At 36.3% G+C, this 144,179-nt stretch overlaps 1 protein-coding gene across 1 annotated transcript; it reads left to right on the plus strand.

Moving 5' to 3' along the window:
* Positions 1-42,983: 42,983 nt before the first annotated feature.
* LOC131028334 (uncharacterized) lies at positions 42,984-107,673 on the plus strand. The gene is made up of 10 exons (XM_057958599.2): positions 42,984-43,140; positions 43,568-43,667; positions 58,112-58,232; positions 62,048-62,084; positions 62,355-62,424; positions 62,687-62,791; positions 63,251-63,401; positions 63,572-63,654; positions 86,532-86,625; positions 107,106-107,673. The coding sequence occupies exons 2-10, from the start codon at positions 43,628-43,630 to the stop codon at positions 107,191-107,193; spliced, it is 789 nt and encodes a 262-aa protein (XP_057814582.1). The 5' UTR covers positions 42,984-43,140; positions 43,568-43,627; the 3' UTR covers positions 107,194-107,673.
* Positions 107,674-144,179: the final 36,506 nt, after the last annotated feature.

Raw genomic sequence — 144,179 nt, forward strand, 5'->3', positions numbered from 1 at the left:
GAAGACAAGGTTGTTGGTTTGCCATTTCAGGCCTTCTCACTGCATCCTAACTTTGTACTAGCACTCATCCCATGTGTGAAGCACAATTATCTTACTTAGTGTTTTCATCTACCAATTCCCTAATATACTATTAAGTTATCACTTATTTAGACACACTTTTAATGGGTTACCCTTCTACCACTTTGGGTGCAGCCCCCACTCGAAAGCCACTCTCCCATATGACACTTGACCACAAATCAGATGAACTCCCAAAACCAAGGTATACACAAGGACTAGTATACAGAGTTCAATACGATAGGAAAAACCCACTTGACCAAACAAGCCCTCACACGAGGTGTACTAATTGATGATTCTCTGACTAGAGACATGACTAGTTACAATAAACCACATGACAACATCCAACACTTGAAATTAAGGACTTGCCATTTTTGAAATCAAATGCGAATACAGAAATTAAAACACGCATTTTCATTAATCTATAATGACAATCATCTTTCCATATCGTTAAAAATACAAATCGATCAAAGTTTTCTAATTGATCTAAATTGATTACAATTTGTCCACCTCATTAAGATACATGTCGCCCACGGTTTTCTAATTCAATTTACATCATAAAATAAATATAAATACTTCATAATGAATTTCAACTCAAAATCTCATTAATACAATTATATGTATATACAATACATATAAAAATATAATCTAATTTATATATTAGTTAAGTAAAATTGATATTCATTTTTCAAAATAAAATCATCATTTCCATTCTTTTTCAACATAGCTTATCTATTCTAATTTATCCAAATCACATATATTTTCCAATATATGAAAATATAATTTAAAAACTAATATTAATAATTAATTCCAACATAAAATAATCATTTCTATTTTCCTAAAAAAGAAACATCTAATTTATCTTTTTCCCAAATCAGGTTTATTTCCTTGCATATATAAAAAAAATACAAATTAAATATTAATTAATATATATACATTAATTAATAATTAATAATTAAAAATTACTATTTAAAAGAAACTTTTTAAATAAAATAATATAAAAAAAAACTTTATTTATTTTTTTGTTTTTGTTTAACCAGAAACCCCACCACGTGGGCTTCCACTTGGCTCCCTTACCAATGGGAAGGGGTTGTGGGGAACATGGCGTGGTCTCTCCCCATGGCTTGGGGAAGCCATGGCTCCCCAACCATGGGTTGAGGGCAATGGCTCGCCTGCTAACCCTCCCCCCCCCACTCAAACTCATTTTTCATATATATATATTGTTTATTTAATTAAAACAAACAAATTCCTCTCCCAAAATACACAAACTCGAAATTTTCTAAGAAAATTTCTGAGAACATTTTCAAAATACAAAATATTTATTTAATTTGTTTTTTTATTTTTTTTTAACTACAAACTCCAAACACAAATACACTCAAAAAATCTTTGAGAAAATCAAAGAGGATGTCATTTTTCTTTTGGAAATTACCAGTACACTGAGAAAATTTCACCAACATAACCCCATATTAGGGCAAATTTGAACAAATTACACACAATCATCCAACCAATTTTCCAAACACAAACTAATTTTATACTTTAAAACTTGAATTTGAATGCATTCATATGGAATTTTAACAAAATTTCACTGTGAACAGCCACCCCCTGATGGGGTTCACCTAGTTTGCTAACACTTCACCTAGTTGGTGTTGCTCAATTCCACCAACTCTTCAGGCCTAATTGCACTCTAGACCTTCAAGTCCTTCTCAATCTCTTCTAGAGCTTGTTTTTTAACCATTCCAAGGTGTTTGCTTCAAGCGTTTTAGCTAGGAACCCTACCAATTCACAATGCTTCCTGATGCTCTGCAAAAAGGATTAGAAAATCTGTTTGATGGCAACACACACAAGAGCACAAGAAACAAATGTTAGTGTTAGCAACAAAAGATTATCCTAAACAGGCATATCAAGAGAGATATTAAGCATGAAATAGAAAGCATACAAACATAGAATAGATAAACTATACTCCTCCAAATGCTAATCAAGATGCTCATAGTTGCTCCTCCCTTGTTCCTCTCCTCTCTAAGTCCCACATGAGTGTAGCTCTCAACTTTTAGCACTAGCCATGGATGCCATATGGAGATTCAAGATGGTTGAATATGATAAGAAAATGTTGTGCAAGTGTAGATAGTGATGCTATGAAAAATCTCTATGCTAATACCAGAATAACAACAACACTCTAATTCTTCCTTCTTTGCTTGAGGAGAAGGGTTCTATTTATAGAAGAAATGGGGAAATGAAGGGTTAAGACTGAGCAATCTTAACAAGGGTTAGAATTGAAAGATATTAAATCCATGTGAGACTTTCAACCCAATCTCATGTTGACAAGTGTCACCATGAGGAGGCTTGAGAGGAGAGATAATGAGCATTAAATGCTTGAGGGAACATGATGGTTACCCTAAGGGGTTGGGTTAGGGTTAGGTTAATGGATATTCCTTTTATCCAAGGGATAAATGAATGTGCAAGGGTTAAATGGTTACCTTAGTCAAAGAAATAAATGCTTTGAAGAGACCCATGAGTCAAAATGATGGTTAAGTTAGAGGAAAGTCTCTAACCAAAGGTAAAAGGTGAGTTAACCATAAATGGTTGTGTAAGAGCCTTTAATGGTTTGGAAGACTTTAGAGGTTAACCATTTGAAGACATAAAGCCTTTAATGGTTATTGAAGACTTTGAGGGCTTTGAGAAGTGACTCCAAGTTTCTTAGGAATGTGACAATATTTAGGGGATGGATTAGGCTAATTAGAAGGAGTTAGAAGAATCTAGAAGAGATTTAGGCATGCAAGTGGATTTTGTAGGAGAATGCAAGTGGGGGGAATTTTGGGATTTTCAATTAAAATAAAATCATTTATTTCAATTAAATGGTGTAATTTACATTTCAAATAAATATTAATTTATTTAAATGAGAAAAAGGAAGATAAAGCATTAAATGCTTGAAGACTTTAAGGGAAACCTTTAAAGGCTTAAGAAGACTCTAAAAGGAAGCCATTAAGTTTGAAGACTTTAAGGGAAACCATTAAAGTCTTAAGAAGACTTTAAGGGAAGCCATTAAGTTTGAAGACTTTAAGGGAAACCATTAAAGGTTTCAAGTGGGTGAGGATAAATAGGATTTTAAATAAATAATTTATTTATTTAGTTGTGCAACTTGCATTTGTAGGAAAATGCAAGTGGGTGGAGGATAAAGGTGATTAAAATAAATGTTAATTTATTTAAATGTGAGAGATGAGATTTTGGGGGATTTAAATAGATATTAATTTATTTAAATGTGAGAGAAGATTTAATTAAACAAATATGATTTATTTATTTAATTAATGGTCTGAATTTGGTTAAGTGAATTAAATCAAATAAATTAAATAATTTATTTAATTAATAGGAGAAGAGGGTTAAGATGAATTAATTAAATATTAATTTAATTAATTATTGATTGATGGTTAAATAATCAAATAAATACTAAATATTCATTTAATTAAGTGGACAGATTTATGTGACTACACTTCCCATGTGCTCATCAAGGTTGTCTTGGCTTCAACTTGTCAAATTGACCACCTACTATTATGAGTTGATGCAGAGGTGTGGAGATGGATACTAACATGTTTTGAATGCCTTTTGGGTCCTTTAAAGGTTTTCTTTCTTTCCCCTCCTTACCGATTTCACCATTTTGCCTAGAAAAGGGCTACAAGGAAAGAGCCCCAATTAGGCCTCCAAAATCCGGTTTTCTAGGGCTTGGAGGAAAATGGTCCAAAAGACCCCACAGAAAGTTTATATTTTCTTCAATGACTCATCTAACCTCAAGTGATTTTTGTGGTTTTGGTTCCTTACTCCACTGTACAATGTCCTAACCCCAAAACAAGGGTTTTGAAGGGTTTTTAGGCCTTCTAACTGGCAGTGACTGGTCAAGTTGGTGTTTGGGCAACAATGGTGGTTTGGCATTCACCCTTGCACTTTGCACATCAATTTCACCCTGTCTCCTCTAACTGGGTTGCTCTTGGACCCGCCTAGAACAAGGTGACAGTCATATCAAATGTCATCTCTGGAACTTGTCCCTGCATATGTACACTGTACAAGCGGTTTCCCTCCATGTACCAACAGGTCATGATGATTGCACATGTGGAATTCATGGGGCAACCATTTTACATAAAACTGTTATATACAAGCCAAAACTGGTTGTTTGCAAACTAAAACAAGAAAACACTAATACAAACTATCTACAAAGCTTGAAATGAAGCTGAAAACTCTGTAACACACCAAAGAAACTCAATCCATTATTGGATCAATGGACTCAATCCATTTGCATTTACCAAAATGAACAAAACAAGCCAAAATACAACCAACTAGTCTGAAAATGAGTAGTTTCAGATTGTTGATCTTACAAAACAATAGCTCCAACCTTGGTAACCATGCAAGAGAGGGTTCTTATAGTATTCCCCACGTGTGGAGTCATCTTAGGGTGTTGGACAATCCCTAACTCCATCGCTAGCCAATTTAGGACAAAAGTTGTCATGACAACTTTTTGCAACTTTGTACTTTTTCACTTTTTGGCCTTCTCAACCTATGAGGCCTATTCTAAGTCATCACACATGACTTTTAAAACATGTCTAAGACTAATTTAACCCTCCCTAATGCCTATGCCAATTTTTGAGACTTTTGACCATCAAGAAGGTCAACTATCTACTCAAACCACTATTTAGGCACAAAATGCAAACCTAGGAAGAAACTAACTCTACTAGGCCTACATTTCACTCATCACACTCACTCTTGGACCCTCCTAGAGTCCTTATTCACTACCTGACTTGGCTAGGGTCAGTACAAGCCAAAATTGAGAAAGCTACTAGCCTAAGTCCTAGGTGTTCCTGCACCATTCTCCCAAACAAAAGAAAATCATGTCACCTCCTTGGGAATCAGATTCTAATCAATGCCTAGCTTCTTAAACTCTATCTCAAGCACCCATGTAGCTTCAACATCATCCATACCTTGCCATTTGATTAGGTTCTCCCAATAGGTTTGATGCCTTGTCTTCTTGGCGATCCTTGAACTCAACACCTTCTTGGCCTTTGGATTTATTTTGGCTGGTAACTGAAGGTTGTCCACATCATCTGATACCTCTGAGTGACTGCAATCTGAACCTTTAATTGGTCCCTTGAAGGCAACTAAGTCTGATATGTTAAAAACCTGTGACAATCCTATGTCACTAGGTAGGTCCACCTTCTATGCATTTTCTCCATACTTGGCTAGAATGGCGCATGGACCTAGCCTTCTAATTTGCAACTATTTAGGAACTCCTTGTTGTAGCCTTTCTTTGTTTAGGTGCACCATGACAAGATCTCCCACTTGAAATTGTAGGTTCTTCCTTCTTTCATCAACTTTTTGTTTGAGTTTGCTTGTGTTTTCCATCAATGCTTGCTTGACTGATTCATGTACCTCCTTCATTGACTGAGCAAAGTCTTCTGCATATCCACTTCTTCTTGCTGCACTACCTAAGTCTCTCAACTCCAAAATACCTCTTGGGTGCACACCATAGACCACTTCAAAAGGGCTCTTTCCGGTAGTCCTATTCATGGTGTCATTATATGCATATTCAACTTGTGAGAGTAATTGATCCCATGTCTGACCATACTCTTTGGTAAGGCACCTTAATAAGTTCCCTAAGCTCCTATTTACCACTTCGGTCAACCCATCTGTTTGTGGATGGTAGGCTGATGCAAAAGAGAGGTTGGTGCCAAGCTTTTTCCAAAGTGTCTTCCAAAAATGACTTATGAACTTTGAGTCCCTATCTGAAATAATGCTCATGGGTAAACCATGTATCCTTACTACGTCTTTGAAAAACAAACGAGCTATTTGGCATGCATCATGAGTAGTCTTACAAGGCACAAAGTGAGCCATTTTGCTAAATCTGTCCACAATGACATAAATGTTGTCAAATCACTGCTTTGTCCTTGGTAAACCTACTACAAAGTCCATACTAATGCACTCCCAAGGTCTATTTGGGATGGGAAGAGGTTGGTATAAACTGGCATTTGAAGAAATACCCTTGGCCTTTTGGCAAACTATGCAAGTATCCACATACTTTTTCACATCTTGATTCATCCTTGGCCAATAGTAATACCTCTAAACCAACTCTTGAGTCTTATTGACTCCAAAATGTCCACTAAGGCTGCCATTGTGCTTCTCTTGTATGAGATTTTCTCTCATTGAGCCTCTAGACACACAAAGTTGCCCACCTCTAAACAATAGTCCATTTTGCAAAGTAAAATCAGAATACTCACTATGGAAGTAATTTTGATACTCCTTACACACCTTGTAGGCATTTGAGAAGTCTTCATCCTCTGGGTATAAGCCTCTAAAACTATCAACTCCTATGCTCCTCAATTGGATTTCTTGGACTGTCAAAAGTCTCCTACTTAATGCATCAGCAACCCGATTTAACTGCCCTTTCTTGTGCTTAATGGTGAATCTGTAGGCCTACATGTACTCCACCCATTTCATGTGTTTATGACTTAGTTTGTCTTGTGAGTTTAGAAAACTCAATGCTTGGTTGTCCATATAGATTACAAATTCCTTAGGAAGGAGATAGTGTCTCCACTTCCTCAAAGCCTGCACTAAAGCATATAACTCTAGATCATAAGAGGAGTATTTCCTCTTTGCATCACTTGGCTTCTCACTATGTAAGGCTACTGGTCTTTATTCTTGTCTTAGAACAACACCTACTGCATCATTGCTTGCATCACATTCCACTATGAAAAGTTTCTCAAAACTAGGCAACACTAGCACTGGTTGAGTAGCTATCTTCTCCTTCAAGGTTTCAAAACCTTTGTTTGCTTGTTCACCCCACTGAAACTTTTCCTTTATTCCACCTCTAATGGTGTTGAACATTGGTGCACATATAGCACTAAATTCCCTAATGAACTTCATGTAGTACTGAGCTAGTACATGGAAGCTTCTCACCTCTGTTGCTGACTTAGGAGTAGGCCAATTTACTATGGATTCAACCTTGCTAGGATCCATCTTGAGGTTTCCTTGAGACAACAAAAACCCAAGGTAAACCAACTCCTGCTTAACAAATTCACACTTATCCAAGTTCATGATTAGCTTTTCATCATATAATCTTTGTAATACATCTTGCAAATGATTCATATGATCTGCCCTATCCTTACTGAAAATGAGAATATCATCTAGGTATACCACCACAAATTTACCTATGAAGTCCTTCATCACCTCATTCATGAGTCTCGTGAAGGTGCTTGGAGCATTGGATAAGCCAAATGGCATTACAATCCACTCATAAAGACCCTTTGTTGTCTTAACCCAAGGTAAACCAACTCCTGCTTAACAAATTCACACTTATCCAAGTTAATGGTTAGCTTTTCATCATATAATCTTTGTAATACATTTTGCAAATGATTCATATGATCTTCCCTATCCTTACTGAAAATGAGAATATAATCTAGGTATACCACCACAATTTTACCTATGAAGTCCTTCATCACCTCATTCATGAGTCTCATGAAGGTGCTTGGAGCATTAGATAAGCCAAATGGCATTACAAGCCACTCATAAAGACCCTCTGTTGTCTTAAAGGTAGTTTTCCATTCATCACCCTCCTTAGTCCTAATTTGGTGATATCCACTTTTAAGGTCAATCTTGGTAAAGTATTTGGCTTCTCCTAAACAATCCATTAGGTCCTCTATTCTAGGAATTGGGAACCTATATTTGATGGTGATTCTATTTATAGCTCTAGAATTAGTACCACCTTTCTTTGGGGCTAACATGGTAGGGACAGCACAAGGGCTAATGCTTTTCCTAATTAGGCCTTGGTCTAAGAGCTCTTGGATTTGCTTGGCAATCTCAACATTTTGTTGGGGAGTCATTTTATAAGTTGCCTTGTTGGGTAAGGATGCTCCGGGAATGAAGTCTATTTGATGGCTTATGGTTCTTTTAGGAGGTAAGTTGGTTGGTTGTCCATCACTTACTATGCCTTTGAATTTCTTCAACAAGTCTTGAACCTCTTTTGGTAAATCTGGTTGTTCTTTCTTGTCTTCCTTCTTAGGCTTCATTACTAGTGCAAACCCTATACCTTCACCTTCCTCAAGTGTCTTCAAGAATTTCTTTTCATTCACCAAAAGAACAGTAGGACCGGCTGCCCTCTTTTCACCTTCTTCAAGGATAGACTGAATCTTGAATGTGACTCCATCTTTCTTGAATGAGTATGCATTCTTGGCTCCATCATGAATAGCTTGTCTATCAAATTGCCATGGTCTTCCTAATAGAAGATGGCATGCATCCATGGGTAGGACATCACATAACACCTTGTCCTTATACCTCCCAATGGTAAAATCCACCCATGCTTGCTCATTAACTAGGACATGTTGGCCTTTGTTCAACCAAGTGACTCTATAAGGGTTGTTGTGAGGTATCCTTTAGAATTTGAGCTTACTCACTGCCTCTTCTGACACAATGTTGTTTGTTGACCTTGAATCAGTGATCACTTTGCAAACTTTGTCCATAATCTTGCATTTGATCCTAAATAAGGACCTTCTTTGGCTTGGCTCTTCTCTGACCGATTCTTTGATTAAAGTTCTCCTTATCATCATGTTGTCACCTACCGCTGACTCTAAGGCAACCTCTGAAGTTTTGCTACTTAAAGACTCTTCTTGAAGATAGTTCGCTCTTCTTTCACCACCATGTGATGATGATCCCTTCTCTGGAAACCTATATGTTGGATGACCAAGTTGGTTGCAATGATAACACTTCATTGTTGCAAAATATGAGAAACCTCTACCTTGGCCACTAGATCTTCCTCTAAAACCACTATTTGATCCCCTTCCTCTATTGAATCCTCCTTTATTAGTGCCACTCTCTTGCTACTCAGTGAGTTTAGACTCACCTTGTGTCCTTTGTTCAGAACTTCTTCCACCAAAGCCTCCCCTATGGCCTCTATTGTCTTTTCCTCTACCTTTGCCCCTATTGTTGCTTGAGTCATGTCTTCTTTTCAGGTTTTCTTCCACTTTAAGGGCAAGTTGATAGGTTTGATGGATTGTTTTTGGGCTCATTTTCTTCCTGGATGTTCCACCGTAGACCATTTAGGTACCTGGAAACCATGAGACTCTCTTCTTCCACTACATGAGATCTAAGGCTAAGTTTGTGAAATTCCTTTGTATAGATAATGACATCAAGGTCTTTATGTCTTAAGTTTTACCTCTTCCTATGAATTTGCACTTCATAGTCATCAGGGAGATAGACTTCTTTGATTTTGGCTAACATCCCTTTCTAAGAAGAGATGGGTTCTTTGCCCATTTTCTTCCTCTCATCTTGCACAAATTTCTACCATGTGAGAGAATCTCCTCTCATCCTTGACTTGGATACTTTGACTCTCTAGGCTTCAATTATGCCTTCACATTCAAAATGGTTCTCCATAACTTCTATCCATTCTAGGACCACTTCTGCCTCCATCTTACCTGTGAACAATGGCAATCCTTCTGGTGATTTACCACTTAAGGCCTTCAATGCCTTCAGGAAAGGCTCTTGCTCTAAGATGTGATTAGGTTCAGGTACTTTGTCTATCTCTGACACTTCTTTACCCTACCCTTTTGCTCCTTCAACCTTTACCATCACTTCATCTACCTTGGTTTCAATCTCCCCAAGCTTACTCTCCAATCCTAGCAACTTCTCCTTCAGGAGTCTATTCTCTTCCTCCTAATCATCCACTTTCTTTTCCAACTCTGCATTAGTCACCATGTTGTTGTTTCCTACAGATTCCACTGAGGACATCTACTCACCTAGCCCAAATCTTATAGGCTTTGATACCAATTTGATGGGGTTCACCTAGTTTGCTAACACTTCACCTAGTTGGTGTTGCTCAAGTCCACCAACTCTCCAAGCCTAATTGCACTCTACACCTCCAAGTCCTTCTCAATCTCTTCTAGGGATTTCTTCTTAACCATTCCAAGGCGTTTGCTTCAAGTTTTTTAGCTAGGAACCCTACCAATTCACAATGCTTCCCATGTGCTCATCATGGTTGTATTGGCTTCAACTTGTCAAATTGACCTCCTACTATTATGAGTTGATGCAGAGGTGTGGAGGTGGATACTAACATGTTTTGAATTCCTTTTGGGTCCTTTAAATGTTTCCTTTCTTTCCCCTCCTTACCAATTTCACCATTTTACCTAGAAAAGGGCTACAAGGGAAGAGCCCCAATTAGGCCTCCAAAATCCGGTTTTCTAGGGCTTGGAGGAAAACGGTCCAAAAGACCCCATAGAAAGTTTGGATTTTCTTCAATTAGTCATCTAACCTCAAGTGATTTTTTTGGTTTTGGTTCCTTACTCCATCGTACAATGTCCTAACCCCAAAACGAGAGTTTTGAAGGGTTTTGAGGCCTTCTAATTGGCAGTGACTGGTCAAGTTGGTGTTTGGGAAACAAACAACTTATTCAAGGCTTCCCCTTGCATTGGAAACTCTATACTAACTTCAAAGACCCCTCCAAAATCTTAGATGGTGGTTTGTCATTAACCCCTGCAGTTTGCACATCAATTTCACCCTGTCTCCTCTAACCGAGTTGCTTATGAACTCGCCTAGAACAAGGTGATAGTCATATCAAATTTCATCTCCAGAACTTGTCCCTACATATGTACATTGTATGAGTGGTTTCCCTCCATGTACCAATAGGTCGTGATGGTAGCATGTGTGGAATTCATGGGGCAACCATTTTACATAAAACTACTATATACAAACCAAAACTAGTTGTTTGCAAACTAAAACAAGAAAACACTAATACAAACTATCTACAAAGCTTGAAATGGAGCTAACAACTCTGTAACACATCAAACAAACTCAATCCATTACTGGATCAATGGATTCAATCCATTTGCATTTACAAAAATGAACAAAACAAGCCAAAATGCAGCCAACTAGTCTAAAAAGGAGTAGTTTCATATTGTTGATCCTACAAAACAATAGCTCCAACCTTGGTAACCATGCAAGAGAGGGTTCTTATAGTATTCCCCATGTGTGGAGTCATCCCAGGGTGTTGGACAATCCCTAACTCCATCGCTAACTAATTTAGAACAAAAGTTGTCATGACAACTTTTTGCAACTTTGCACTTTTTCACTTTTTGGCCTTCTCAATCTATGAGGCCTATTCTAACTCATCACACATGAATTTTAAAACATGTCTAAGATTAATTTAACCCTTCGTAATGTCTATACCAAATTTTGACACTTTTGACCATCAAGAAGGTCAACTACCTACTCAAACCACTATTTAGGCACAAAATGCAAACCTAGGAAGAAACTAACTCTACTAGGCCTACATTTCACTCATCACACTCACTCTTGGACCCTCCTAGATTTTTTATTCACTACCTGACTTGGCTAGGGTCAGTACAAACCAAAATTGAGAAAACTACTAGCCTAAGTCCTAGGTGGTCCTACACCACCCCCAAATTTTGATTTTGAAATCAATTTGAGCAAATAAGAATTTGATTTGGAGGTAGGAAATGAGAAACAAGGAGGATTTACATTCGAAATTTAACTAAAATCTTCCTATTCCACAAGTTCAAGAGATTTTTCAAACAAAACAAACACAAATATTTCTTTTAAATCAAAACAAAATATCTTTAAAAATCAAGGAGGTAAACAAGAATCCAACCTCTATTAGCAATCCTAGAAGTGATTTGATGAAGAGCCCAACCTGCAAGCTCAAGAATTTCTTCCAACAAAAAATGCCCCCAAAATTTCTCCATTCCAAAAACCCTCCCCCAAATTACATGAAAACCTAGGTTAAAAGGAAATTTTGACCTAAAATCTATTTTTAGGTTAAAATTATTTTTAACCAAATAAAAATCATTTCCAATCAAATTAATATTCAAAAATTGCTTTTCTTTCCAAAATTTGATTTTCTCAAATAAATTAAAACTAACACTTCTGTTTCCAAAATGTCAACGAGGGTCATGGATATTAATTTTCCAATTCTATTTAACCTTTTCTTTCAAAATGCACATACTTAATTAATTCGCCATTTAAAAATAACCATTAACCAAACTTGCCACGAATATGAATTAAGCAATATGATTTATTGATTAATCACACAAAGGGGTCCTATTTAATTTAGTCCCTTTAATTTATGAATGTGTAAAAACACATTTAATCTAATTAGATACTTAGGATTTAATAATCAATTTGATCAAACGCACAACGTGCAACTCAAGAACACCAAACAAATACGCGACCGCATACCCAACAAAAGGGGAAACTGACGAACGATTGACGACGCTCACTTGAGCATGACTAAGGTAAAACGTAGGGTCTTATGACTACCTAATCCACTTCCATCAGACCAATAAGGCATGCTCAGACCTGTAAATCCTAGTGGAGACGATACCCCGTACATACACGGTACTTATACCTACAATCTCCTGCAACAATGAACCACACATGCATACATATATATTCAATGAAAGTGTTAGCTCCGGGTTAATAACACAAATCAAATGAACAACTAATAATGCATAAGAATCAATGTGTAATCAACATTCACTGATACACACATCAAGCATAATACCTGAATATAACATCACAACATGGTATATCAACCATCCAAGTAGGCCACTAAAAAGTCAACCAAGGTCAAACTGGGTTTAAAAAGTCTAATTAGAGCAGGGGTACTACATGATCACTAAAGTGGGGGCTAAGTGTAGTGTCATAAATTGTATTTCTTAATAACGTGAGTCCAATTTCACGCCCTTCATGGAACTTTCTTTATTTTTCATTCCCTTAGATCATTTTAAGACCATTTCTAGCCTTGGCCTTACCCCCAACTCAAGAAGATGTGACCTTTGCTACCCTATATCTTCATCAATCTTCCCACACTTAATTCATTGTCAAATACCAAAATTAGGACTACTATGTCATGGTAATTAAAACTTGTTTTTCCCTTTTGGGGAGATCATTTTGGGTGGACCAAGGTGCCCAACACCTTAGTCCCACCAAAATACCTCATAATAGTTTGAATTTCCAGTGTCAACCTTTGTATTTTAAAATATAGCCTCAATCTTTGCATTTGATTGTTACGTGTCGGTCTTTTTATTGAAAATTAACCTTGTGATCCATATATTAGCTAGTATCTTTTATCATTTTTATAAAAAAAAATCATGATAGTGAATCTATGCCAAATTGTTCACTCAACTCTACAAATATAAAGTGCAAATTTGAAATATCTCTCTAAATTAATCATTCACCATTGTTACAAGATGATTGAAGCTTCAACTCCCCACACTACATAGGAGCTATAATCTCCACCCAACCTAGTTCTTCCACCAACCAATTATATCTTCCAGTCAAGATTCTAGCCCCATAGAGTTCTAGGGCCCTTGAAATAGTAGGGGGAGCCCCTACTATTATACTATTCTAGTGGGTTGATTTCCCTACAATTCTAAGGGGCCAATTAAGGGGGGACCCTATGATTCTATGGCCCTACTATTCTAAAGGGGTTGCCCAACTCCCTTGATAAGGACTACTAATTGATGATCAAATTGTACCTCTCCTTAATGGTTTGGTATGGTTTTATGTTGTTCTTACAATTATGAGTTTTAATATCTAGATCTAATTTATTGTTATTTGTTCTCCTTTATGCATATTATACTTTTTTGAGTTGGATATACACCACCTTATCTTGAATCAACTAGGTCTCTAATCTAACATACTTGAGTAGGATTTTCTTTATGTTTATGCAAGTCAAATTATTCACCACAATCGTATACACTTAAGGTTCAAAGTGGAAAATTTATTTTAGTATCAATTCAACTATTCATCAAGGTAGGAATACCAAAATGGGGGCTTGACTAATGTAAACTCCTATATAGACACAACCATTTTTCCCTCCCTTTGTGCTTGTGTGGCTACAAATCTAGAATTCTATTACAGAGATAGGGTATAAGAAGACAAGATTTACAATGATAGAGATTATTATCATGAATTTAGAAGAAAAAATATGGACAAGGTTGTCCAATGCCCTAATCTTGCTTGTTTCAACTCAATTATTAAGAGACAAGAGTTCCAAGTCTGCTTATCCTAGATCTAGACTGTGAAACTTTAGGAGAGGGGCACCCAGTGAATTAGTTTGACACATAAACCCTTTGTTTTTAGTCACAAGTGCATATTTGTATCTTTGTTTCATATTTGTAGTTGTTTGTAATTTTATTTTATCAATTTAAGAGGCAAATTAAGTATATTATAGGACCTAATTAAACATCTCAATCAATCAATATTCTTTACAACGTAGGAATAGAACTAATATATTTTCTCTCTCTTTAAGAAGATTTAGCCAATTAAACACCTTTGGTTAGTTTGTGTTTCAATGTTTGTGGGAAGAGAGGTTGGTTCTAGTCAAAATACTAGCTAGAGTAGTCAATCATTCATTTTTCCCAACAAAACAAGATTAATAAGTTATTTGATCATATTGAAGGCACCAAAGTGTTCTCTATGATTGAATTGAAGTTAAATATCATTCTATAGATACACATTATGGACACTACAAGTTTATATAATTTCTATTCAAGTTGACTAGCACTCCATAGATGTTTATGATTCTCATTATCAAGGTGTTCCACCCTATCTTGATTGATATATCCTAGTCTTTTGGATGACATGTTGATCTATGCAAGGTCAAAGACTTAGGTTTTGTATAGTTTATGTGAGAACCACTTACATGGTAACTTAGTGAAGTGTAATTTATTTTAGTTAGAGATTCAATATTTGGTGAAGTTCTCCCCATAGTCTTGTTTCTCATATCTTTCCTTTTATGAATTTTGAGAGGTTCTATTTGTGATTTGAGAACAACCCTTCTTAAGTATATATTTTTCACAAGATGTGTATTCTTCCATAGTTTTGTGGATTCCATGTTATCATTTTCCTAAGTAATTTGAGGCACTGGGCCTTTGGGTTCATCATGGTTAGGAGGTAGCCTTCCTTCCATAGTTTAAATCTTGGAGATATGAGTCTTGGAAGGAGTTACTTATCTTCATTTTTTTGGTGTTGCAATGAAACAAATTGTAAAGAGGATTATTGTTCTTTATTATTAAAGGGTTGTAATGGTTTATGGATTATGCAAGTTAGAAAATGGATTTGTAACCTATTCTTTTTATTATTTTTATATAGAGAATTTTGTAGTTGAGAAGGCTATACAATTTAATGTTAACTATCAATCTATAAATCAATTGTCAACTCTCATTTTTAGAAATGGAAATATGGATATTTCATAAGTTAAATTTGTGACAAGATATGCTATAGGGTAGGTTTGTATAATTTCTCTAAAAAAATTAGGCTTAGTTGCAAGTTTCATGGATTTCCTTAAAGAATGTATTTTAAGAAAATGTAGGAGCTACCATTGACCTATTTGTCTTGTTATTGGTTCTGTATCAACTCAATGGACTCATATATGTAATGTATCATTTAGAAGGATATAATTATGAGCATTATCTTTATATTGTGTGCATTAATTGAAGTTACTAGTCTTTTGTACATGGTTGTATCTTGGGTTTTGCAATAGAGTCCTAGGATTTATGACAGTCATTTTAGTTACATCCTAGAATGTGATTTTTGTATAACCCTTTTATGGTCTAACAAAGTTAATACTAGTGTGAATGAGGTTATTAGTTATCTAGTTATTGGTGGAATTCTATTTACATGTTAAAGTTTACTTAGGTTCCAACTTGCATATTAAGTTTGGTTCATCATCCTAAGTTACTTATCCTTATATCCTAGGTGGCATTCTAGGAGTTTTCTTATAATGGGGCCATGCATCATTATTTAATTTTAGACACATAGGCCCATTTAATATTTGCTTCATGTATTTAATGTTTATATCAAGGGTAGTTGTCATGTACCTCATCACCTTGCCTATAGAAGCAAGGCCTATGTATATTTGTAAATATATTTAGTCATTATTAATCTATGCATTATTATGCAATTTATCTTCCCATTATTTCTTGTAGAGCTATTTTTATTCTTATAGGGATCTTTGGGGTCTTGAGGAGTCACCTTTGTAATCCTTCATGGTATTAGAGCACTAGAAGGTTGCATACATCTTCCCAGATTGGTGAGTGATCATATGGTTTGAAGATATTGTTGGCTACATTTTAGGGTTTCATTGACCTCGCGGTTGGATCTAGGGTGATTGAGAAAGACAAAATTGTCTTTTTTTTTTTTTTGTCAAATTTCGTTATCATTTATAACATTTGCAAGGGTTTGAAGACAAGGGTTTTAGTTGTAAAATTTGGAGGTAATTGAAATTTTGGGGCACTTTGGGTCAAATCAGACCACACCATTATGCTCAAAAGGCCTGAAAAGCCTATGATTAAATGTCAAATCATCAAAATTGGAGATTTTTTTTTTTTTTTTGGGGAGGGGGGGGGGGGGTGTTCAAATTTTGGTATCATAATGAAGATTGTATGGATCTATATTAGATCATATGATTCATACTTGTAGACACCCAAAATTGTCCAGTCTAATTAAATAAATATTTTATTTATTTAATTATCTAAGCTTAATTCTTCTATTAATTAAATAAATCTTTATTTATTTAATTAATTCATTTATCCTCTTCTAGCCTTATTTCTCATTTAAATAAATACATTTATTTATTTAAATTATCCTTTTCCTAAATTAAATAAATATCTTATTTATTTAATTGATCTCACTCCTTCTATTAATTAAATAAATCTTTATTTATTTAATTAATTCATTAAACTTTTCTACCCATGACACATGTCATTCATCTCTTAATTCATACACTACCTACCCCTTTCATCATTTTATTATTTCTTTTACCTACCCTCTAATCATAGTCGGCCTCCTTTTACACCTCTCAATCTTATCCCTCCATTTCATATAGTGTCTTCTATATAAGGAGATGCTTCCTTCATTATCAAACCCCCCGTTGACTACTTGACTACACTACGCTTTTGAACCTAGGCGATCCTACTTGCAACCACATTTCCGTTCTTTGTTGAGCTCTTGTGCACACATAAAATCTGAGAGCAAATATATCGAACAAGATCAATGGAGATAGGAAGAATGGAGATCCAAACCCTATTGGACATGTGATGGTATAATCATTGTGATTTCATTTGATTTGCATTGTCTTAGGTAATCTTCATATGTTATGGTGGATCTTTGTTGTTGTTAGGCTAGGGTTTTGTGGTTGAATTCATTTAGTCTTTCAATATTGTTATCCATTTTCACCATATACATTTTGGCATGCCCCGTGGGACATAGATTTTTGTTAGATCTATGTTTTTTGTAGATTTTTCTAACCCTATATTGCTGTTTTGTAAAACAATTTGGAGAATAACCTTGTGCAACTAGGGTTTTGGACACAAAATCAAGATCTTAGGGAGATTTGATCATATCTCACAAACGGCTTGGAAATTTTGCACCAAATTTTTTTTGGAGGTTGAAGACAGTATCAGGAACTCTCAAAAAAAAAAATTAGATCTATTGGAGCATATTTTTAATTTCTATGAATTTTTTATGAATTTTCATAAAAAAATTAATTTTGAAAGCAAATGAGCAAATTTTTTAGATTTTCTTACATTTTTGGAAATCTCTCATAATTATATAGAGGATCTGTTCTTTATGATTTTAATTTTGATGCAAAATATTTCCCTAAAAATTGGATCTTTAAAAATTAGGGTTTTTCCTTATTTTGATCAGATCTCACAAACAGCTTCAAATTTGGGCATCAAAGGTTTTTTGCAGGTCAGGAAAAGTATCATACGGATTCAATAAAAATTTCAGATTTTTTGGATCAAATTTGCATTTTATATGAATTTTTTATGAGTTTTCATAAAAAATTAATTTTGAGAGAAAATGAGCGATTTTTTTGGATTTTCTTACATTTTTTGAAATATCTCAGAATTATACACAGGATCTGTTCTTTGTGATTTTAAATTTGATCTAAAATCATTCCTCAAAAATTAGATCTTTGAAAATTAGGGTTTTGCATTATTTTACTCATATCTCACAAATTACTTGGATTTGTTGCAAAAAAAATTTTATGCAGGTTTGGAAGACCATTAGAACTCTCCAATAAAAATTTCACATTTTTTGGATCAATTTTGCATTTTATATGAATTTTTTATGATTTTTCATAAAAAATTAATTTTTGGAGCAAATTAGTGAATTTTTTGGATTTTCTTACATTTCTGGAAATCTCTTGAAATTTTACAGGTGGTCTTTTTTTATGATGAATCAAATCTTTGAATTGGTCAACAAAATGCATTATTGAAGGCCCCTATTTCACAAAGTCTTTTGGATCTAAAATTTACCTAACTTGTGTGCTTGCAGGAAGGGGTGATTATTTCAAACAATCCAAACTACTAATAAATATTTGTTGTAGGTCCTTGGCAAGGGTTTTTGGATTTTTATTGTGTGCCTTGTTTTCATAGACTAGCAAACAGTTCAATTGGTGCACTAACATTGAATCATTGTCTTTTGTGTCTTGAGCAATAGGCTCTTTTTGTTTAATCTTTAGAGGGTCTGTCTTCCCGTGTGGTCATTAGGACTACTAGTGAGAAGAGAATGACCCAAGTGGTAGCGAGGAAAACCCACCTCTTCCGAACCACTATAAACAACTGTATTCATGGTGAAAACTATGGATAATGTGTGCTAATTAGTTCATACTGACACTATGTCTCCCCATAAACCTGTTTGATCAAATTTATTTGATCAGTTGTAGGGCATAACCCCTACCGGCTGGGAGCCCTCTGTATTTACAGAGCTGAAAGTGTTGCATGTATGGCCACACGAGCGGATGCCCTTACTAGCACCTTTTTGTTTTAGAAGCCAAAATCCTTCTAGTTGTTGAGGCAGGAGGTCGGACCTCTGGTAGCGGCCCACACACATACGGTTCTTAGTAGAGATACAAAGTTCGCCACAGGGAGTTTTCGTGGGGACTGATGCTTGGCTGACCCGAGAAGTGAGTGCCAAGGGTGGAGCCAGTGAGGTCAAGCATATAAGTATCCACTCTGAATAGTGTAGCCTCGGGGGTAAAACCTCATGTGGGATCAACAACTATTGTCTTGGCTAGCCATAAGAATTGTGCTTGACTTATTTTAAACATTCAAAACATTCAAGACCAAACAACAAAACATTGTGTCTTTCGTGTCTTCAAGTGTGTAAAACATTTTTACATCAAACAACACACTTTTCTTGGAGTCATTTTGAGTCTAAACACTTGCAAACATTAAGTCCTCATCAACATTGTGTCCTCTTGTCACGAAAAACAGTCAAACATTCAAATTTGGTCACAACCAACAACTTCACAAATTGGAAAAATTTTACAGTCCAGCAAACAAGAGCAATCAGTTTCGGAATTCTTGAGCTTCCTAGGTTGTTTCTCCAGGTTTTCATCTAGCATTCAACTTGTCTTTAGGTCTCACAAAGTCCATCATTGCTTTACATCTTGCATTAAATTTACATTTGTCTAAACTTGAGTCAAAAGGTCACTTGCTTGTCCTCATCATACTTTGTCAACACACTACATACAACAACATTTTGCTAAGTGGTCCCTCATCAAGGTCTATCACCTTTGGGTCTCATTTGGTCTTACTTAGAGTCAAGGTCAACTTACCTCATCAAGAGAAACTATCCTCTCTTTGGAAGTCACACCTACTCTACTACATACATACTTAGTCTTACACTTTGGACATTGCAAGTACACCCCAGATTCATTTACATTCCATCCAATTCTTGGTCTTCCATACCTTTTCCATTTTCATCTAGTCTCACACATCTCGGTCAATACCTAGTTCATGGTTGAAACCCGTCTTCAAAAATCTAGGAGAGAAACTAAAGAGGCTCAAGAGTCCGCAAACATGAGTTCTTATGAGTATGACAATGATATCTTTTTCAATTCTGATCATACTACATTACCTGACATGGATTCCTATAGAAACATTCCAAATGTTGAGAACATGGACACTACAAACAACAATGATACACACAATGATGATATGGACAACTTTTCAGTATATTCAGCAGATGTGGAAGAATCCATTATGGATCCTCGTTTCAATCGATTGGTTGAGGAAATAATGAGGAGGGATAGACAATACTTCATACAAATGATGGCACAAAGTGGAGCCAAGATACCTCATGATTTTGACATGTCTCAAATAATGGACAATCGACCTTTGCAACAACCTCACTCCAACATGGATCAAAGGAGGCCTAATAGTGGAGGCAATAGAAGACCACATCTTGTGCCTAAATCACCATCATCTTTGTTTCAAAAACTAGAGGTCCCACATACACATGGTCAAGCATATGATACTCACCTTCACAGACCATTATGGAAGTCTTATGCAGAGAAATATGCTCAATCACATATCAATGCTAAGGATCAACCACCAAAGCAATTGGATATTCAAAGGCATGCTCAAAATTTGGACACAAGGAAACCCCGTGTCAAATTTGGGGGCAACACATTAGAACATGACATGCTTGTAGAGTATGGTATACATGGACAAAATAGATATTTCGTTCCTCAACATGAATCTATATCAAGTGGTCCATATATGCAGCATCACTATAGACCTCCTCCATATGAACATGTGTATGATCAATATCATCCATATATGCAACATGCTTCTCCTCCAATTGGTGCCTCGAGCATGGGGTATGGTCCAAGAAGTCGATCTCCACCTAAGAGCAATTTGGAGCAACAAATTAGGGACTTACAAAAGAAAATGGAGGACATAAATACACCGAAGCCAACATACACAATGAGAGACATATGTCCTTATCCATTTGACAAGAGCATTCCAATGCCTCCTTTTCCTACACACTTTGTGATGCCTAAATTTGATAAGTATAGAGGAAAAGGGGATCCTAAGGCACACATAAGACAATTTTTCACAGCTTGCATTGAGATAGCAGCAGAAGAGACATATTTGATGAGATTATTCCCACAGAGCCTAAGCGATCAAGCTATGGAATGGTTCTCCCAACTTCCACCTAGAATTAAGTCATGGGGTGACTTAGCAGAGGCATTTATTCAACATTTCTCCTACAATATAGAGACAGACATATCAGTCACTACTTTGTGCAACACCAAGCAAAAAGAGGGAGAGTTTTTTGCATCATTTTTACAAAGATGGAGGAATCTAGCCAGCAGATGCTCTTGTGAAATTCCACAAAAACAAAAGGTAGAAATGTTCACCCAAAATGTTAACAAAGAGATTGGTTATGACTTAAGGAAAGCTTGTTTGTCCACCTTCAAGGACACCATTGAAAAAGGCTTAGCAACAGAGAAGGTCCTAATTGAACAAGGAGTCATTAAGATATTCAAGGAAAACAAAGATGACTTTAAAGGAAAAGACAAGCCAAGATTTTGGAATAAAAACAAGAACATAGTCAATGATGGTGTTGTTGATGCCAATACAGTGTGACCCAAATTCATTTTTTTCGGATCAAATCAGGTGAATACTCAAACAACTTCTAAATCACGAAGGAAGTACACTCCATTGGGAGAACCACTTGAGTCAGTTTTTAAAAAACTAGTGGCAAACAAAGTAATCACTATTCCAGATTTTCCTCCATATGAGCCAAAGGTTAAATCAAATTGGTGGAATGATGATGAATATTGTGAATTTCATAAGAGCAAGGGTCATAAGACAGGAAATTGTCATCGACTAAAGAACATCATACAAGATCTCATTGATAGAGGTGACATTGAGATTGAAGGACACTCATCCAATCAAGAACATGAAATGTTTAAGGAACCATTCCCAAAGCATGACAAGGGAAAAGTTGCAGCCACAGATGACCAAACCAACTATGCCAGAGCATCTTATAACTATGATTCAACCATCAATCACATCTCGATGGACAATTATGTCTCTACCATTATCATCAAGGACAAAACCCCTGAGAATTCTACCCAGAGACCTAAGATCGTTCTGAAAGGCATTGGATCTTCTTCCGAACCTACCTCTGAATGTCATGTTACAACCCACCGAGGTAAATTCACTTTGCAAGGTGTTCTAGCTAAAAACACCGCTTCCTCATCAACCAAACCTGAGTATGACCTTGTAGAACAGTTAGGGAAGACACCCGCGCTCATCTCCATACTTGAACTCTTGCGCATATCCCCCGCACATAAATCCATTCTTGACAAAATCTTGAGAGAAACTGTTGTTCCTACTGATCTGAACGTGGACCAGTTTCAAGCCATGGTGGGATACCTTTCCATTCCACACTCCCTTACATTCACAGAAGCTGATGACACCTCCGTAAGTCAGCCACATAACGCACCTTTACACATTGAAGCCTTCATACACAAACATCGAATAAAACGAGTCCTGATAGATGGAGGAGCAGGTCTAAACATTTGTACATTGAGCAATATTAAACAATTGGGATATTCAGATAAAGCTGTGAATTCTACAAACAAAATTACCATCAAAGCATATGATGATGAAGAACGTTCATCCAAAGGCACAGTCACCTTGCCTCTCAGAGTTGGGCCAATTACAAAAGATGTGGTTTGTCAAGTCCTTGATCTAGATCTTACATACAACATATTGCTAGGACGTCTATGGATTCATGAGATGAGCGCAGTCCCATCTACATATCATCGATGTATCAAGTTCCCTCACAATGGAGTTGAAGTGACTATCAAAGCTGACCCAAATCCATTCATATATTGCAACAATCTGCAACCTCGATCAGAAATAACAATCCTAGTCAATCGAGAAGCTATTCCTTCATCAGCATATGTGGATCCAGAATCCTTGAAACCTTCGACATCAAAGCAAGCAAAGCTCAAAGAAAAGTTAAAGATTAAGGACATGGGATGTGGTGAGTATATTTTTCATGTTGATCAACTCCCACTATCTCCTGAGGTATTTAATCAACATGAACAATCTATAAACAATTTGCAAGGAATTGGGTTTGAACCACCTAGTGTTGTGGCTACTAAGTCTGAATGCAAATCTCCTCTAGTGGTGCAAGCAACTCTTAATATCAATAGTCCTAAGAGTGGTTCCAACAAAGAATCTATTGAGTATATCGCCAGCCCTCTTGATAACTCACATAGCTTTACCATTTCATCCACTCCTTCCATTTCCACTCCACTTCCAAACTTGGATCAACAAGAATTACAAAAGCTCTTACTAATCGAGGATCACAAATCAAGCTATGAAAAGAAAAATCTACAAGTCAAAAATAAAGAAAAATCATTCAGTCCAAATCAAAATCAAAAGCTACTGGACTCTGCAAAGATCAAAGTCAAGGATAAAAATCCTATGAAGCAAAAAGAGCAAGAGATGATCTCCCCTAATATCAAAATAAATAGGGGCAAAAGTTCTAAAATTTCAAGTCAAAAAGCATACTTGTTGATCCTAAGTCTCCATCATGCTATCCTACTTTCACTTCTTTTCACAATCATAAGCCTTCATAACTCATCCACTTGTTCCACACATCCATCCCCTTCTGGCGATATATCATGGACCTTTAATGGAGCTTCCTTGAGGGAATTTGTTATCAAGGATGCCCAAACTTCTTTAGGTGACACACATATGGGCCTACGTAGTCCACACACTAGTAATTCTATCTCAGTTCCTTTGTCAAGGAAGACAGTCACTCAAGCTACACATCATTCAGTCAAGGAACAATGCAGCTGCAATCTCAAAGTCAAGCCTCACACATTTGAGGTAGGGGACTTAGTTCTCAGAGAAAATCCCAAAAATCAGCAAGACAAAGAGAAGAAGGGCAAGTTCGAACCAAATTGGCTTGGTCCTTACATCATTACAGCAACATATGGATCTGGGGCATATCAGCTTTCAACTACAGAAGGTGAACCTTTGGAGGATCCTATCAACAGCATGCACCTTCACAAGTTTTACACATAGCTCTTCAAAGTATCCTAATTCAAAAAAAACAAAAAAAAATTCAAAAATTTCAAAACTACAAAAAAAATTATAAAACAAAAAAATCGTTACTTGGTGAAAACTTGACAAACAGGCGCCTTGTGACACAAAAAAAAAAAAAAAAAACATTGAAAAATCGAAAAAAGTAAAGAGAAATAATTTCGTCCAATGGTGAAAACCACTTTGGTGGCGCCCTGGGCAAGTACCATGGTGAAAATCAGGTCACCGACACCATGTGTAGAGACATTGCTCCCCCCTCCTTCAGGATTCACTTTCATACTTTCACTTTGCACACACTCACAACCTATTCGTTCATAATAAACTTACCCATCCCACCATAGCTTGTTATTGATCTACCCAAGATTGGTTAGCCATTCATAATAAACCTCCCTTTTCACCTCCCTTTCCATCCATAATAAATCAGATCCTATCTCTGGCTAAGGCAAATCCTACGTCTAGTGATGGGTGTGGAATTGAGAACATCACATGTTTCGAGGAGTACATTTTCTTCCAGCTTCCTTCAGTCTATCCACGCACAATCCACAATAAAGCAACATTTGCATCACAGATCCGCAATAAAGTTTCATCTTCTCTGCAATAAAGTATCAGTTTCATGGATTCAGTCAGTTTCAGATGAGACACAGCAGCAACAATGGGCTTCAACAAATCAAATCTTTCAATAGACTCAGACAACATATGGTTCAGTGCTATCTATCATTTTTGTGAAAGTAAACATTGTGACCACAATCAAATAAGACTTATACAAGTGACAAGAGACACTAAATTTGAGGACTACAGTGGATGTTGGTGTCGAGTCTTGGTTTTCTTTTCATTTTATCTTTTGGTGACATGTCTTTTAGCTTTTCCAAGATGTCTCTGACTAGAGATTCTATCTCCAGGATGTCTTTGACTAGAAAGGCGAGGATGGGGTATCGTCACCTATTTGTATTTGCTGTCTATGGATTGTCTCTTAGTAATGCTATGACTTGTCCAAGGATATGAGGACACTGTGAGTCTAGTGTGAACTGGGGCATTCCTTGTTTGTGACTGTCTTATCTCCATGCAAACAGGTACAATGACTTTCTGGGTCGAACATATGCCTCGATTGTCATAACCTACTTGCCATAATAAAGCTCAATGATGATAACGCACAAGAAGCTCTTTCACTTTCATATCTTCTATCTTTCATCCCCCTTTCTTGATTGACTTCCATCGTCCTTCTTGAGTCCGCGTAGCCTACTATCACATGACTGAGTATAATGACACACCAAAAACATTTGCATTTCATGTAGTTGCACCTGCATTACCACATATAAGCATTTCATACATACATATAGATATCACAACTGCATCACATCCTGCACATAACACCTGTTAGCACAATTTACATTTGCATTATCATATTCGTCTGCATTACATACATTCACATTTGCATCATGCATACACATATAAAACATAAAAGAACAAAAAATATATTGCATTGCATCATATACATATTTGCATCCATATCATAGGCATCACATAGAAACATACATCACATAGGTACACATGCATATAGCTGCCGCAAAGATGAATCATCTCATATATATAATCATAAGTATCATGATACAATGATGTCTCATATGGCTACAATCACCCGAAGGTGTCTACATCATCATACAAAATGGTACAAAACTGATACAAAGGAACCCACTGATCACTCCTCCCAGTACCCCTGGTAGCACTAACCCTGTCGCAGCCATGGTATCCCAAGCAACATGTCCTACCCTCATCTCCAATGCCGGATCCTGGAACACCCGTCTAAGGGCATCCCTGTCTCCGTCTCGATCATACGGAATTAGCTCCCCATCGAACGGTATCCGCAGAATCCTGTATACATCCTCTAGGGTGACTGTCATCTCCCCCATCGACAAATGAAAAGTGCAAGTCGCAGAGTGCCACCTCTCTGCCAGTGCAGTCAACAATCCCATGTTCGCCCGAAACTCAGGCACATATAGAATTTGTCGCAGGCCCATAGCCTAAATCGCTGCTCTCTCCTCGACTGTCAGCTCTGGTCATAACCTCCAGCATAGGTAGATACTCCTGCAGTCACACAAATCAATCATCTCAGTCCTAGTGACATTCACTATTCATCACAAAGTGTTGCTTCTATCCTAGTGGTACTCCCTGTTCATCACAAAGTACTACGTGTTTGGCACTCCCTGTTCATCACAAAGTGCTGCTCACATTTGCACTCACTGTTCATCACAAAGTGCTGCTCATATTTTAGTACTCCCTGTTCATCACAAAGTACTATATCTTGGTACTCACTGTTCATCACAAAGTGCTTTGATCTATCTTATCATAGGGCCTATGCTTGAGTGAATCCTCTTGAGAAGTTTCCTAATTGGCAACGTTTGTTCTATCACAGAATTGTCAATCCTAGCCCTATTTGTTATCCTAGTCTTCCCTAGAGGACCTGCTTGAGTGTATCCTCTCAGCAGCTTATCCAATCGACAGCGTATGTTCATCACAGAACTGCTGATTTGACCTAGAAGACACAAATTCACATTTTTGGACACAAACGTGCTTTCATGACATAAACGCTCTTTTAGATCGCATAAACGCGCCTGGCACCAACGCAGACGCGCCTACACATTTTTGACATTTTTTGGACCCTATTCTAAGGGCATTTATTACATTACCTAACATGCATTAATGACAATAATAAATGCATCAAAGTACAAGGAGGTTTTGTGGTACTTACTGGCTCTCCTGCATCTGCTGGCCTCTAAAATCGGCGAACGCGATCGAATTTGTGAATCATTGCCATCGCTGCTAACTGCTGCTGCTCTATCTCGCTCTGCACTCTAATCTCTTGGAGGTGTAGATGACAATGAGGATGTATTTCCCTCGTGGTCTATCTATAGACTGCCCTAGCCCTCATTTCCTGAGTCAGTCTTCGTTATCCCGTGACTTTGTCACTTTATCTGGTTAGTCCATTCTAGCCTTTCTTTCTTATCGAGAGATTGTCTGTGGTCTTTACACACATTTTCATCCAATCTCTCGAGGGGGCATATCATTCCCATCTTGGGGCAACTTTGTATCAGTTCATATTATCTTCTTTGAAACAATGCGACAAGCCGCATTGTCTCAAAGAGGGGCAAAATGTAGACACGCAAAATTGTCCAGTCTAATTAAATAAATATTTTATTTATTTAATTATCTAAGCTTAATTCTTCTATTAATTAAATAAATCTTTATTTATTTAATTAATTCATTTATCCTCTTCTAGCCTTATTTCTCATTTAAATAAATACATTTATTTATTTAAATTATTCTTTTCCTAAATTAAATAAATATCTTATTTATTTAATTGATCTCACTCCTTCTATTAATTAAATAAATATTTATTTATTTAATTAATTCATTAACCTTTTCTACCCATGACACATGTCATTCATCTCTTAATTCATACACTACCTACCCCTTTCATTATTTTATTATTTCTTTTACCTACCCTCTAATCATAGCCGACCTCCTTTTACACCTCAATCTTATCCCTTCATTTCATATAGTGTCTTCTATATAAGGAGATGCTTCCTTCATTATCAAACCCCCTGTTGACTAGTTGACTACACTACACTTTTGAACATAGGTGATCCTACTTGCAACCACATTTCCGTTCTTTGTTGAGCTCTTGTGCACACAAAATCTGAGAGCAAATATATCAAGCAAGATCAATGGAGATAGGAAGAATGGAGATCCAAACCCTATTGGACATGTGATGGTATAATCTTTGTGATTTCATTTGATTTGCATTGTCTTAGGTAATCTTCATATGTTATGGTGAATCTTTGTTGTTGTTAGGCTAGGGTTTTGTGGTTGAATTCATTTAGTCTTTCAATATTGTTATCCATTTTCACCATATACAATACTAAATATATTTGATGCAATCGATAGAAGAAAAAAAAAATGCTAGTCCCTACATAGATAAAAATATTCTTTGGAGATTTTGGTATATGTGATTTCCAATATGCAGGTGATGTACCTTTTTATGTGTTATGTACTATGCCATTGATCAATTTGGTCAACTCATGGACAATCCCTCCACACTTTCCTACATCTTTGTTAATTTTGGGTATGCCTTCTTTGTTTTCGGTTGATTTTTTCTATATAAATTTTTTTATTTAAAAGTGTCGATGTACTTTGCTAGTTATGTGGTTTGTGTGTAGTATAACCCTAATTTTGATGTCATTGATTTCATGGTAAATGTGTAGTTTTTTACTTATCATGGTTTTGATATTTCTTGTTGGGCTACTATTAAATGGGTGGCGCAGGAAACCCATCACCTCACTATCACCACTATACAACCACTCTACCAGGTGGCACCACTACCGACGAGCAACCCCTTTTTTACCACTACTAGTCACCTAGTCACATGAGTCACCACATCCTAGCCCCTGAGTGCTAGGGGGATTTTTGACCTCTTTTGGGCTCCATATAAGAGATTTCATTTAAATGACCATAACTTCTTTGTATGCAGTCAGTTTTTGACAAATGAGATATGATTGAAAAGATGCTTTTGTCCACTTTCTAGCAGTCAGGATGGTTTCTTAATTTTTTTTTGTTGATGCATTTTGTAGTATATCAAAGTCAGAAGTGCATTTTGGGCTCTCGAGCTCATAAATTTTGACCAACTTCTCCATTTTTTGTGATTCTTGAATCATTGTAAAGATCTTTTAGAGCACTTTTAATCTATCCATGCACATTTTCTAGATTTTTCCCCTAGTATTTAACTAATTTAATATTTTGTGTTTCGACACTCTAATTAATTGCTTGGTTGCTTTGACACTTGGAAACATTTTGTTTGTGTGGGTTGGATTCATTTTGTCTACATCATACATGTCTATACAATATTTTTGTCCTTAAGGATCAGTTTGAGCATCCTTTGTAATCACTTTCTTTTGTAGACACGTTGATATAAAGTGCCACATTGTGTTCATGTATTTCAAGGATTTTGCACAAGTGTTGTGCCATATTATTAAACTCACACTATATTATAAAGTGCCATGGGGGGTTGTGTAGTATCTTTGTTATTTTCTAATCACAGCTTTGTCAAATGAGTGCCCCTCCATGACAACAATGGATCTCAATGATTTTTTCCTCATGTGTACGTGCCTTGTTGTTACACACCCTTTTTTAGTTGCAAGTATTCTATTTTGGTCACTTCAGGTGTTGTATCATCTCCTTCATGCATTTCTTGGTGACACAAAATTTCAATGGACTTATTATGTGTCTCCTTAATCAACATGATGGGGGGATACAATATTGTTCATGGTAATGCATCCTTGGTTTCACTTGGGATGAGTTATGAGAAACTCTTGCATTTCTATTTTTTGGAGGCAACCTTCTATCCTTAGTTGATCATAGTTTTTCAAACTACTGCACCTATATTTTTAACTTCATTGGTTGAGTAGTAATGATGAGACCACTCATGCAACTTCGTTGATTAAGTAGTGACCTTGGGGTCACTTGTGCAAATTCATGTGCCATCTGTATTTTGTATTGATATATGTTTTATAGTTGTTTCCATCTAATATTTAGTCGAGTGGTGTTGTTTAGGGCACTCATGCAAATTGTTGTCTTCTTGATCCCAATCATCATCTTCTTTATAGGAGATTCTTCAATTACAACACTATATCAGTCATCCTTTGATAGTTGTTTGCAACTTCTTTGTGCTTCAATGATGTTTTACATGTTTCACTAGTTGTTGGAATATTGTTTTGGAGGCTTATTAGTCCTTTATGTTCTCTCTTTTAGAAAGGAGTTTCCTCCCATAGGGTTTTTATCCTCTTCTCTATTTGTGAGAGATTGCATTGCATTGTATTTTTACACAGGTACCCAACATGGTTTAGCTATCGGGACCCATATTGCATAATAATCTTCTCCCTAAGTTGCACTTAAGAGGGGGTATTAGTGTGAATGAGGTTATTACCTATCTAGTTATTGGTGTAAACCTATTCACATGTTAAATTTATTTAGGTTATAGCTTGCATCTTAAGTTAGGTTCATCATCCTAAGTTAGTTATCCTTATATCCTAGGTGACATTCTAGAAGTTTACTTATAATGGGGCCATGTATCGTTATTTACTTTTATCTACACACGAGTATTTAATATTTGCATCATGCATTTAGTGTTTGTATCAAGGGTAGTTGTCATCCCACCTCATCACATTATCTATATAAGAAAGGTCTATGTACATTTGCAAATATATTTAACCATTATCAATCTATGCATTGGTATACAAGTAATCTTGCCTTTCAATCTTGTGGAAGCTATTTTTGGTCTTGCAGAGATCTTGGAGGTGTTGAGGAGTCACCTATCTACTCCTAAATTTAATTCTATTTTATGTTTTAGTTTTATTTTCTCCAAAATCAAATCTTAACATTTCTATACCTAATATTTATAGAGATTTAATACATGATTCTTAATTTGAAAAGGATCGTGGAGGTGCATTCTTTGTTTGGTTAGGAATATTTTAGTATGCTTTATTACTATTTTATGTGTGTGTTTTTTTTTTAACAATTTCACATTAATTTTGAAGTGTTAACTAATAAATTCATAATGGTTTACATTAATCAAAATGATGTTAGAACATGAGATCATTTTTATTTGATCTTCTTTAATTATTATGCACTATTTAACCTATAAAAGAATGTGTTGGTGCCCCAGAATGGGGTTTACACTGCGAGCAGGCAGAAACCAAATTGATTCTTCAGATTTATTAGAGGAGAAGCCAACTCCAACTATCAAAATCTCCAAGGACTTGGACCAACATATGACAAGGATTTCTGCTAATCCTTCTACACTTTGGGCTCTACTAAACCCGGGAGCGTGATCCTTTGATGAACTTATAATCTATGTACCATACTTATACCTTCACCAAAATTAAGCAGAAAATCTCAAATACAAGCTCAACAACAAGGAGAATTCTCAAGGATGGAAAGTCCTTCAGTTATCCTCAACCTTAATGGAGCTTGAGATGGTCGAAACATACAACAATATACATAAGATGGAATGAAATCTAGTAATAAATAATTTGTGTAACAAATACAAATGAACAAAGCAGAGAACTGACTGTAAGGACTCATAACGAACTACAACCAATGCCTTCTTCCATTGGCTACTTGACTTCAAAAGATATAAATGAAATTTTAACAGAATTAATCTAATAGCATGTAGATCTTAAGGAAACACTGCCTTACAATATTTTCAATCTACAACCCTGATCTAGACTACTTATCAAATCTATAAACAAGCCCTATCACTCTGTAAATTTTAATTCAAGCATTTTAATTGACCCCTTAGATCAAAGCATGAATAGAAAGCACATACACCATAATAGTGCACTGAATGAAAGACAACCTTGATCACATTTCATTCAAAAGATGATAGAATTGCATAATGGAGAGAAATAAATCATAATTATATTTCCTTTGAATTAATTTGCTATTTTTGTCATAAAGGCCATTTACATATAACTCTTTGAAGAACCTACAAGAAACTAAACATAAGACTTTTATCTATTGCTTTGCAAAATCCTTACAATTGCTCATTTCCACCTAAAACTTGCTACAGGAACCTTATGAATTTGATTTTTTTTCAAAATTACTAAGTGCATAGACCAAATTCGGAACCCTATCTCTTGGCCTTGAATTCCCTTTTATAGAAATAAGGGAGCAAAACAAGCTACGGGCCAAAGGAGACATCTGTCATTCAAAATGACCGGGTACCCATAATTCAGTTACAAAAGATTCCATTTAAGGAATGTCACAACCAAGACCAATTATCTGCAACTAATTTATCATAACACCATGCATCCTTTTTCCCTTTTGATGTTGTTGATGAAGATTTGGGATGGGCCCACCTTCTTATTGTTCACATCAAAAAACTGACCGCTGCAAGGAATCAAAACTGTATGTCGAACCTCCACATCACATAGTTAGCTAACTAACTAGTTGATGTCCTCATTCATCCTTCAAATAAGTATTACCCCATTCAACATATTCCTCATCTGACAGCCATTTGAAAATCATAACCTCATCATCTTTTTCCCAGTAAGGAATGTACTTAATTGCCACTTGATTTGCCTCCCTTTCAAAAGTTTTAAAAAATGTTCTCATGTATATTATCTTATCCATGTTGTCCTACAACATGGTAGTATCTAAGTCATCACAAATCATGTCCACCTATGTGTTCATGACTCTTTCTGCTTCTTCCTTCCATAATTATAAAGTATGGAATAACAGTGTAATCAGGGAAGATAGTTCCCTTACCCTTACCTTTCAATTCCCTATCATGAATACAACATATCTGCCAGATTGCTTCAGCAAAACCTAATCTCAAAGGGACATTAAAAGGTAGTGTTCTCATGTTTGAAATCATCAAATCTAAGCTAGTTAGACTGAAAGGACGAATCACAAGATCCTTAACTAATTAAATTGATTTTAAACACAATACAATGAAGTAAATAATAGAAATAGAAAGATTAAACTAAATTAAAACTCCATATTCTTCACTTGTGCTTCCATTGTTCTTCTCCATTATTGTTGGTGTAGGTGGTTCTTAGGTATTGCATTGATTTCCTGCATAAGATGGACAATAACTTTGAAGATTGTGATTTTGGCTTGAATGGAGAAAAGAGGTTGAATTTATAGATTTTCAACACAATGGAGGTGAGAATTTGAACTCAAATGTTAATTAACAAATAATTGAAATTGATTGATCTGTTAACAAAATTGATTGAGGAGTCAACTGAATTGATTAACTAGTGGACTAAATAGACTAGCTAGTTGACTGAGTTAATGAATTAGATGACTAAATTGATTGGAGAGATAAGTGGATTAATTGATCGGTCAGAAAAGGTGATTGAGAGTTAAAAAGGGTGATTGATGAGTTAACCGAGTTAACTAATTAGATAACTGATTTGATCAACCAGTTCTGATTTTAGCATGTGCTGTAGGATTTAGAAATTGAATTTGATTTTCATTTTCAATTTGGATTTGAATTTGGACTTTCAAATGTTGAAATGCACATGAAATTAACTGAAATTCAGATTTGGTGAAATATGAATTTGGAAGAAATAAAATTAATTGGAATTAAGTGAAATTCAAATTTGGGGAAAATGACATGAAATTAGATGGAATTATTTGGAATTAGAATTTGGGGATTGGAAGAATTTAATTAATTAATTAATTAATTTAAATAAAATTATTTAATCATAGAAAATTGAATTAATTAAATAATAAAGATGATTCAGCTAAGGAAAATGTCGCAATTTATTAAATAATTCATATTTAATTAATAATTGAGATAGGGTTAATTGATTCAATGATAGGAATTTGATAATTAGAAATGTTAAATATTCTGATCAGAAGAAATATTTAATTTAATCAAATAATTAAAGAATTACTTAATTAAATAGATGAATAATTAGTGTAGAATTAATGAGACATTTTTAGGTGTCTACAGGTAGCACATGTGCCTGACCAGGGAAACTATAAACTCTAATGACTGGATAGGGGATAATATCCCCCCAATTATGCTCAATTTTCATGATTGGCAGCCTCTCCTTTAGTCTCAGAAAATCATGTAGCTGCGTAGGAATCCTTGGTGGATTCACTGTCAATCTTTGCCTTAATTTGGAAGCAAAACCATTATCAAATATTACAAAACTGGCCTCATGCCTGTCCCATGACATATCCATACTCCATAGCTGCACCGGTATATCAACATTATCAATTGTCCTTCTAAGATTCATGGCACCTTCAAAATAATTTGTGTTCTTATATAAGAACATATGCATCAACAATGAGTACCAATAGAAGTTAGTGCTTAATACATTATTATTAATATCCAATAGTCCCTCATGAATCTTATCTTCAAGATATGGTGCGAAATCAAAAACCACTGCAAAATCAGGATGCTGAATCTGAATAGCCATATACATGAAATCCAGTGGCATAACTGTGAAAGGGTTAAAACCTAAAACCTGGCACAGAGAAAAGAAATTGGCTTGTAAATACTTGGCGAAAGCACCAATTGGAAAAGGCTCCACTGAACTTGGGCCAATGTGATATGATGTGTCTCTTGCTTTCGCCAAGTGGGTTGGGAGAAGGTTGGACCTAACAAAACCTTTCGTTTTGTGATACTCAGCCTTTATTTCATCTAAATCCACTTGAAGTAGGGTAGCAGAGGGTTCATATAAATCAAAAATTTCTTGGAACTCCTCCCTTTGGATTGTCAACAAGACCTCTCCATCATTTCCCCTTATTACTCTTGAAACAAGGTCGTACCTGTCTGCAACTGCCCTGAGAAGGTCGACGTCCATGAGTACATTAGGCACCACTAGTTTACCTAAGTCATACTGCCATGCGCGTAAGAACGGAGGCTGCAAACTCCTCTGTCCATACCATAATTTAAACATGTCTACCCCAATCATGGGTACCCTAGCATGTGAAATTGTATATGCTTTATCAACTAACCCTTCTCCTAGGGTTTTTCCTTGAATGAACCTCATCCCCTAATACTTATCATTTGTTGATGGTTTCAATTGGTCTAGAAAGTCATCATACAAATTCCTCTTTAAATATTTTGTCTGTCCTGAGTGGTTCCGTGAGGGAGCCATCTTATCAGATTAGGGCCTTTTCTACAATTACCGACAGACGGAGGAGGAAACTAGGGCTTAACCAAAGATTTAAGAATCTTGGCATAGACAAATGAGAAATCTCACCCCTTTTATACCAAGATTTTAACCCTACATCAATTCACAACCCTTTCACCACAATCTCATGTAATTCACAGTTTTTAAAGGCTTTGAAAACACAAAAGGGGAATTTGACAACTTACTGCTTTATATACACTTGGTGAACCTTAATTTTGCACTACAGGAGCTTTCTTAGATCTTCTTTGGTCCTAGCATCACCTTTTGGTTACTTTTGAATTGCTTTGTGAATCGAAATAATTCTGAAAAGTCTTTTATTACAATCCTGGAATCAAGTGTCACTGTCTTGTCCGCCATTACTGCTCGTGCGAGTGGAAAATGACTCGAATTCATATTTGAACCAAGTTTGAAACTGGATCATTGATTCTTTCCACGAGGGCACATCACACGATCCATACTAGTCAATCTGACATTGACCATCTCATGTGGTAAGCGAAAATATCAAAAGCATGACGCGACATCTTCAACTCATCATCCTCTTCATTGCTATCAGCAACCCCCACCATTTGGCTTATCTCATCCCGCCCTAGACACATGGCATCATCTCGTGATGTCCTGATAATTAACCTCCAAGCACATCCTACCGTGGGGTAGCGAGAACCATCGGATCTGTCTGAACTTTACACTACTAACCACAGTGTGCACCTTCTCTAGCTGCTTAACGATCGAGCATTTTTCTGATCATAATTAAAAAGATCTACATCCATTAATACATGTGAAGACAATGGGAAACATTAGTAGCCCAATTGCTATCATATATATGTTGGTAAAACTTGAAAAGGGACCCGCCTAGGAAAATCAAAGCACAGACTTAGGAAAACATAAGACCCGCCAAACAAAATAAATACCTAGGACATAAAAGGCCCTACCAACGTTACTAGAACCCTTAGACTTAAGTGATAAAGTAATGAAAGTTTATAACAAGTTTAGGGGATCTTACCAAGACTTATACAAAATGCCTAAAACCCTAAACCCTATGCCTCAAGTGCAAGAAAAAGAACAAGATAAAATCTAGATGACCCGTATTTCAACTAGGGCATGAAAAATTTTGCTAGGTCATTTTTACTGACCATTAGTATGTTTGCATATGCATGTTGATTGAATGATTCTTCTAGTTGCATGTCTTACTTTAGTAATTAAATTTATGTTATAAAATAGGGTAAACTTATAAAAATATAATCTTGTTAATAAAGTATGCAAATATGAAACAATGATTATACCATTATTTGATTAACCATAAAATAAAAATATAAAAATATAAATTAGATAACCATGATATTTAAAAACATGCCACCAAATATAGAATCCCTAGATTAGCCCTAATCTCATAAATAAAAGTCACATGCTATAATCCTACAACACCCAATACATCATGATTTGTCTCTAATAGACCATGTCGCATAAGGTAGATCAACCTACAATCAAAATAATCACTATGTCAACCAATCAAGCCCTTTGTCACACCTAATCAAGCTAGTCAAACTTGGTCAACTTCTCAATTCTATCAATTGTGCAATCATCCTTATTAGTTGTGCAATTTTATCAATTGCATAGCTTTAGCTATCAAAAGTGTAACTTCTTAGCATAAGCACAATTTTATATATCAAATGCGTAGATTCATCATTTGTGCAACAAGATCTCACAAATGGGCAACATAACCTATCGAATGTGTAGAATTCTCATATATATAGTTGTGCATCAAATGCATAGTTTCTGGCCTCAAACGCACAAAACCAATCTTTCTACGCATTTTCTTATCTTGACTTCCTACCTATTAATGACACCCTAAGGACCTATGAGGTAGAGACATACCAACTTGGCATATTCCTCTAGTCGCTCAAATCATTGCACATCATCAAACCTATGATTTGCCACTCAAATGCCTGCCATTTCTGCTCTCTCTTTTCTCTACTCTGCTTATGGCTGAATCATCAAAGATGAAAGATTCAAATGAGGAGAATCGAACCCTAGTTCTTATATATAAGTGTTGTAACCTTAATGACCCTGTAACCCATCATGGTCCCTTGTGACCCTATTTACCCTATTCTAGTCTCATTTTCTTCCAAACTAACTTTGTTTTTTGCCAATTGTCGATTATTTTTCCTTTTCTTCCTATTGAGAGATTGCTCAATTTTTTTCGATTTTCCATCCAATCTCTTGAGGGGGTATAGCACTTCCCTATTGGGGCATATTGGGGCATGTATCATTTAATTATTTTTTTCTTTGAAACAATATGACAAATTTCCTTGTCTCAAAGAGGGGAAAAATGTAGGCAACTAAAATTGTCCCAACTTAATTGAATACATATTTATTAATTATTTAATTATTTTACCACTAGTTTCCTTTTTTTAATTAAATAAATATTTTAATTTATTTAATTAATTCATTAGTCTTTTCTTTCTAAAACTAGATAAATATTTATTATTTATTTAATTGTTTTCTAAGCCCACCTTTTTCTCTATTAATTAAATAAATGCTTTCTTATTTAATTAATTCATTATCCTCTTCTTTCTAATCCTAGTAATTTCTAAATTCATAGTCATGTGACAGGTGTCATATTCCTCTTCATTCACTTTGTCCTTTCTCCAATCTCCGCATTCATTGAACCAAAAAGTCAATTCATCACTTAATCGTAGCCATCAATTTTAAATTAGCGACTTAATCTTATTCACTCTTACCTACCTTTCAATCTCCTCCCTTCATCTTTACCTATCCTTCAATCCTATTGATTCTATTCTAACCATGTGATCAAGACCATTCATCTTTTAATCTCTTAATCTAAACCCTTGATTCTCTTTAAGATTTTTATAAAAGAGGTTTCCTCCTTCATTTTGACTATCTGCATTCATTAGAGATTTCATTTGCATGCATGATAAAGTATTTCATTGGTGTTTTTGGATAGGTTTTTGTAATCTAGACTAGTGGTTGGGTTGTTGAAGGTTTACAAATAGACTTATTTTTTGTCACACACAGATACACATGACAATCTGTATCTTAGCTATTGTATTTTTATGTCAAGGCATTAAATATTGTAAGATCTACAGTGGCATTCATTATAATGAGACGCGAACATGGAATACATGTTGCATACCATCTAAAGAACACCTTTAAGATAAAAGATTTTATCATGTCGACTTTTTGAAGGAGATGTTATGGTCTAATAGGTTGGAGAACATATGTGATTCATGTTCCATAGCTTCTATTATAACTATGTGCTGAAAAGTGTGGAATTTGCAAAAGAGAATCAAACAACATCAAACACACACATGAAACATTATGTTAGAGTTAGAAATCAAAATAGGAACTAAACTAAGTTAGCTTCAAAGTCAAGAACCCCAAGCGCGTCTCATGTTCCTCTATCTCCAAGGATCTTCAAGATTCAAGGTGGCTCTCACTTGGAAGAGCACTTGATCATTTAGATGTCAACCTAAAGAATGAGATTGAAGGATATGCCAAGATCAAAATGAATGCAACTAAGATCCTAGCTAGATGATCAAATGATATGAAAAGATTAAATGCAAGATATGAGACTAAGATTGATTCCAAATTGAAATCTTAGGTGTGCTAATTAAACTAACATGGAGATTGCTATGAAATTGATATACAATGGCTATGAATTAAGCTAGCATGAAATGGGATTAGCATGATACTATCAACATGATGAAAGCTAAACTAGCATGCAACTAAGATGATCTAAGTACTTGAAGATGACAAATTGAGCTCCTTGATAACCTACAAAATGACTATAAGTTTGATGCACAAGATGATGGATCCCCAAGAGTGAAGGAAGGGGCTCTATTTATAGGAAAAATAGATAAATGGATGGTTGAGATTGAGCAATCTCAACAAAGGTTAGGATGGAAAGATCAATCCATGAGGGGAATTCAATCCAATCCCAAGTTGACAAATGTCACCTTGAGATGGCTTGAAAGGATGCTAAGAAAGAATTAGATGTTAAGTAAGCATCAGGGATAACCTCAAGGGATGACATCATTGGATAATGCTATTATCCAAGGGAGCATGCTATTGTCCAAGAGGTAAACTCTTGTGCAAAGTTGAAGGATGGCCAAAGGGACAACCATCATGGGCTAGGGTGATGTCTTGTAAGAGGCATTTAATGCTCTTTGAAGACTTTGGAGGTTAGCTTGTTGGAAGGTAGATAACTTTCAAGGATTTTGTAAGGGCCTTAAAAGTTTGGAAGACTCAATAAGTTAACTTGTTGAAAAAGGCAAAGTCTTCAAACACTTTCCCCAAATTTGGAGAAATGATTCCCCCAAATTTAGGGATGTGACAATTTAGAAGAATTAGGCTAATTAATGAGGGATTAGAGGGGTTCTAGAAGAATATTATCATGCTAATGGAAAATGTAGGAGAATGCAAGTAGAGGGAAATATACATTTTTAGATAAAATAAAAGATCTATTTCAACCAAAAGGGGTGCAACTTGCATTTGTAGGATTTTGCAAGTGGGGGGACTATTCACAAATAAACAATGATTTATTTAAATGCAAAGGGATTTTTTTTAATCAAATGTAAATTCAATTAAAAGGGAAAAAGGGGTTTTTAATTAATTAAATAAGATTTATTCAATTAAATGGCTAAAAGGTACTTAATCAAACCTTAGTTTAATTAATAGGTTAGGCTAGAAGAAAATGATTTTAATAAAATCTTTAATTTGATTAATAGGTTGATTAGAACAATAAGGATATTAATTAAACCTTAGTCTAATTAATAGGCGAATAAATGATGATTAAATGAATAAAATTCATTTAATTAGTTGTGCAAGTTTTAGGTGTCTACAATAACAAATTTATTTCCAAACTTGTAGACAGGGTAGTAGATTTGTTGGTTTGTGAATGGATTTCTTAATTTCTATTGGTGGATTTGTTAGTTTGTGAATGCATCATCCATTCTTAATTTCTATATTCAAAGGTGCATAATGTTGTGGATATCTCAAATGTTGACTTGTTATTGTTTGTCTAAGGAGTGAGGCATATGGTTTCTTAGTGTGGAAGGCACATGATCCCCATAGATGCTTTTATCAAATATTTTCAATATGTTAAAATATTTTTTCTTAATTTAGCTCTTTATGTTTTTTATTAGATAAGCATGGATTTTGAACGAGACTTGATCCCTTTTACAAATAAAATGATGAAGCATTAAGCCTAACAAAACACCAAACAACTACATAAAACAACAACCAACAATAAGAAACAAGGCAAAAGAAAACCAAACAAAAGCCCTACCCAAGGGTAGGGTAGACCCACCCAAATTAAGGTGGTTTGAAAAAATGTTCCAAAGAGCTTTACTTTAACTCAAAATTAGGGTCCATCTCCCCTAATCTAAATTTACTGAGGCAAAGAGAAAACATGACATCATTGGCATTATCTTCCTCCAACTCCTTCATAGAACAATCCATAGGCAGATTCCTTTGAATATCAACTTTCTGCACCTCCTAAATAGAAGGAACAATAGACTCCATGAAAACAAGTATTTGATCCTTTCCGAACAAAGTGTTGCTTCTTATTTTTTAAGCAAGTTACTGAGGCATGACCCACTTTACCACAACAATGACAAATAGTTAGAATGTCCTCAAACTCAATCTGTTGCACCCACTTGCCCAATTCAAAGGCAAGGGTAATATGATTATTGAGCACCTAGTTTTTCTCCACAAAAAAACACAAAATCTAGCAAATAACAATCATTTTTTGAGTTTGAAAATTTGATCTATCTAGCTCAATATTGCCCAAAAGAGTTGGCCATAATCATAAAAATATTTTCATTCCAAATCTCTAAAGGCAACCTAAGCAAACAAACCCAAACCATAAATATGCGATTTTTCTTTAAAGAGTTAAAACCAGGATACCAACTTCAAATAAAAAGACCATTCATGCCCAAAAACCAAGGGCCATCATGTAGAATCCTAAAACAATCCTCCTCACATGAAAAGGAGAAAAGAACGAAACCATTCAACATTGCAATTACCTCAACCTAACCATCGAGCTTCCAAATCTGAAGGATCCAACTATGCACAATATGAATATTAGGGTGATTACCACAAAATATCTCAACAAGAGAGCTCCTTAACTAATTCATCGACTCATCAAAATGAGAATCAGGAATAGTGAATTAAACTTGACCTTCCTTCAAAACCTCATAAGGCTCACTGTAACTAGGACAATATTTTTGTCCTAAAGAATTTCCCAAAATTTTTTGGGGGGCATAGAAACTGTAGTAGTTGCCTCACACATCATAACATAAGGTTTGTTTGAACCCTTGGGGGAAGGAACAACCACTGCAACAAGAGGGGAAGCAACAACCATCACACCATCTTCAAGAGTATAAGCTTGCTCCAACACAAAAGAAGAAGGAAAAACATCCTCGATACCAACAATATTAAGCTCATCTATGCTAGGAGAAGAGACAACAATCCCAAAAGCAACCACCTCACTCAACTTCAAAGAATTCTTTGAAAAATTTAGGGTGTATGGGGACAACAACCAACCTCATCCTCAATAATCTCAAACACAACCTCATGATTCATTTTGCAAGACTTATCTCCTAAGGAAGATGAAATAAACCCTTTTTTAACCCCCAAAACTCATCACCATCTAAGGCATTGAGATTAGAACTCAAAGCCCTAACCCTCTCATTCTTTAAATGAGATTCCAATGAGAGGCCCAAAAGCAACTCATCCTTCTCATCAGGAACGACTTTAGAATCATTAGACAAAAGGGAAGAGAGATCTTCATCTTCCTCTGAAACAAAGATCTCCTTGCTCTAAAAAGACACCCACATGGTCTCCAAATCCTTAGAAACCCCCTTAAAAAAAGAGGATCCAACCATCATATCCATAGCATTAAAACCCTTGGAAACTCTCCCAACATAGCCTAGACTCAGGGTATCCTCACACCCAAATTGCATCCTAGGAAGCGAATCTCCTCTTAGGTCTTCATCATTAGAGTTGCCCTCTCCAAAACACTCTCTTGCCTTCACTTGAGCCCTCCCACCTGCACTCCTGCCTATGTCTCTGCTCTCCATTGTTTTCCTAGGTCTATAACCTTAGGTCTATACTTAAAAAACACAAAAATCTCAAGCTATCAAGCTTCTTTATGCTTCCCTTGATTTATAATGGTATAGTTAGATAGTATGTATATATTATAAAACCAAATATAATGATAGCTGATAGAGCTAATGGAACAATGGTAATTCATGATCCTCTCTAATTTATAATTCTTCCTTTTGGATGATTTTCATATAACATTTATCTTTATTCATGGATAACATTATACTATGTAGTCTTTTAAGTAGTTAACATTAACTAATATTTATTTTGTAATGACTTTTCTTTAAGAAATGTAGATCTCTATAGAATCCACAACTATTTTATCTAAAGAAGCCTTGTTAAAATACAAATATATCAATCATAATAAATAATGAGTTGTCGATTATATACAATTAATAATTTTATTTTTATACCTCTCATATACTATCTTTATATTATACAATTTTTTTACACATATTTATCAATTTATTACTTACATTTTCTAGACTATATCAAAATCAAAATAAAATAAAAAATTATCTTTTATGATTATACTTTTTCATTCCCATTAACCTCAAATTTTATTTAAAAATATCAAAATTCAACTTAATTCTAATCCATTATTATCGCACTTAGTTTTCTATCTTCTAATAAAGATTACATTAGTACCCTTAGACAAGCTCTCTAGATCTTGAGGATAAAAGTTTGCCTTTGTAAAAGTATAAAAATACATAAGTTTTGCCACCTTATAATAGAATTCACACTAGATATAAATCCTCATTTATGAACATTGGGTCCCTCTATGCTGTTTCAATGGTAAATGCTTTGTGAGATTCTTAGAAAGGTGTGGGCCACCTAAATAAAGACATGCAAACTAACACATAGAAAACTTAGAAAACAAGACTTAAATTAAATTAATAGTTCAAGGAGTAAATGAGATTTAAATTAAGTTAATAGTACAATGATTGAAAAAGATTTACATTAAATTAATAGTTCAATGAATAAACAAGACTTATTTATAGCTGAATTAACCTATGAAGAAAATTCAACACCTTTCTTATGCATAATTATCCTCACAAAAATATCTATAAAATTTCCACGAGAGATGTTTAAATTGATAGGCTACGATTCCATTGCCCCAAATGTCAACATTCCTCTAAAGTTATATGCCTTTTTAGCTCACTTAACCTTTCTCTCTCACATGCAACGAAAAAAACATAGATAAAAAGCATCAAACCCCTTCCGATTGACATTCTTTTCACTTTACAGCCCACAAAATATTCTATATTTAAATCATCATATTTTCCACATCGCTAAGACGACCTTTCTGCATTTCCAATTTAGTGTCGGGGAGGGATTCCCAGGTAAGGTTTCCATGCCTTTTTCCCACTGTAAATGCACTTTTTTGATTTTTTAAGGAACATATACTCATTACGAATGCATTATGCAACTTGAGTTTCGGGTTTAAGGAATATATACTCATTACATATACATCAAGCATTATGGAATTTGAGGAACATGTACACGTTACAGGTGTGTAACAGAGAATATGAATAATTTCGTGCCCACTTTGATTATCTCCGATTTTGATTCCGATTCCCATTCTTTATTCCGTTATTCGCCCTTTTCTAAAGTTTATCTCGAAAATATCATTTTCTATACTTAGCGGGCTTCAAATCGATAATTCGAGGGATAAGATTTTGTTTATACTTGATAACACCGGAGTAATTACAGTTTTGAGGCTTCGCAGTTTTTTTAATATTTAAGCCGATTAGCTGCCTACAATCTCAGGTAGCCATTGGAAACCAAGGTTTGTTTGTCGCAACGCGGAAATCACTCCGGAGATTCAAAATGAGTTATGGAAGTGGAAGCACGTCTACCTTGAGCTCTGGTAATTTATTCTAAGCATTTTACTTATTCAGAATTTTGTGAAAAATGTAGGGTTTTTTTGAACCTAGGACCATGTCACATAAGGGCTTTTGTTTTTCTAGGGTTATAATGTTAAATTAAGAATGAATTGGATCATTCCAGAATTTCAGTAATGTAACAGTGCTTTAGTTGTAGTTTTTATTTTTTTTTGCCCAATTGTCAATTATTTGGTAAGTTTGGTTGGATATATGCGTAATGCTAAACTATACGATAGATAGGTCATTCGGTAATTCTGAGGCGTGTACAGTAATCTAACAGTGTAGACGACGGAAGCCAATTTCTCTGGCCAGTTCCCGATGACTTGGTAAATTCGGGTGAATATATTATTAATCTTTAATTCTGAGATCAGTTAGGTCATTTGTTCGTTTGGGAAGTTACTATAATTCTGGAATTTACTGCAATGTAATGTTGGAGATGGTATTAAGTCATTTTTCTGGCCAATTCCCTATGGTTTAGTATATTTAGGCGGGTAAATGTACATCATGTTTAACATTAAAATTGTTTAGTTTAAACTTTATTTGGTAATTCTGAGGTTCTTAGTAATACAAGAGTGCAGGTAGAGGTTATTATTTTCCCGATCAATTCTCAATGGTTTGGCAAATTGGAATTAGTATTATATAGATCTGAAGCTCTTCTAATGCAAGAAAGCAGGTAGAGCTAGTTTATTTCCCAATAAATAATCACGTGTACACGCGTATATGTACATATGCACACACACATATACGTATACGTATATGTATACTTATACATATACATATACATATACATACACATACACTTATATGTAGATATATATTTATATCTACATATACATAAATACATATACGTATGCATGTATATTTATACATGTACACACATATGCATATGTATATATATGTATACACATACACATACACACAAATATATATGTGTGTGTATGTATAGTTATATTTTATGTGTATGTTATGTATGTATATACGTACATGTGCATGTATATATGTGTGTGTGTGTGTATGAATGTGTGTGTTTGTATGTATGCATAGTTATATTATATGTGTATGTTATGTATGTGTATACGTACATGTGCATGTATATGTGTGTATGTACACGCATATGAATGTATATATATGTAAGAAAGCATGTATAGGTAGTTTATTTCCCAATAAATAATCATGTTTACACACGTACATATATACATATGTACATACATATACATATACATATATGTATGTAAGTATATACAAGGGGGATGCGTTTCTGTGATGGTAGTGTTTTTTGCCAATTTAGGGGGCGACAAAGAGGACGACTATATAAAATATAGGGAAAATTTAAAATATATAGAGAAATTTTAAATGTTCATGTGAAAACATGGATAAAACATGCATACATACATTATATTCATATGAAACATGGATAAAGCATGCATATATACATTATAGAACCTTAACATACAAAATTTGTGTTCAAAATTCAATGTCAATATGCATGTGATATTAAAAAAATTACAAAATGCCCAAAGGCTATGCTGCTGCCATATAGCTTCATTTTCAATTACAATATGAAAAAAAAAAGTACTCTATTGCCCCTAATTTGCATCTCCCAACACTGCATCAAAATTAGAGTCCTCTAAGTCATTGCCATTGTCATTGTCCACGTCCACTTCATCCAATAGAATCCCAACCAATCCCCCTAGTGTCTCCTCCTCATCAACTGGGGCCACGTCTACGAGATCAACATCCCACTATAAACGATCGTGAAGTCGAAGAGTACTATGCACGACCACGAGCTTCTCCGTTCATCTATTCCTCTTGATGTAGTGGATAAAGCCATATGTGGACAAATTCCTCTTTGCAACAAAGGAACTAGCAACCTGTGCAAAGAGGCGAGTAGCAAGCAAATTCTATTGTGGTGTATCCCTTTTGTGCCATGTCCACCATCCAATAGGGTCTCTGTGAGCTAATATAATTCTACCCAACCTTGCCCGTGGTTTACTCAATGTAGGACCATCAAAGACTTGTAAGGTCAAGGGATTGTGTGCAACGTATGTTTAGATACATCTTATTAATGGCTCGTGCGAACTCATCTAAAACCTCTTGGTCATCACATGGAGGCACCCTTCCATCCCTTGGGCAATACCATTTGAGATTTAGAGCATAGGCTGCCATATGAAGCAGGGTGTTCATTGTGTTCCACCTTTGCGTCACAATGGGCCTAATATGTTCCTCATATAACCCCAAAGTAGGATCCTTAGCCAAAATTGTTTTCTTTATCCAAGTTTGCCTCATATCCTCCATTAGCACATTAACTTTGAAATACACTTTGTCTAGGAGGTAGTCCATAGCTTACGATCTCTAGGGGGTATGAACGAAGGACCAATAGTGGATACCATAGATGAAATACTCGTAGAGTACTCGGGGGCGAGTTTTGAAAACTCGCGAGTATTTATGACTTTAACTCGCACAAACGAGTTTTTCACAAAAACTCGGCGAGTCTTTGGAAAAAACTTGGCTGCATAAAAAAAAAGACCCAAACATGTCAAAAAATTGTCTATTTGTTTTTCAAGTCACTCTCATTCTCTTCATTAGAATATATACATGAAATATAACATTTAAGTATAAGTCTTATACTTTTAAGTTATATTTCATGTATGTATTGGAGGATGTTTGAGAGTGGTTTTAGATCTGTAGGAGTTATATGTTAGTTTTAGATCAGACTGATAGCAATCAACAAAATTAACACAATGAACACAGAGAACACAAGAATACCCTGGGAAAACCTCCCTCTTGGAGGTGAAAAACCCAGCAATGAATCTTAGTTTATATTAGATAGAAATCAGTATGTGTCTTACAACTTTGCTTCACCACTTGAAGCAATATGAACAACAAAATATAAAACTGAATTAGGGCATACACAGTAGTACGAACAACAGCATGTAAATCTGATCTAGGGCAAACTTATCTGCAATATCCTTGACTGAAGATGATGTGCTAATCAAAGAAGACAATTTGCTGACATGAAGATCAATTGCAGATCACAGGGATCATTCGCTGATCATGGATTCAGTTCGCTAATCATGAATGTGATTCGCTGGTCATGGAGGAGATTTGCTGTCTCAGAATTAGTTTGCTGCCCCTTAGACAATAATTTGCTGCCCTTAGAAGATTCGCTGATGCTTTGTAGTAGAATTCGCTGAGTACTTGATTGCTTGTATGTGAATGAATTGAATGACCTAAATGCATGAATGAGCTTTGTATATATATGAGCTTTAGCCACCTTATTCTCCTTAGGTCGGCTTCACAAGGTAAACAAATCATAATAATATTATGCTCTTAGAATGGTGCCCATTATTGTTGGTGTTGGAAATAAGCCACACCCGAACCGACAATGGACTGGTCCAAGAGGGGCCAGTAGCTCAGTGGTAGAGCACTCCAGCAGCGTATGGAAGGTCCTAGGTTCGATTCCTAGCTGGTCCATGTCTCAATAATTATATGGTCAACCCTATATGCATTTACAAGTTACATTGCACATTATAGGGTCAGCCCTATTTACAAGTTACATCGCCCATTATGGGGTCAGCCCAACTTACAAGTTACATTTTAATTTTGCATATCAATGTGACTAAGGCCGATAGGCCAATTAGTCACTCATATGCTAGGTCGGCCCTAGAAGGAATCCGACCTAGCTACAAACATCAACATTATAATGCAAATTCTAGGTTTTAGAAGATCTTTTAAATTTTTAGACAGTCAAATTTCAGTAACCAGTAGGCTCCTATCAACATAAGTCACATTTCAATATGTCTTTTTCCTTTCTTATACTTTAAGTTATATTTCATGTATATATTGGCAGGATGTTTGAGAGTGCTTTCAAATCTGTAGGAATTATAATGCAAATTCTAGGTTTTAGAAGATCTTTTAAATTTTCTGACAGTCAAATTTCAGTAACCGGTAGGCTCCTATCAGCATAAGTCACATTTCAATATGTCTTTTTCCTTTCTTAAACTTTAAGTTATATTTCATGTATATAGTAGCAGGATGTTTGAGAGTGGTTTCAGATCTGTAGGAGTTATAATGCAAATACTAGGTTTTAGAAGATCTTTTAATTTTCAGACAGTCAAATTTCAGTAATCAGTAGGCTCCTATCAACATTCTCTCGCTCTCTCTACCTCACTCACTTTATCTGCCCTGAATCCTAGACCTATCTATCTTCCTATCACTCTTCCTCCATCCCCTCTCTCAACCACTCTCTATCTCATTCTCTCCTCTCTCCCCCAAGATCTAGACCTATCTCTCTACCTCTCTCTCACACCCTCAGAGCCTTGCAAGGGGTCCTATGCTCAACCTCATTTTGGTGAGGTGGAGGAGGCACATCGGACTCCTAGGACTAGACCATCTAGTTCTATCTCTCCCCTATTTTTCACTAGACCTAAGAAGAGGAAGATTTAAAATGTTTTGATGTAGTATTTACTTTTAGTTTTAGGAAAACAATTTGCTATTTCATTTTGTTTCAGTCTATTAGCCACCAACATTCCATAAGAGGATGCCATTTTGTACCCAATTTGCGTTTAAATCAATCAAATATATCTAGACTCAGCTTGTTTCTTTCGTGTTCTCATTTATTGACTCATTGGATGCATCTCCTCAGTAAATTTTGCAAAAAAAATGCATTTCTAATTAAATTTAAGCAATTTTTTAAGTTGTTGAGTTTTTGCCGAGTACTGGCCGAGTTTTTCCTGAGTTTTTTTTTTCAGGCCTTGGCGAGTTTTTGCTTTTGGCGAGTAGTTCAACTATGGTGGATACATCTCTAATCATTTGTTTGAAGTAAGAGGAATGAGCCACATGAAATGGGATGGCATGAGCAAAAAAGAATTTGGAAATGGAAGATTAGTAGCTTCTCGTGCTTGCACATTAAACATAGCTTCGACTAACCCTTCCTTGTCACCACCACTCACCTCTCTCTTTTTTCTTATGCCAACATGAGTACTACCAATAGTGGACGATGTAGGCAAAGATGATTATGCACTTGCAAAATAAGATGTTGGCATTTCCACACCTTTGTTTCGCCATTCCTGCCTCTGTGTGCAATCCATGGCACTCTACCCTCCCCTCTTCTTTTAGTTCTAGACAAGCTTTAATGCCATGGCATGTAACACCCAAAAAATGAGACCTTATCCTTGTGTAGCTGCCTCTAAAATTTGTCAAGCAAACATGATAGTTCCACACTCTACTCCCCTCTGAATTTTTTTTCTTTTGATCCTTAGCTGTAACATTTTGGAAAATAGGTTTTTTTTAGTTGAAAGGGCCCTTTGCATATTTTTCCATGATTGTTGAAGGGCACTTAAATAAGTTTGGTTGCTGTCCGCCACCACCCTCAACAATTACACTCGCATTTTCACCTCCCACTTCCACTTCATTCTCACTACTAGTACACCCTCATTGCTGCTCATTTTTTTTTGAGATTGAATGCAACTTTAAACTGAATAAAAAAAATCAGACATTCATGCTTCAAACTGGAAAAAAAACAAAAGCATGAAACTTATCTTTTTCAAGCTTCAAGCAAGATATTTGCCCTAGATTCAACCTCTTTTCCTTCTTCCCCTTGCTTCTCCAACTCTTTCAATGGCTGCTTGCTTCAAACCCTCTTGCTACTCGACTTTTTTCCTTTCACACAAATGATGAAATGAGTCAAAATGTTTTGCATAATGACCTCTAGGGCGACCTGGGAGTTAGGGGCCCACAAATCAATTAAAAAATGTTTTTTTTGCAAGTTAAAAGTGTTTTAAAAAAAAAATCCCCCTTGATGCCAAGCACGTCTGCCCATTCTTGGGACAATTGACGCTCCCGACGTTAGGGGATGCCATTTCTGAAAATGGGGGATGTTTCCATTTTTTTTGGCAAAAAAGGGGACATTGGAGGGATGTCCCCTGCATGTCCCTAGGGCATCTCCAGAATGGGAATGGGGTTTTTAGGCCCGAGGATGCATCCCATGTAAGGTAGCTTGACATCCTCTATATAAAATGTATTAAGATATCTATGATAGCATTTTTATTTTTCATGTGTACTAAGGGTGTCCATATGCTTTGAAATGCATGTTCATCTTATATTCACACACATCATCGATTAGGTCATTTGTTTGTTTGGGAAGTTACTTTAATTCTGGAATTTACTGCAATGTAATGGTGGAGGTAGTATTAAGTCATTTTTCTGGCCAATTCCTTGTGGTTTAGTATATTTAGGCGGGTTAATGTATGTCATGTTTAACATTAATAGTGTTTAGTTTATTTGGTAATTCTAAGGCTCTTAGTAATGTAAGAGTGTAGGCAGAGGTATTATTTTCTCGATCAATTCTCAATGGTTTGGCAAATTAAGTTTTATATTATATAGATTTGAGGCTCTTAGTAATGTAAGAATGTAGGTAGAGGTGGTTTATTTCCCAATAAATAAATGCACACATGTGGATGTAACATGCACACACACGTGTATACATGCACATGCACCTATATGCATACATACATATGTATATTTACACATATATTGTATACTTATATATACATACAAATACACTCATTAGATAATCACATACATATTTATATATATGTATTTATTTATACATACAAATGTAAATGTATGTATGTATGCATTTATATGTACATTTATATGTACATGTTCATGTACATATCTATGCATATATGTATAATTGTATATATACATATATGCTATTTGCATATGTATACAATTATACATATATGCTATTTGCATATGTATGTATATATGTAATGTACACGTGTATGTATATGAATGTTTATGTACAAGTCTATGTACCTATATGTGTCATTGTATGTATGCACATATATATGTGCATCCATACATATGTATTCATATACATATATACGCATGCATATACATACACTCACATGCATACATATGTAGATATACATATATATGCTTATAATTATATTATATATACATAGTATGTATATATGTATATATGCATAGTTAGTGATACAAGACTCACATGGACTTGCCTAGACATGACGAGTTGTGAGCCGAGGCGAGCTTGGCAAGTTCCAAGGCTCAGACTCAGGCTCGGCCAAGTCTGGGTGACTCCCATCACTTGGGCTCGGCTGATGTCAACCAAGTGTTTTAAAATTTGGCCATTTTTTTATGTGTTTTTCCTTTCTTATACTTTAAGTTATATTTCATGTATATATTGGCAGGATGTTTGAAAGTCGTTTTAGATCTCTAGGAGTTATAATGCAAATTCTAGGTTTTAGAAGATCTTATAAGTTTTTAGACAGTCAAATTTCAATAATCAACTGGCTTCTTTTGGCATTTTCTCGTTCTCTCTATCTCACTCTCTTTATCTCCCTTGAACTCTAGACCTATCTCTCTCCCTATCATTCTTCCCTCTATCCCCTCTCTCTACCTCTTTATGTCTCTCCTCTCTTCCCCAAGATCTAGACCTATCTCTCTACCCCCCTCTCTCTCACCCTCAAACCCCAATGAGCGGTGCTACCGTCAACATCATTTTGGTGATGCCCCCAAACCCTCATTAAACTATAAGTCTAAACAAGTAATAGGTCAATGATGAATCATGATCGTAAAAATCTACATAATACATATCGTCATTGCAAATCTCTGCATATTCATGGTTAAAAATATATTATGGCTGCTGCATCATCTAGGACCTACCTTAGGCACCTTCGTAGGAAGGATGCAAGCTCCTCTGGGCCATAGACTTCTATTTATCGTTTTGATATTTGTTTGGAAAATTTGATGCCATGGATTTCATGTTCAATGAGTTTTGTATACGTTTGACAATATTTATATATCTAGTGTGTTATTTCCTTCAGCTACAATTTGCATTTATACTTATTAAACCGATGTATACTTGTGTATGTGTGATCAAATTAGCTTCTATTTGATGATGTTATTGTGTTTTAAGGCTTATTTAATCAATGGTGCATGAAACAAGCTTTAAATCCTTAAAAATGTCTAAATTTCTTGGGTTTTTCACTTTGCTGAGTCTTTGTTGAGTCTTCATTAAGTAACTATGATGCATACACATGTACATAAACATGCCTACACATATACATGTACGTACACATATATGGATATATGCATATACAATTACATACACATATATGTAGATATATATTTATATACATATATATGTAGATATTAAATACAATATGTATGTATGTATATTTGTACATATACATATGCATATGCATATGTATGTACGTATATATATTTATGTATATATATAAATGCATATACATATTTATGTATATATAAATGTGTGTGTTTGTATGTATGCATAGTTATATATAATATGTGTATGTGTATGTGTATGTATGTGTATACATTCATGTGTGTTATGTATGTGTATACATTCATGTGTGTTATGTATGTGTCGGCATGTATATGTGTGTATGTACATGCATATGAATGAATATATATATGCATGCGTCTGTTTGTATGTATATATAAGTACATGCTAGCATATATATCTTAAAATATATCTATCTAAAAGATTTTGATATATATCACTTTCAAGGCGCCGATCTTTGTTGAGCTCTTGTTTACACATAAAATCTGAGAGCAAATATATCAAACAAGACCAATGGAGGTATATCTTTTTTTTTTATTGTTTATTTGTATGATCTTAGGTATCTTCATTTGTGTATGGTGGATGCTTTTCATTGTTAGGCTATGGTTTTTGTGGTTGGATCTTTGTTAGTCTTTCAATATTATTATTTTCATCATCACTTTTCACTGTATACAATAACAAATAGTAGAACTTCTTTATCTTTTCCTAAAAAAAATTATTAAAAAAAAACTTGAAAAATTCTTCAAAAACTTGATTTTTTTTTAAAGAACAAAGAATAGGGATACTTACCTTAAGTGCTTGAATCTCCTTTGTGCAAGCTTTCCACCTTAGTCAAGCACTCCACGAACAATCTCCTTTGAAAATAATCACTTGCCCTTCAAAATGCCAAAATGAAACCAAGAGAGAGTAGATGAGCAAATGAAGTTGTTTTAGGTTTGAAATGTATTTAGCAAGGGGCGGATTAGGGTTTTGACTGAAAAAGGCAATTTTTTTTTTTTTTATTGTTTTATAGTCACTTTTTGTGACTTAACCCAGTCGACGAACTTGGGTTTGCCCGGGTTCACACCAGGGTTTGCCTGGGTGCAGCCCAGGGGCCCTAGGTTCACTATGGGTCCGCAAACATGGACCCACAACGAATCGAGGGCCCTTGGTGTGCACTTTGGTCGCACTCACTGCAAACCTAGTGCGAACTAGGACCCGGGCGGACTTGGTCCATGCTCGAGCACCCAGATAGGCAAACTTGGTATCACAATTGAACAGTAAGTGAAGGTGCTGAAGAATTCTGTGAGAGTTATGCCCTTCTTGTTAATGCACCTCTCCAATGCTCTCCTTCAGCATAAGAGATGAAGCCACAATGCAAAGTATGTTGGTACAACTTTAAATCTGAGCTACATTGAACACATTTTGCTGCCCTAAGGATTGCTAGGGATTAAGAAACAGACCTACCATGGCTGCTTGAATATTAACAAAAGACTTCTTGTCCATCTCCTTTGCCAATTCCCACATATGCGGAATCAAATCCTCATGGCCAGGTTGGTAATTCCTGAGACATAATCCATGAATTTTGTAGAGACTATTTCTGCATTCAGAACCATTGTCTCCTCATCTTCCTCTTACACATCACATATGTAAATTCTGTGCTTCCTTTTGCCTTAAATTTCCTTTGTAACCTTTGAAGAGCATTGAGCCCTCAAAGACACTGATCCCCTTCTTTAATCTGCCATTTGTCCTTTTAAAATTTTTTAGAAGCACCTATAGATGCATTTGAAACATTGATATTACGGGCTTCAATTCACTTTAACTTATGACGCTTGTCACTCACCTACCAATCTTTGTATCCAATCTTATCATTAATATTTTAAAATGATAATTTATTAATTTTTTAATGAACACCGAGATTAGTCCTCCAATGTAAGTTATTATATACATGTACTAGGAGTATTGATACATACCCATGTTAAGGGATTTAGGAACAAGGACAAGATGTGCCCCTATTGTTCCCCCAAAATAGAAAATTTGGGGTTGTCCATTTAATTTAAGGGATGCCCTTGGGGTGTGTTTGTCATCTTTGCTATCCCTTTATTGTTCTTATTAAAATAATTTTGCAATATTTCTGTAAGGGTCATCTTGGTCATTTAGTTAGTATTTAGAAACTTCCTTTTATGTCTTTTGTCTATAGTTAGTTTTAGGAAGTTTCATTTTTGTCTTTCGTGTTTCTATTCTTGATCATTTTTGTTATGGAAAGATCTTGTAATCTTTATATAAGGAGCCTTCCTCTCCTTTGTAATTAATGTACAATCAATTATTATTTCACGGTATTAGCCCAGAGGTTGATCAAAGTTTTTTGGCATTTTTTTCAATTAAAATTTGTTGGTAGCTACCTAGAATTTTTTCCATAAATTTTTTGAATCATTTTTTATGAAAAAATGTGGTTTGCTGTTGGAAATTGTGGAAGGATTCGTTCGCGTGAGGTTTCCAACAAGGAAAATTGCAGTTTTATTTATTTATTTATTTTAAATCGAGCATTTTTCTAAGAAGGTTTTTCATGATTTGGGTGATCGAGCTAGGGTTCATTAACATGGGCCTTTTGTGCGTTATTTTCAATTTACTACTTGTGATGGCTGTGAGTAAAGTTTTTGAATAGACTGGGGTTTTGGACGCTTTTCTTCTCAAAAATTGTGGGTGTTTTTGAAGCAAACATTTTCATGGAGGGTTTTCTAAAGGTCAGAACGAGTTTTTTTGTTTGTGGATGCGACTTGTTTTCCGTGCGACATGTTTTTAATGTTTTATCGTGCGATGAAGGGTTTTGGCCGCATGCAAGGATTTCTGTGTTTTCTGGTGTTTTGCATGATTCTTTGAAAAATCGTGGGTTCTTTCTTTTATGGAGGGTTTTTTTGATTTTTATTTCACAAAAAAATCATGAAGGGTTTTGCATGGTCTTGGGTTTTTATTTTTTGCGTGATTTTTCAACACAAAATTCGTGGGTTCTTTCTTTGTTGGAGGGTTTTCTGATTTTTTCCACAAAAAATCATGACTGGTGTTTGTTTGCTAGGTTTTTTTACTTTTTTTCCAAAAAAAAAATCATGATGGGTTTTTTGTATGGTTTTGAGAAGCTGATCTTGGTGTCTATGAATAAAAGGAGGGGCGACTTTGCTACGTAACATTAGGTTGGAAGGATTGTGGTAAACTTGGTCATATCAAGAAGTTCTGTAGAACTAGGGAGGGTCTCAGCAGGTTCATGTTGCAAAGCATTTGGAGAAGGGGGCAGCCTTCTTTGCATTCATGGCCAAATGACTTGTAGATTGTGTCAAGTCTTCTGTAGGGTAGTTAGTAGAATGACCATTAAGGGAGGGTATTAAAATAATATCATTGTGGCTATTTAATTATTATTTAGAAACTTCCTTTTATGTCTTTTGTTTATAGTTAGTTGTAGGAAGTTTCCTTTCTTTTTTTCGTGTTTCTATTGATCGTTTTCGTTATGGAAAGTTCTTCTTGTAATCTCTATATAAGGAACCTTCATCTCCTTTGTAATTAATATACAATCAATTATTAGACAAGAGGTTGCTATAAGTTTTTTAGCGATTTTTTTCAATTAAAATTCGTGGGTAGCTACTTGAAATATTTTCCATAAATTTTTTGAATCTTTTTTTAATGAAAAAAAATGGTTTTTTGTTGGAAATCGCGGAAGGATTCGTTTGCGTGAGTGTTTTCAGCAAGGAAAATCACAGATTTTTTAATTTTTAAATTGAGCGTTTTTCTGAGAAGGTTTTTCGAGATTTGGGTGTTCAAGCTAGAGTTCATCAACATAGGCCTTTTGCAAGATTTGGGTGTTCAAGCTAGGGTTCATTAACATGGGCCTTTTGCACGTTTTTTTTGTTTACTACTCATGATGGCTGCAAGTAAAGTTTTTGAACAGATTGGTGTTTGGTAAGATTTTCTCCTAAAAAATTGTGGGTGTTTTTAAAGCAAACATTTTCACAGAGGGTTTTCTAAAGGTTGCAACGAGTTGTTTTGTTTGCGGCTGCGACTTGTGCGACATGTTTTTATGTTTTATTGCACAATGAAGGGCTTTGGTTGCATGCAAGGATTTTTGTGTTTTCTGGTGTTTTGCACGATTTTTTGAAAAATCACGGGTACTTTCTTTTATGGAGGGTTTTTCTGAAAAATCATGAAGAGTTTTGCATGATTTTTTCCACGGGTTTTCATTTTTTGCGTGATTTTTTCACACCAAAATTGTGGGTTCTTTGTTGTTGGAGGGTTTTTTTATTTTTTCCACAAAAAATCATGATGGTCATTGTTGTTTTCTGGGTTTTTTGATTTTTTTCCAAAAAAGTTCATGATGGTTTTTTTGTGTGGTTTTGAGAAGCTGATCTCAGTGTCTCTGGATAAAGGGAGGGATGACTTTGTTACCCAATATTATGTTGGAAGGATTGTGATCGATAGATTGTGGTAAACTTGGTCATATCTAGAAGTTCTATAGAATCAGGGAGGGTCTCAGCAAGCTCATGTCGCAAAGCGTTCTGAGGAGAAGGGGGCAACATTCTTTGCATTCATGGCCAAATGACCTGCAGATTATGTCAAGTTTTATGTAGGGTAGTTAGTAGAATGACCATTAAGGGAGGGTATTAAAATAATATTGTAATATTTTTGTAATGGTCATCTTGGTCATTTAGTTAGCATTTAAAAACTTCCTTTTATGTCTTTCGTCTTTAGTTAGTTTTAGGAAGTTTCCTTTTTGTCTTTTAGTTTTAGGATAGATTGTGGTAAACTTGGTCATATCTAGAAGTTCTCAGAATCAGGGAGGGTCTCAGCAGGCTCATGTCGCAGAGCGTTTTGAGGAGAAGGGGGTAACATTCTTTGCATTCATGGCCAAATGACCTGCAGATTATCTCAAGTCTTTTGTAGGGTAGTTAGTAGAATGACCATTAAGGGAGGGTATTAAAATATTATTGAATATTTTTGTGATGGTCATCTTGGTCATTTAGTTAGCATTTAGAAACTTCCTTTCATGTCTTTTGTCTTTAGTTAGTTTTAGGAAGTTTCCTTTTTGTCTTTCATGTTTCTATTCTTGATCATTTCTGTTATGGAAAGATCTTCTTGTAATCTCTGTATAAGAAGCCTTTGTCTCCTTTGTAATTAATATCCAATCAATTATCATTTCAGTTCTGGGGATGCTGGGCTGTTCTCTTTGCTTGCATTCTTTTTGTGAAACAAAAAAAAACGCCCAATTAAAACAACGAAGTGTAATCCTGGAGAACCCATTCTTGAAACTCAGAAAAAAACACCGAAAACACATCAGATTCTGCAGGAACCTGCAATCAAAACATTCTGAAGGCACTTCTAGGAGCCCTGTAATCGTAACTAGATCGCAAAGAAATTACCTTTAGTCAAAATATCTCTTTGGGAGTCGCGCAAATTTGCAAACCATGCAAAATCAAAACCTATTTTCATATGAAAGTACATTTAGATTTTATGTTGATAATTTTGATTGTCACATGATACATCTGAGTTATATATCCATGAACTGTCATTATGCTTTGATGTTTGTTTTTTCTAGTAAATACTGTAGGTACTATTGAATTATAGATGCGCCACATGGTATTATTCAACTCAGTACAGCTCTGGTCAAATGTCAGTGCATTATTAACCAGAAACAATAGAACATGACAAGTTCTAGCCTTTTGTAACTACTTTCTTTGTTGATTATAGACTACACAATAGATTGAATAATAAAAAAAAGATTCTTAAGGTGATTAAATTTTCAACTTCTTTTAGCTTACTATAAATAATTAAATTTTTTTTGTATTTAAAAAAATTAAATTAAATTTTAATAGCCGCTCCCCTGTGCTCTCTGCCATCCCCTAAATCCAGTAAGTCTTTTGCTATGTAGATAGATAGATAGATAGAGATATAGATATAAAATTTTAAATCTTATTTTTATAGCCGCTCCCCTTCTGCTTCCTGCCATCCCCTAATTCCAGTAACTCTTTTGCAATCCCCAAAAATGGGTGATTGAGCTTTAAATATAGTGATTGAAGAAAACTCACATGTGAACCCTTTTGATGTTACATCATTATCATTTATACATAATTCCATGTTATAGCATGGGATGTGAGTTGACTAAGATTTGAACCTGAGCCATCATGGCAAGTGCTCCATAATTATCATTATCTCTTGGCCAAATAATTTCTGCAGGCATTGTTGACAAATGGATTATAGATTTAGTTTCACTAAAAGAAAAGAAAATGGTTTACTTCCATATGATTATTTTTGTTACTTCTTCCCAGCCTTGCTAAGAGTAATTGATACATGTAGGAAGTCGAGGTGGAGGTACTCGACGTGCATTTGAATTTGGGAGAACACATGTTGTGAAGCCCAAGGGAAGACATCAGGCCACCATTGTGTGGCTTCATGGTTTGGGTGACAACGGTTCAAGGTAGTTTCATTGAAATGTTTGTTCTCTATGGCATGTATTCAGGAATTATGTATCATATAAATTAGTATGATGTTGGACATGTGCAGTGCCAAATCTTTTCAAAGCTATTTTGTTGCAAGCATTGTGGTTTTTTAATAGACTAGTGATGGTTTTTCATGGATTGAAATGTTATCATGTGGTTAAATGATTTTTTGACTGTTGCTCCTTGAACTTGGAAAGACCAGTTAATGAACCTGCTGATAGGTTATTACAATGTAAGATTTCTAGAATTGTTGACCAGGTAAAGCAATGTTTGTATATTGGTTGGGTTATACCCTGAGGAGTGCTTTGCATTGTTTTTAGATGCTATGAAGGTGAAGTTAAGAAAAAGAAATTAAAAAATTTAGGAACTAGATGAAATTAGTGAATTTTTTGCTGCATCTTTGACAAAATTGAGTAGAAAAGAAAAGTATCATGCATCGTACACAAAGCAAATTAACCAGAATTAGTTAAAATCAAAAGCATTCCAAGCAGAATTCCATGCAAAGTCAATAATCTGGCACACTGTATTGAGCTATATGAGGTGAAGTCTGGTTTAGTGTTTAGAAAGCAGCAAGTGTCGACCTGCACTTAATACCCATAGTGTTCATCAAAGTATGGGTCGAGTTTTTGCATTTAGAAAACTTGAATGTAGGATGAGTGAACTGAATAACTAAGGTGACACAATTCTAAGAAAGCTGAAAATAACTAAGGTGACACAATTCTAAGAAAGCTGAAAATAACATTGCATCAGTCTCTTGGCCTTATAGAAAATTCTATGAGCTATTTTAAAATTTTCCAACAATTAGCTAATTTTGTTTCAAAATTTTCAAATATCAGATTCATGGCATCACTAATTAGAAGGTTTTCCAATATTTTATTGTATGAAATAAACATGAAATAGATTCACAAAATGTCCAGTACTGTTAATAAATCCTCCTTTTTCCACAGCATGAACTCATAATATTATTTGACTAATTTTTCTCAGAAGTGGAAAGTTTCACATGCCATTCTATATATATTAAAGATTATTCCAGCACATTAAAACTTTCCCTGATGGCGCTAAATATTTTTAAAAGAACTTTCTTATACCTAATTTTTGCACTTGGAAAACTTTTGATCTTTGCTCAATGGATTTGGTTAAAAGATGACGCAACAACTAAAAGGGAACTACTGTGGGGGTACTTTGCTTGAGAGGAGTGTGTCCCTCGTTTGAACAGCTGATCTTGTAATTTGTAAGCATTTTATAATTTATAAAGAAGAATTAAGACAGAGAGGAAACTGAAATGGAGAAACTGAAAGGATGTCAAAGGTAATGGAATAATACAAGAGTAGCAGTAAATGGAGATTTCTTTGCAAACTGGAAATTACACCACATGCTTGGAACTCTTTGCTTATGCTCGAATTATGTAAAGAAGTTGAATTCTGTCCGCTACAATCTCCAGTTGGAAACACTTCTTTGAAGATTCTTGTACTGCAAGATTATTTAGGCAAATAAAGAGAAGGAAATTAATGATCTTCTACAGTTGTGCTAGAGGACAGATACGTGACTTCCATAATCCAATGACAGATGCAGAAGAAAATGGATAGAAGCTGTCCAAAATGATTAATCAGAACCATTTTTAGGAACACTCTACTAAAAAGGAATTCTTGCATGCATTGATTCTATTATTGAAACTTGAAAGAATAATCACTATATAGAATCAAAAGAATAATCAGTATTACAATTACCATCCTTACAAATATTTTCCTTCCCAAATGGCAAAAGAAAGTAAGATAAAGAAACAAAATGAGAATCAGAGTAAGAGAAGAGGGCAAAGAAGGCTTCAAAAAACACTTCTCTTTGATTTTTTTGCTAAGATTTTTCATATGAGGTCTATGTAGTTATTTGGAAGTACTTTTTTTGTACCACTCCAATGGTTTTCTAGGACACCCACTTGTTTGAGGTGACAGTATTGCCTTTTCATGGTTGATACTTTCTCTAACACCACATACTTGGGTATAAACAGTAAAAGATATGCCCAAAAGGGCTGCAAGTTGCCCAGTTATGGTTTGACCTTACTCTGCACTGTTTATGTCAAATGTACACAGATTTTGATTGGATTTTCATAATTTTCTTGCCATTTGGTGTATTGGAAAGCACTTTTAAAGAGTTTTATTTAGATGGATGATATTCCATACTTGTAAAATTATCGAGATAGCTATCAGCTGTTAAAGTTAGCATATGGAATCTACCACTCTGTCAGCATGAAGTGGGCTAACTCTTTTTTTAGAATTCAATAAAACTGTCACAGCAATCAATCTGATCCACATTAAGCAGAGAGTAGTATTATGACAGAGAATTTGATTTAATATTGTGTGCTTTGGGCAGCACATATAATGCGCTAGCAATCCCATTGCATATGAGTAACTAGCCTAAATCCTAGAATCACTGGGCTTAGAGACCAAAACCTGTGCCATGACAGATCGAAGTGTTATGACGCTATTAATGCACTATGTGCAAGGAGGAGTGATGTGATTGTGTTTTGGATGTTCCATAAAGGTTTAATTACCTTGACCAAGATGTATTGGGTTTGACTGCCTTTCCATCTATTGAATTAATAACATGATCCATGTATGACACAATAACATATCAGATGGCTTCCAAGGTCCTTGAAGTTAGTTGCTAGCCTGTTTATGGGGCATCTTAAAAAGTTAATGCTAACTCTTCATCTAGTCATGTTGAAAGGGTCATCTCACCTGTATTAGTGCCATTCGGATACTTTCACCACTATTTTGCAGCTGTCATGCCTTCATGATTCATTTTGGAACTCTTGTTGTGTGGGTGTCATGGAAATTTTCTGGTAATTTTTTATCTTGTCATAATGTAATCCTCATCTCAGTATTTTTTGAGCTGTAACACCTTTATCATCCTTCTGGAACTCATTTCTGTTCAATTTTTAGTTTGTTTTCTAACATATACGAGTCATAATGGTGCACTTCTTTTTCCTAGTGGGATCATCTATGGAAACTCTTCAACTTTGTCAATGGCTTAAGCCTTTTCAATTGAAAAAAGATGAGAAAGTTCTGTCTTTGCCTATTGACACTCTGTGCACAAGTTCATATATTTGATTCAAATTTCTTGTTATATGTTTAACATGTTTGATAATAGATTTTTAAAAATAAAAATAAAAATCTAAAGTCAGTTATCTAGGGCAAATTTGCATTGACCATGCCTGTATTTCATATTCATTAAGGTCCTGAAGCTTGGGAAGTAGCTGGTGGTGCAAGACCAACTTGAAAGCGTTGGATTACTTAACATATAATTATGATCTATTTCAATGTTTAATCATTCTTTAGAGCTTTTCAGAATGTTACTTGTCATTTTTATGATTAATAATTGTTGGACATCTTTATTAATGATTATAAAATATACTGTTAAATTTTATTAAATGAAACTATCTTTGTTAAATTTTATTAAATGAAACTATCTTACTTTGCATGTAAGCATGATGGTTATTTGCATATGCATAAGCTTGGCCTGTGTTCTACCTAATTGTGCAGTTGTTTTTAGTTCACTTGTGGTCTTTCTAAGGTAACATTGGACTGACTTCCTGTGTGTACAATGTAAGTGCTAATATATTTAAGGCAATTTATCCGAGTTAATATACTCTGCTTTTCTTTAAATGTTTTCATTTTATATTATATGCTTCAGGCTAAAGAATGAGCGTTTCTTTTGTTTTGTTATGCTGATGCTGTGTTTCTGTTAACAGCTAAGCATTTGCTCATTTATATCTTTTCTATTCTTGATATTGCAGCTGGTCTCAACTCTTGGAAACACTACCTCTTCCTAATGTAAGATTCTTATCATAGATTCCACCATCTTTGTGTCTTGATGTAAGTAAATAGCTGTTGCTAGCAATAGCAGTCTTTATAAATACCGCAGATTGCATTTGGTTCCTGAAGCACACAGTATTCAATTATAGCTTTTGAATGAAGAATTAACACAACAGTTAAAATGACAATAAACAAGATTATTTGTTGTCAAACATTGCTCATAATACCTGTTAACAATATTGGTTGGAGTGAAAGCTTTGAAGATAGCAAATTTTGACAATGTTGCAGATAAAATGGATATGCCCCACAGCTCCTACACGTCCAATAGCTCTTTTTGGTGGTTTTCCGTCTACTGCATGTATGTGACTTGTTGTTTGATTTTCCTTAATATGGTTCTGATGAGCTTCCATTTGATTTAAGTTCTTTTAGTTAGAAGTAAAGCATTTGTTGTTGAGATAAATGAACAACATATTAAAAATTTCTGGTTTTGAACTTTAAATTACTATAATATTACACTACTATTAGTGAAATTCTTTATTTCTCAGTTTTAGCTAAATGTATGTAGCTTATATTGAAATTCTGCAAACTCTTCTAGTTATACTGGTTCCCATGGCTATCAGGGTTTGATGTGGGTGATCTGTCAGAGGAAGGTGCTGCTGACTTGGAAGGCTTAGATTCTTCAGCAGCACACGTTGCAAATCTTTTATCAACAGAGCCTCCTGAAAGTATGTAATTTAAATCTTGTAACTGCTAATTTTGCGTTCAGTGTTGATGCTATTATGAGAACAAACAGAAAATTTATCAAAAAAGAGTCATTTGACTATTGTTTCACTTTTCAACTGATAATAACGTGACTATTGTAAGGACTCTAAAGATAGAAAGCTATGATACATATGTCAATGGATCTTAAATCCATTCACATTTTTGACCATGTATGCCCTCTGTTTGCATGGCTATAAATGTTGTCATCTGAAATTGTGAATGTCTTCAATTTATAAAAATCCAGCAACTTCATGATAAAGAGATTTCAGATGTGATAGTGATTAGTGGCTTCAAATGCTTTTAAACTAAGGATTGAGGATTTCAGTCTGTTTTCTCTGTGTAGTTTGCATTCTTCATTGATGACTTCATAATAAGTAGACGTGAGATGCACTAATAATGGTAGCTTTTTCTTGAATATACAGTAAAGCTTGGGGTTGGAGGTTTCAGTATGGGTGCGGCAATTGCCTTGTACTCAGCAACTTGTTGTGTTGTTGGAAAATACAGCAACGGTGATCCATATCCAGTTAATATTAGTGCAGCTGTTGGTCTAAGTGGTTGGCTTCCTTGTGCCAAGTAAGAATGTGTTGCCATTTTAAGATTGGCTAGAGAAGAGTACAATTTTTTTTTTTTTGTATTTAGTTTGATAATCTGAAAGAAATTTAAGTGTTTATTTTCCTTCATCATGTTAAACACTTGGTTTATAGAGTATGTCCACATTTTGATGTTAATTTTCTGTTGTACAGGGAATTAAAAAACAGGTTGAAGGAGTCTCAGGGGGCTTTAAAGCGTGCAGAAACAAAGCCTCTTTTGTTGTGTCATGGTAAAGGTGGGTAAAATCGAATCCCAAACACTTCTTTCACTTTTTTTCTTGATTTGTTATTTTATTTAAATAGTGTTATGTTTTTTGTAGTAAATATAACATTTCTTTTTCTTATCCCCAATACTTTAAATATTGCATGCAACAGGAACTATAGAGTACTGATTATAACGATGCACTCAATATCAAGTGTCCTAGCATTTTCTCTTTCCTTGTTTTTTAAAGAAATTTTGTAACTTTTTCTTATTACAAAATCTAGTGATCATGTAAGTTTTATGGCTTTTGCCTTGCTCATAGCTCTATTAGTGATAGGCATTGAGTGGTTCTTGATGTGATTTTCTTTGTTGTTTGTACGGATATTTCTTCTGTACCTGTTCTGTTTATTGACTAGAGTGCCATTTCACAGTTTAAGCAATCTCTTAAAGCTGGAATGAATTGAATGAGCCCTTCACACTAGTTTAAGTTTTAACAATCTGTGGTCACAGCAACTATGGCATTTGTCATACCACTGTAAAGAAATAAATGAATTCCTTTACAAAATTTAGGTTTAATGAATATGACGATCAATTAATATAATTTTGAGCTGTAACAGATCATGTAACAAAATCTTGAAATCTGTAAAATAGTAGAATGAAAGTACTTAGGTGATTTTGCTGGCCGATTGATAGTTGTCCATTTTTTTGATCATAGTGAATCATAATTCAAAATTAAAACTTCTTAAATGCTTTGGAAGTAGAATGAGAAAATCTCAATTGAGCTGCTCTCAGAATTTGATGGATTGATCATGTGCATTGTAGGTGATCTAATCATTTGTGTGGATTTGAACTAGCAAAATGCTGATTTCTGAAACTTATTAGACTTAGTATCTGATGTCTGGTAAGCTTGTAAGGACTCTGGTGTTCACAAACACCTCAGGGAGATTGTTGGATTGCTAGGGTCGAGTTCTTTTAGGTCAACCCATTGAATGGTCCAACTTATGGCTCTGAGCGAAATGTTTGAAAACAACATGCACACTTGTGCATATGGCCTGTATGATTTTGATGTAGATTATGAGGCTTTGCCCCTTAGGAAACAAAGTGTGTTTTAAAGTTTTGTCGCTGTAGTCACCAACGAATTTATTTCACATTGAATGCCTTTAAATGTCCAAGGCATTATAACAATTTGCTCAAACATGTGTTAAGATGGCTCACAACAACTGGGAGGAAAGTGCAAGAGTCTGAAAAGTTGAATTTGAAATTTTGGGGTCAATCCCAGATCATTTGGGATCAATCTCAAGGCACTCAAGATTGACCTAAGATAGAAAAATTCTAGTTTCAAGACAATGAGTGAATGTGTGGACATGGGTGCAAATCTAGGCTAATAAGTAATAAATGATGTGTAAATGGTAAACATATGAATGCATGCATAAATATAAAATAGGGATAAGCATTAGGTTATGAGTCAAACTTAGCACAAGAGTGTGCCAAGTTGCATCCAAATAGGCCCAAAACTAAATGGAGAATCAGCGTGGATATGTTAATTTCACCATTACATTTTTCCTCCACTTTGAGCATCATGTGAATCTAACATGGGCATGCATTTCAAAGTATATGACATTATCAACAAACATACAAAGCAAATATTTAGACATTTAAAAAAATTCCCGCTATCTACAAAAGTTGAGAAGTAGAGAGAGAAGGGCTAGAAACTTTGCCTATACAGAAAATGATATGAAAAATACTTTGCTCAATTGTGGCGATGTGACATGGCATGTCCAATATAGCCATGTGACTCCAGTCAATTGTCGACAATGCAATTTGCTTGATCTCAGTAATGCAGTTATGCCACATTCAATGTGACTATGTGTTGATGTGTTTTTCATGCACATGCGAACACAGAATAAAATACCTAAAGGTACCTTATCCTCTCTTGAGCAAAGTTTCCCGACTGCTGAAGATCTCGCCGAAGGATTAGTCGAGGCAACTCCAAGGTTCTTGTATGTAGGTTCTCTACTTGTGGATAAGCTCTTTGTGGTATGATGTGATTTTGCTGGAATCACAAGGGGACTTACACTTGATGACTAAACGTTTGATTTGCTTTGAATATTGCTGGAACACGGGATTTCACTAGCCTAGATTTCGAAAAAAAAGAAAAAAGGAAGAGGGCGAGGAAAGGATCTAATTCTGACAGTAAGAATGTAAGAGCAATGAATGACCTTTGATGAAATTCTAACTAAGTCTTGTTTTGACATCCCAGGACCATCTCCACAAGGTTAGTGCGATCTTCGGAGGAAAGCTTTATGATGTTCAGATCATCACTACAGGCATAGACACCATTAGGCTGATGCATGTCAATGAAGAAGCGACAATTGAAATTAAGCTCAAGCTGGATGATTCCAGTTGACTACACAAGGCAAGTCTGCAATCAACAAACTGCTAGTAGTATGGATATACAAATTTCACCATCAATCAAACACATTTCTTCCACTCATCTAATAACATGAAATCAAATCTGAGAAGTATAGAGACCATGCAAATTGTTGAATTGACCCATAGATTTCACCATTTCTTCAATGAAGTTTTACAAGCCTTTTACAACAACATCCTGGCAACAATCTTTGCCTTCTCTTTCTATTCTACTCTAATTGCTATACTATTAATTGACTTATTCACTATTTCTAACTATTCACCTTCTAACTCCTGACTAACTATTATCTATTAGCTAACCATTGACTAACTATTAACCTTTACAAATGAGGAGCCAGGACTTATATAGCGCCCTCGATACAATTCAATGGCTTAGATCAACTTGAGATCAATGGTCGAGATTTTACAATGAAAACCCTAATTAGGGTTTGTTACAACCAACTCAATTCTGACCAATGAAATAATTGCATTATTTGGACACGTCTTCTCTGGAATATTCGACCAATGGATAACCGGGGTAGGTACATCGAAGTTTGTGTCATCTTTGATGAGTCAGGTACATTGAATCTGGACACGCTGAGGTGGACCAATCCAACTGGAGGAATGATGACTGGGACGCCACCTTGTCTGACACTTGCAACTTGGTTGATGTTCAATTTGATGATGTTGAGAAGCTAACTTTAATTAACTCTTCTGAAACTGTCTGCTTCTCCAACAGACCCTCGCTCTAACCTCCTTTGTCTTTGATGTGTAGGATGGATGATGTACCTTTCCTTGGAACGCTGGACTTGAAGATGTCGTCCCTAATGATGCTGGACTGGAGAAGGTCGTCCTTGTCTTGGCCTGGTCTTGTGGAGGTTGTCCTTGATCTGGCCCGGTCTTCTTTCATCTGCAAGACAAACCATAAGATGATGAAGGACACATAATATATTTATTCAGCATTTTATACCTTAAATCATCAACAAGAAGACATCAAAATGAAGTTTGTTCAAGTTTCTTTCCAGGGACAGGCCCTACAAGAATTTCGCCCTGGACCCTTTGGAAGGGTCAAGAGCGAAATCCTTGTTTTAGCTCAAAATCTACATTTTTGGTGACCAAAATCCATTCAAGGGCAATCTTAAGGCTTATCTTACCTAGGTCTAGGCTTAGCTTGGCACAAATTTTGGAGAAAATGATGGGTTTTAGGATTTTCGCTCTGGACCATTTGGAAGGGTCAGGAGCGAAAATCTTGTTTTAGACTCATTCCTCCATCATTTCAACGTGAACTCACCTCCAAGACTAAGGACACATTGCCTCACTCCTATCTAGGCCATAAAAATCAAAATTTTAACTTGTCTTGCAAAGAAAGTAGGTGAACTTGGGATTTTTGCTTGAAAGATCAAAAGTAGGCTTGTAAGGCATCTCCATCAAGATCCTGACTTTAGCCAAGGGAAAAATGAGAGTTTTCAAGAATTTCGCTCTGGACCCTCTGGAAGGATCAGGAGCGAAATTCACATTTTTGACCAAAATCCTTCATCTCATTCACCAACAATCACTCCCTAGGGCTAGAACGTATCAAATTGCCCTTACTATGCCTAAGGAAGCTATGGTCCTAGCCTTGACAAGTGAGAATTTGATGTTTATGGGGATTTTTGCTCTGGACCCTTTGGAAGGGTCAGGAGCGAAAATCCCACTCTTGGCTAGCATCTCACTTAGGTTCACTTCATTCTCCACCAAACTTGATCAAATAAACTTCCTTCTTTCACTATCAAGATATTCCATCACTCAATTGGGTCCAGGCAAGGTCAGACTAGGTTTTAAGGCCAAAGGAAGGCAAAAAGGGAGGATTTCGCTCTGGACCCTTTGGAAGGGTCAGGAGCGAAATCCTCATTTGAGGCTAGCTTTCATCATCTTGAGGTCCAAAAATTCCTCTTCAAGGCAAATATGTATCAAAACCTACCAAACCATGCCTTAGAAGTTCCTAACTTGGTCAAGCTAAGAAGCAAAATAGAGGAAATATGAATTTCGCTCTGGACCCTTTGGAAGGGTTAGGAGCGAAATTTACATTCTTGGCTCGATTCACCCTCAAACTGGCTTGACTTTGTTCTAGGCTAGATCCTTGATTCATTCCTTGCTTGTCTTAGCCAAATTTGCTCAACCACTCGACTTCCTCGAACTCAAACTGGACACCACCAGCAAAACCAAGCTTAAAGAAGACCTGGAAAGAAACCCATCTACTGACTCATCTTAGCTCGAGTAGAGCCTGCTATCCATTGATCCCTCTGGCAACACTCATCATGCAAAGGCTAACAGGCAAAACCCTAAAAGACCTAGAAAACAAACCCCAAAAAGCAAAAAAAAGCAGGGGTCCTGTTGTGACGTATTCACACATCGCCCCATTGCAAATGGGGACCCCTGCTTTTGCTTTCTAGGGTTTGTTTTCTAGGTCTTTTAGGGTTTTTAGCCTTTGCAGGATGAGTGCTGTCGAGGGGATCGTTGGATTACAGGCTTTGCTTGAGCCAGGGTGAGTCCACAGGGCCCCAGAATTAGGGTTTCTTTGAGAGTCTTAATTAGGGCTTGGTTTTGCTCTCGTTGCTCATTGTGTCTTGCTTTGTGAGTGGATACCATTCTTGAAGGTCCGAGCTAGGTTGAGTTGGTGAGTGATGAAGTCTGAAATGTCATCCTGATCTTCAAATGCCCTGAAATTTGGCCAAGTCTGGAATGTTCTGTTCCTGAAATTTGGCTAAGTCTGGAATGTTCTGATCGTGAAATTTGGCTAAGTCTGGAATGTCCTGATCCTGAAATTTGACTAAGTCTGGAAAACTGAAGAATCCTCCAAAAACTAGATTTTGCAATATAACTCTTGGAGGTCCGAAACCACTCTCAAACATTGTGAAAGTATATATGGAATATAACTTAAAGTATAAGAACTTATACTTAAATGTTATATTCCATAAAATGATCCTGACGGAGAGTCCAAAATGTCAAATTTCGCTCCTGACCCTTCCAAAGGGTCCAGAGCGAAATTCTCCATAAGACATTCTACTTTGACCAAAACCTAGAACTAAAGCATTCCCAGGCTTGAATGAAGGCAAAAGCACTTGTTTGAATGAAGAAATGCAAAAAAATGAAGTTAGGATCATGGCCTAAGGTGAATTTCGCTCCTGACCCTTCCAAAGGGTGTAGAGTGAAATTCTTATTTCCTCTATTTTTCTCCTTAGCTTGACCAAGTTTGTAGACTTTTGAGGCATAATTGAGAAGGTTTGATGCAACTGTGCCTTGGAGAAGAGATTTTAGACCTTGGGATGATGGATTCTAGTTTGGGAGAGGAATTTCGCTCCCGACCCTTCCAAAGGGTCCAGAGCGAAAATCCTTATAACCCTCATTTCCTTCCTTGTTTTGGATGGGCGTTGGTTTATTAGGCATTGTGTGTGAGTCTTGACGTGTTTTGAAAAGTGAGGATCTTGTCCAAAAATAGGAATTTCGCCCCTGACCCTTCCAAAGGGTCTAGAGCGAAATTCTTCATAAGCCTCATTTGCTCCCTTGTTTTGGATACCAACCTTGTTCCATGGGCGAATTTGGGAAGGAAATAACATGTCTTTGCCTTTTGAGGTGATGGAATGTAGAAATGTGAAGGATTTTGGCCAAGATTAGGAATTTCGCTCCTGACCCTTCCAAAGGGTCCAGAGTGAAATTCACTATAATCCTCATTTGCTACCTTGAATGGGCTTAAAACCTGGTTCCTCAAGTGGAAAACAATCTATATTTGCCTCCAGGGGAAGATTGAAGTTTGAAAAATGAGCAATTAAAGCCTAAATCAAGATTTTCGCTCCTGACCCTTCCAAAGGGTCCAGAGTGAAAATCAACCTAAGACTCATTTCTGGCCTTATTTGACCAAATTTTGATTTGCAAGGCATTTTGAAGGGAAGAGTAGACATGTTTGGATGTTGGAAATATTTGGAAGCTTTGAAAAAATGAAGGATTCTAGCCAAGAAGGTGAATTTCGCTCCTGACCCTTCCAAAGGGTCCAGAGCGAAACTCCTTGCAAGCCTATTCTTTTGACCTTGTTTTGGCTTAAGACCTTATCCCTTGGGTGAAGGATGATGTTTAGTTACATCTTGAGGTGATTTTGAGTTGGAAAAAGGAAGAATCAAGCCCAAATCATGATTTTTGCTCCTGACCCTTCCAAAGGGTCCAGAGCGAAAATCCTCCTAGACCTCATTTCCTTCCCTATTTGACCAAATTGTGATGTCCAAAGCATGTTGAAAGGGGAAATGGACATGATCTTGCCTTTGAGAGTGTTTGGAAGTTGTGAAAATGAAGGATTTTAGCCAGGAAAGGAAATTTCACTCCTGACCCTTCCAAAGGGTCCAGAGCGAAATTCCTTATAAGCCTACTTTTTAACCTTTCTTGGACATGAAACCTTGTTCCTAGGGCAATGAAGGATGAGATTCTACCTTGCAAAGAAGTTTCAAGTTGAAAGAATGATGATTTTGGGTCAAGAATGAGATTTTCGCTCCTGACCCTTCCAAAGGGTCAAGAGCGAATTTTCTTAAAACCTCTCTTTGCTATCAATTTTTTGCTAGATCAAGTGTGGGCTAAGGTAAATTCAAGGAGAAGTTGCCCCTGAGAGTGACTTTAAGTTGCTAGAAACCATGAAAGATGAAGGAATTGAGCCTAAAAATGATTTTCGCTCTTGACCCTTCCAAAGGGTCCAAAGCAAAAATCCTAAAATCTACCTATTCCTTTCAAATTTATGCTAAGCTATGCCTAGACCAAGGTAAAAGATGCCCTTGTGATTGCCCTTAAGTCGATGGTTGTCTCCAGAAGTGATGATTTTAGGCCAGAAGAGGAAATTCGCTATTGACCCTTCCAAAGGGTCCAGGGCGAAAATCTTTCAATCACCTATTTTGCCTTGCAAAATCAAGATAAACTTGGGTTAGATGAGAGAAGAAAAGTGTTTCCTTGCCTTATGAGGTGGAATGAAGTTGAAATGATGAAAAAATGAGCTACAAACAAGAAATTCGCTCCTGACCCTTCCAAAGGGTCCAGGGTGAAATTCTTATAGGGTCTGTTCCTGGAGAAAATCTTGGGCAAGTTTCATGTTAATATCTTTTTGTTGATGATTTAAGTTGAAAATGCTATGTTGAAATGAATTTATCATTTGTCCTTAATCATCTTTTGGTTTGTTTTGGCAGATGAAAGAAGACCAGGCCAGGACAAGGACGACCTTCTCCAGCCCAGCATCAACAAGGACGACCTTCTCCAGCCCAGCATCAACAAGGACGACCTTCTCCAGCCCAGCCTCATCAAGGACGACCTCTTCTAGTCCAGCATTCCAAGGAAAGGTACTTCATCCATCCTGCACATCAAAGACAAAGGAGGTTAGAGTGAGGGTCCGTTGGAGAAGCAGACAGTTTCAGAAGAGTTAACTAAAGTTAGCTTCTCAACATCACCAAATTGAACATCAATCAAGTGTCGGACAAGGTGGCGTCCCAGTCATCACTCCTCCATGTTGGATTGGTCAACCCCAGCGTGTCTAGATTCAATGTACCTGGCTCATCAAAATGGCACAAACTTCGATGTACCTACCCTGGTTATCCATTGGTCGATTATTCCAGAGAAGACATGTGTCCAAATAATGCAATTATTTCATTGGTCGGAATAAGTTTGTTGTAACTAACCCTAATTAGGGTTTTCATTGTAAAATCTCGGCCTCTGATCTCAAATTGATCTGAGCCATTGAATTGTATTCAGGGCGCTATATAAGCCTTGGCTCCTCATTTGTAAAGGCTAATAGTTAGTCAATAATAGCTAATAGTTAATAGTTAGTAATAGAGGCCAGAATAGTAGAATAGCAATTAGAGTAGATTAAGAAGAGAAGGCAAGACATTGTTGCCTTAATTGTAAAGACTTCTTTTCATTGAAGATATGGTGGAATATGTTGTTTCTTTGCAATGTGCATGGTTTCTTGTTGAATCTTCATTTTTGATGATAGATGATTAGATTGAGTGAAGAAAATTGTTGAATGCACCTATGTGGAATTTGTCTAGTCCATACCACTAGCCTCTTACTGATGGCAAGTGTGTCCTGCGTGGTCAACTGGCATAAAATGAGCTTAATCTTAAGTCGTTACATGTCTATTGTTCATGCATTATCTTGAATGGTGATCATTGTTAGATGGTGTACGATTTGAACGTATTGGAAGCACCCCTTAGAAGATCGCACTGAGTTGGTGTTGAATTGATCAACCTGATGGTGAGACCTAGCCCAGTAGGACTCCACCTAGTCATTCATCCATCTTCTCGCATCCTAGATAGTAGAGTAGACTTCCTGAACCTTGCATCTTTTGCCATTTGTTTGTCTTCTAGTTAGTGAATAGGACTTGTGATTCCAGCAAATTAGACGTTCAGGTCATCGAGTGTAAGTCCCCTTGTGATTCCAGCAAAATCACATCATACCGTGAAGAGCTTATCCACGAGTAGAGATCCTACAAAGCAGAACCTTGGAGTTGCCTCGACTGATCCTTTGGCGAGATCTTCAGCAGTCGGGAACTTTGTTCAAGAGAGGATAAGGTACCTTTTAGGTATTTTATTCTGTGTTTGCATGTGCATGAAAAACACATCAACAGGTCCCCATTTGCAATGGGGCGATGTGTGAATACATCACAACACTATGTAACTCTACTTAATGTGGAAAACTTGATGGAACTCCACTTGATTGTGGGTATGTGTTGTGCGAATCGCACACCCATCCCCGTCTTGGACAGGGACCCCCAGTTTGTGCCTTTCTGTCCTGATCCTGAAATTTGGCTAAGTTTGGAATTCCTTGATCCTGAAATTTGGCTAACTCTGAAAACTGAGGAAACCTCCAAAAACTAGAATTTGCAATATAACTCCTGGAGGGCCGAAACCACTCTCAAACATCCTGAAAGTATATATGGAATATAACTTAAAGTATAAGTCACTTATACTTAAATGTTATAATCCATTAAATGATCCTCCGGGGAGATCTGGGCAAACTTGCCCAAGTGCCCAAGCTTGCACTTCTTGAGGAAACGTTTAAAATCGCCCAAAATGCCCAATTTCGGACCCTGGGGCCAAAATGTGAAAAAGTTCAAAAGTTGCGAAAATGCCCCAGAGGTCCGAAAATCACTTAAGTTGTCCAATTTCGGACCCTGGGCCAAAAAGTGAAAAATTTGATAAAACTGGCAGGAGGTCCGAAAAAGTGAAATGTTGCAAACGTGCTTTCAGGTCCGAATTTCACTTAAAGCACCAATTTCGGACCCTAGGGCCGAAATTCGAAGTTTCTTCTAAATTTCCAAACGCGTTTTTAGGTTCGAAAAGTGAAAACGCGATTTTGCGAAATATGTTACAAGGTCCGAAAACCACTTAAGCGCCCTCATTTTCGGACCCTCGGAGGTAAATGGAAAGTGCGTCGATTTTAGGAAACACAAAAAAAAAAACGCGTTTTAGATCCGAAATTTACCAAAAGCGCTTCAAGCCCTGAAAATCGTTTAAAGTGTCCATTTTCGGAACCATGGGGCGAAATCGAAAAAAAGGTATAAAGGTGCGAAATCCTACAAAGCTCCTCCAAATCCGAAGTTTGCCTTGGACACCCATTTTCGGACCCCAGCCCCGAAATTTTAAAACTCAGAAATTTGTAAAACGCCTTCAAACTCCAATTTTGTAAACATGTTTAGGTCCGAAGTTCACTTATTTTGCAAAAGGTGGTTTAGCTCTGAAAATGAGAGTTCACCAAAAACGTGAAGTCCCATTTTCGGACCCTAGGGGCGAAATGTTTGAAAATCGCGATTTGCGAAATATATGTAAGCTCCGAAATTTGCAAAAGGATGGCAAGGTCCGAAATTCGCCTTAAGTCCTCAGACTTCGGACCCATGAGCCAAAAGTGAAAGGTTTTGAAAATTCAAAAGTTCAAATGCTCCAAATTTGCAAAAACGCCAAAGGGTCCGAAATTTTTTGCAAATTTCAAAAGGTGCCCTCCGTTCTCCGAAATTTACCAGAAAAGCATGAGAGTTAGAGTTTTAAAATTTGCAGAAGTTCTCCAAACCTCCAGAATCGCGCCATAAACCCATTTAAAACGTCCAAGACTCCAAAGGTAAAATATGCAGAAATAAAAAACCAAGGATCGGATTTCACAATCGAAGAGAAAGAGAAGCATTTTCAAGATACATCCCGCAAAGAGCTTCTCAAGCTAGACGTCGTAACTAAATTTAATGTTTGTTAAAATTAAATTATTTAATTTTTTCAAATTAATTTAATGAAATGAAGTTGGTTGATCGCAGGACGTCATCGAAGAACCAGGAGAAAGACCTGAAAATGCAAATCAAGGAAGGATCGCAATTCAAGCCCAGGCGCTGAAGATTGAAAAAGAAAGATACAGGAGCGCAAGAGCAACCGAGCATTGGGACCCGTGCTGTTGAACATAGATGAAGTCCACTGGCGAAATTGGAGGCAAAAAGCAAAAGAACACTCTGAATGCTGCAAGTTTATGCATTCTCAAAGAAGCACACAACTGGATTTAAGTCCAGAAATTCAGTTTTAAGGCTGAAATTGCTTTATTGTAAAACTGCCTATGGGTGCCGTGCAAGATATTTTTGTGGATAACTATTCCCAACCACCAAGAAGGTTGGATAGACCTGAATTAAAGCCAAATAGTGGCAGGTAGTTGAGATAGTTGCTGGTTGGATAACTGAGAATTAATTAGGCATGGGTCAAGGCTGCCAGCTTCTGGAAGACAGATCAGGGCCCTTGGATGCAGTCCATCCTGGCCTCTGATTCAAAATTGTAATATCTATAAAAGGCAGAGGCCTTTCTTCTGTAAAGGGTTAGATTGCTAGAGATTGTTAGAGATTGAGAGATTGTTAGAAAGGGTTAGAAATTGCTAGATAGTTAGATTTTAGAGTTAGAATAGGTTAGATCTTAGCAGTAGCATAGAGATGCTGCAGAAATTGTTGTAATAGGCAGATGAGATCAATATATCAACATTGATTTGGTGTTTATTGTCTTGTTTTCATCCTGTTTGCATGGTTTCCTTCAGCATTTTAGATAGATCTTTATGTTTTGGGTGTGCAGGTATTTGATAGATTCGGGCTCATACCATTGAGGATATGCTGATTGTATATCCTTTTGTGTGGTTAACTTGAGCCTTCGATTGTGCTTAGTTCAATTGCAGGTGTCCGTCCGAGCTGCGCCAGAATTGGGTGCTTAGCCGTGCGTCTCCAATCTGAAAATCTTCCAAGTTCCTTTGAAGATTGCACCGTTCCTGCAAGGTTGTGAGCCATTCTGGCCAAGCAGGAATTGGTTATGTTGAATCTGTCTACCCGCATACCCATGTTGTTAGTTTTAGATCTCCTAACCCTTTCCTTTTGCTCTTTATTGTGTAATTCGAGAATCACAACAGACTAGCTTGTTGCAAATCGTAAGTCCCCCTTGTGTTTCCAGCATAAACACATCAAGCCACTGAGAGATCCCGCAGTCAAGACCTGACAAAAGAAACCTTGAGGTAGTCTCCTTTGATCAAACTTAGAAAACAGCATTAGGGACTTCCTTATCTCAAGAGAGAGTAGGATAATCAGTCGGCTATTCTATTCTGCGTTGGCCGTATGAAGTTTGCAGCAATGCGATTTCAGACACGTCAACAGTATGTAGCATAGTCAAGATCTGTCTTAGTATGGTGATGAGTCCTTGTGGATAGAGGTAGGGTGTTGCCCCTAGTATAGGCAAAGCCTAAGGGAAGGACGACTGTAAAGGTAAGATGAAGATTGTGTAAGCATCTCAGATGTGTACTTAAAATGCAAGTACAATTGAGTGGGACGTGACTGTGAAAGATCATGTAAAGACAATTCTCCCAATGTAGGCTATATGATAAGATAGCTCTAGAAGCAAGATAAGATAGTATAAGCACATATAATGAAAATTAGATAAGCATAAGATGAAGAAATGTTAAAGTCTCATAAGCATAGTAGCATATAAGCATGAATCAACAAACATGGAGTCATAAGTAGGTAGGCATGATTAGCATATGATAAGTAGCCTCCGATCATTTGTAATTATAAAAATCATAGTGGTCATGGCATATAGAAGACATCACAAGTGTTTATGAGAAAGGTCATAGGGTATGAAAACATATTTAAACAAGGAACAAATGAACACCCAAACTAGGAACATGCAAAATGAGCAATGATAAAAGATAAGATCAATCATGCATAGAAGAAAACATAAGTGACCATGGGGGTGAAATACATGACACAAAGAGATCATTAGTGCTAAAGATGAATATGACATATGGAAGCTGCCCCCCACGTGGGGGAACAAAGCTCAAATCATGATATAGACAGTAAAATGAGAATGGGAGATGCACAAAAAATATGGAATTATCAAGAGGTCAAAGTGCAATGAAACACAAAGGACAAAGAAGCAAGGGCAATCACAACATACATGGCAAAAGTAAAGGGCCAAAGTAGAAATGCTACACATCACAAGGAAGATCTGACATGAACAATATCACACATCTTCAAAGTCACTTGTGTCAACATACACTACTAAAAGTGACTTTATGTCATCCTCATGCTAACGAAGAACATTAACATGACACAAGTACACATCATTAATAGAAAACCAAGAAGAGCGAAAGCATAAAACATGACAAACTATAAGAGAGAGAAGTGAGAATATCTAAATAATGGAGTCATCCCCATCGCATGGGATTATCTCAGTGTGGGCTAAAAATGTAGTATTGTAAATCATGATGGAATCACTATAAGAGGAATTGATCAATTCCCTAAGAGGGATTGCCCAATGCCCTAAGAGGAATTTCATAATCATTATCATATGTAACAAATAAACAAGATGTATCTTAAAACCCAAACCATTGTGAATTATAGATACGTAAGGTTCTTTTTCTTTTCCCTTTTTCCCTTTTAAACAATGTTTCATATCTTTCGGTTGATAACTGATTCTACAATTTTGCTGATTTTCTTATAAGGCTCCTAGTCTATGCCTACCTTGCTCAATGTTTCCAAGTCTTTTACCCTTATAAACCTAGATTGTATAAGCTTATATCTAGGACCATATATTTGTTTAAATGGAGGGGAAAAAGATGGTTCTATTGTAGTAGTACCTGTTGTCATTTTATGACACCCTTGGTCCATCAGTGAGAATCGATCAGAGATATGTTTGATGGACCAGCGCTACCTAGTTGATCAAGGAGAAAAGCAGTGAAATCATGGTTTGAAGTGTTGCCTTGTCGGAAGTTCCTTGGCCCTCTCTTTCTCTTCTCCGGAACTCAGGAACCCCGAGGTTCCGAGTTTCTTTGCCTTGGCCTCTTTCTTTCCTGCTCTGGAACTCCAGAACTCCAAGTTTCCGAAGTTCCCTTCCTTCCCTTAGCTTTTCTTTTGTTCTCCTCCCCCGGAACTTCGGAACCCCCAAGTTCCCAAGTTCCTACCTCGAAACCCTCAAGTTCCCAAGTTCCTTGTCCTTCTAGCCCGGAACTTCGGAACCCCCAAGTTCCCAAGTTCCTACCTCAGAACTTCGGAACCCCCAGGTTCCCAAGTTCCTTCCCCAACTACAGTGACCCCGGTCCTCGAAGTTCCCCAACTACGATGACCTCTGTCTCCGAAGTTCCCCAATATGGTGACCTCGGTCTCTGAAGTTCCCCAACTATGGTGACTCCGGTCTCCGAAGTTCCCCTTCTCTCTTTAACCCTTTTCCTCTCTATCCTGGAACTTCGGAACCTCGAGGTTCCGAAGTTCCTTTGAGCAGTTCCCCGAAACTCCGGAACCCCGAGGTTCTGAAGTTCCTTCCCCTTTTGCCTTCTCTCCCTAGTTCCTCTGGAACTCCGGAACCCCGAAGTTCCGAAGTTCCTTGCTCCTTCCCTTGTCTTCCTCACTTTGGGAGTCCGGTCTCCGAAGTCTTCCAAGCCTACTTCCGACTTGCAACGCTTCCGGATGGCGTGATCGACACTCAAGGCTTTAAATGCTCCGACAATTTTGGTGACTTATGCACTTTTTTTGTGGAGCCACATGGGTGCATTTAATGTTTTTGGCAGGATTTCCATCAAGGGAGGTACGGGGCCATGCTGGGTGACTTATGTCATGTCTGTCTTTGGAAGGTTAGTCAATCCACCTTCTCAGCATTGCCTTTGGAGGTATGGCTAGGTTGCTTGTATGTACAAGTCAAGTGCATGCACTTCCCTGCACTTCCAGACTGACATGCAGGGGTCATGATCACCATTGTAACCCATTTTTCTATATAAGGCTGTTAAGCCTCATTGTAAATGGTTCTCTCCTTGCTGCCTTGAGTTTTCTTATGCTCTCCTCTTCTCTTGAAGACTTGTAATCTTTGCATTTCTGCAACTGTAAGATTGGCGTTTGGCCTTATGATTAATTGAAGAACACTATTCTTGCCTTCTTTCAACCTATGTATGCTGTGTATGCTTCCTTACCTTCATCATAGGTGCATGTTGTGGCTCTTTCTCTTCATATATGCCGTGTTAACTGGTTTTCTGAGTGTGACTTGTGGGAATCCTTCTCCCCTCTTGGCATTCAGTGGATTCTAACCTTCATCTAAGCATTGGGGTTACTCATATAATTGAAAGTTGTCTATCTTCAGGGTGTTTCGGTTAATTACTTGTGTCATTTAGGTAGGGAGAGGAACTATCTCTTCTTGGTGCATCACCTCCCTTGTTTCAAGCAATTTCTCTCTTCTCTTTTCCTTTGCAAGTTGTTATGGTAGGCTTAGGAATTAGCTTTGAAGTGTTGAGTTGGTTCAACACCCGCACCTAGACAGAGAAGGACCCCGCCTTCTCTGGAGATTCAACCCCCTTGCGCAAGGTCCCACACTTCAGGGTTGTTTCCATGTTTCACAAGGTTGCTGAGATGATTGCTCAGCAAGGGTGCAAGCTTTTGTGATAACAATACCCTCAAAATCACATAGAAATGCTTCTTTCTCATCATTATGAACTTATATGCTTTAGTTTTTTATCCATAAACAGATGGGTTTGTGTAAAGATATGAAATGTTATAGGCTTTTGGATCCACATGATATTCACCAACAATACAAGTTGTAAAATCTAGACGCCCTTAATTATCATTAGACAAAGCACTATTGTTAAGTAAGCCATCTTGTTCTACAACTTTTTAATTAATTATATGGTTTTGTGTGATAGAGTTCTTGGAAATTGAAACTATCCACCATTTGGCTCATGTTAAATGGTTAAGGATTAACAGATATTCGACACTTTTTACCTTTGAAGTAAAATTTAATGCATCTTTTCAAAGTAGATGGTACAACTTTCATACTATGTAACTATGGATGTTCTAAGAGAACATTTAAAGATAATTTCTTGGGCATGACATGGAACATTATATCTAATGTGCAAGGTCTGACCATGATTGGAAGATACAAGGTCTATCCACATTATTAAATCATCTAATGGTAAGGTTAGATGTTTGTAGGTTTGACATGTCCACATTTAATTGTTTCAAGTAATTTTTAATGCACGGGTTTGCACTAGATAAGGATCGTTTAATAGTAACTTATGTCTTACCACAATGTATAAAAGGTAAAGCTTCATGAATAAATGATTTGTGGTTGCTCTCTATTATCAAAGGATGTAGTATATGGTTCTTTATTACCAACGGATTCTATCAAAGATGCCACTATGCAGTAGTATTAGGATTGATTTGAATCTTTTCTTAGGCTTTTTGCGTGATATGCTTATATCTAGATCCCAAAGTGATATCTTAGCTGGTGTGTTTCTAAGTTGATCAATATTATCATGGTCCTAGCTTTATTCATAAGTGCAAGTTTAGGAGTAAGTTTGAGTACACTAGGAGGTAGAGTAGGTTGCTACAAAGGAACATTTTGGCATGTAGCTTAACTTTGATGTGTATGTGCAATTATATGATGGTCATGTGTATTAGGTGCACCACAAAAAGTAGGTTTCCGTTTTGCATATGAGGAGATTACATGGCATGAAAGTAGGACAAGAAGATATGGAAGCCATATGGAGAGGGAGAATAAGTGTAAGAGAGATCATGAGAAGGCACAACCAAGTCCATGCTATCATTTTGCACACTCGGACAGTAAAAACGAGCAATAAAAGTGTGTACACGAAGGATAGAGTAAATAGGATGAATTAAACTATTGTAAAGCTCTACCCCTCAAATGAAGTCTAAATTTACTATTCAATAAAATATGAGAATTAAAATACTCATACTTAGCAAACAAGAAAGATTTAACATGTAAGGATGTATCCGACCATCAAAATCATCATGTAGTAAGTCCTCAGTAAAAGCAATAATATAATCATGTAATGGAGGAGGCATGCAACACTAATAACTTCTATAGGAGAAGTGAAAAAATGAACATTATAATTGATGCTATTAACTTGTAGTGTAACATTAGATAAAACACCATCATGAATGAGTACAGACTCAAAATGAGATGGAAAAGGAATATCATAAGAAAGCATATCTTCATCATATATAAAACACGGTAGCTCACATATATCACTATCCTTAGATTCCTCACAAGGTGCATCATTTGATGAACATGATTTTAAGGGGATGTAAACATAGCTATCATGACATACTAGAGAAGTATTGTTAAAAGGTATAACAATGTCACAAATAGGTTAAAGAAAGTGTAATCTCATCAATGCTCATCAGACTAGATTTATGTTACACCAAGTTTTCAAGACAGGTGTTTGAATATTATAGTCTTATATCATTATAATATTACACGATTTTAATAATTATGTGAATAATTATAATCTCATTATTATTAATATATAGTAGTTGTTGGGTGGTTAATTAATTTTCTCTCTCAAACTGATAATTCTCTTGTATATACTGATTGCCACTCCATAATAAAATAATTCATTTTCTCTCAATGATTCTGTTGTGCTAGGAGTAGAATTTTTTTTAAGGGATTGCACATTGTAGCAAGGGTTGTGAAGCTCATAAATGTTTGTACATAGTGGAAGCAAAAGCACAACAAAATGTTGAAGAAACTTTTGCTTGAGCAATCTATCTATCCTAATTTGTGTGATGAAGAACCCACAAAGATTGCACAAACCAACCATTTCCTAGTGATATCCTTATAACAGGAGGAATGCAAGGGAAAAACAAAGAATCATAGATACAGTTGTGGATGGAAAACAACCCAATAAATTGCAAGTTAATACATGAATTTTAGATAAAATATAGTTTAAAATTCCCTAAATCACAAAATTGCAAATTGAGAGAAGCAATATAGTCTGGAAAATCTAAATAATGGCAATAGAAGGCTGTGAACCACGATTCTAAAGTGTGATTTATTTTTAAAAAAAGATTGTGTATGCTTGTTGTTCACAACCTTCTATTGCCACGAATCTGTAAATTCTTCTTTTTATTTTGCTTAAAAGTTGAAATCAATAAAAACTGCAAAAATAATATAGTTTACAAGAAGGCATTACTATATTATTTTATTTTTTGCACTTAAATACTTTTTTGGAGCATGTCTTCAAAATATTCACAAATTACAAGCCATTTATTTGTTTTGTTTTGTAAGAAGTTGAAGTGTTTAGTATAAAGGGTGCTTCGGACTCCCATTTATGAGTAAGGTTGTCATGCTAAATTACTACAACAATGATGTTTGCGGCATTGACCCTGTAAAGCATTGGGGAAAAGTAAGAATGAAAATTTCTTTTTCGAGAGACAAGGACCCCCCCACATGCAATAAAATGGCTTGTAATGCTCCAAAAAAAATGCTTCTTGACTCTTAGCTATTGAGAGGTGATAATTATTCTGCCTAGCAAACCAAGGTTAAGCAACTTGAGTTTTAAGATATGTGGGTTGTAGTCTTTGGGCAAGCCAATATAATTGCACAAGTTGGAGTTGAGCAGAACTGGTACGATAAAGCCAATTAGATTGCCAAACTGATAATCTTGTGCCGTGTTTCTGATGAGATTCAGCCTCACATCCAAACAGCTACAACTACCAAAGAGGATTGGGATCCCTCAATATAGTATAGGATTCCAAAAATTAGAATCAAATTCTATATTTGCAGCTTCAACTACGTTGTTTGCAAGTGCTAAACGGTGAAAATTTGGAATTTTTTTTAGAAGAGTTGCAAAGATTAAGACATCATTGCAAGCATTATGGTGAACTATGTTAGACGACTCTCACACATCCATTATCTTGAGAACATTCGCCCCTTCTTTTCTCATGTTTGTTGCATGTTTCAATGTGGCTGGTAGAAAGCCATCTTTTGAGGAGTTGGTGAATTTGCTTCAACAAGAAGAGGCAATTCATGGTGAGACCTTAGACTCCCCAATCAATCTGGCCTCACATCTCAGTAGAAGGGAAGACAACCTAAATGTTAGAGTGGTCCATTCAGTTCATCGAAATTCAAAAAGAATTCCTCTACGCCAAAAAATGTCTTGTTATTTGGGAAGGACACAATCTCTAGGAATGTTGGTACAATTCTTATGCAAATAGTGAAAGTGAAAGCCACCAAAGCATTCTTAGGGGGACAAGAAGAAGGATACAAGAAGCAACATGGCGATGTTTTTCCCTTAGGTGATCTTGATGAATAAGAATTCTTGTATGTTGTAGAGACTTAAGAGAATATTAAAATAATAATGTAATGTTTCTAATGGTCATCTTTAGTGAGTTTAGTCTTATTAGTTAGTTTCTATTTTTGCATTCAGTTAACGATTGTTTCATTTAGAAACATCGTCTTTTACTTCTCTGTTTAAGGAGACTTCATCTCCATTGTTTAATAACAACATCGATTATTTTGAACAGAGAACAATGGTGGTTCTACAACCTCATCTAATCAACTTCATATGGGAAAGTTTCCCTTGGTGATGATACATCCTATGAAGTGTAGGATGTTAGGAATATTTTTTTACCACTCAAAATACGTGTGTTAAATTACAAAGGTTTAATATGTTGAGCAAAACTGAAGGTTGAGTTTGACAGACTTAATGGTGAGAAACTGTCTCATTTGAGACAAGACTCACAATGGTGAAGTTTTTGCTCATGCTGTAGGGGTTTGAAAAATGTCTCAATTGGTTGATGTCACTCATGAAGATTTGGTCATCTCAATTTTGGCTATCTTCTTGCATTGAGTAAAAGAGACATGGTGCTAGGACTTCCCCATGAAGAAAACAAAAGTTCTTTGCTCCTAATGTCTTGGCAAGAAACAACATCAGGTTCCTTTTCTTGTTACAGAAACATGAGCCTCTTTTCATTTGGATTTGGTGCAAAAAAATATTTTTTTGAGAGTGATTATTCTAGAAAATGTGGCTCCTCTTGCTTGACTCACAAAGATCAAGCCTTTGAAAATTACAAGGTCATCTACTCAGATTGAATAGGGGTATTCATTACTAAGGAGTCTTAAAACTACCTTCAAAAACATGGTATCAAAAGATAGCTGACCACTTCATACACGCCTCTACAAAATGGTGTGTTGTTGAGAGGTGTAGTTGTACTATTGTTTCCATGGTTTGATTGTTGAAAACAGAAAAAGAAAGATTGGGAGGAAAATAGTGTCTTTAAGCTGCCATTAATCTAATAGTTGGATGAATGTCATGCCCTTGCTACAAAGAATCTAGAAAACTATCAGTTCTACCGAGTAGAATTCTATTAAGAGCTTTAACCTAGAAAGTTTCTCCTTGGTGATATGGTGGTGAAGTCCAACTGTTTTTATATGTTGGGGGTAAATTCGTTCCTAGATAGTTAATTTGCTTTGTTGGCATAGAAGGCTTAGGAAACAGTTGCTGGAGAAGAATTGCAGTATTTCATGAATAATTAGCTCACCAAATGCTACTGTTTTAGAAGGTTGGATTTTTTAATTCAATGAGTATAATATAATTTCATTTTAATTCATCCCGGCAAAGGAAAGCAGGAATAAAATAGATATTCGTTGCTAATCAGCACTGTATCAACAAAGAATTGGTGCTTGTTTTTTCTTGGCAGTTCAATTGAGGGTTCTATAGGGGTCCTTTCCTAAAGGAAAAATAAAAACTACAATAAGGGCTGGAGATACTTGAAGTTATCCACAATTGCAAAAATAAATTTCATAAACAGAAACTGCGATTTCTCCAAGCAGTGCCAACATCTTCTAGCTAGGCTAGTCAAATACAGTTACAACAAAAAAGGCTAGCCTAGCTAAAAGAACAAATCAATAAGAGGGACCAAAGAGCAGACAGATTGTCCTCCTTCAAGGCCACCTGAACACCCAGCTTGAGGAAAGACCAACATGTGTCTTTATGAACTCCACTCTTTGAAAAGACTTGCAGGTTGTAAAGACTTGATATCTCTAGACATCTTTCATTTAAGATTACATGAAGATTATTCATGATTCTATGTATAGGGCTAAATCTTGGTAGTCTAGAGACAATTCTGCATGGTTTTTTGGAGAGAGCGGGAGGAGTATTATAACTCAACCAAATCCTTCAGCTGCAAACAAACACAGGCATTCTCCATCTCATGCAATCCAACCTTGAACTGTTGCCAACAAGGATAATATTGTTACTGGGCAGGATGCAGCTAAGTATCCATTCCGTAATCTCAGAAATAGCAGACCTTGCACTCAGCTTGTTGATAAAATTCTTTTTAATCAAGGGCTTAATGTGGAGAGCACCAGTATTACCTAACCTATCCTCCTCCCAAAATCTGCATAATGAAAATTAAGGTATCTGCTTCTGGAATACATAATGTTCTGCATGGGTATTTGTCTGAAACAGTGCCACTGTATGGAGAAACTCTAGTAGAATATCTGTGATTGGAAATCCAACCCAAAGAGCAACCTGCAGAGAAAAGAGAGAAAGAGACAATGCCAAATAGCAAACGTGTGGGAAATGAAAATAGGGATTTTGATACAAGTGGTTGTATACACACTTCAAGAAAAGCCAACATTTCAGAAGCATAAAGATTACATGTGGGAGGCATCTGCTCGAAGATAAATCCATCTCCCTCCAAATCTTACAAATCATGAATAACCATGAATATCTATCATTCAAGGATTGGGGGAGATCAAAAGGTAGGAATAAACATTCTTTTTTGATGGGGGAGGTGCCAACCATAAACAAAGACAGCAGATCCCAAGCTTTTGGGAGATCACTGGTTTTAGCAGAGAAAAGGGATCTGATTAATTCCGACAAACCCTGATTACATTCTCTGTAATGGTGACCAAAAGAAATATCTTCAAAGCTACATCAAATCAGGCTTGCACCTTCGATTTTTTTCAGTCTCCAATCATTTAGAGAGTTATTGATCAATATTTGAATCATTTAAGAGAGTTCCCTTCAACTTCCAATTTCTTACATTCGATGGGAAATGTCAACTCAAGAACTTTTAACAATGCTAAAGCTTCTGCATCATTATTTGATTTAGTACTCAAAAAGAAAGAGTCAATTTGGATAAAAAGATGTGAGGAAAATACACCAGACCACGCTAGGCCTGGATTGCCACTAGCAGTGGTATAGAAATTCAATTTGAAAAAAAATTCATGTGGTGGAATCCAAGACAGTTTTATGCTCTGAAGAGTTAGTGATAACCATTAACAGGGGAAAATTGTTTTTTAATTGTTAGTAAAATGAGAAAAAAGTCAAAATATTGATGCATGGGAGTATAACTGGAACAAATTCCTTGAGAAGTATTATCAGGGATTGAAACTATATCCTCTTATAACAACATTGTCTGCATATGTACCTCTAATCCTTTGATGGGGGACTCTCATTTGAGGAGCTTCTCCATTTGTTTCCCATCAAAGGTCAAAGTGTGCATCTGTAAGTAAGTTGCCTGGCCTATGCTTTGACAATGGCACTAAATTGCCATTCACTAGATGGTTGACTGCTTTCTGGCTTATGTTAATCTAATATACACACTTCTCATGTAAAGGGGAAGATGCACATTTTGAGCAGTTTTTGGTATCGGAGGGCACCATTGGGACAAGCGGTGAAATGTACAATTCATAACGAGGGAGTTCTAATAGAATTCTTCCAAGTTGTGGCCACTGAAGCCATCCATGTCTTGAATGCCTTGGTTGCAGATAAACTAAGATTGATTTGACCTCTCTCGCAGGCTCATGTCTTTAAGGCTAGGTAACCATTCCGTTTGGTGAACATTGAAGTTATTTGAATTTTCCAGTACATAAGGTCTAAATCAAACCAACGAAATCCTGAAACTTGTCTTATTGTACGTGTGTGCATTTTTTGCTTGCTTGGCATGTGTGACAGGCAGAGTCTTCCAAAAGTTAGATACTAAATTACTCATGTATGTTTCTTGATGCTGATCTATTTTACCAAAATATTAATTTGTGGTTTTCCAATTTTCTAGTATACTACTGTACATGTCTATTCATCTTTAAGATTATTTTGCTTAAAATTTGAATTTCAGTTTCACAATATATAATTATATGATTGCCTTATAAATATGTTTCAACTGCTATTTAAGATATTGATGCATATTGTGAAATTCTGTGGCAGTGGATGATGTTGTTAGTTACAATCATGGAGAAAAATCTGCTCAAGCTTTGGAGTCTCTAGGATTTGCCAATATGACTTTCAAAACTTACAGAGGGTAACTCTCTCTCTCTCTCTCTCTCTCTCTCAACAGATTTATTAATATTCTAAAATTGAAGTTGCAACTAATATTCATACTGCAAACAACTGAAACAAATTAAATATCAAAGGTTTGATACAAGGGTATCCTCCAGACAAGGTAGTTGAGAAGCTACCGAGCTTGATAACAAACAAATTGGTTCAAATTAGTAGATCCCCATTTAATTCCGGTTAGAGATAAACCTCTTAGTATAACCTCTAACATACCGGTTGACAGAGTAAACAATTGAAGTTACACCGGTAGTCAATATAATCATGTGTGTGTGTGTGAGTTTTTCATCAATGACAACAAATGATGAATACATTACAATCATCATCAAGCCAACAGAGAAGCTACCGAGCTTGATAACAAACAAATTGGTTCAAATTAGTAGATCCCCATTTAATTTCTTATCCATTTTAAGAGGTAAATTTATTCACTTTTGAGTCATTCTTTACTGGTAGGTTTTCTCTCTTGACTGGATTCTAGTGTCCATTCTAGAAATCTCTGGCTGTTTTATTATAATCCTGTTTTTTGGAGGATAAAATTTTATTCATCTGTTAATTTTTCTGGTTCATTTTCTTCCATGTATTGGATTAGGATTTTTCATTTTTTGGGATGTCTAATCACATGGAGGGTCATTGTCCACCTCAACATTGATCCTTTATGATTATTCATTTTAGTCATTTCTCTAGCTAAATGATTATTTTCCAAGGTTCACTTAGCCTTGAAGCTGCTCCCATGTTCTCGGTTTAGATTTGAAGTTTGGATACACAATAGACAGATGTTTCCTCCAGGTTTGGATTCAATTAATAATCTATCTATATCTATATATATAAATTAATTATACATAAAATATATAAAATTTAAGATATTATTAATTATAGATTATATATATTTTTTGCCCTGGAAAAAACTTGTAACTGAAAAATAAATTGAATGAATGATTCAATAATCAGATGATTACATTGAACGATATACACACGTATATATAGAGTCTACAAGACGATGTTCTATAATTAGAACAAATCGTTAAAGTAAAAGACTAAAGATCTAAACGCTAAATTAAGTGTACAAGCTAAATTAAGCTTAAAAGCTAATTACATAAAAAAAAGTAAATGACCATTAAACAAGGAACTAAAAATAGTTGACTAACATAGAATTAAATATTCTAATACCCTCCCTTAATGGTCATGCTATCTATCACACCAAGCTGCCCTATAAATTTGAGAAACTTTGCCGGGCTCAAGGACTTGGTGAGGATATCTATAGTCTGATCTTCTATAGGAATGTACTGCAGTATCACTGATCCATCTTCAACATGCTGGCTGATGAAATGACAATGAAGCTCCACATGCTTTGTCCGCTCATGGAAGACTGGATTTTTGGCTAATTTCAGAACCCCTTGATTATCACAAAACAAGGGAGTAGGTCCTGGTTGAGACATTTGCATGTCTGCAAGCATCCTATGTAGCCACATTGCCTCACATGTTGCCTTAATAGTTCCCCGATACTCTGCTTCGGTCGAGGAAAGAGCTATTGCCCGTTGCTTCTTGCTGGTCCATGTGACTGCACCTGTGCCGAAGCTGAAAACATACCCAGAAGTTGACTTTCTGTCACACAATCTGCCCAATCTGAGTTTGTGAAACCAACCAGCCCAGGATCTTTGCTTCTGCTGTACAAAATGCCAAAATCAGGAGTGCCCTTCACATATCTAAGCACACACTTTGTTGCAACCCAATGTTCAACTTTTGGGTCTGACATGAAGCGAGAAATATAGCTCACAGCATAACCGATGTCAGGTCTAGTGGCAGTGAGATAGATGAGTCTACCCACTAGTAGCCTGAATGAAGACTCATCCACTACAGCTGAATCTGATTTGGCTGATAATTTCAGCCCTATCTCCATAGGTGTAGATGCAAGTTTGCAATCTTGCATTCGAAACTTATCCAGTAGGCTCTTGGCATAGTTTGGCTGAGAAATGAATATGTGGCTATCAGTTTGCCAAACCTCTACACTGAGACAATAATGGAGAAGCCCCAAATCTGTCATATCAAAATGCTTACACAAATTCTGTTTGACCTGCATGATCAAATGCGCTGCACTGCCAGTAATGATGAGATCATTAACATAGACTACTAGAAATAGAATATCATCACTAGTATGTTTGACATACAAATTGGGATCTAAAGGATTCCTCTGAAAGCCTTGATCAATCAAGTACTTATCAATTTATATGTACCATGCACGAGGACTCTGTTTGAGGCCGTAGAGTGCTTTGACTAGTCTACATACCTGGTGTTCCTTATCGGCAACCTTGAAACCTGGAGGTTGCGTCATGTAGACTTCTTCTTGCAAATCACCATTGAGAAAGGCACACTTGACGTCCATTTGATGGACTTTCTATCCAAATTGAGCTAAGAGAGCAAGGACAAGCCGAATGGTACTCATCCTCACAGTCGATGCCCTCCTTCTGTGAATACCCTTTTGCTACTAACCGAGCCTTGTACTTATCAAGGGTTCCATCAACTTTATACTTGACTTTAAACACCCATTTGCAGCCAATGGGGCTTCTTCCCTGGAGGAAGATCTAACAATACCCAAGTGTTGTTTTTCTAAAGACTATGTTGCTTAGCTGCCATAGCCTTTTCCCACTTAGGTACACCTTTAGCCTTTGTATATGTTTGAGGCTCATAAATACTGTGAATGTTGGCCATAAGAGCAAAATTAACTGTGTTTTGCTTGCTCTTACCTCTAACTGATCTACCCTTAATGAGCTCATCATCATTAAGATCACCAATGGTCTTGGCCCACCACTTAGGCCGGAGAGTAGAAGTACCAACATTTGCTGCACGATGAAGATTACCTGGAATATCTGGAGCACGCTCCTTTGGATGAGGATCGAGAAGGTCCTGAGGAAAGTCAGGTGGTGCAATGTCATGCTTGGGAAACCCCACAACTGTAGAGTCAACTGGAGAGTCAGGTGGAGCTAAGGGAAGGCGAACTCCCATACTTGCAGCCTTTGGAGGCTGATCCTCAGTGCTTAAATCAGGAGAGGAAGGCTGAAAAGACCCTCTTTCTTCATCAAATACCACATCTCGATTGAATATGATGTGATTAGAGTCTATATCAATTAGTCGATATGCCTTGTGGTTGTCACTGTAGCCGATGAACATCAATTTTTGACTCGTTGGATCCAGTTTGGTGCGCTTGGCATTTGGAATCCAAATATAAGCTTTAGAGCCAAAAACTTTCAACTGATTGATTTTGGGCTTCCTGTTGGACCAAGCTTCCTCTGGAGTCATCTTCTTAACGGCCTTTGTGGGAGACCAGTTCAGAAGGTAGACTGCAGTGAAGATTGCTTCCGCCCAAAAGTGTTTTGGAACATTTCTATGCTCCAACATAGATTGAGCAATCTCAGTGACTGCACGGTTCCTGCACTCAACAACGTCGTTCTACCGAGGGGTGTAAGGTGTGGTAAGTTGACGCTTAATGCCATGTGATGCACATAAGTTGGTGAACTCTGTAGAACAAAATTCCCCTCCATTGTCAGATCGAAGAGTGACTATTTGACAACTAGACTCTTTTTTCACTAAAGCCTTAAACTTCTGAAACATGGTGAACACCTCTGATTTTTGCATAAGAAAATAAACCCACATGCATCTGCTGAAATCATCAACAAATAATAGAAAATACCTACATCCAGTGACTAATGGAGTGTTCATGGGACCCCAAATATCCGCATGAACGAGCTACAAGACCTTGGATGCTCTCCAAGCGTCTCCATCTGAAAACAGAGTCCTATGTTGCTTTCCAGCCTGACACGCTCTGCAAACTCCATGATTCTGAGTTTGAATCTTAGATAATCCTACGACTAGATCCTCTCGAACCAACTGAGAGAGTTAGTGGACATTCAAATGCCCATATTGCTGATGCCAAAGAGTGTTGATGGAAGTACTCCTAGCTGCCATGGCGAGCTCTTGAGAACCAATAGAATCAATAAGTCTATAAAGGCCATGATCCTTAATGCCAACTGCAACTGTAGTGCAAGTCTCCCTGTCAACAACGGTGCACTTGTGCAACGCGAAGACGACATCCAGCTGTGGTGAATGTTGCATAATTTGATTGACTGACAGTAGATTGAGCTTCATACCAGGCACAAAGTATACATTGAGGAGTATCAAATCCCTCCCACCAGATGAAATCTGAACGTTGCCCTTGCCGACAACAGTAAACTCTTCGCCTCCTCCAAAGATCACTGAATCAGTGAAAGGCATGTACTCTGTAAACCAATCCCGACGATGTGTGAAATGCCAAGAGGCTCCAGAGTCAATGTACCAGGTTGATGATTGAACATCATCGGATGAGGTTTGGGCCATGAATGCATAGAAGGCAGAATCCTTCGGATCAAGATGCGTGGCAGAATTGGCTTTTCTGCTTGTACCCTCCCTGTTTGGATTGTTGGGATGCTATCAATTTCCTGCAATCTTTCACCAAATGGCCATATATATGACAATATGAACACTGTAAGCTCTTCTTCTTGGAAGATTGTTGAGGTTGACCCGGACCTTGTCCTTTCTATTGGAAGGACAAAGCTTTACCCTTGTACTTATGCGAAGCTGAGGGTGTGAAAGCTTGTTTAGTGGACGAACTAGCACTGCTTCCAAACTGCTGCTTCCATCGATCCTGCTGTAGCAGCTTGTTGCAGAGATAAGGAAACTTCAAATCAACACTAGTAGAGGAGATATTGAGCATATCAATGAAATGCTCGTAGGATTTGGGAAGGTTTTTCAGCGTGATCACTACCATATCCTCTTCCACCATGGTTCAGCCTATAGCTTCCAACCGGTCATAGATGTCTTTGATCTTCGTAAGATGTGCCTGGATAGATGACATCTCATCCATCATGATAGAGAATAGCATATTCTTCAGAAAGAAAGCTCGACTCTTGTCGAACGTTTAATGAAGATCCTTCAAGAGATCCCAGATCTCTTTTGCTGTTTTACCTGAAGGCACCTAAGGGAGTTGATCATCTGTGATTGAGAGTTTGATAAGCATGACAACCTCTCGATTCTTCGCATCATTTTTGTCTTGATCATCACTTGCTGTTGTAGGACGAGATTCCTTGCCCAAAACAATCTGATCAAGGCAATGGTACTAAAAAATGGTCAACATGCGCTGTTTCCAGGCGTTGTAGTTGCGGCCATTGAACTTCTAACTGTGTTCCAACATGATGTTGGTTAGTGATGCCATCATGGAAATCGAGGTTGATCGAGGTCAACTGAGTGAAAGCAAGAGACAAAAGAATTTGATTTTAAAAAAATCAAGAGAAGCAATAGCTGAAAAACAAATTTCAACCCTGGAGGGGAATTCTGGCATGAATTCCAAGGCACGAATTTCGAGGTTTGGAAGAAACCTAGAAATTAAAATTTTCTGCAAACTTAAAACCTGAATTTTTCCTGAAAATAATTAGGAAAAAATAATAATTTGCAGAAAAAAATACCTTTGATTTTTGTAAAAAAGACAAAAAAAATAAAGACGATTTTTTTAATTAAAAAAAAAACGTAAAAAAAATAGCAGGTTGATAAAACCCTAGGTCGCAGGCAGATTTTGCAGAGAATCACGAAATAAATTGAGTCAAAAATCACGAAAAGGGAAAGCATAGAAAATTTAGAAAAAAAATTCCGTCGTTGCCCAGAACGCAAATAATGTCTGTAGAAGGTCGAAAAACACCTAGGTGCGGGTAGCTACAGTCACGGTAGAAGGGTGCGCGTGAAAATCGCGCAAAAAATAGCACTAAAATCTGAAAAATAAGTCGTGCAAAAATTGCCAAAAAAATGCCCGCGAAAAATGCGAAATGCACAGACGACCCTGAAAAATCTGCGATTTGCAGATACCCTGCAAAAAAAAACTCTAGATCGTGCCCTAGCCAGAAACAGATCAAAAAAATTTCGCCTAGAAAAAAGTTAAAAAAAAAATCTCTTTTTAAAAATAACTTTCCAAAAATTAAAAAAAAAAAACTTTGGAAATTCTTTAATTCTCATGCTCTGATACCAAGGAAAATAAATTGAATGAATGATTCAATAATTAGATGATTACATTGAACGATATACATGCGTATATAGAGTCTACAAGACGATCTATAATTAGAGCAAATCGTTAAAGTAAAAGACTAAAGTGCTAAATGCTAAATTAAGCGTACAAGCTAAATTAAGCTTAAAAGCTAATTACATAAAAAAAGTAAATGACCACATTAAACAAGGAACTAAAAATAGGTGACTAACATAGAATTAAATATTCTAATAGTAACTTTATATCTAGGTTGCCGGTTCGGGTTCGAATAACCCGGTACGTCGGTACGGCAAGATTTTGAAAAGGGGTTTGGGTTCGTTAGTACAAAAACATGTAAATTTTATATATATATATATTTTGATATTTGTGAAGCCTATAAGCATGAATTAAAATTTATATGTCACATAGCATCATATAAACAACAAAACAAACATAAACTTGTAATCATAGCATCATGATCATACCATAATTGATAATAGCATCATATACATCAAGTTTAATATCAAAATGACAAAATATTCAAGTATCATTGTTTCAACTTTCAACAATATAAACTTAAAGTTTAATCATCAAATGGATCATCTAATTCATCATCCTCCTCCTCCTCCTCCTCTTCCTCCTCCTCATTGACATTGACATTAGATGAGCCAATGCCACTTGCACTTGCACTATAAGTTGGCTCAATTTCCGAGTCATCAAGTGTCAATGCAAGAAGCTGAGAAGCAGGAGCATCCAAATCAGTATGCTCTGGCTCTATATCCCACATCTTTGTTTCCCCTTGTGTGTAGTCATGTTGTTTGTGTGAAAGAAGACGTAGGTTGGAATGCACATATACTAAATTCTCCGCTCTTATTGATAGCAGCCTATTGCGCTTTACTGAGTGGATGAAAGAGTATGTGCTCCAATTTCTTTCTGAAGCAGATGAACTAGCAACCTATGAAGACAAAGTAAACTATAAATAAACTAAAACTTGTAAATTTAAAATTTTAATTAATTAAACTTACTTGCGATAAAACTTTTATAGCGAGGGGTTGTAGGTGTTGGAAGCATGTGCCATGGAAGTACCACCAGCTATGAGCATCCTTCTTGGATCTATGACGAAGTGCATCAACACTTAGACCATTCCCATTTGCGAATTCTATGAACTCATTTGTAACAACATCTCGCAAATCATCATCGGGATATAGTCTAAGAAATGCTGCCTTGTACCCATCAGATACTTCTAGATCTCTCCATGGTGGAATCCTTCCTGGTTTATCAAGAAATTGATTGCTATAGTACTTAGGTGTCAAGGCATAGGCAAGAAGGTGCAAAGGAGTGGTCATCTTATTCCACCTCTCTACTATAATTACTTCCAGTTCTTTGAAGAATTTCTCCTGAGGATCATTCTCTTTTTCATTTATAGTGACCTTTATTTTTTCAAGCATTGAGTCAATGCCATCATAAATCTCACCTATGCAAGGCCTATCCATGTCTGTATAGCGAATCATGCTCATGATGGGCTCAATGATACTTAGGAGATATGTAACAAGATCCCACCATTTCTCATTCAATATTCTATCCCTAATTTTTTCTGCCCTCTTAGTGCTACTTTGCTTCCATACAGTCCAATTGGTGCTGATCACCATATTGCATAGTGCCACTCTAACTTTCACAAGTCGTCTTAAGACGATTGTGTTTGATGCAAAATGGGTCTCAGCAACCTATAACACAAATTAATGCCAAATGATTAAAAAATAAAGCCAAACTTTAAAGAAGAATACACAATATAGCTTACACAATGATATTATGAACATTGAAAATTCAAAAAAATCAGAAAATGTAAAATTAAATTACTATTTCACTTACCTTCAATAGCTCCAAATTCGAATAGGTTCTAAAAATCCCTTGAGACATGTGGTGGTTTGTGATGAACATCTGGATGTCCTTAGCCTCTGCATACACATCTTTGATCCATTTTATTTTTTGCCCAATCCTTTGTAGCATAAGATTGAGTGAATGTACTGCACAAGGTGTCCAAAAGATGTGATCATAGCGTTGCTCAACCAACAAACCAGCAGCTCTACAATTTTTTGCATTGTTCGTTATGACTTGGACAACATTGCGGGGTCCCACAGAGTCAATGGCAGAGATGAGAATTTCTGCAATAAATTGGCCATCTTTTATTTGGCCCTCACAATCCACAGCTCTCAAAAACATTGCCCCTTTAGGGGACACCTCTATGACATTGATCAAGGGACGGTTTTAGCATCTTTCCACCTATCTGAAACAATTGTTACACTTGTCTCAACCCATGAATCCCTTATGGGTTTCGATGCATCTTCAACCCTCCTCACCTCTTTTTCCAATAATGTTCCAGGTGCCTTACCATAACCGGGGCCCTTATACCCTCTTGGTGCCTCATTAACACTTTTTATCATTTGCTTCCAATATGGGGAGCGAACAACATTGAATGACAACCCATTTGCATAAATGCACCTTACTATATCTTGATCAGCATTGTCTCTACTCTCATTTTGGAATGCGGTTTCTAAAGGCCCCTTTGTTCTTTTACATGTCAAGGGTGGTTCACTTTGAGGTTCATTTGTGGCAAAGAAGGGGTGGTCTTCTACTACAATACTGGGATTACAAGGGCCTTGCATTCCCTTTGTTTTCTTTGATGCGGTTTGGTTCAATCTACGGGCTTCCCTCTCTTCTGCCGCCTCATGCTCCCTAATATATTTCATCACTGTCTCATCTGGTATAGGTTTACCATTTTTTCCAGGGCATTTTTTGATGCCTCTTCCTTTTATTCCACACAAATGGCCTACCACCCGATAATATGAACTATTACGTTCAATATCACATCCATGGCATTTCCAACGGAATCCCCCACCTCCCGGAAGTTGTTTTATAATGTCCACATATTTCCATAAGGGAGAATTTGGATCATTTTTTTGTTTTGCAATTATTTGTTCATTGCCAATGGAAGAAGATGTAGATGTCATTCTAGTTCCTATGGCAAGAAATAAAATAAACATATTCAAAAACAAAAACTAAATAATGAAAAAAAATTCAAGTTTCATGTTTGACAATTTGTGAAACAAAAAGAGTTGGAAAAAAATGTTTAAAAACCTACCTCTTGTAGCCAATGGAAGCTTGAAAATGTATGGAAATGATGCTGCAACACTTGTTGAAGCTTCAAAAATCAGTCTTCAACTCCTCTTTGATCTTGGAAGCCAAATTTTGTTCACCCTTTCTTCAACCTGCTCTCATAAAACTTTTGTTTGCAACGCAAATGAGGTGAAATGAGTCAATAAAATGTTTTAGAAGTCAATTTTAGGTTATAAATTTCACTTTTTACAAGGCGGAATTGAAAAAAAATTAAATTTGCCTTATTTTTTGACTTTATGGGCCGCCCAACTGCCTGGGTTCGACTGGGTCTGCCCGGGTTTGACTGGGTTTGACCAGGGTCGAACCCACTCTGGGTTTTTCGAACCCTGGTCGAACCCAGGTCGAACTGGCCCTGTACCATGGATCCGGTCGAACCCGGACCCGTACCAGGGGGGCCCAGAGGCGGACCCGGTAACCTACCTTTATATTAATGGTAACCTTAATTACGTTTCATAGATGGTAGCAATAATATTCCCAAGGAGAAAACCGCACCACAAAGACCATAGGCCAATCAGAACAAATAGGACTCAAGAAAAGTGCAACCAAGAACCCAACCTCTGTGACAAAGTGAAAGCTCAACGTACACAGAAGATCCATCAAAACAATATCAACCATCCACCCCAACATCCATGGATCACTGTCAAAAATCATGAAAGAAGAAAAACGCCCAAGTATTGATCAAACCATTTTATAGAATAAACTGTGGTTGATAGCTGATTATAAGACCACAACAAAGTACAAGAACAAAGCTGAATTGAACCCCATCACAGAGAGGCTATATTTATTTACACATTCCATTCTAAATATTCGTGTCTTATGTATTTGTTGTTGATTTTATGATCAGATGTGAAATAATTAATAAACAAAAATACAGAATTGATAAACACTTTAACACAACAAGTACCCTAGGAAAACCCTCCTTGAGGGAGAAAAAACCCAGCTAATGATATCTCTTATATTATTGAATAATGTAGAAATCTGTTATTACAATTTGGCCAAATTTAAGGCTGATTCAATGATGAATATAGGCGCCTCTCCTAGGTGCGAACTACAACAGATATAAATCTCCTTGCTGAATGTCAATCTGAAGCAATATGATAATATGTTGAAGATGATTATCAAATATCTCTTTGAGTGCGAACTGCTCTTCTATCAAACTCGATATGCTGTAGAAGTGTGAACTTCTCTTTTATTCGTTGGATCTGACTTGAAGAGAATTGGACAATCAAATGATTGAGAATTGCCTTGCTTATATACAATTCGTGGTGTCTCTTCAAGGGAAGTCAGCCTCAAGAGAGACAACTGTTCAAATAGAAATGGTGTGACCTTTTGTTAAGTCGGCCTTAGACAAATGATTAAATATAAATTATTGCATGGCGCCTTCTCCACTTGAGTCGGCTTAAATAATAATTATTTATTATTTACATGGAGGCGTCTCTCCACTTGAGTCGGCCTCAGATATAAATTACTTGAATTTTTTTACTTTTTATTTAATATTTATTTCTTCCAGAGAATCGTGTGAGAAAGAACTCCCGCTGCTAAATATCAACACTCCCTCTTAGCTAGGGAGGTATTTTTCTTAATATCCATGTAATGGAATCTTTCAACATGACATCCACTATGGCTAGACCCATTTGTGGAAGAAGGTGCATCACAGAGTTATTCAACGTGATAGCGTCATGGAATCACTCAACATTACATCCACCATCGCTACTCCCTTGTGTGGAAAGGAACAAGTGCACAAGTGCCCATTACGGAGTCACTCAACATGACGTCGTCATGGAGTCTCTCAACATGACGTCCACCATGGCTACTCCTAGATGGTGGATAAACACAAGTACAAGAGAATCATCACGGAGTCTCTCAACGTGATGTCCACAATGGCTACTCCCATTAGTGGAAAGAAACACATCGTCATGGAGTCACACAACATGACGTCCACCATGGCTACTCCTAGAGGGTGGAAAGCACCACATCTCCGTCTCAGAGATGGACAAGGGCTTTCACCTCAAATTTCTCCATCTCAAAGAAAAAATGCATTAACAAGGGCTTTCACCTCAAATTTCTCCATCTCAGAGAAAATTGCATTAACAAGGGCTTTCACCTCAAATTTCTTCGTCTCAGATAAAAAATATATTAACAAGGGCTTTCACCTCAAATTTCTCTGTCTTAGAGAAAACTGCATTAACAAGGGCTTTCACCTCAAATATCTCCACCTCAAAGAAAAATGCATTAACAATAGATAACAAAAATCACTGATGCTAAGCCTCCCTCTCAGCAAGAGCTTCAAGTATTGGTATAACCTCCTGACCATCTCGTCCAAGGTTGCCTCTATTGATTTGCTAGACTCCCTCTGAATGTTATTTCCTCCTGTTCGAAGAAACTGATCGCAATCTGTATAGGTTCTTCCTCTTCAAGAGATGACTCAACTCAGTCCCATGGCTGCAAGCTGTGTTTCCATACATTTCTTCAGCCTGCGTGACTTCCTCACAAGATGCAGCAATCTCTTCCTCGATCCGTCCTGGAAGCATATCAGAGAGAGATTAATAATAAAATTAAAGTATCCCGAAGAGAAGTACCAATGCTAGAAGCATACAGGATTATTGTAAAATTCATGATCAAAACATAAAATACTTATCTCTTTATGTTGGTCAATTCTACAGATGCAGTCAAGTGCTTGTCTTGTAGTCTCTTCCCAGCTATTTAAAAGTTTTCTCTTTATAGATCTGCAATATTGATCACCACTCTCATATCTTAATCCTGATTTCAGAATCCTTTGAATAGAAGAACAGGAGGGCTTCAAACAGGTCTCCAAATAGTCTGCCAGCACAATATATCACCCAAGTCCTATGACTTTCCTTTTATCTGCTAAGTATTGATCATATATATGTCTCTACCACATTGATCACAGTTTTCCTATGGCATAGCCATCCTAATTTGGTGTTCCAGATTTATTCCCAGCGACAGTAAATTGTGATAGTTGATAGATACATCAACAATGAAAGATCAATACCAAATGAGATACTTCCAGATGTGAAGATGCAGATTATAGTAACAATAACCGAAAACTCAGAATGCTTCACAATCCAGACCCCTTCCCTGAGAATTATATAGTGTGAGATTCAATAGGCAACAACAAAGTTGAATTGCAATCCCAGATGTGTAATATGATAGTATCTGTATATGATATGGATCTGATATACAAATCGCTGCCACGAGTAGTTTTTATGCCACTCAAAAACTGTCAACAAGATACCTCAGAGTCAATTGATATCCGACGCTCTTAGGTGGTGCCTTTCCAGGATAGTAACACCTCACAATAATCGCATAAACCTGTTGTCATTGTCACAGCTGCAACACTAATTTGCAAATTTACTCTAATTATGAACATAGAATTTTATCTTAGAAATTGACTGCAACCAATATCATTTGATATATTCTCAACAAACCCCGGAATGTCAAAATATGTCAGCAGTTCATTGAATTCCTCTCAACCTGCAATGTGCTTAGATAAATCTGATCGGATTTCCTGAACCTGGCTTTGATACCATGTTGATTTTATGATCAGATGTGAAATAAACAGAAATACAGAATTGATAAACACTTTAACACAGCAAGTACCCTGGGAAAACCCTCCTTCTCAAGGAAGAAAAAACCCAGCCAATGATATCTCTTAAATTATTGAATAATGCAGAAATCTGCTATTACAATTTGGCCAAATTTAAGGCCGATTCAATGATGAATATAGGTGCCTCTCCTAGGTGCGAACTACAACAGATATAAATCTCCTTGCTCAATGTCAATCTGAAGCAATATGATAATATGCTGAAGATGATTATCTAATATCTCCTTGAGTGCGAATTTCTCTTCTATCAAACTTGATCTGCTGTAGATGTGCAAACTTCTCTTGTATTCATTGGATCTGAGTTGAAGAGAATTGGATAATCAAATGAGTGAGATTGCCTTGCTTATATACAATTCGTGGTGTCTCTTCAAGGGAAGTCGGCCTCAAGAGAGACGACTTTTCAAATAGAAATGGTGTGACCTTTTTTTAAGTCGGCCTCAAACAAATGATTAAATATAAATTATTACATGGCAGCTTCTCCACTTGAGTTGGCTTAAATAATATTTAATTATTATTTACATGGACGCATCTCTCCACTTAGTCGGCCTCAGAAATAATTTACTTGATTTTTTTTTATTTAATATTTATTTCTTCCAGAGAATCGTGTGAGAAAGAACTACCACCGCTAAACATCAACATTTGTCTCTCTTCAAAAGCTGCCCCCTCTTGGAAAGTAAATCCACTGTGGTGTTCATCTTGCTATAATATGTAGAAAGATATGCTGGCAAAGGTGAGCTGCAATTTTTTTATTTGCAAAATAAGAGAAAAGGCCCAGATTTTTCATATCATAAATCCTCTTTAAACAATTTATGACAATTTTGGACTCCCTGAACACCAGCAGATTCACCACATTTCTATCCATCACCAGTCTAAGAAGCAACATCAAACCCATGAGCTCAACAAAATTGTTTAATACTTGTCCCAGCTCAGCCCTGTACTGAAAGGGGTGTTTAAAGTCTATAAAGAAAATGCCACCTGTGCCATAAACATCTTGGTTGTCTTGACTAGCACTATCAAAACATCCTCCTGTCCCTAGTATAATGAATAATTGATTGGAGGATGAAGCATCACATGTGACCTCTTTGTCTTAGGGGTGCATTTGAAGTGATTGAAGATTGGCATACTCGAGAAAGGCATTGAAAGGTAGGGACATAACTAGCTTGAAAAATGCTAGCATTTTGAGCTAGCCATATACCCAAGGACACAACCAAAAGTAAAGCCACGAAATGTTTCAACTCAGGCCTCACAAACCGTCTCTCAAAACAGTCCTCCATAGTATCCCCTTTCTGTAAACTTTGTACCCAATGAAACCCTCCAACTCATTCAATATTTTAATTGTATATGGGCATTTGATGAGGAGATGTTGAAGAATAAATGAACATTTATTATTTAAAGAAAAGATACTCTTAGGCCTAACAAAACCAATGGAAGAGAGGCTAACTCCAACCATTCCTAAAATGATAGAGCTCCACTAAGATCGCCACCTAGACAAACAAGACCTACCCTCTTCCCTAGAGAAGAGCAGCCAAGAGAAGAAGAAGAACCCAACAAGGAAGCAATTGACCTTGACAAATTTGTAGAAGCATATTCAAGAATTGATCCTAACATATCCCATATAGAGAATATTGTGATGCAAGGACAAGAAATACCTCTAGAAGAGAAAGGGAGCAGCCCAACAAAGATTTACGGCATAGAGTAAGTAAGATGTCTCTTCTCACCTTCAATGGTTCAGGGAAGGTTACTGCATGAGACACTATTCTTCATTTAGAGGGGATTGCCCACGAGTGGTGGCACCATGGACTTGTCATGCAAGGACATGAACACAACGTGACATATGATGAATTTACACAGACTACAAATAGAACAAATAAAAATGAACACAGATTTTTGCACACTGCAATTTTGTTAACTTAAGCTGTCTGTGACACTAATAGAGTTTGTCTTTTGAGGTCCTCGTAAACTAAAAATGTCTGTGAGTGGCTCACAAAAAATGGCCAGCCCATAATAATTTAAACAATAGCAATGCTTGACCTTAGATCATAGTCTAAAGTTACCAACTAAAATATTATGCATAAATATGCATTGTATTGTAAAAAGACAAAATCAAATTCAAAACATAAAATAAATTGTTCAAGTCTGTCTACCTTTATATGTTAATTTTAGCACTTTCAGATTAATCTAAACTCAGAAAATCAGAATTTAATTACTAATTAAATTGATTAGATGAAGGGTTTGTAAATTTCCAGATTCAAGCATAACGAAGAAAAGAACAAAATAAGCACAAGACAAGGTTACCCTGGGAAAACCTCCTAGGAGGAAAAACGCAGCCAAAAGATCCTCAGATCTGATTATGAATCATGTTCATATGAAGGTTACAACACTTATCTCAAGCATAGTTGAAAAACTCGGACTCGCCACGGACTCAGCAAACCAAAAATTTGGATCCGGACTCGGACTCGTGAAAGACTCGGTAAGGACTCGGGAAAAAAAAAAAACCGTAGTTTTACAAAAAAACATAAAGAAATTAATGCATTTAGAGAACATAAGCGCCATAATTGAAACATTACACATGTCACATACTCATAGTTTCAAACTTTCAACTCTAAAATGTATAATACCAAGATTTCTTCAATGCTAATTATGCTTTTATATGGAGCCTAATCAGATTCGGAGGTTAAATTTTCCCTACTTCCATCGGCGCAATTTCCCCCTATATTTTTCGACGGGGGTTTGGGGGCAACGCCCCCAAGTTGGGGTCAAGGGGCATCGCCGAAGGATCTTGAAATTTGACTAAGTCTGGAAAATTGAAGAATCCTCCAAAAACTAGATTTTGCATTATAACTCCTGGAGGTCCGAAACCACTCTCAAACATCCTGATAGTATATATGGAATATAACTTAAAGTCTGGAATGTCATCCTGATCTTCAAATGCCTTGAAATTTGGCTAAGTCTGGAATGTTTTCCTGATCCTGAAATCTGACCAAGTCTGGAAAATTGAAGAATCCTCCAAAAACTAGATTTTGCATTATAACTCCTGGAGGTCCGAAACCACTCTCAAACATCCTGACAGTATATATGGAATGTAACTTAAAGTATAAGAAATGTCACTTATACTTAAATGTTATATTCCATATATGAATCCTGATGGAGAGACCAAATTTTTTCACATGTTAAACTCAATTTTAAAGCTTGCATGACATTTTTTTTGGGTCGCGCGAGTCCTTGGCGAGTCGACTTGTGGCTCCCATGGACTCGCGAGTCCGTGGCGAGTCCACGAGTTTTAAAACTATGATCTCAAGTACTTGAAGGTGTTTGATAATGTCTTCCACAAGACTGCACTTTCACAAGCATCAAGTAGTCACATCTGCACCTTTAACCCTTCCAACAGCAATCAGGTCCGAACCCTAGGTTGGTAATGTATGAAGTCTGTTCTTTGATTGACTGCAACTTCAGTTTGCTCTCCTTGCTCTTCACATGAATGAATTTCACACTTTAATTGGCAGAAGTAGTTCGCTGATGTAACTGAGGTATTTCGCTGTGATGGCAGATCTAATATACTTCCTTTAGCTCGCAATGGCAACATATATTTATTCCTCCTTAACTCGCAAATGACAGACATATATTTCGCATAGGATCAAATGAATAATGAATGTGTATGATTGAGGTGGGAAGCATCTTTATTTATATGGTGCATTGTTCATATATGTCAGCTTATACTTGAGTCGGCTTTATCCTTTAATTTACATTGTTTTCCTTTAATCCGAAATGCATTGATTATGGGGTTGGACCTTTGCATTTGGCGTGGAGTAGCGTGGGGGTTCTTAAGGATGTGCCGTGAAGTATAGGGCCCAGCCCTACACGCTAGAGGAGGGACCAGACCCTTAGGCGGATTCCAATGTTGCCTAAGGCAATTGGAATCCGCCATCCCTAATTACAACCAACATATATGCCTACCGTCATTTAAAAAAAATATTTAAGCTTTGACATTTTTGGACTTTTCTTTTAGAACAAAAGGTTTCGAGCACTTTTAAACGCCTTAACTTTAATAGTTCTATGAAAGTCGCCTTTAAAGCTATATGAAATATTATACAGCTGCAGATATGTCAAATATGTATATCTGAAAAATGCCTGAGAGCTATCAACTTCAAGGCATCTATCATACGAATGTGACAAGTCCAAGATAGGAGTATCAATTGATATCTGTTGATATCTCTTGGTTTTATTTAAGATAGATATCTGAGCTATGAACAGCTGTGCCATTTTCATAAAACATAGGCCTACTTTCATCAACATTGTTTGTCATACAAATTTAAAAGAATTATGAAGACGTATCCTCTTGTAATGATACGGAGCTTTATATCTGTGGTAATATGATCTGTTTGAAGCCTATATTCCCTTAAATAGTCATACTAATTATTGACTCTTTGTGTTTTTCTTATTCAAGCCATACTCTGGATCTTTAATCTACTTACAAAGAATGTTCTATTTACTAGAAATTCCTGTTCTCTTTTGCAGTAAAAGAAAATCTCATCTTAACATTAGCTTGAAAATGCCTACAGAATTCTTAAATCATTAGTTTTGCCTTTAAATGTGTTCTGCTATGAGACCAGAGAAAGATAAACTGTACCAGTTGACTGCCCTTAAAATTGATTTACTTTCCATTTGATCTTGTGAGAATGAAACTAAATGGTTAGGTGGAATAGCAAGAGACATTTTCTAACTACTGATTGTTAGACTACTTATCCTTGCCATTTTAGAGAAATGTTAAGCCCTGATAAGTGACAACCCAATTTAACATCTGAGGTGCCATGAACTGAAAATGGGTTGGGAATGATAAATATTAGAATTATGACTCTGCCAACGGCATGTGAAGATTCTTGTCTAATATGGAACATGAAATAGAAAACCATGGTTTACTTTCAATCCATTCAAAAGCAAGTGGAAAAACATAGTTCATCACTATAGGTGGTTAAGCTGAAAAAATCTTCAAATCATTCAGCTCTGAGTATTCAAATAAATTTTAGGAAATGGTACCATAAGTTTAGAGATAAAGAAATGATATCAACGTCCACAAATAATCATAGTAGGTTAATGACAGTTGAAAATACAAAGTGTAGCAACCAAAGGTTAAAGTCTATATTAAAAAAAGAAATCCACTGAAAAGTAAATAAAAAATGGTTAAATCTTCCAAATGATAAGAAATAACTACGAAGGGCCATTTTAGGGAAGGCCTCCCTTGATGAAGCAGGAAGTTGAGGAAGTTCAAGGCATTCGACCAAGTTTGAAGAACAAAACATGAAGTAAAGGAGCTCCAGGTTTGTAACACTTTGAAACCCACCTATACTTAGCAGGCAGGCTAATGCTTTCTTGGATGATGCCTTGGACCTTAGAGATGTGACCTTTGACAAGGCCCTTGTGACTTTAAATGGTGCTATTTGTCATTTTGTTTTGGTTTATTGAAGAGCATTTGGAGCCTGAAAGATAAAAGGAAGTTCTTCTTTGCCAATAATATTTATTTGGATGGTATCATCTGATGCCAATTGAAGGAAATTAAAAGTAGTAGACGAGTAATTTGCAACTGTGAGGTGGTGATTTGCTATTCTGCCTTCAGTGGGTTGGTCACATTCTCAACTGATGTCTAATAAAACAGTCTTCAAAATTCATGAAAAACTTGGAAATGGAAAAAACATTGGTCTCGAGTTTTTTCACTTGGGCCACGGGTCAATATTGAATAAGCGTTGGGGGTTTTTGTAAGTAATATATGAAATTTTAATTAGGGGTGAATTGGGATGCACCCAGCCCTAGGCCAAGCTTCCCAAACGTCCCAGGAATGGGGGAAAAATATTCCCCACTGACCCCCTGTCCCATTCTCCCTCTCCCTGCTCCACAGAGTGGGGATGTCTCCCACTTGGGTGGGTGTTCAGGTATCCCTTGACCCTGCTGGGTATGTCAGGGTGTCCCTAGTGGCAAAAGGAACAGGCAATTAAATTAAAGAAGTCACGAAAATTTTTGAACATCAACTCTTTGGCATTCATTTTGCTATACGAAAGCAAGAATGCAGACAGAAGGATATTGCTGGGTAGAAGCAAGGAAAAAATTATAAAACCCAGCCGTTAATTGAAGTTAGGGATCTGTTGAATAGAAAACAAATTTGTGATCTTTTTTTTAATTGAATCAATGCAAGAAAATTACATGAATATATGTGAGATGAGTTTTATAATGTTGCAGAATAGAAGCACAACGTGGATCAATACGCTGTAGCAAACTGAACAAATTAAGGAAATCATTAAAAACACATGATGGTGTATTCAAAGAACTGCTTATTGACATATCTTCAGTATGAAAAATTGAGGACAAACTTGTGATCTTATCTTAATGTGCTTAAAGGTTTATTGGAAGCTAATTAAGAGCCTTATAATATATGAAGGTTAAGTCAACATTTAATTACTAAAGTATTAAAATGTCGAGAAGTTCTTACCCTATACTTTCCAGAGGAAATACATGGAACTGTTTTAACAAAAAATCGATGTATCCAGTATATCTCAAGGTTGCATGGGTACTCGTACCGGAGACTCAGACGCGTCTCCCGCACCGGAAACTTCGTTGGAAACGTCTCCATAGAGAGGAGACTTCTCGCTAACGTAACCCCCCGTCTCCCACCGTCTCCAAACCAAACAAAAAAAAAAGGAAACCTTAAAATGTTAAAAAAATAAAATCACAGGCAACAAAAAAATCAAAATGTAGTACAAATGGAAAAAAAAAACAATGCTCAAAACAAATGCAGGTCACAAGGATTTCTTAAAACGTTGCAACAGCCATTACTAAATTATTATATTATATTTAATGTCATTATATTTAATGTTCAATGTCATTATATTTTCAGAATTTCTATAAATTATTAAATTATATTTAAAAGAAATTGGCGTCTCCAAGTACCCACATCTCCTATTTTGAAAAAATAGCCGTACCAGTACCAGCACCAGTCTCCAAAGTCTCCAAGTACCCCTGTACCCATGCAACCTTGTTATATCTACTAGACTAGACAAACTTATGCCAATTGAGTTAATTCACCGATATTCTAAGTGAATCCGTTTCAGACTGACTTTGTATGTGCTTATGTTTATATTTTTTAGTAGATATTTTAAAATTTTCATGTTTTTAAAATTTCACTTTCTTTGAGTTAGTCTAAGTTATTTTTCTTTTTTATAAAATTTATTTGTATTTTGAGAATTTAAAAAGTAATATTTATGTATTATTTCAATAGCAATCCCCATGATCCAGAAAAAAACTTCTTGTCCCATCATCCATTTCACTGTCCCTGGAATTCAGAGAAACACTGCTTTTAGTGGCTGCATATAATTTAACAGAAGCCGATGATATTATATCTTGACTTCTTGAAATTTTTGATAGTTTTGACATTTTTATAATGGAAACATCTAATGAGTAGCAAGCTAGCAGCATGTCTTTATGGAGAAATAATTTGGAGGCAGTCTGGATAGCTAGTATTGCATTAGATGTATTGATGAAAATTCTGATTTGTCTCTATGTTCATGGTTCAGCTATGATTCTATTTATGAAGTTGTTTATCTTATTGTTATGATACGAGCAGGTTGGGGCACTACACAATTCCCGAAGAAATGGACGATGTTTGTCAGTGGTTATCTGCAAAGTTAGGCCTTGATGGCAGACGTTCTTAATCAAATGATCTCCCTGCAAATCAACTATATATGGAGATAGGTCATCAAGCATACGGATGTTTACAAGGGAGTCTGGAAGATTCATTTATTGGCTTATTCTCTGGAGTCTGGTGCAATCATCTTAAAGTCTGCCATTAGTTACATGGGCTATGTATAGTCTGACAATGAGAGTTTCTCCATGCGCATTTGAATTTTTTATTGTATTTACTTTCATAGCTTAACTCCAGTTATGCCTAATAAGGATCTTTAATAATATGGCATTCAGTAACATATTAGATTATTATAAATTTTTATTTGTATTCCATTGATTTAGATGTGGTAGAATATGTGACCTTGTAATAGGTAAAGCAACTCTGCATGATGGTTATTATCTTTGGAATGTAATCTATCTAGTTTGATGTCTGTAATTGCTGGGGAACATGATACCAATGATATGATACTGAGAAGGTTAATCACAGATTATGTAGGAGTTCTATTCTACTCCGATCTTATCATGACATTCCTTAAATGCATTGTTTCTTGAGCTCTGCTCCCTGCCTATAGGTGGTAAGTACCATTCGTTTCAATTGTTAAATCTGTTCATATTTGGTCAACCTGTCCCTAAAGTTTTATCTGCACATTCAGGTCAGGCATTCTTGAATTTTTAGAGTTTCATTCATATTTTCGGTCTGTGCGCTTGAAGCATTTGGTGCCTAGAATGTTCAGATGCTCTCTTAGCCTAAAACAAACAGGCTTCCCCAATAAAATTAGGCCTTTTCTAACGTGGTAGACTTTTTGGAGTTGTTTGTCTTGCTTTAGTGAATGATTTTTTTCCTTTCAGCAAAATCTGATCATTTGACTCTCTGGGTTATCTAGAGAATGCAATTTGTTAATTTATTGATTTTGATTCTGTTTCTGCGATGCAGAGAGTTATATCTCCTGTACTGTTTAAAAAACATTAAAATGAGTCAGACGTAAATGTTGCTTCTATTGAAGATTTCTTTGATGAGAAAGAAGACAATTTCATTTGGATACTTTTGTTCTAAACCATTTGGATTAGATGACAAAACGTGAACTTCATAAAGTGGCAAAGACAGTAGAGCTCTTCAAACGAACCAGCAAGAGAGTCTACGTTACAACCTTGTTTAAGATGAGTAGAACTGGAGTTCGATATTCAAATTTTGAATTGAACATTTTGTTTGCATGAAAACTATTATAGGCATTTTAGATCTACTACTTTGGACTTGTAATGGAGGTCTTATGATATTCCATGTGATGGTTACATGTTGACGAAGTTAGCCCATACCACTACTAGTCCCTCTTCCTTAATGCTTTGTATTTTTTATTAGAATATTGTAAGAGTAGGAACAACCTTGATTTTGTAAACAAGCTAATAGTTTTAAAAAATCTCAATGAATAAAGCAACCTTGAAATGTCGTCATCTTTTGACACTCTTATCACCTAAATAGAACAATTATTCATGCCCTATAATACATTTTATGATCACAAGGAACATGCAACCATGTGACTACTAGTCATTACAAATATTTAGGGTGGACAACAAGAGCAGAACATTTTTGTAGGGAAATGTCCTAAATGGTATTGCAACAAATGGCAATTCAGTTCACATTTGAGAGGAGCAAGATGACCGGTATCGGGATTCTTGCAAGTTGATAGATTGGTAGTAATAATATGAACATGTAGAGATCTATAGTTAACATATTGACATGAACTTACCAGGAGATAACCAAATAGCTTTCAAGAATTCAAAACAAGCGTGAAAATAGTCTTAGAGTGCAAGCACCAAACGTAGCTGAGACATACATTACAAAACTAGCTGAAACATACATAACAAAACTATTTTCCTGTTGAATGGGGCATTGAAGGATTATGTTCTGCACTCCCCTTGGTATTAAAGAGACAATGGCCTAAGTCTTAATAAGTGTATATCTGTTCTTATTGGAAATGATAATAACATCGTATAATATTATAATCTCATCTTACTCGATATTCTAATGTTGCTTAAAAATTGATAAACAAGTAAATCTTTGTATAATGTTCCTTTTTTTTGAGCTCTCCAACTATGACTACATCAAGGGTTATCATAGCAATATTTCAAAACCTTTGGGAAGAAAAGCATTTGTAGAGATCCAAGAGTGAACAAATCACTAATTTGAGATTGACGGGATTAAGGTGTCCCAACCTTTACAAATCCTTATATTGATTATTCCAATATCTGATATATTTATTTATTATTTTATTTAATTAATTGCCTTAAAATGTCTAGTCATTTAGTGGGATCCATAGTCTTGGTGGCATCCTTCTTGGCGTTGATAGTATAATGCATGTTGCACATGTTGACTGGGTGTCCCACTTTGAGGATCTTTTATTAATTATATGTAACTGCCAAGAGTTATGTTATGTCAATTTTTTGATAGAATCTATGACAGGATTAATGACACACTAACATATGACAACCTATGACAAGTTATAACATAATGGACAAGTGGCAAGAGACATCTTTGCATGGAGTTGGTCAATGATAGGCTATAAGAGGATCAATTATTAATAGTAATTTATTATGGATTCTCTTATATTTGTTACTATTGTTAGTCATGATTATTTTTATGATGAATGCAAGATGTGTCTGAGTATTTGTCATACCTAAATATAGTAAATTTTGGATGCCTAACTTAGGAAGTTTGAATGAGGAGTCAAAGGATGATTTACATGCGTCGTTTGAATGTTTACAGACGGTTGGAAAAATGTGTCTGAGTGTTTTGCATGACCCCTTCTTTTGTCTTTATCTAGAAGATTCCTCCCTTGTTTTATTTCTCTATGTAAGGTTGTCTTCGAGAGAATTATGTATGTCATGTTTTGTAGGTGAATTGTTATGTTGCCGAATTTAATTTTGATTGTGGGTTGTTGGTTGTATGCTCCCGATGAAGAAGCTTAGTGTTGAAAACTGAAAATGCAAAGTAATGTGCTTTTGAAGTGTGACCTTTTTCTATTGAAAGGGTTTTTCCACATATATCCTGTGTTTATTATGGTGTATTATTTGCATGTTCATTATCTCTATCAAAATGTGTTTGTTATTTTGTAATAGTTAAGATTAGTAAAGAAAATTTGCACTATCTACCCCACTAGATTAGTATTATGAAGCATTTTCTGTATCTTTGCTTCCTCTTTATTGGTATCAGAGTCTAACCATTTTTTATTCCATTGTTGGGTAGCAATTTTTTTACATTGATCTCATTTTGAGAGGGAGGTTTTATAGAGCATTTTCAAAGTATTGATGAAAGAAGATGGAAAACACATCTAAAAAAGTTTAGATGGAGACATTTAATGAAAACAACTTCGAACTATGGAAGTTCAAGATGAAGGATATGCTCATAGATCGAGATCTATGGGCTACTATATATGGAATAAAGCCTCAAAATGCACCATAGGATGTTTGGGATATGATGGATTGAAAAGCTAAGGCCCTCGTAAGGCTTTGTTTAATTGACTCCATTTTGTTAAACCTCCATGAGGAGGAGAGTGCGAAAGATCTTTGGAAGAAGCTTGAAGATATGTTTAAGTCTAAATCTTTGGTAAACAATCTATTCTTGAGAAAGAAAATGTATCCTTTGAAGATGGAAGATGGAGAATTCGTTGCTAATCATCTCAATGCATTCAACATGATAGTTACTCAATTGTGTTCTATTGGTAATAAGATTGAGGAGTAGGATCGTTGCATGCTTTTGTTGTGTTTTTTTTGTTAGACTCATGAGAGTACATTGTTATGGCTATCAAGAATACAACCACCAAGTTCAAGATGGATGAGGTGGTTGCATCATTACTTTATGAAGAGATGTAGAGGAAGACTTTTGGGTCAGCTAAGGAGGCTCTTGCAGTTTATGGAATATCAAAAGAGAAAGGCAAGAAGAAGAACAAAAAAGATGAAAGAGACAGATCCGAATCCCATGGGAGATTTAAGTCTCCTATAAAGTCTAAGGCAAAGTATTGGAATTATGAAAAAATCGTTCATTTTTGTATAGAATGTAAGGAGAAAATAAGAAGAAAAGAAATCCCTCCAATACAAATTTAGACAAATCCTCTCAAGATGACAATGAATTTTTTGTCGTAACCTTAGAAACACATGCATCGAAAGATGTGTGGTTGATAGATTTGGGTGCATCTTTCCACATGACCTCACATTGGGGTTATTTTACAAAGTATGAAGAATATGATGGTGTGAAGGTGAATTTCAACAATGAATTGCATCTAAAGGTGGTTGGTTTTGGAATAGTCAAGATCAAATTCCTTGATGACAGAGTGAAGTAGATTGATGGTGTCCTACATATCCTGGATTTGGCATGGAATCTATTCCCTATAAGTAAAGTAAGTGATGTGGGTGTGAAGGTTGTTTTCTCGCAAGGTTGATGTAAGATGACTAGAGATTATATGGTGCATACTAAGAGTATTTCAATTGGCACCTTATATATGTTGGCTGCATATATGGTACAATGTAGTAGTACTTCCATGAAATCAAAGAAGGCTCTAGATTCGTCATCCTCACCGTTAGATCAATCTATGAAGAGGTTTGTTTCTTCTACATCTAATGATTGTGCTTTTTGGGTACCTAAGGGTGCGAATGCTTTAGAGATGAAACTTCTAGTGTAAAAGACAATGTTATGAAGCCAAAAATTTGGTTACATGGTGAGAATGATCTCAAAACCTTGAAAAATAAATGCCTTGTTGAGGTGCTTGACGATTGTGATCTTGAGTTTTATTTTTGCGAACATTGTATATATGGCAAGCAAAACCATGATCAATTTAGTCTAGTTCTCACAAATATTCTAGGTTGTTGGACTTCATACATTTTGATGTTTTTGGTCATGTTAATGTTCCTTCAATTTCTAAATCTATGATTTTTTTTAATCATTCATTGTTTACAATAGTAGAAGTATATGTTCTTATTTTCTTAGAAGAAAATCTAAAGTCTTTAGTCGGTTCAAGTAGTATAAAGCTCTTGTTGTAAATTATACTTGTAAAAGATTAAGTGTTTGAGGAAAGTCAATAGTGTCAATTTTTGATTGGTAAATTTTGACAGGTTCTATAAGGACCATGGGATTAAGAGGCACAAGACAACTCTACACACCCCTCAGTAGAATGGAGTTGTGGAGAGGATGAACGAGACATTGGAGAGGGCTAAGAGTATACTTAGTGGTGCTGGCCTCAAACAAATGTTTTGGGCCAAAGCTATAGCCATTGCTTGCTATTTGGTAAGAAAATTTCCTATATCATCACTTGTTGATAAAACACCTATGGAGGTGTAGTCAAGAAAGCAACCTTCAATGAGAAATCTTAGAGTATTTGGTTGTGAAGCTTATGCTCATGTTCCAAGTGAAAAAGTATCTAAGTTGGAGAACAAGGTTGTTAATTGCATCTTTATCGGCTATGGTGTTAGTGTAAAATGGTACAATCTTTGGGATCTAGTGACAAAGAAAGTTTTCTACAATTTAAGTGTTATTTTCAGAGAGATGAAAAATTCTATTGTTGAGCTACAACTAGAGAAAAAAGAGAAACAAAATAAGGGGGTAGTTTAGATTCCTTCTACCTCTAAGAAGAGCGAGTTCCTAATGGACTTGATGATCATGAGAGCTCTAGCACCTCTAAAAGTTCAAAAGAAGGTGAAGAACCTCAACCTCGACCTTTGAGGAGGTCTATGCGAATTAGACGACAAACAAATAGGTTTGGTTATTCATTGTTAGATTCCAATTGTATTTTTGCTTTGATTGCTAACACTAATGAGCCTAGGATTGTTATAGAGACTATGGGTACAAGTGATGCAAATTCCTAGATGAAAGTCATGGACGAAGAGATGACATCTTTGAAGAACGACATTACATGGGATTTGGTACCTTTTTCTAGAGGACATAAGACCGTGGGATGCAAATGGGTGCTTAAGAAAATGGTGGGTCCTAATGACAGTTTGGAGAAGCATAAAATATGGTTGGTCATGAAGGGGTATTCCAAGGTTGAGAGAATATATTATGTTGAGATTTTCTCTTGTTGCAAAGCTGACATCCATTCGGTTCTTATTATCACTTGCTACAGCTCATGACTGGGAAATCAAGAAAATGGTCTTAAATAATCTCCTAGGATGTGGTACCAATAGTTTGATACCTATGTATTGGATATGGGATTTCAGAGGTCTAAATTTGATCATTGCGTTTATTTCAAAATTGATAATAGTTGCATTCTCATTATTGCATTATATGTGGATGATATATAAGTATTTGGGAATGGATATTTGATTTTTGACTTTAAGTCCCAATTGTCAGCACAATTCAAAATGAAATATTTGCGAGTAGCTACTTACATTTTCAGAAGGGAGATCATAAAAGAAAAAGCTAAACTATTGAGGTGGAGAACCTGGCTAGTATACCATATACGAATGTTGTTGGCAGTCTTATGTATGCTATGATTTGTACTAGGACGGACATTGCCTAAGTAGTGAGAGTCCCAAGCTGATATATGGCTAACCATGGATGGGTGCATTCAAATGCAATTAAGAGGGTGTTCAAATATTTGAGGGGTACTTTTGAGTATTCCTTGTGTTTTCATGGTTGTCGTACTGGACCTCAACATTTTTGTATCTATGGATATTTAGATTTAGATTGGGTAGGTTACATTGACAACAAGATATCTACTAGTGGTTATCTTTTTACTATGTATGGTGGTGCTATTAGTTGGATGAGTTTGTGACAATTTGTAGTCACTTTGTTCGTGATAGAAGCAAAGTACATCGTAGCTAATCATGCTTGTAAGGAAGCCATTTTGCTTAGATGGTTGTGTTCATGGTGTAGGATTGATTACTATTTACTATGACAATTAAATTATCATTTTCTTAGAAAAGGATTTGACATTCCATGCTAGAAGAAAGCATATTTATGTTTAGTTTTATTTTGTTCAATATATGATAGAGGATGAGAAAGTAAAATTGGATAAAGTTGACACTCTAATGAATGTTGGAAATGCATTGACAAAATATGTGAGCACAAATAAGTTCAGATTGTAATGTTCTTTGCCAATTAAATTTTAGATTTGTAAAGTCTTCAAAATACTTCTTTATTTTAAATTTGAAAAGTTAACATGAACATTCAAACTAGCTAAATGAAAGATCACCATTGACACCAAAACTTCAAAAGAACTTAATTTACTGAAATGAAATAAAATATGCAAATTTATATCAAGGAAATAGAATATTATTGTCACAGTAATAAATTGCAATCATCTTATTTCATTTACTTCAAACTTCATACAAAACAAATAGCCAAACCAGTTCCAAAACACAACTAGCTTAACTAATTTTCAAGGAAACTTTTCAAACTTCAAAGTAAAATCTTATTTGACAAATATCTGTAAATACAACCATATTATAGCAAACCCATGGCCTCTAAGATGACATGAACTTTTGCAACAATGAAAAACTCAAAACAGAAGAAATCCTTAACAAATCAACATAAAGATAACCTTTGAATAAGATTATTCTATGTCAATCCTTGATTCCCATCTTTGATCACCTAGTAATCCTCTGTCTCTTGTCGTTAGATCACTATAAACTTTCAAAAAATTGTTATGTAGTCTCCTCCTCCACTGGTTTATCAACCACTAAAGAAATAAGCATAAGCTTTGATACAATTTCCAACAAGAATATGAAACTTGGAGCAAAAACTTAGCATATATGAAACCAATTTCATAACTCAAATTGGGCGCCAAAATGCCACTACTCAAAATGGAGGAAACTTGTATGAAATGGAAGTAGTCATTTATGGCAACTTCCATAGTCACTAGATGCTAAAGATATCGAAAGCTAAGGAATTTTTTTGAAAACGAATCCAGTACTAGCCAACTTGCCAAAATCAATAAGATGCTCCCTAAAAGGAGATACCAGTTTAACATTATTTGTTGTGATAAATTTGAATTTGCAACAATAAATAAATATCAAATTAATATTATTTTCCAAACTATCACGTGATCGTGATTAACTATTTTGGGATAATGGTAACTTTCTATTTTTAGCAAGTTTCTATCTTTGGAAAAAGTGAGAGAATGTTGGGATTAAGGTGTCTCAAGCTTTGCAAATCTTAACATTGATTATTGTAATATTTGATATATTTATTTATTATTTTATTTGCCTACAAAGTTTTAGTCATCTAGTGGGACTCATAGGATTGGTGGCATCCTTCTTGGTATTGAGTGTATGGATAAGTGACATAAGACACCTTTTTATGGAGAATGCTCAAGTTGGGTAATGATAGGCTAGAAGAGGATCAATTATTAATAGTTAGTTATTATGCACTTTTATCACTGTAAGAGTGCCCAGTCATAATTATTTTTATGACAACTGTAAGATTTGTAAGACCATCTAGCATACCTAATTATAGTCAATTTTGGGTGTCCAAATTAGGAGGTTTGAATGAGGAGTCAATGGATGATGTGCATGTGTCATTTGCATGCTTACAAATGTTTGGAAAATTTTGCCAAGTGTTTTGTATGCCCCCTCTTTTGTCTTCATCTAGAAGCTTTCAATATTGTATTTCTTTATATAAGGTTGTCTTGGAGAGCATTATATATGTTATGTTTTGTAGGTAAAGTGTTATGCTGCTAGGATTAATTCAGATTGTGTGTAGTTGCTTGTATACTCCTATTGAATAAGTTAAATGTTAATATTATATTATAATTGTTAATCTTACTAGAAATACAAAGTATTGTGCTTTGGAGTGAGGGGTTTTCCTCCTAAAAGGGTTTCCCCACGTATATTGTGTGTTCATTGTGGCATATTATTTGCATGTTCATTATCTCTATCTAAATGTGTTTCTTGTTTTGTAATAGTTAAGATTTGTAAAAAAAAATTGTACTATCTTCTCCATTAGGTTAGTGTTAGGAAGCATTTTATGCACCTTTGCTTCCCTTCACAATAACCTTCAAGTGTTTGTCAATATAACATTGATTGTGAGGTAGTTGCGATCTTGTAGCTAGATCATTAAATTGAGGTAGATGGAAACTTGTAATCAAATTGTCGATTTAAGGTAGTTGCATCAGATTTGAGGAAAGACACCACCATGGAGAATTCCTAGTGTGGCTAATTTTGTTGGAAAATAAGAAGAAATATTAGAAATGATGAGGATAGTGAAGATCTGATTTGATGTTGTAAAAATGATAGGAAGATAGGTCCAAACATTAGATATGAGAATGAGAGAAATGATGAGTCGGGAGTTCAAGATCTAGATCTACATAAAGAAAATCTTGAAGAATTAGATCAAATCAAGATGTTGAAAGCCATCACCAAGATTGGTAAGAGACCTAGAATTGAGATTTCTAGCTATGTGAGTGAAAAGTCCCAGCCTAATTTGCCAATAAAAATTTCCACACTTCTTCTAACCACTCAACTATATAGGAATTTTACCAAAATAGTTGTCATGCATTCACTGGTGAAAAATATTAAACTAGTTGCTCATTGTAACTTTAGTTTGTTGTTGGTTTTGTTATTTGATTTCTATTTTTTTAACTACAGTTTGTACATATTTGCATGGAGGTTGACATTTCTCATATTGTCATTTATAATGTATGAAAATAAACATCATAAATTTGGAGATTGAAAATTGAAGATACTTAACATTCAATCAATTTAATTGTTCAGAAATACCTTGATTAATGTTTCCAAAATTAATGATAGATCTGATTACAAAATCTTAGACTTGTACAATTAGAAACAACAATAGGTTATAAACAAATTCAATGAAGGTAACACCTTTCAAGTGCAACAAATAGTTTAAAGAGAACCAAAATAAATCAACCTTCAACTCTGCTAAAAAATCTTTCGCTATCTAGAATTAGACCCACTTGCTGATCACCTGGGTTATTTATGAAATTGCATAAATGACTCTCTAATATTATTCTGAAAATTTACTTAGCACCAATCTACAATGCAGAGAATGAAACATATAACCACTCGTCTTTAACTTTTAATTCACAACTCTTTCACCATAAACCCTAGCAGTCCACACTCGCCATACTATGAATCTCACACCAAGGGTTTGAAGAAAGAGTCCACCATATCCAAAGAAAAGGATTTCCAAAACCCTCAAATGGCTAATAAATATAGGTTTCAAACCCTAATCGATTTGCATTAAAAAATCCTTCAAATTGCTTCTTTCAAAATTAGATTTGTCCAGAATTTTCCCTTATTCTGTTCTCCAACCTCTAGTAGTTGCAGATCTACAATTAAATGATATTTCCATCTCCTTCTTAATGCCAAATACTTGCAATAAGCTCAATGTGAATTTTGGAATGAATCTACCCAATAGGTTGAATGGGTTTTTGTCCATGTAACCAAGAAACTCTGAGGGGTTTCATCCTTATAAAAATAGCTTTATAATGCCACTTTATCATATTAAATAACGTAAAGTTAAATATTTAGTTTAATTGTATTATCCAAACGTTATTTAATATAATATTCATAAAATTGCAGTTGCCATGATGCTATCAACTTCTGCAATTACTAACTATCCAAAATAGCCATGTTACCCAGTGATTATCTTGTGACTTACTATAAATAGTAAGTATGAACAAAAATGACCAAAAAGAGCTTTGGAATTGGAAGATGTAAAAATGTGGGCATTACATCTAGTGATCTTAATCTTGAGAAATTGATTGATTGGACAAGTGATATGGAATAATATTTTGAGTATGAATAAATTGAAGATTCAAAAAGAGGTTTGCAAACACCAAACTGAAAGGACAAGTTTCTCTTTGGTGGAAGGAATATTAGTTGGATATAAATATGAAAGGAAAATAGAGGATATCACAAGACAAAATAAAATGGTGGTAAAGCTAAATAGTTAAATCACACCTACTAATTATGAGCTTCAATTGTTGAAGCTCAAATGCAAAATATAAGGCAAAGGAAAAATATAGTGAAGGAGTACACTAAGGAATTTAATAAGATGATTATTAGAATCGGACATAGGGAAGCTAACAAGGAGAAATTTGCATGGTACATCAATGGATTGAGAACAAGTAATCAAGAAGAATTGAGGTTGGTGAGGAGGAAAATAGTTGAATAAGCATTCTAGTTTACATTGTAAGTTGAAGAAGAAATGAACAAGAAAGTTGAATGTAAGTAGAGAGATAGAGGAGGAAGGGTCCAAAGAGGTAGATCACAAAGTGGCAAAGGAAGGACATATGAAAAGCATAAAAAATGATTAAATCCCATGCCACAATGAAGAATCAATAAATTTTTTAGGGAGGAATGATGAGACTTTCTACAACTATGACAAAGGAAGTAATAATACCTATCCCAATGAAAGATATTAGAGAGGTGACATGGGATATGATAAGAGATCATTCAAAGGAACCTATTTAAAATGTGGAGGTGGGCATGTAGGGAAGTTGAATGTTACCAAAGAAGTGTTGGCATAAGGGTAGAGAGATAGTGCAAGGACAACACATGTAGATGAAGAACCTATTGAATCACTAGTAGGAAATGTAGTGCCCCTCCCTTGATCAAATCCGTATAACTTAGTTTGACTTTGGTTGATTTCTTGGAGGTGTATGTGACTAGATGCTACTCTCTTATGTGATGGTTTTTGTCATGTCGATAATGCATTTTATCTTGAAGGATAGTTAGATGTTAGATTATATGTGTATATATTGATCTTAGTCTAACACATCTTTTTCTATGTATGAGATATTTATTGTGTTCATCTTCTTATATGAGTATGAGTCTGTATGGGGTGCGAGGGGATGATCTTCCATCACCCACTTCGGAGGGACACAGACTGTCACGACTCTCCTCCACCGGTGTGCCTATATATGTTAGATGTATGTATGTATGTATGTTTTCTCTATGATGTAGCACTGCAGGTACTGAGCATCGACTTCACCTGAACCTTCAGGTTTGAGCGTGCTCTACAACCCAATGGTAAAGTGGAAAAAGGGAGATATCAGTCGAACCCCGTGGTATCATCGTTCCTATGGAACGAGTCCCCATTCAGGTATCCTTGTGTCGTGTTTGTCTGGTCATGTCAGTCGTTATGTCTGTTGGTCCTCCGTGTTTTGATTTGCTGTATTTTGTTGCTCTTGTATGAAGTTTAATAATTATCTAATATTTTGTGAAAAGATTAGTATTATGCTTTAATGAAACTTGAATATCGTCAATTAATTAATTAATAAATTGAAATTGTGGAACTTAAAAGATTTCAATTATTTAAATTAATTAATAATTCGAAAGGAGTATTTATCAAGGAATTTAAAATATTTATTTTGTTATTTTAAAAGGAAAATTAGTTATTTGTATTCTTTTATGTTTTTGGAAATTAAATTAAAAAAGGCAAAGTAATATGTAATTTATTTAATTAAATTAATGGCATGTGTGTGGGAGTTACAAGAAAATAAATAAAATTAATTAATGATTTTAATGTGTAGAATCTTGCATGCTTGGAGGTTACAATTGGTAAAGAGGTATATTATTATTATGGATTGCTTTTTCGGGGGAGTTCTGTCCTGTGAATTTTTGGGGGGCTCTGCAAAAATTACATTTCTCTGGTTATGGGGGTTTTGAAAAGAAGACTTGGGGAGATCTTGGTTGAGGCAACAAAATGGGGATTTTGTGTTGATGCTTGGATTGAAGCTTGGTGATTGCTGCTTGCCTCTGCTTTCTCTTTCAGATAACGTTGGAGGTAGGCATTGGATTTTCTTTCCTTCTTGCATGTAAAAAAATCCTTTCTTAAATTAATTTGGAAATCAATTGGGTTGTTTAATGAATTGTGAAAAAGGATAAGGATTTGTATGTTAATGGGGTTGGGTTTATAGAAGGTCAGATTTGATTTCGAGATCAAAGATTTTATTTTAGATAGCGGCTTTGTTAATAAATTTTTAAATGGTATTAGATTGGGAATGAATTTGGGATTAGATCAAATTTTGGCGAACCTGTGCATTAGGGTTTAAGGATTTTAAAATCTTTTTGTGAAATCAACATTGTTCTGTGTTAATATATATGCGTAAAAGTAATTGTTTATGTTTAATTGTTGTTGGATGATTAAATTAGATAAATATTTATCTATGTCCATAATTTGAATAAGGTAGATCATTTTACTAAGACAATATTATGGCAAAATAGTTGAAATTTGGGAGATTTAGTTATTTTGACAAGATAGTGATAAGGAATAAATTGGATGTATTTAGGTTAATGATATTAGATTTGGAGATTTGTTTTGCGAAACAACTTTATGTATTTTGTCAATCATAGATATATTTTGAAATTGGTTATATTTCCGAGTAAAGTAGATGCCTTGGATAAAACCAAATGTTATTTCATATAATTAATCAATCATGTGGTTAAGTTCTGTTTGGGATTATTTATATGTATTCCTTATCATTGAATTCTAGATTCTTTCTTTTAATGTGACGTTGATCAAAATCATGATAGTCAAATAGTAATTAATGTATTTTATTATCATAAATGTTTTGTATTTTATTATCATAAATGTTTGAGTAACGAAATGTTAACTTTTGGGCGAGAATAGGAATGGAATGCAAAATAATGATTTAAATTGTGTTATTGATATTTAATGTTAAATTTGAATTAATGTATGTATAGAAGTTGATCTGGTCTTCTTGGTATTATTATAAGAATGGGTTTTTTATATGTGGTTTGATGAGACCTTGGCACTTGTTGAATTTTTGTTAAATATTGTGGGATTCATTATCATGTTGTTTAGATACTCTTAGACTCCAAAGGCTAGGATAATGTTTGTGTTCCCATTTGTGCATGGTTTCTCATTGTCTTGGATGGTAATGAGATTGGTGTTTTGCATGGGTTCTATTGTTTCTTGTTGCGTTGAGCCTTCAGGCTTGTTTCCTTTTTCTAGCGAGTGGGTTGAGCCTTTCTATGGTTGAAACCTTGTCACTTTATGTTTTTGGGTGTAATGGCCTTGTGATTTATTTTGATTCCTAGGTGCAAGACAAGGGGGAGTGGCATTCATTGGGGACCCGAACCCAAAGTGGTCGCTAGGGTAACTCAATGAGAGCTTTTTAATTAATTGGTAACATAAAATAATGAACTTGGGTGGGTAGCTAGATAACATTAATAAAGATGAATTATTGTTGCCTCTCTTACGCTCAGGTGCTTATATAGGGCTGAGGTAAGTAGAGAAGCGCCTAGAATGACTTCCACTAATCTTGTCCCTTCGAAAGGTTGGTGTGGTCCACTAGTGTTTGTATGAGGGTCGGGGGTCGAGAGAGGTTGCCAGTGTAACCCAGGATGGGGGCCGAGACCAGTGAAGACCTACCAGGGTAACTCATGACAACCTAGTGATGATACTCTTCTTTATTGCTACCTAGTGGTAACTTGCATCTTTTGATTCCTTCCGTGGATTGTTTTTGGTACTCCGGAAGTGGTTGGTTAACTTATGTTGGTTTATCCTTTTGTGGATTGCTTTGGGCCTCTAGAAGTGGGTTATTGACTTTGGTGTCTCCTTTAACATTACTGTTGTGAGCCTCTTGTGGATTCCGTATTTTTGATTCTCTTGTGAGCCCTTGTGTACTATGTCTTGTGATTCTCTTGTGAGTATAGCTTTGTGGATTCTTGTGTGGTTCTTGATTCGTACCTTTATATGTTTGCTTTCTCCTTGTGGGTCTGACTGATACCTCCTAGCACGAGGGGTGGACCTATTGGTGCCACATGGTTGGGTGGAGTGTTATTCGTACCCACTGGGTCTGGCTCTTTCCATAGCATGTTCAAGGAGGCTTGTGAAAATATTAAAAATTGATATTATTTTACCAGATTCATGTATTCATCCCATCATGGGACTCTTGGAGATTTGTATCTTGAGGATCCATTGTAATGTATTTGATGTTCTTATGTGTAATCTTTAGCAATGTAATATGTATCTTGTACCTTTGTAATTGAGCAATGTTTTTATTTGTATAGCAGTTCTTCGTTGGGTTATGGATGATGTTCAACCTTGTGTTGCATCGTTATGGGGCCTTGAGGATGGTTGCTAGATGTTAAATGTGTATCATTATTCATCTTGATGTACGGTTGCTAGATGTTAAATGTGTATCATTATTCATCTTGATGTATGTATCTCTATGCATGTGCAATGTAATCTTTATAAAAAAAAAATATTCACTTTTTCATTGTCTATTTTGTTTTGTCCTTTGGGCCTCATGGAGAGGCGTGACAAGAAATCTTGAGAAGGATGAGTTATTACTAATGAGGAGAATTTTGTTGCAGACAAAAGCACTCGAGAAATTGACATAAAGAAAAAGTTTATTCAAAAAAAGATGTGAATTAAGAGGTAGGTGTTGAAAATTATCATCCAAACCCATATAGGATCTCATGGATTCAATATTAACAAAAGATATTGGTATATGATCAATGTTTGGTGATTTTTTATATAGGATTGTATAATGATGAAGTGTTGTGTGATGTCATGCCAATGGATTATGCCATATATTGTTGGGAAGGCCATGGTAGTATGATACGTAAAGGCAATTTATGATGGGTGAAAGAACACATAAGATGTGATTTGAAATGGCAAAAAACATATTTTGATAACCAAGAAAGAATGCAAGAGAAAATAATGTGGCGATGCTAGAACTTGTTTGGTGGATGAAAGATTATTTTTGGATGAATTGAGACATGAAAAATTGAGCTTTGCATTGATTCCAAGGAAGCACGATTCCCAAAGTGCAAAAAATACCACCACAAAGAGAAGTATCCAAATTGTTAGTAGAATACCAAGATATTGTATTAGAGAGTGTGCAAGAAGGATTAACACAAATCTAGAGAATCAATCATCATATAGACCTCATATTAGGAGTTAATTTTCTAAAAAAGGCAGTGCACAAGATTACACCAATGAAAACTATGACACTAAACACATAAGTGCAAGTGTTGTTGAGGAAATAATTGATTCAAGAAAGCTTATGTCCATGTATAATACCAATAGTGTTAGTACCAAAGTGTAGGGGAGGAGATTTTCCCCCTCCAAGATGATGAATCTTAGAAGGCAAATTAGTCTACCGCTACCTCTTTGAACTGGTGCTAAGATGAGCCAGGGGATAACAAATAACTAAATTAACTAAAGCACAAAATTATAATGCATGAACAATAAATACATCGAAATTGAATTTACAGAATGATACAATATCAAAGGCAAATTATACCTTCCAATCGGGGTGCTCTCAGGTTTCGGACTGTAGCATGCGGCATGGACACCAGTGCGACGCATTGTCATCCGTACGGCCTGCGGACAAAGAAATTCCCAAAAACAAGTCTGTGTGTGGTTCCCTGCACGCGAAATCTGTTCGTCACCTACACACACTAGAACGGGGGAAATTGTTGGCACTGTATAGGGGCTTGCCTCAGTCAGACCCACGTTTAGGTGTTTCCACCTTCATAGACAACCATATAGATAGATGCACCTAGATGATAGATAAAATAAACAATGCAAAGAACTCATTGCATGTAAATAAAGTAGATAAAGGAGAAGACAAGGCGTGAATCCAAACCCCTCCTTGTTGAAGGTATGAGCGTGATGAAGCTCGCGATATTGTTTGTTGGTAAGAGCCACCATAAGATGGTCGTAGCTTGATATTGGTAGAGTGTATATCTAAGAGAATGAAGAGAGAAATATGATATCAATAGCACAATAAGAGCCAAGAACCCAAGATGGGAACCCTTCAAAATGAGCTAGGAAGGGTTCTTAAACTCGGAAGAGGCACAGAGAGCCATTATGGTGAAACGTGAGCCAAATGACACACGTCGGCTAGCGTCCAGTTCTTTGCCAGATTCAAGATTCCACCAGCTTTTCGGTATATTTGCGCAGCACGTGGATGTCCCCGCGTCGCACTGTCATCCATCCAAAAGTAGGCCCAAAGGGAGTTGCCAGGAATTTTGAGGCACTTTGTCTTTCAAGCTCAAGATGCCAAAATAATATGATGTTTATCATAGATTCATCATAAATGCAATAGGCGCCATGCGTAAGTGTCATAAATGCACTAGGCGCAATTTAGGACAATATATTTTGCCCCCACTTTAGTGGACTGATCAACTTTAGGGATCAGTCGCACTAAAGTAGTTTGGAAAGATATTTTCATTAAGCCCATGCATTGCAATAAATGCAACATATGCAATAAATACTTAGCCAAAAAGGATATTGTAGAAACTGCACAAGTTGAGTCGGCGAGCACGAGTGATGCCCCCAAGTATCCACGAGAAAACCTAGTATCTGAAGTGACGAAAAAACATAGGAAGCTACTTCGGCGAGAAGAATGCTTAAGAGATGTTAGTACAAATAGAAGGGAAAAATTGGATGAAGGCAAGTATATGCCCCCTCCTATTTTGCCCCCAGTAAGGTGGAGAAAACAAGAAGGAAAATGAGCCAAAATTGTCCAAAAATGGGCAAAAGCCATTTTGGGCAAAAACTAGGTTATATACTTGAAAGTCGGCCCCAAAAATGGTCATTTGCACTATTCACTATGAGCATTAGAGCAAAGATTTGAATAGAGTCTGAGCGAAAATACCACACAGACAAGAGCCCAGGACGAGCAGGATCGAGGAGTTGCAGACCACGATCGAGTAGGGCGATGAGCCCAACCAGGTATGACACGAAACATGCTATGTTTTGTTGTTTAGTGCATTCATTTAGGATTTTATCTTGGATGGCTGTGCAAGCATCCAAGGGATGCGTTGACGTCAGGTCAGCACATCGGTGTCTCTGATGGGCGCATGCATCCGGATGATGAACTATCATCTATCTTGGGTGCTGTCATCCAGAAGCAATGCAATCTTTTGAGCGCGCAGGCATCTGTTTGAAAAGTTAAACAAAGAATGATAAAAATTCTTTCTTTGTGTGCATGTAGTCATTTCCTAAGATGCATGAGCATATGTCGGGGCTCTTGTTGCAAACCTTCTGGAGTCGAGCAGATGAGTTGTTAGCTACTGATTGACGACTCCTCCATAGAGTAGGTTTATGGTAGACATACATGTTGCCCAAGTTTCAGTTCCATGCCCCTATGCTGTAGGCATTGATGGAGAGGTGGGATGCGGACACCATGTCCTTCCAGCTGCCCATAGGAGAGATGACTCTCACATTGATCAACGTCTACCGCATTTTACAGCTTCCTATCTGTGGGGAGCAAGTGTCACCGGCGATCCTATTTGCAACTAAGTTGGTCAAACAATAGGAGTGGGCCCTAGGGATGAGAATAGATGCCACAAGACATGTGTACCTACGAGCGTTGGGCCAGGGATGAATATCGATTCCCCTAGTACGGTGCATCATGATCGCGATCATCACACAATGAGTATTGACAAACGGTTTGATGAATAATTATGAACAATAGATACCCTAACTAGTACTGAGAGGGGGGGGTGAATCAATACAGGTAAAAAATTTCACCTCAACTTATCAAGTTAAAACAATATCAATTGATTGTCATCATTACTGAACTTAACCATGGCAATACCGGTTAAACATAGTAAGACATCAGACAACATAAACTGATAAGTCTGAACACTTCAACTACATTCAATACTTAATAACAACTTCACCCATAAACATATGCATGTGGTATACCAGTAATACCATAACCTAATAACTATGCATGCATAATCTTTCAACCAAATAATACATACACATCACATGAAAAATGCATAACACATAACATACCAATTTTTCACGTGGAAACCCAAATGGGAAAAACCACGGTGGGAATGAATACCCACAAGCTTGTTTTTGAACTCTTTTGAAGCTCGCTCTGTTAGGAGCCTAGTCCAGTTAAAGACTTTACAATAAGGTTCTGTTAGGAACCAATCCTGTTAGAGATCACCAGGTTAAGGGATGGCTATATACCTTGTTAAAGGTTACCTCGCTAGAGGATTTGAAGAACTCAATGATCTTGAGTCACCTGGTTAAAGGTTTTACAATAAGCCTATTAAAGCTACCCGGTAAAGGGATTTTCCAACTATTGAAATGATTACAAGACAACAGGGAAAACTTCTGATTTGATAACAACACTACATGCCAAGGCAGATCCTTTTTAGTTCCTCTACTTTGCAATTACACTTTGCAATTCTCCACTTACTGATCTGGCAAGTATCTCGTCACTTGGATACACACACAACTTTTCCAACAACTTTACAATAACAAACATCATTGACCTTATAGACAACAGTTAGGTCGGTAGTATAAACCCTAAACCCTAAGCATCTTAGGTTTACAATATAGGCAGTCCAATCTTGATCGTCCAAACACATTGCATAGAGTATTACGATTTCAAACAGATCACAAGACAATCCGCATCGTTCATTCTTCACCGCACATGGGAATCAATAACCCATCACACTCTCTTCTCATACCGCCAAAAAGAATGATCATTCCCAAGGTAGACTTCAAACGCAGTCGATCTTCTCATGCAAGATCCTTAAGGAAATCCTTCAGGTGCACAAGGTTGATGTGGCATCTCGATCTCACTCATATCTCTTAGCTAACTCATCACAGAGTATCGCCAGTTGCATTGCACAAGCTGGATCGCCAAAACGATAACCCTAGAGCTGAGACTATCAACTGATAGTCACACTTAGTGAAACCCTGACACCGGTTCACTGCATCTCCTCATACCTCTTCATACCGGTTCACTTGAACCTATTGACATCAATGACAACATATATTATCATCATATCAACATGCTAGTTCATCATATGCCAACAATATCCAACAATCTCCCCCTTTGGCATTGATGGTAATACTTAGTGTAGCGTTGTAACTGAAAACATCATAAACCAGTGTATCTTCATCATCAGATATTTTCTCCCTATTCATCAAATATCTTCTCCCCATTTTCACCTCTTAAATAGGTAAATGTAGTCTTTGGTAAGGGCTTAGTGAATATATCTGCTAGCTGTTCCTTACTGAAAACATGTTGTAGTACAACCTCCTTATTATGAACTTTTTGTCTCAAGAAGTGATATTTAAGCTCAATGTGCTTAGTTCTAGCATGCGATACTGAATTCTTGGAAATATTTATTGCACTTGTGTTGTCACAAAATATATTCACCGGTTCAGATACATATACTTTGAAACCTTCCAATACATGTTTCATCCAGATTGCTTGAGTGCAATTCATAAATACTGCCACATATTTTGCTTCAGTTGTAGACTGGGAAATACAACTCTACTTCTTACTTGTCCATGATACTAGTCTTCCATCGAGAAAGAATGCTCCATTGATTGTGCTCTTTCGGTTGTCCACATTACCTGCCCAATCGACATCAGTATATACTTTGAGATTATAGTCACCATTATATGGATACCACAATCCATAATCAACTGTTCCTTTCAGATATCTAAGAATCCTCTTGACAGCTACCAAGTGGGATTCTCTTGGACACTTCTGAAAATGAGCTACTATACCCACTGCATAAGCAATATCTGGTCTGTTGTGCACCACATAGTGCAACTTACTGATCATGACTGGTACTCCTTTTCATTCACCAACGTTGAATCATCTTCCTTAGTCAGTTTATAGCCAGTCACCATCAGTGTACCAACTAGTTTTCTTTCCTCCATGCCAAAAGTCTTCAATACCTCTTTGACATACTTGGACTGGGTAATAAAGATACCCTCTTTCATTTGCTGAACCTGTAAACCTATGAAGAACTTTATCTCTCCTATTAGAGACATCTCAAACTCTTTCTTCATTGCATCTGCAAACACATGAATCATTTTATCATCTCCTCCAAAGATTATGTCATCCACAAACACTTCATAGATCAAAATCTGATCACCTTCTGATTTCAAGTGGATGTTGCTATCTTCACTTGTTCTCTGAAATCCAATCTTCACAAGATGAGAGTGTAATATTTCATACCATGCCCTAAGTGCTTGTTTCAATCCATACAGGGCTTTGTGTAATCTACACACCATGTCACTATCTTCTGATAAGGCAAACCCTTCTGGTTGCTCTATATACACTTCCTCTTCAAAGATTCCATTTAGAAAAGTAGACTTCACATCCATCTGATAAACCTTAAATCCCTTAAACGCTGCAAATGCAAGTAGCATACGAACACCTTCTAGTCTAGCCACAACAACAAAGGTTTCTCCATAGTCTTCTCCCTCCTCCTGAGCATATCCCTTGCATACAAGCCTAGCCTTGTTCCTTACAATTGTGCCTTCTTCATTCAGCTTATTCCTGAAGACCCGTTTGGTACCTATGACATTTTTATGTTCTGGTCTGGGCACCAAAGACCATGTTGCATTCTTTTCTATTTGGTCTAGCTCCTCTTCCATTACTTTAATCCAGTCTTCATCTGTACGAGATTCTCTGGAAGTCTTGGGTTCAAATTCAGAAATCATGCAAGAGTTCTCCTTCACTTTTCTTCTTGTGAGTATCTCTTCATCTTTATCTCCTATGATTTGCTTGGGATCATGATGTAGCTTTACATATCTAGGAATGACTCTAGCCTGATCTGCTAGCTTTTCTTCTTCTTCTTCACTTACTGCAACTTCTACCAGTACAAGAACACAGAGATCTTTACAAGTTTCTTTCTTAACCGGTTCCCAGAAGGCTATACCCGGTTCATCTTCCACTTCTTCGCTGCATGTTTCCTCAGGTTCCTCAGGGGATTCATCAACCCTGACATTGATACTTTCAATAATTTTCTGAGTTCTATTGTTGTAGCACTTGAGAGCTTTGCTCTTAGTGGAATATCCCAGAAATATTCCTTCATCACATTTAGCATCAAATTTGCTCCAATGCTCATCTCTCTTGATATAGCACTTACTACCAAACACTTTAAAGTAACTCACAGTGGGAGTTTTCCCAGTCCAATACTCATAAGGGGTTTTATCTTTGCCTTTCTTGATGAGTACCTAGTTAATAGTATAGACTGCAGTGCTCGCCGCTTCTCTCCAAAAAGTGTGAGCAACCTTTCCTTCGATCAACATTGTTCTAGCCACTTCAACTATAGTCCTATTATTTCTTTCTGCTATGCCAATCTGTTTTGGTGTCCTTGGGGCAGACAACTACCTCTTGATACCATTATCTTCACAATACTTGTTGAATTCATCAGAAGTGAATTCTCCTCCTTGATCAGTTCTTAGGCATTTTATCTTTTTACCACTCTCTTTCTCTACTAATGCTCTGAAAGCTTTGAACTTTCCAAATGCTTCAGACTTGTATTTCAAGAATGTGACCCACATCATTCTTGAGTAGTCATTAGTAAGAATCATAAAATACCTATCTCCCTGAATACTTCTAGTTTTCATAAGACCACATAAATCAATATGCATGAGATCAAGTAAATTTTCTGCTGAAAAGGACTTACCTTTAAAGGTTGAGGAAGACATCTTCCCAAGTTGACATTCTCTACACAAGAAATTCTCTAGTTTGTTTAGCAAAGGCAATCCTCTTACCGCCTTTAACAATATTGTCAAATTTCATATGACAGAGTCTCCTATGCCATATCCAACTATCATCAAACTTAGCCATCAGACACTGACTAATCTTGGCATTTAACTGAAATAGGTTACCTCTAGTCTGCTTACCAGTGGCAATAAGTTCACCACTCTTCCCAATTATACTGTAAACTCCACCTTTGAATTCTAGAACGAGTCCTTTGTCATTCAGATGGGCAACACTTAACAGGTTATGCTTAAGACCTTCTACCCAGTAGACATTATCTGCACTGCTTTTTCCATTCAGTGAGATGGATCCTTTACCTTTCACCAAGCATGGTGCATCATTGCCAAATCTGACAACACCTCCATCATATTTCTCAAGAGACAAAAACTTTCTCTGGTCACCAGTCATGTGGTGAGAACAACTACTATAAATTATCCACTCATTAGAGTTGTCAATGCGAGAGACAAGAGCTTTCTTGTCAGACACTTCTTCCTTTACAACTGCAAGTACTATATCTTCATTTTCTTCATCTTCTGATTCTTCATGAGTGACACCTTCATCCACAACAATGAGATAATTTCTTCTGTTTCCTCCTTTATACTTTCTAAACCTCTTTGGTTTATCGTTATTGTCATTGTTAGGATAATTAACAACTATATGTCCTATCTTGTTGTAGGAAAAACATTTCAAAGGAAGTTTACCTCTATATTTTCCAGTTCCCTTCGGAAGTCTTTTAGCAAGAAGAGCTTCAAACTTCATCAGAATCTCGTCATCATCCATATCTCTGCATTGTCTGGACTCATAAATGGTACTAGTCTCTTTTCCTTTTCTGGATGGTGCAATAGATGCTCTAAAGGCTGACTTAGTCTTCTGAACACTGCCATCATAGCTATTCAACTCATATGCAGTCAACTTTGCAATGATAGAGTCTAAGGATACCTTGGTTTTATCAATAGACCTTACTTCCTGGATAAAAACAACTCTGATTGCATAGATCAGTAGCAATGGTCTCAAGACTTTACTAACAACAGTGGCATCCTCAATCATTCCACCAACGCTTTTGATATCTCCTACCACAGTCTTAATCCTAATGCCATATTGTTGAATGGTCTCACCTTCAACCATCCTCATATCCTCAAATTTACCTCTAAGGATCTCTTCCTTAGCTTTCTTTACATGCTCATCTCCATCATAAATGTTTTCCAATGCATCCCATACATCCTTAGGTGTGTCCTTGTCTTGTACATCAATAAACTCAATATCTGACAGGCTGCTGATAAGAGCTTCCATGACTTGCCCATTTTCCTGGATCTCTCTCTTCTGATCATCAGTCAGAGTGCCAGTGGGAGTCACATAGGCATTCTCAACATACCTCCAGTGTTGAACACCCATACTCTTGATGTAAATATTCATTCTATCCTTCCATATCTTGAAGTTATCTGTATTGAACTTAGGACCTTCCCTCTTCATCATTACAACATGATCTTTTACCTCAAGCAGTTAAGCTTATATAACCGAGGACCTAGAGTTGCTATGATACCAATTGATGAATAATGATGAACAACAGATACCCTGACTGGTACTGAGAGGGGGGGGGGGGGCGAATTAGTACATGCAAAAACTTTCACCTCAACTTATCAAGTTAAAACAATATCAGCTGATTGTCATCATTATTGAACTTAACCATGGCAATACCGGTTAAACACAGTAAGACATCAGACAACATAAATTGATAAGTCTGAACACTTCAACTACATTCGATACTTGATAACAACTTCACCCATAAACATATGCATGTGGTATACCAGTAATACCATAACCTAATAACTCTGCATGCATAATCTTTCAACCAAATAATACATACACATCACATGAAAAATGCATAACACATAACACACAATTTTTTCACGTGAAAACCCAAATGGGAAAAACCACGGTGGGAATGAATACCCACATGCTTGTTTCAGAACTCTTTTGAAGCTCGCTCTGTTAGGAGCCTAGTCCGGTTAAAGACTTTACAATAAGGTTTTGTTAGGAACCGATCCTATTAGAGATCACCTAGTAAGGGATGGCTATATACCCTATTAAAGGTTGAAACCCTGTTAAAGATTACCTCGCTAGAGGATTTGAAGAACTCGATGATCTTGAGTCACCTGGTTAAAGGTTTTACAATAAGCCTGTTAAAGCTACCTGGTAAAGGGATTTTCCAACTGTTGAAATGATTACAAGACAACAGGGAAAACTTCTGATCTTATAACAACACTACATGCCAAGGCAGATCCTTTTCAGTTCCTCTACTCTGCAATCACGCTCTGCAGTTCTCCACTTACTAGTCTGGCAAGTATCTCATCACTTGGATACACACACAACTTTTCCAACAACTTTACAATAACAAACATCATCAACCTTATAGACAACAGTTAGGTCGGTAGTATAAACCCTAAACCCTAAGCATCTTAGGTTTACAATACAGGTGGTCCAATCCCGACCGTGCAAACACATTGCATAGAGTATTACGATTTCAAATAGATCACAAGACAATCTACATCATTCATTCTTCACCACACATGGGAATCAGTAACCCATCGGTCTCTCTCTCATACCGCCAAGAAGAATGATCATTCCCGAGGTAGACTTCAACCGCAGTCGATCTTCTCATGCAAGATCCTCAAGGAAATCCTTCACGCGCACAAGGCTGACGTGGCACCTTGATCTCACTCATATCTCTTAGCTAACTCATCACAGAGTATCACCGGTTGCATTGCACAAGCTGGATCACCAAACCGATAACCTTAGAGCTGATACTGTCAACCGGTAGTCACACTTAGTGAAACCCTGACACCGGTTCACTGCATCTCCTCATACCTCTTCATACTAGTTCACTTGAACCTATTGACATCAATGACAACATATATTATCATCATATCAACATGTCGGTTCATCATATGCCAATAATATCCAACACGGTTGTGGGTCAGAGCTAACTACAGGTTTCATCCCCTTGATCTGGGAGATGGAGGAGAAACAGATAGTGTACGCATGGGGTCGCAACATGCTGGCCCATCTATACTATGAGCTCTCTCTGTACGTACACCATCACCCTTCTACAGGTTTGGGCATTTGAGCATATCACTTGCACATGACTAGTTGGATTCTTAGTGCCTATTCCCTTAGACAATCCACTAGCACATGCATACCCATTATGGCATGAAGGATGCCAGACTAGAGACCTGGCCTATTGGAGGATCACCATAGACCAGCTGGGGATTGGAGATGTGGTATGCCAGCCATACCGAGACATGGGGGTTTGGACCACAGGCCGCACATAGCTCCCACAGATGTAGAGAGACCGTTTCCTACTCGACCGTCGGGACCATGAGGTGATTTCGTATTACTGGCGGTGATGCATGCAATAGTTCGGATAGGTGCAAATGAGCCCACCTATCGCACCGACCTACGTATGATCGGACAAGAGTGTGCTGCGACCACAAGACCTATCGCATCCTACCCTGGGAGATGTACAAGATAGTCCATAATGGAGTGACGATGATGACATTGCACCGTAGATTGATATAGATGATGTCAGAGTCATGCAAGATTCGCGGGTTGGTGGATTAGGGTGAGCTCAACATCGATTTTACCACTAGATGCAGTAGGAGGAGACGTCAGAGCGCTAAGAGGTGATAATGATGAGCAGGCCTCCTCAAGCGATGAGGGCGGGAGACCACATTAGAGGTGGCAGAAAAGGAACCCGAGTGTAGATAGACTTGCATTAGCTGCTAGGGCTCTCCCACCGTTGCCAGTTGCACCGCTATCTGCGTAATAGGTGTAACTAGCAACAACATCAACGACCGCGGAGGGATCTTCCTACAGGGTGCCTCTGCGGGATCCAGATTGGTAGAGGGGCGATCCTGGTATGCACTTGTGATTTCAGTTGATGTAATTTAGTCTTTTCTTTGCATATGTATAGATGTAGAGAATTTTGGATATGATGGATACTGATGTGAAACATTTTGTGCTTGCAGAGGGTGTAGCCAAGTGCTTGAGCTTCATCCACCAGGCACTCACAGAGGTCATCCCTAACATGCAGACCCGGGGTCTTGTGCTGGACACCTACCGACCCATCTAGTCAATAGGGAGACATGTGCACCTGTTTGAGCCTATAGCATGGCTATGGACAACCTATGAGGAGGGTCGAGTGGAGCTGGTGCAGGTAGCAACCTAGCTGCCACTGTGATAGGGCAGTGGGATCAATCCTTGCAGGAGGTCCACGCTTTCCTCAGAGAGAGAGACCAGGAAGTGACGTGAGCCAAGAGTGCCGAGAGGGCACACGATTCTCTATAGAGCTAGGTCGATGACCTTCAACAATAGGTGGATGCTGCGTAGCAGGTCATTTAGACCACCCCCGAGTGCGTCAACTGATGACAAACCTTGAGGCATCGCGCTAGTGAGAGATGGAAACACGAGAGGAGTTGATGACACAGTGGCAAACTGTTGCTGAGCTATGAGGAGAGATGAGGGGCCTGCAATTGCAGAGTACTACTACCGCAAGGTCACAATAAATTTCAGTCAGACAACCTTCTTGACGGGACTAGGATCCTCCAACGACATCGACCTCAGGGACTCACCCACCAACACAGTCATGAGATAGTTTTTGATTCATTTCATGTACAACTTTTTTTGGTATATATACATGAATGTATTAATGTATATCAGAGGCATCATGTGTTTTTGTAGTGATGTGGTATAGGTACATTGGCACGATACATTACACACACACACACACACACACACACACACACACACACACACACACATATATATATATATGAGATTCAACATTTGTGATTCTATCTTGTGTTATCATGGATGGGTGTTGTGGTTATTTTATATGCTCATGTGATGGATGATTTAGATTTAGGTTCTTATCATGATTTAATTTACATATGTTTGTATGCATGATTAAATCTTATGATGATCCATATAGAGATATGACACATGTACATGCGTGCACACACACACGTGGATGTAACAATGCATAGTTACTTCATAATACATAAATGAATGTTGTGTTGATGAAGGATATATGTCAGGACATGACCCCAAAGGTGTCTAGGTGTCATGCTTACGACACATATTGTGCATTTTCTATGCATAGTATTGACGTAGGTGTGTGGCATTGATCGGTTCTTTGAGAGGAGTGTCATCCATGGAAGATAAACCATAGGAACTAGAACCATAAATAAAGGTGATGATGTATGGACCTAACCAATTTGGGCTAAATTTTCCTCTTTGTTTAGGCAACACGTTATCATTTCTCTGGTTCTTATAAAGAACTAGATCACCTATTTTAAAGGTCCAGGGTAACACACTTTGGTTGTATTGTTTAGATAGAGATTTTTGATAATCTTGAAGATGTTGAAGGGCCTTTAAATGGCGCTTGTCCAACAACTCAAGCTGATTTAAACGAAAAGTGCGATAAGAATCATCATCAATAACCCCTTTCAAGGAGACCTGTAAATAGGGAATCTCCAATTCAAGAGGCATAATAGCATTAGAACCATACACAAGGTTGTAGGGTGTCATTCCAGTAGCCGTACGAACACTCGTGCGATAGGCCCATAATGCATATACTAACTGTACATGTCAATCTTTACCATGTTTAGTAATGGTCTTGCACAATATTTGTTCAATAGTCTTGTTATATGCTTCCACTTGACCATTAGATTGCAGATAGTAAGGTGTAGAGACTGTTGAATGTGAAATTTGTCAAGAAATTTCTTAAGCTCGTTGTTCTTAAAAGGCATACCATTGTCAAAAACAAGAGTAGTAGGCATACCAAATCGAGAAACGATATTATCCATGATGAAGCCACAAATCATATTAGCGGTAGTCGATCACAGTGGCACCGCCTCGACCCACTTCGTGAAGTAATTTGTAGTGGTGATAATGAAAACATGACCCTTAGACGAAGGGGGAGATATCTTGCCAATGATGTGCAATCCCCAAGTCTGAAAAGGCCACGAAGAGACCTAATTATGAAGCTCCTGGGTAGGAGATTGAATCAGATTGCTATGTTGATGACATTGGGGGCACTTTTTGACAAAGGCAAAGGAATCTCGTTCCATTGTTTGCCAATAGTAGCCCATGTGGATCAATTTGTGTATCAGGGATTTTCCTCTGAAATGCCCACCTCCAGATCCCGAATGGGCTTCCTGAAGGGATAGGGGGATTTTGGCTTTTGTTGAACAACGCAAAATATGACCATTGTATGATCTCTTATAAAGTATGTTAGATAAGAGAATATATCAAGTGGCTAGCTTCCGAATCCACACACACGAACTCTTGCTGGCATCATTGGGAAAACTCCTAGTCTTGAGATAATCAAAGATGTGTGTGAACTATTCCCCCAAATAGACATGGGCACACATGAAGCTATCAAGTTGAGTTTGATTAGATATGGTTGGAAAACGGAAGACTTGTACCACAAAGCGGTATTCATCCTGACCAAAATTTGGGCCTACAAGAGAAGCAACACTCGCCATTGCATCCTCATGATGATTTTCCCTACGTGAGATGCTATTGATCATGTAAGTAGCGAATTGCTTCAAGATGGTCAATACTAAGTCCTTTTACTGAGACAACTTCTACTATTTAACATGATAGGCACCCGTCACATGGTTCACAATAAGCTCAGAACCCCCATGGATTCAAATTTTCTTCACACCCATGGAAATCATAGCACGAAGTCCTACAATCAGGGCCTTGTACTCGATGATGTTATTGGTACAATGAAATTCTAAATGGGAAGAGAGAGGAACTGGATTTCCTTCAGGTGAAACAAAAACCACACCCACGCTTGAGCCAGTTTGACACCTTAAACCATCAAAATACATATCCCACATGGAGTCTTGGTCAATGATCAAAACGTCCTCATCAAGGAAGAGGTGTAAGGTGGGAAAATACTTGCTTGAGGGAGCGTCGACCAAATGATCAATGATGACCTACCCTTTGATTGACTTTTGGGTTATGAACTGCAAGTCAAACTCAGAGAGAAACATCACCCACTTGGCCAACCTTCTCGAGAGATCATACTTTGCAAAGAGGTGCTTAAGAATATCATTTTTACCAATAACTTGTTTTTCTTCATGGAGAATGTAATGCCTCAGCTTCTGAGTCGCGAAGACAAGGGTCAACACTGTTTTTCTACAGCAGAATATCGGGTTTCATATTGTAGTTTCATATTCTATCAAAGTACAATTGATGTAATAGACTACTATTTCTTGACCTTCATCATCGCGTTGAGCCAATAATGCCGCTAAAGCATGAGATGAAGTTGAAATATATAGGAAGAAAGGTCTATCAGACATAGATGGCATTAGGATAGGAGGATTAGCTAGGTAATCCTTGATGGAATTAAATGTCATTTGACATTCCTCATTCCATTTAAAGTGGGCATCTTTCTTCAACAATTGCATGAAAGGAAAGGTACAATTGGCCAATTGTGCCACAAAACGACGAATGAATTGGATCTTCCCCTGTAGGCTACGAAGATGAGAAATATTTTTAGGTGGAGGCATGTTCGCAATAGCATCGATCTTATCCGTATCTATTTCGATTCCTTGGTAGGAGACAATGAATCCTAGGAGCTTCTCAACGTCAACACCGAAGATACACTTAAGAGGATTCAGTCTCATCTTATACAACCAAAGTCTTCAAAGACCAGGCGAAGATTCTCAATATGCGTTCCATGTGCTAAGGAATTTACCAAGATATCATTGACATAGTCTTCTAAGACCTTATGGATGAAATAATGAAATATCAAAGTCATAGCTCGTTGATAGGTTGCTCCCACATTCTTCAACCCAAACAACATGACGACATAGCAAAAGGTCCTCCAAGAGGTTGTGAAAGAAGTTTTATATTGATCTTCAAGGTTAATACATATCTGGATATAACTCGAGAAGTCATCCATGAATGAGAGAAGAGCATACCCCGCGGTTGAATCCACGATGATATCAATATTTAGGAGAGGAAAGTCATCCTTGAGGGAGCCTTTGTTCACATCCCGAAAATCAATGCAAATGCGGATTCGACCATCAATGGGGCGAATATAGCTAGATTTTAGGAGCTTCTCTATTTCAACCTTGACTAATAAAGCCACCTTAGGATTCATCTTTCACATCTTTTGCTTCACCGACTTAGCATCAAGACTAAGCACGATGTTGTGTACCACAATGGACTCATCAATGTTAGCTATCTCTTCGTAAGACCAAGCAAATATGTCAGTGAATTGATGTAGCAAGTTTGAACTCCTCGGGGGATAAGCACTTCCCCACTTTTATGACCTTGTCAGGAGTCTTATTGCTCATGATGATATCAGTATCTTCTCCACTAAGGAGCATACTATGGTCTTCTAGATGACGGATATAAATTTGTTCTCTGTTGTGAGATAGAGGTGTCCCCTGCGAAACGAATTTCCCAAAGTATGCTTGGGTATTCAAGCAATATGGGAATCAACGTTTATGATGGTAAGAGGGAAGCCCATCATATGCACCCAAAAATTCTTTCAAGGATTTTTTCGAAGGGAAAAGATCCAAGGGAATTTCGTTAGGCCATACACCAATGTCAATGAGTTTTGGATGAACAAGCTTTAAGGGAAAGGAATCAACCGAAATCATGTTAATAGTTAACCATGGTTTTTCCTTTCAAACCGTATGATGGTATCCTAATCCGGTGTTGTGGTAACGAGGCTCGACCTCCAAAGGAATTCAGATGCCTTGCTCATTAGGCCCACAACCCTTTTCATCATACCCAAGTTGAGACACAAGCTTGTATCTAGGACCATAGATGTTTTGTAATTCTTTGAATGATGGTGGTTTCATATAGAAGAGGTGATTGATATGATAAGCATAACCTGGCTTTATAGATGCATAGTCATCTTTCATAGCGAAGGTGAATGAAATCTTAGGAAACCTTAGATGGACGGGGTCTACTTTGTACTCACCAACATGAGAGTCGGTAAAATCCAAAGAACCCCAGTCATCACCCAAACATGCATTGAATTTTGATAGAGAAGGTGATTCAGCTGAGGAAGGTTTTTCAGGTGTAGACTCCAGGGTTTTCACCTTAGGGGTATCTACTTTTGGGGATTTTTCTTTCGAAGAATCATGCTTCTCAGGTGATTTCTCCTTTTTAAAAACTTCCTCAGTGACCTCTTCCTTCCTGCGCTCTTCCTTTTTAGGGGATGAGACAAACAAAAGTTGCAAAAGAGGAAGATAAAATGGGTACATAATTTTGAAATAAGGGTGTAACAGAAGCCTGACCAACCGCAACTATTTGACATCGCTGCATAGCCTCAAGATCAGCCTTAACCATGCCAACCTGATTATTAGCCACAAACTTCATGTATCCATGAAGTGTAGATGAAATAACTCCCAAAGCATGTATCTATGGTCTACCTAAAAGAAGATTGTATGCTAAAGGGCCTAGCATAACGTGAACAAGGGTTGGGATAGTGACTGGCCCAACCTTCAAGGACAGTATGACAATTCCCATAGGGGTCTTACCACTGTTATCAAAAGCTCAAATGAACAAGGAGGCTGCCAAAGAATTTGGGTCCACCTTGATCTTTGGTAACAAGTCTAAACCACAAACATTCAATGTCGAACCTATATCAACAAGCGTTCATCTAATACCGATGCCATTCACATGAACAATAATTATCAATGGATCCGTTAAGTTCCTCACTTCGTGAGGTGGGAGTTCATGTGGATAGAAGGTAATATTCGATGAATCCACACTTATCACTTGGTGTCTTATCCGCCGAAAAAGGTGCCTTAGGAAGAACAGGTTGGGAAGGAGGTAAAGAAGTTCGGGGTGGTTCAGGAATTTGTTTGTTATTCCGAGTGTTATACGTGTGAGCGATAGTATTATAAGATGATTGTCTGGATTGCATGAATCTTGCATATAAATCAGAAACTTCTCCTTTGAAAGGTTTTCCATTAATGGTCTTAACCTTCTTAGGAGAGGGACTTGTTGTTGTTACATTAATGTATGGTCTCTTAGGCCTTTGTGGGGCCATAAAGACAACAATAACATTCACGAATTCTTCATCCTTGCATGAGGATGTCGTGGAGGATGACTCACCCTTTACATCTCTCTTAGGAGAAGGCACTTCAAAGAAGTCATCCAAGACTTCATCCAACATATCAAAATCATCCTTCAAGAATGCCTTATCAAAGGCATCAAACTCCAAAAGGAAGAGATATGACATTAGGCATTCACGTCGGGTTCACCAAAATGCAGGGGAGGAGATTTGCCCCCTCCAAGATGATGAATCTTAGAAGGCAAATCAAATCCGACATTATATTTTAAATTTTTAAAAATAATAATATAGATCATATTTAATAGCTTATCATTTAAATTATAATTATTTTATGTTTTTTAAATTACTCTATTTTAAATAGTTTAATTTTTTTTAATAAAATTAAATATTTTTAATTTATTATTAAATTTCATATTTAATTTAACATATTATAATTTTTTTCAATAATTTAAAATAATATAAATTATTGTCCAAGGGGTTGAGCTTAACTGGTTAAAACACTGGGTTCTCACTGTGGAGACCCAAGTTCAATTCCCAATAGGGACATCGAAAGTGGAATTCTAAGTTGTGACTCTTGGCCTTCCATAGGATGGGGAAGGTCTTGGGGTCAATCTAATCAAACATAATAATAATAATTCAAAGATATGTAATGGGGATGGGGCCCCCTACTGCGTCCCCACTGGTTCATAGCTCCAGTCAAAAGCTATTCAGGCTTCGGCCAATTATCAATCTAAAAAATATATATATAAATTATTATATATATATATATATATATATATATATATATATTATTTATTTATTTATTGGTAATGGGCCGAAGCCGATAAGGTGTACATACCCTACCTCGTTTGGAATTTGAACTTGTGACCTTTCTTTCAAGAGCACAAGTTCTCCACCACTAGGCCAACTCAGGTTGTACAATATATATTTTATATATTATTATATTTTAATATAATAATTTTTTAACTATAATAAATTTTAAATTTAACTAAATTATATTTATATTCAAATTTAGTTTTTAATTTAAAGATAAGTATATTTAAAGTAAATAAATATCTCACACACATTTATCATTTTATTAATGAATTTATTTTATTATAATTTTTTAAAAATAATAATGATCATATTTAATAACTTATCATTTAACTTGTTTTTAAATTAAAATTATTTTATATTTTTAAATTGTTAACTATTTTAAATAGTTATAATTTTTAAAATAAAAAATATTTTTTATTTATTTATTATATATCATTTTAATTTAACATAATATTTTTTTAATAATTTAACATAATATAAATTATTAAATATATATTTTAAATATTACTATATTATAAAATTTAATATTTATATTATTTTTAATGTGTTTGCATTATATTTATTACGAGTGATAGCGAGTACTTTTCATTTAATATTTAAATATTGGATATCAACTAGCATATATCTTTAATAAATATATAGAAATTACCACTAGAGAGATCACAAGGAGGACCTACACCTTACACAGCCTGAGAGCACAACTGTCAATTCCCTAGCCAACGAACAAAGAGCAATCGACCAACGAGCAGCGGGGGGACCAAGAGAACGCTCCAAATTTATCAATCACTCCTCGGCGTGCACCAACAACGAACTACCTCTCCGACCAAAGCAGACCTCTATCTGCCTGTCTGCCAAGTCAGTAGACTAGTGTAGTGATGGGCGGTGTGGAACGATGGGGCGAAGAGGGGTCAAGCCCCATGCATTGAACTCACGACCTCCATTGAAAGAGGCTCATAGCAATACCATTGCGCTATGGGGTGAACCCCCATATATATATATATGTGTGTGTGTGTGTGTGTGTGTGTGTGTGTGTGTGTGTGTGTGTGTGTGTGTGTGTGTGTGTGTGTGTGTGTGTGTGTGTGTGTGTGTGTGTGTGTGTGTGTGTGTGTGTGTGTATATATATTTCCTTATATCTCTATCACTCTATCTCACCATCTATCTCTCTATCTCTCCCTCTTCATCTCCCCATCTCTATATCTTTATCTCTCTCTACCTCTCTCATCCTCTCTACCTTTTTGTTTATCTATACCTATATATTCCTCTCTCCCTATATTTCTAGACATATCTTCCTCTCTCTATCAATTCATCCCTTTCCTCCCCTCTCTCTCCCTCTTCCTAGACCTCTCTATCTATATATCTTTGCCTCTCAATTTCTATATCTCCATTTTGTTTTTCCATCTCTCCCTCTATCTCTATCTTATTATCTCTCCATCTCTCTCTAACCTATTTCACTCCCCCTCTTTGCCCCTATATCTCTATCTACCAAGTGACCTCATGTACAACACACATGTATACAAAAACCATACCACAAATTTTCCTACTTGAACTTCCACAACTCTTCGGTGTACCCATTGCACACCAAGGTGCAATTGCTAGTGATTATTTTTATGAGTACAATTTATTAATAATAGGAAAAATATATACATTTATTTGAATAAAAATCTAAGAAACTTTAAGATTATCATTTTTTCATATATTTTGATTTGCAATTATCATTTTTTCATATATTTTGATTTGCAATCTTCATTTTTATCAACATATAGTCAAATATTATATAACTTTTTACTATCTAAAAATTTCATATATAAGCAATCTTTTAAATGTTTTATAATACAACATTAAATTAAATATAATATTAAAATTACAAAACCGCAAAATAAATAATAAAAAATAGTAAACAAACAATTAATTAAATAAATTTAAATAAAAAATATATGAATTTTTTCATGCTACCAAAAGATGCTATTATTACTTCTTCAAAAACAACTAAAATTTACATTATTTCTATATAAACAAACATCAAGAAACGAAAGAAAGTTAGAAAATATCACTGCATTCCCAACTTAACACTTAAAGGATGAGACTATTTAATATTAATTTATATGGTGATCTGATTTTAAATTGGTTGACCTTTTGGAAATTTTTTTATCTTTGATTCACATGTAAAGTGGCACCAAGACAAAATATGTAGATGCAATGCCCATAATAAATGGGATAAGAAATATTATACGATTTATTATGTGCTTAACATCTTCAATTTTGGGTCCAAGTAGTATATCAAGAAAATATGAAAGCATCAAAGATGTGGTTAATAGTTCAAAATTCAAATATAGGAAAAACCAAGATACTTGTTTCCTTATGTTGGGACAAAAGATGTCTTCCCAAAGTTGGATATTTTACTTGGGCAACACTTCAAAAGCAAAATTTATAAAAAACCCGAATTTAGGAAAAACCGATATAAGGTCATAGTTCAAAATCAAAATTTAGGAAAAACTGAGATACCTATTTCCTTATGTTGGGACAAAAGATGTCTTCCCAGAGCTGGACATTTTCCTTGGGCAACACTTCAAGGAAGAATTCGAACAACATAATGGTTTAGAAAGATTGTCTTTTCAAGGCCTTCAAAATGTGTCCTTTGCAAGATGGAAGAAGAATCCATTAACCACATTCTCCTCTCATGTCCCTTTGCCTCTAAGTGTTGGCAATGGCTTTGTGCTAAATTAGGATGGCTAACAGCTCTGCCCAATGATATATTAAGTGTTTTTAAAAGCTGGCCTACTCTTTATTCTTTAAGTCTTTTTTCACTCTCTATGGATTTCTTCTCCTTCAATAACTATATGGGAAATCTGGAAGGAAATGAATAGAAGAGTTTTTAGAGGGGATAAATTACCATGGGAAAGCATTATTAACAAATTGGATGCCACTATCATGGAAGTAGTAAATAGTGGTCTTTCTAGTGATCAATAATAAAAAAAACTCATTTTTCTTATTGGGACAACAAGATGAGAGAAAAATGGTATGGGCTTAAGATCCCCCCCCTCGTCATTGGGAAAGGAGGTGAGGAGTCAATAATGCAAAGAAAGAAACCAGAATGGATTCCTCCGATAGCTTGGGGTGGGATAAACTGAATTTTGATGGGGCCTCTAGAGGTAATCCGGGGAAATCAAGGGTAGGTTATACTATATATTTTTCAGATGGCCAAATTATAGCTAAGCTAGATAAACCACTAACAAACGATACCAATAATGTGGCAAAAATTCAAGTAGTCATTGAAGGTCTTTCTTTATGCAGAGAACTCGGTCTCAAAAAAATTCAAATCGAAGGAGATTCAACGATTATCATAAATGCCCTCAGATTTGGTATAACTCCAAACTAGAGACTCAACTCACTCCTAAGTAGAGCTACTAATCTTCTTAGAGTCTTTGAAGCTTTCACAATCAACCATGTTTATAGAGAAGCTAATGAAATGGTGGATCTTTTAGCAAATAGAGGTGCTAATGGTCTTCATGATAAATTTATCAAATCATAAAGTTGGTAGAGGTCAATGAATCTCTGAACGAGCTGGAAATTCTTTTTGGAATTCAAATTCTCTTTGGATTTGTATTCTGAAACTCAC

This window comes from Cryptomeria japonica, chromosome 7 (genome assembly GCF_030272615.1).
Source record: "Cryptomeria japonica chromosome 7, Sugi_1.0, whole genome shotgun sequence".
Taxonomy (NCBI): domain Eukaryota; kingdom Viridiplantae; phylum Streptophyta; class Pinopsida; order Cupressales; family Cupressaceae; genus Cryptomeria; species Cryptomeria japonica.

Excerpts from the sequence above, each read along its gene's own strand:
- LOC131028334 (XM_057958599.2), top strand. The coding sequence starts at position 43,628 with ATGAGTTATGGAAGTGGAAGCACGTCTACCTTGAGCTCTG. Across the intron at positions 62,792-63,250 it reads ATCAACAGAGCCTCCTGAAA|TAAAGCTTGGGGTTGGAGGT; the intron begins GTATGTAATTTA and ends TTGAATATACAG. Across the intron at positions 63,402-63,571 it reads GGTTGGCTTCCTTGTGCCAA|GGAATTAAAAAACAGGTTGA; the intron begins GTAAGAATGTGT and ends TCTGTTGTACAG.